At 44.9% G+C, this 126,957-nt stretch overlaps 8 protein-coding genes across 12 annotated transcripts; 3 read left to right on the forward strand and 5 right to left on the reverse strand.

Moving 5' to 3' along the window:
* Positions 1 to 624: 624 nt before the first annotated feature.
* LOC122725990 (complement C4-A-like) lies at positions 625 to 20,121 on the reverse strand. The gene is made up of 41 exons (XM_043963397.1): positions 19,965 to 20,121; positions 19,534 to 19,732; positions 19,069 to 19,270; positions 18,826 to 18,896; positions 18,649 to 18,737; positions 18,314 to 18,396; positions 18,089 to 18,185; positions 17,804 to 17,909; positions 17,569 to 17,695; positions 17,194 to 17,309; positions 16,881 to 17,060; positions 16,537 to 16,722; positions 16,195 to 16,380; positions 15,871 to 16,026; positions 15,440 to 15,566; positions 15,057 to 15,131; positions 14,777 to 14,971; positions 14,548 to 14,662; positions 14,363 to 14,433; positions 13,628 to 13,767; positions 13,311 to 13,514; positions 12,735 to 12,786; positions 12,455 to 12,544; positions 12,015 to 12,224; positions 11,737 to 11,812; positions 11,413 to 11,569; positions 11,132 to 11,269; positions 10,878 to 11,049; positions 9,720 to 9,955; positions 9,453 to 9,620; positions 8,849 to 8,908; positions 8,300 to 8,393; positions 8,004 to 8,193; positions 7,701 to 7,791; positions 7,140 to 7,214; positions 2,744 to 2,846; positions 2,169 to 2,258; positions 1,646 to 1,741; positions 1,374 to 1,457; positions 1,127 to 1,259; positions 625 to 997 (listed from the first exon to the last, which is right to left on the reverse strand). Exons 1-41 carry the CDS (start codon positions 20,027 to 20,029, stop codon positions 856 to 858), a joined length of 5,247 nt encoding a protein of 1,748 aa, XP_043819332.1. The 5' UTR covers positions 20,030 to 20,121; the 3' UTR covers positions 625 to 855.
* Positions 20,122 to 20,623: 502 nt separating this feature from the next.
* On the reverse strand, positions 20,624 to 25,014 carry STK19 (serine/threonine kinase 19). Of its 2 annotated transcripts, XM_043963401.1 has the most exons (7): positions 24,385 to 24,964; positions 24,138 to 24,274; positions 23,209 to 23,304; positions 22,638 to 22,777; positions 21,948 to 22,045; positions 21,597 to 21,744; positions 20,624 to 21,106 (listed from the first exon to the last, which is right to left on the reverse strand). In XM_043963401.1, exons 1-7 carry the CDS (start codon positions 24,962 to 24,964, stop codon positions 21,061 to 21,063), a joined length of 1,245 nt encoding a protein of 414 aa, XP_043819336.1. In that variant the 3' UTR covers positions 20,624 to 21,060. The 2 variants fall into 2 exon arrangements, with proteins under 2 accessions (XP_043819336.1, XP_043819335.1); XM_043963400.1 differs by lacking the exon at positions 22,638 to 22,777 and having other exon boundaries at positions 23,207 to 23,304; positions 24,385 to 25,014.
* Positions 24,679 to 27,978, forward strand: DXO (decapping exoribonuclease). Of its 4 annotated transcripts, none has more exons than XM_043963404.1 (7): positions 24,679 to 24,817; positions 25,473 to 25,840; positions 26,408 to 26,643; positions 26,770 to 26,989; positions 27,095 to 27,230; positions 27,417 to 27,511; positions 27,773 to 27,978. In XM_043963404.1, the coding sequence occupies exons 2-7, from the start codon at positions 25,479 to 25,481 to the stop codon at positions 27,921 to 27,923; spliced, it is 1,200 nt and encodes a 399-aa protein (XP_043819339.1). In that variant the 5' UTR covers positions 24,679 to 24,817; positions 25,473 to 25,478; the 3' UTR covers positions 27,924 to 27,978. The 4 variants fall into 4 exon arrangements, with proteins under 4 accessions (XP_043819339.1, XP_043819338.1, XP_043819337.1 ...); XM_043963403.1 differs by having other exon boundaries at positions 24,799 to 24,936; XM_043963402.1 differs by having other exon boundaries at positions 24,800 to 24,936; positions 25,451 to 25,840.
* Positions 27,979 to 28,054: 76 nt separating this feature from the next.
* Positions 28,055 to 39,291, reverse strand: SKIV2L (Ski2 like RNA helicase). The gene is made up of 28 exons (XM_043963398.1): positions 39,184 to 39,291; positions 38,966 to 39,078; positions 37,059 to 37,168; positions 36,834 to 36,951; positions 36,632 to 36,746; positions 36,428 to 36,502; positions 36,270 to 36,323; positions 35,971 to 36,161; positions 35,731 to 35,859; positions 35,111 to 35,256; positions 34,606 to 34,752; positions 34,305 to 34,389; positions 33,939 to 34,045; positions 33,168 to 33,314; positions 32,980 to 33,076; positions 32,550 to 32,762; positions 32,315 to 32,425; positions 31,957 to 32,187; positions 31,296 to 31,433; positions 30,934 to 31,071; positions 30,667 to 30,771; positions 30,159 to 30,306; positions 29,922 to 30,048; positions 29,553 to 29,763; positions 29,255 to 29,365; positions 28,901 to 29,119; positions 28,475 to 28,615; positions 28,055 to 28,374 (listed from the first exon to the last, which is right to left on the reverse strand). The coding sequence occupies exons 1-28, from the start codon at positions 39,203 to 39,205 to the stop codon at positions 28,174 to 28,176; spliced, it is 3,750 nt and encodes a 1,249-aa protein (XP_043819333.1). The 5' UTR covers positions 39,206 to 39,291; the 3' UTR covers positions 28,055 to 28,173.
* A 146-nt stretch (positions 39,292 to 39,437) lies between these two features.
* On the forward strand, positions 39,438 to 47,445 carry NELFE (negative elongation factor complex member E). Its single transcript, XM_043963406.1, has 11 exons — positions 39,438 to 39,593; positions 40,436 to 40,555; positions 40,919 to 40,988; positions 41,171 to 41,316; positions 43,316 to 43,390; positions 43,574 to 43,611; positions 43,750 to 44,153; positions 44,282 to 44,426; positions 44,696 to 44,750; positions 45,001 to 45,103; positions 47,265 to 47,445. The coding sequence occupies exons 2-11, from the start codon at positions 40,481 to 40,483 to the stop codon at positions 47,360 to 47,362; spliced, it is 1,209 nt and encodes a 402-aa protein (XP_043819341.1). The 5' UTR covers positions 39,438 to 39,593; positions 40,436 to 40,480; the 3' UTR covers positions 47,363 to 47,445.
* Positions 47,446 to 47,578: 133 nt separating this feature from the next.
* Positions 47,579 to 54,585, reverse strand: CFB (complement factor B). Its single transcript, XM_043963399.1, has 18 exons — positions 54,304 to 54,585; positions 53,777 to 54,007; positions 52,633 to 52,818; positions 52,312 to 52,485; positions 51,923 to 52,024; positions 51,579 to 51,715; positions 50,836 to 50,974; positions 50,468 to 50,599; positions 49,996 to 50,097; positions 49,748 to 49,885; positions 49,321 to 49,418; positions 49,096 to 49,213; positions 48,744 to 48,894; positions 48,551 to 48,627; positions 48,357 to 48,457; positions 48,132 to 48,264; positions 47,999 to 48,048; positions 47,579 to 47,790 (listed from the first exon to the last, which is right to left on the reverse strand). The coding sequence occupies exons 1-18, from the start codon at positions 54,386 to 54,388 to the stop codon at positions 47,641 to 47,643; spliced, it is 2,304 nt and encodes a 767-aa protein (XP_043819334.1). The 5' UTR covers positions 54,389 to 54,585; the 3' UTR covers positions 47,579 to 47,640.
* A 449-nt stretch (positions 54,586 to 55,034) lies between these two features.
* On the reverse strand, positions 55,035 to 70,807 carry C2 (complement C2). The gene is made up of 18 exons (XM_044001284.1): positions 70,649 to 70,807; positions 70,278 to 70,487; positions 69,774 to 69,959; positions 68,141 to 68,314; positions 67,464 to 67,562; positions 66,967 to 67,100; positions 66,066 to 66,204; positions 63,918 to 64,058; positions 63,082 to 63,171; positions 58,083 to 58,223; positions 57,396 to 57,490; positions 57,168 to 57,279; positions 56,862 to 57,027; positions 56,697 to 56,773; positions 56,474 to 56,565; positions 55,922 to 56,048; positions 55,676 to 55,725; positions 55,035 to 55,525 (listed from the first exon to the last, which is right to left on the reverse strand). The coding sequence occupies exons 1-18, from the start codon at positions 70,749 to 70,751 to the stop codon at positions 55,310 to 55,312; spliced, it is 2,352 nt and encodes a 783-aa protein (XP_043857219.1). The 5' UTR covers positions 70,752 to 70,807; the 3' UTR covers positions 55,035 to 55,309.
* Positions 70,808 to 123,264: 52,457 nt separating this feature from the next.
* Positions 123,265 to 125,818, forward strand: ZBTB12 (zinc finger and BTB domain containing 12). The gene is made up of 2 exons (XM_044001285.1): positions 123,265 to 123,414; positions 123,946 to 125,818. Exon 2 carries the CDS (start codon positions 123,972 to 123,974, stop codon positions 125,403 to 125,405), a length of 1,434 nt encoding a protein of 477 aa, XP_043857220.1. The 5' UTR covers positions 123,265 to 123,414; positions 123,946 to 123,971; the 3' UTR covers positions 125,406 to 125,818.
* Positions 125,819 to 126,957: the final 1,139 nt, after the last annotated feature.

The raw sequence follows: 126,957 nt of genomic DNA on the forward strand, positions 1-126,957 counted from the left end.
TTTACAAGTCAGGCCCTCATGGATTTTTTAAGATTCCTTGTTCAAAAAAAAAAAAAGATTCCTTGTTCAGCCTGTGGATGATATTGTCCATATCAGCTACAGAGTTTGGGTAAAAATAGAGAGAACAAGTGGTATATAAAAACTGCAATTCTCTGAAATTTCAGGTGAATTATGGGTTCCTAATTTGTTGTTCTTCTTAGAGCCCTATTGTTACTAGGGTTAAATCCGTACAGTTTGAGTTAGTTCTCTTCACATGAATTTATTACTAGAAAGCCAATATGATTAGATTTTGTTAAGCTTTACTGAATGATGCAAAGTCTTATCAGAATTTAGCAGAATTACCTGGGAATCTCTACAAGTCACTTGGAACCAGAGAATCATTTCTGCTAGAATTAGCTCCCTTCAGAGCTGCCCTGAGGATAAGGCCTATTCCAAAATGTCCAAGAGATGTTTCCAAAATGAAGAAAGGGTCTCGGAAGGATCAAGAAGAAGCTAGAAGGGGACAATGTAACTGGGTAAGGGAAAGAGTTAGGGAAGGTGGAAGTTTAGTACAATGATCATAGATGTCGAGGTCATATGGCCAGAGAAAGTCACAGGGGTCAGAGATAACAGAAACGCCACTAGTTTGGTCATCAAATAATGTTTATTAAGCTCTTTTCTGTCCTGGTTTCCAATTTGGGAGATGAGGATAGGAAGGGAAAAGGAAGTCAAGAGTGTGGTCCTGAAGGAATTAGATCCCTTCTTTCAGGAAGAAAAGATGAGAGAACATAGGCATGTGTGAAGGACAAAATTTAGGGTACCTTGAGTAAGGAAATTCCATGGAAATAGGGGAGGGAAGGGAGAGGATATCACCCCCTAAACCTGACACCCCTGTGTTTCATATTTCTGGAGGAAGTCACTGAGGTTGTCACAAGCAGACCGATACCGCAGGGCCTTGCAGTTCTTTTCAGAAGGTATCTCCTCAATCCAAGTCGTTGAGTCCAGCAAATACTGGGGCCTGTATAGGAGAGTGCTAGTTAGGGATGAAGGCCTGAAAGGAATGGAAGGCTTGGGTCCTCAGAGTGAAGGAGGAAGAAAAGCCAAGGACAGAAGGGCAGGGCATTTCTCTGGGTCATAGACAACTCACTGTTCCTTAATGTCAAAGGTGACTCCATCAAGTCCCATGATCAAATATTGCTTTCCAGGCTCCAGCTGCAGACGACATGAGACTCGGACCAGGAAGTTTCGAGTCTGGCCAATTCTGGCTTTGGCATCTTGAGCTAGGAGAATGACAGGAAAAAGAGAAGACATTAGAGGGGCAGGGATATTCCCCTTCCATCCATATCCCCATTGCCCAGCTACCCCCACCCAGCTTTTGTAGCCCCTCTCAGTACTAGAGTGTAGAACACGGGTGATCCTGGTTTCAAAGAGTCGGAAGGCAACTTTGTCCTCTGCCCGGAGAACCTCAACCTGGAAACCTGTTGTTGGGAAGACGGGAACAGAGGTCACCCCAGGGGTTGAAAGAATTAGACGTGATATGGTTGGATGCTAAGTCAGAAGCTTGGGAGGGGGGTGGGAGGTATCTAGAAAAAGTTGAAGAACCAGAGGACCTGGGATTCCTGGATCCTTAAAGGAAAAGGCAAGAGCCTGAGGGTTATCAACTCACCATAATGCACACGAGGATCATAGCAGGCATAGTTCATCCGGACCTCTTCCTCCATTTTCTCCACCTCCATGATTCGGTATTTTTTAGGACATTTTCCTAAGAAAGGGAAAAACAAAGGGTGTGATGAGGAGAAAGAGAGAGAGAGAGAGGTAGATGACCAACCACAATTCCAAAGAACTCAAGATGAAATATGCCACCCACCCTCCTGACAGAGAGATGATGTACTCAGAACACAGAGATTTTTTTTTTTTTTTGCTTTGCTTTGGGACTTTTTTGGATATGGCTGATGCAAAAATTTGTTTTGCTTGATTATAGGTTTGTAAGAGGAGTTTTGTTTTTCTTGCTTTCTCCCTTTGTAGGGAAGGGGGAGAGAAAAAGAACACAGAAATGAAGTGTTATTTATGCCTCCATTTTTCTCTGTGTGTCTCTCTCATTATCTCTGGTGCCTTTGAACTCCAAAAGAGTATGTAGCATCTTCCCCCTGGAACAATACCTTAGTCACCCACTATTGTTTATACCTCACCTTCTGCACACTGGCAAACATCCCCAGAGCACAGTGTAGACAGGAGTTTGCTCTTACTTGGAGCCCCGTAGAACACAACACACTTCTGCCCTGTGGTGAGGATGAAAAAGTCACAAATAGTCACAAACCTATCTCCCTATCCCCCCAACTACTACTCCATAGAGGAGAGGGGAGAAGTCCAGAGAATAACAATAAGGAGGAAGGGGGTGGCTAGGTGGCGCAGTGGATAGAGCACCGGCCCTGGAGTCAGGAGTACCTGAGTTCAAATCCAGCTTCAGACACTTAACATTTACTAGCTGTGTGACCCTGGGCAAGTCACTTAACCCCAATTGCCCCGCCAAAAAAAAACAAAAAAAAAAAAAAGAAAAAAAAACAATAAGGAGGAAGGGGGGACCTCGGGCTCAGGACTTCCTTTCCACCTCCAAATCAGTCACAAATTCCAAACAATTCTATGGTTTTCCAGAATGCCCAAGGTTCTTGTGGGTCCCATGCTATCCTGTGATTTCTCTTCCTCCCCTGAATCCCCCAGCCCAGGCAAAGGCCCAGGTTTTCCTGTACTCCTTCTGTCCACTCACCAGGCTCATAGTAGTCATAAAGAACAGCACTGGCCGGCTGCACCAACCCCACAGGCACATCCTGCACAGCCTCAAAGCCCACGCAGTCCCGAGAAGCCGAAACCTGGGATCACAGGGCGGGAATGTTCAAGTTGCTATCGAGACCATCCCTGCCCCACAATCTGTCTATGTCTGTCTCTCTCTCTTTCCATGATCTCCTCTGCTCTCTGCTCCCTCTTTATTTTGGCCTGTTACTCTAATCCAAAGTTAGGCTCGTATCGTCAGAAAAGCGCTCCATTTGGCTTCAGAGGACCTGGGGTCGGATGTGGGTTCTGTTAATTACTACCTATATAAACCTGGGCCAGTCATTTACTTTCTCTTGGTTTCGAGTTCTTCATCTGTAAGGGCAAACAACTTTAAAGGTTCCTTCCCGCTACAAATCTAAGATGCTGAGGAGATGGAAGATGACGCAGGCAGCTGAGGGGCCAGGAAAGGCTTCCTCCAGAAGGTGGTATTTGGTCCAAGGAGACAGCCAGGTGAAAAGGTCTGATGGTGGGAAAAGGAGCATCATGTGGGAGCAATACCAACGTAGGCCCATATGGCTGGATCATAGAGTGTGAAGGGGAGTGATGTGTAAGAAAATTATTGGAAAGATAAGAAGGGCCCAAGGAATGAAGAGCTTTAAATGCCAAACAAAGGAGTTTTATTTGATCCTTAATGGGGGGTTGGGGGAGCCAACACAGCAAAACTGAATTTATCTTTCCTTCAAAACCAACTCCCCTATCAGTGGCTTCACCATGTTTCAAGTCAATAGGGCTCAAAACCTAGAGGGAAAGGGAATACATATTTCTATAGCACCTACTATGTGCCAAACGAAATAAAAGCTTTTATAAATATTATCTCATTTGACCTCACAACAACCCTGTAAGGTACATGCTGTTATTATCCCTATTTTACATTTGAGGAAACTGGGGAAAATGGAAGTTAGGTGACTTGCCCACATAGTTAGTGTCTGAGACCAGATTTGAACTTGTGGTCTTGATTCCAAGCCCAGTGCTCTGTCCACTGTGCCACCTAGCTGCCAACCTGGGAAATATCTTTAATTACTTTCCATCTTCTATAAGTTACCCATTTTTTCCTTCAAAACATCTCTCCCATCTGTCTCTTCCACTGCCCTCCCCGCCCCAGCAACCCCCCACCCCCATTCTCACCACTATTCCTCTGGTCCAAGCCCTCATCCCCTCAGCCTAGTTTCTTTGAAAAGCCTCCTAACCGGTCCCTTGCTTCTAGGCTTTCTCCTTTCCAATCCTGATACCAAATTCATCTGCTTTGATCATATTATATGATGCAATGACTCTTCCCTTAGTCTGAGGGGACACACTCCATTTTATTTCTGTGTCTAAAATGCTGCAATACCAAAAGCTGGCAGAGAACTTCTCTTTGTGTAGAAATGGCAAGATCAGCTTGGGGGAGGTCAGAACATTCATTGGGTTCAGACCAGCAGAAGGGTCTGAGACACAGAAAAGACAAAGAGCCCCTGTTATGTTGCTCGGAAGCTCTACCCTTATTTTCTATGCTGCAACTTTGCAAAAGTTGTTCATTATTTCAAGTAGTTTTTTAGTTGGTAAGAGTGATAGTTTTGTTCCCTCCTTGCCTATTCTAATTCCTTCAATTTCTTTCTCTTCTCTTATTGCTAAAGCTAACATTTCTAGTATAATATTGAATAATGGTGGTTGATAATGAGCATCCTTGTTTCACTTCTGATCCTATTCATAAGGCTTCTAGCTTATCTCTGTTACAGATAATGCCTCCTGATGCTTTAAGATAAATACTACTTATCATTTTAAGGAAAGCTCCATTTATTGCTATGCTTTCTAGTGTTTTAATAGGAATGGGTGTCATATTTTGTCAAAGTTTTTTCTGTATCTATTGAGATAATCATACAATTCCTGTTGGCTTTGTTATTGATATGGTCAATTATGCTGATAGTTTTCCTAATATCGAACCAGCCCTGGTATTCCCGGTATAAATCCCACTTGGTCATAGTGTATGATCCTGGTGATATATAATTTTTGCATCAATATTCATTAGAGAAATTGGTCTATAGGGGGGCAGCTAGATGATGCCCTTAGACACTTGACAGTTACTGGCTGTGTGACCCTGAGCAAGTCACTTAACCCTCATTGCCCCACCAAAAAAAAAAAAGAAAAGAAAAGAAAAAGAGAAATTGGTCTATAGTTTTCTTTCTCTGTTTTGGCTCTTCCTGGTTAAGGTATCAGCTCTACTTTTTTTCCCAAACATTTCTCTCTGCCTCAGTCGGTCAGCTTGAAACCCACTAACACAAGCCAATGAGCAATTGGCTACTAACCTACTAACATGAGCAATGTCCATCATCACAGTGCCACCAAAGAACTGAGAACTACAGATATCCTAGGGTCTAATCAAAAAAGGAAACTTATTGATAGGTCAGAGGAAGGCTAGGGGAAAGTAGGAGCAGGGCATGACCTTTGAAACCCAGAAAGTCAATCTGTTTGGGATAGTGGGCATTCTTGGGGCATGATAATGGCAACAACCAAAACTGTCCATGAAATGATGTTGGACCTTGATGCCTGCTGGAAGCCCAGTTTCCCTTACAGGCAGAGCAAGCTTTAACAATGGCTCATGTTTGTAGGTTTCAAGTAGACTGACCAAGGCAGAGAGAAATTGTTGAAAATGAGAGTAAGTCAACATCCAGAAAAAGAACTGTGGATTATGAATGAAAATTGAACCATACTGTTTTTACTTTGGGGCTGGGGTTTTTTTTTCCTTCTTTTTTGAGGTTTTTCCCTTGCGCTCTGATTCTTCTTTCATAAGATGATTAATGCAGAAAGATGCTTAATGTGATTGCACATATATAACCTATATCAGATTGCTTTCTGTCTTGGGGAGGAGGGAGGGAAGGGAGGGTGGGAGAAAAATTTGGAACTAAAAATCCTATGAAAACAAATGTTGAAAACTATCCTTATATATAACTGGAAAATAATAAAATACTTTCATTTATTAAAAAAAGAAAGAAAGAAAGAAAATGAGGGTAAGGTTTCTAGAAGAGCAGTCAGGGGCTCTTCACTTTTTTTTGCAGACATCTTTGGCAGTCTGGTGAAGCCTAACAACCCTTTCTTAGAATAATATTTTTAGGGGGCAGCTAGGTGGCGCAGTGGATAGAGCACCAGCCCTGGATTCAGGAGGACCTGTGTTCAAATCCGACCTCAGACACTTGATGTTTACTAGCTGTGTGACCCTGGGCAAGTCACTTAACTTTCATTACCCCCGCAAAGAAAGAAAGAAAGAAAGAAAGAAAGAAAGAAAGAATAGCATTTTTAAAAGATCAAAGGAAATGCTACATTTCAGTTAGAAGTTAATGAAAGGGGCAGTTAGGTGGCACAGTGGATAGAGCACCAGCCCTGGAGCCAGGGAGTACCTGAGTTCAAATCCGGCCTCAGACACTTAACACTTACTAGCTATGTGACCCTGGGTAAGTCACTTAACCCCAATTGCCTCAATAAAAAAAAAAAGTTAATGAAAAATAGATGTGTTTTCCCATCCAAAGTTCACAGAACCCCTGAATTTTGTCAAATTAAGAATCCCTGACCTATAGAGACCTCAAGGAGAAGAGCAAGGGAGGCATCTGCAAGGTCTGTGAAGGACACCATTCAGGGCCAAGGAAGGAATCTTTAGGACAAGACAGGGAAGGTGAGGCAGACCCAACCAGAGTTTAGGAGATGGGCCTTTCAGTTGTCTTTAAACTACCATAAGCTCTGTGAAAGGCATCAGGGTCTCATGCAAAAACCACCAGACATGAAAACAGGAGACTGGGCAAGTCACTTCCCTTTCTACACCTTAGTTTCCCTTTCTATAAGATAGGAATAACCCGACATGTCACTGGAAAATAATAAAAAAAAACTTTTATTTTTAAAAAAAGAGATCATTAGTAATTTTGGAAAGAGAAGTTTCAGTTGAATGACAGGGTCAGAGTAATGTGAGATGAGGAACAGGGAAGAAGAGGGAGTTCTCTCAAATGATCACAATTTTGTTTTGTTTTGTTTTTTAGTGAAATATGAGGCATGGTTCTCACTGAGAGGGGTCAGGAGGAAGGGGAGAGGGAGAGACTTGGAAAAGTCACTGTGTTGAATGGGATGGTCAATCGATTCACAAGGTATAAAAACATTGCCTTGCCACAGGGAGGGCCCAATTATAATTATATATGAGTCTTCTCTCTCTAGCCAAACTGTCAGTTTTCTGAGAAAAGGGACCATCGTGTCTTTGTATTGCCCAGATGCCTAGCACAACACTGGAGTGCTCTAGAGCAGAGATTGCTGGACTCCCTCTGTACCCCACCCCCAAATCCTCCCACCAAGGACACACACACATATGCACTCACCGAATCGAAGTACAGCAGGACATGGGGTCCTTGGGTTTCAAAGTGACTCACATAACGATCTGAGAGCGAGGTCAACTAGGGAGAAAAAACTGAGGTCAAGGAAAGAACAAAGAGCTCCCCCCCCCACCCTCAAAGGACCAAGGACAATGTCCAGCACAGCTGCCTCAACAGAGATGAATAACTGACTGGTGGGAACTTAGATGGCCAAGTCTGGGCAGATAGGAGGGAGCCTGAAGGCAACCAGAAGGTCAGTCACACAATGTAGGATCAATCCCTCATTTTATAGATGAGGCACAGGGAATTTAAATGATTAGGCCAAAGTCATATAAGTAAGTGTCAAAAATAGGATTTGAGGAGGCAGCTAGGTGGCACAGTGGATAAAGTACCAGCCCTGGATTCAGGAGGACCTGAGTTCAAATCCAGTATCAAACACTTGACACTAGCTGTCACTTAACCCTCATTGCCCTGCCCCCCCCAAAAAAGAATTTGAACCCAGAACCTACTATTCCAGAGATAACAAAATAATTGTGACCCAACTAGGAGGAAGAAAGACAATTGTACCTTTTCTAGGTCAGAATGCAGGGCATGGAATCCACTTAGCAGGGTGATGTCTACGATAGCCATTCCAGGGAATTTGACCCCATCACTTCGCCTTTGGGGGGAGATACCTTGGGTGATCCCAGCTTCTACTGATCCTCAAGTACTCTCCTGCCCACTATCCAACCCCGACCCCTCATAGCTGAACCCTTGGCTCAATATCCACATCCACTCAGATTCTGCCTGCCCTTCTGTTTACCACCCTGGGGTGTAGGCATCTGATCATCCAGGCCATGGCTTCCCTCACTCCAGCCTGCAAGAACTCACCAGATGCATACTTCATAATGTACCCTCTGCTCCTTCTCATCTCCTGTCTTGGGCACTTCCCTCTTCCGGCGGTTCCGACGTCCCTCAAATAGCTGCAGGGGTGTCACAGGAGACACCAAGGCACTTGGGTCATCCTTAAGTTGGGGTTCTTCCTCCTCCTCCACATATTCATAGTCATCATTTGACTCCTCTAGCATTGGAACACAGGCATGAGAAGGGATCCAGGTATCTTCCTTCCTGGCCCCCACTTCCCTCAGGGACCCAAATGTATAGACCCCCTCCCAGCCTGCATTCACCTGAATATTGGACAGAGCCTGTGACTGTCACTTCCAGTTTGAAGTCCTTACAAGTTGTATTTTTCTCCTCCAGGATGTTGAATTTACGTAGAATCTTGGAGAGGGAGAAGGGTTTGAGTTTTGATTTGCTTTGGGGAGGGGAGAGGAAATCAGGGTCATTCCGCTCCTAGTCTATCCTATTTCTATCCTCACCTACCAGCCTGTCCCACTCAGCCCACACCACAGGGCTTCTCCATAGTATAGCTGCTTAGACTACTTGATGTCCACTCTAGGATGAAGTGTCTTCCTATGGTGAGGGGGCTCTGATGTCCCCGGCCTTCCTAGATAAATAGGAATCCCCTCCCTGCCTTCCAGGCAGTTGGTAGATTGATCAACAAATATTTATTAAGCACTGAGAAGGTGCCAGGCATTGTGCTAAGTGCAGGGACAACACTAAGTCTTCACTCTGACTCTCCTAACTGCAGCTCATCTCTCTGGCCCACCTGCCACCTCTTGCCCAGGCCTCTTTCTCCCACCTCTTGTGGTGCCAGAAGCCTCTTCAATTCTCACCTTTAAGGTCCCTTTGCTGTTTCCTCCCACCTTGACAGTGATCTTGCTGCCCAAGGGGAACTTTTGGAGTGTAGGAAGAGAGAAACATGTCAGAGGAGAAAAGAGAAGCTGTCTGCCCCCTCCCCAATCCATTCCCTCTTTTTTTTTTTTTTTTTCAGGGCAATGAGGGTCAAGTGACTTGCCCAGGGTCACACAGCTAGTAAGTGTCAAGTGTCTGAGGCCGGATTTGAACTCAGGTCCTCCTGAATCCAGGGCCGGTGCTTTATCCACTGCACCACCTAGCTGCCCCCTCCATGCCCTCTTTAATGGTACAGAAATTAGCTAAGAGACAGCGAGATGATGGGGGAGAGGAAAACAGGGACTTCTAGAAAATAGGGGAGAAGGAGAAGAGAATAGGAGCTATATAATTGCCCCTCTCACCACCCACACTCCCCAGTGGTGGCTAAGCCCTCTCAGCTTTGAGCTTGTGCGAGTTGGGAGGAGACAGGACACCAGGGGCTAAGGCTGGGCAGGGCACAGGCGGGAGTATCTCTAGGCTCACTTCTGAGGACCACCAAGGCCACAGTCCCCAACAGCTTCAGCCACCAAATCAAGGGCTTGTCACCTGTAGATTCTCCTCCAGCCCCAACGTCTGATGGCTGTTTAACTGGATGCTGTGGGCCTTAGTTCCTTGGCGACCCTGGCCACTCAGGGTCACATTCAGTGTGGTCTCTGTGGTTGTATGGCTGGCAATCCAGTACTCAGACAGGGCATCCAGGGCAACTACTGTATCCTGGAAAAAACCACATTCTTCTCCAGCCTAGAACTTAGGGGGATCTGCTTCCTCCCTGCCTCCATTCCCTACCCCTCCCCTGGACTCAGGCCCCCATACCTGGGTGCTTCGGAATCCCCCTTGGAAGCTCGCCTGGCGAATTAGCCAGCTGGCAGCCTGATCAGCCATCTCAGCCTTCCCCTCTCGCAATAGGAGGTGGAGCAATACATAGGCTGTTGTTTCCACCCACAGGGCTGGAGCCAGGGGAGTGGGCTGTGAGGGGCCAGCACCAGCACTTGGAGTTGGTGAGATAGCATTACTTTGAGACCCGGCAACTGGACCCCAGTATAGGTCATCTGTGAGGCACAGGCAAGACAAAAGGGGAAGAGAGAGATGACAACAGAAAGAGTTACAGCGTCAGAGATACACTCACAATGCTTCCTTATCCCTGAATTCTCCTTTTTCAGCTTTTGACTTTTATTATTTTATCCCTGCTATTCTTCTGAATTTCTTCTGAGTCCTACAGCCTTGTTCCTTTCTTTGTTATTTCTTTTTTGTTTGTTTGTTTGTTTTTAGTGAGGCAATTGGGGTTAAGTGACTTGCCCAGGGTCACACAGCTAGTAAGTGTTAAACGTCTGAGGCCGCATTTGAACTCAGGAACTCCTGACTCCAGGGCCTGTGCTCTATCCACTGCGCCATCTAGCTGCCCCTCCTTTGTTATTTCTGAAGTTTGGCCCCTCAGCAATTCTTTGCCCAGGGTCACACAGCTAGTAAGTGTCAAGTGTCCGAGGCCAGAGTTGAACTCAAGTCCTCCTGAATCCAGGGCTGGTGCTTTATCCACTGTGCCACCTAGCTGCCCCTCAGCAATTCTTTTATCCTCCCCTACATCTTGACCCTACAAGTTGCCTCAGTCCTCAGCCCCAGCCACAAACCAAACCTTTAAGTCCTTTCCCACTGGACTCAATTTTCTATGCAGCTTCCAAGCACTGAGCCTGGAGTCAGGATAGATCTGAGTTCATATTTGGCCTTAGATGCTTTCTAGTATAATCCTGAGCAAATCACTTAACCTCTATCTGCTTCAGTTTCCTCATCTGTAAGGTGGGAATAATAGGACCCATCTCAAAGGGTTGTTGTGAAGACCAAATGAAATGATACTTGTAAAGCCCTTAGCTCAGAGCCTGGCGCACACTAGGCGCTTTTTTTTTTCTTCCTTCCAACACAAGGGCCCAGATTGCTCCATTAGCTGCTGAAGTCATGACGGGGTCCTTGGGCACTTACCTCCATCCCCTTTGGACATGGCCATGATATTGTTATGGGCATGATTCTGAAGGTCTTCTGGGGCCTTAGTCAGGGTCAGGGCATAGGCCGTGATGGCAGCTGCATGGGATCCCAGGAGCCCAGTAGTCACCTTTCCCGCCAGGAATGAGTCTGCACGTGAGATGGAGGCTTTCTAGGGGGGGAAAGAACTCCTTGAATTCCTGGGTTCACAAGAGGGAAGAGTTTGGGGCTGGGCAAACAAGTACAGCCCTTACCACTCTCTGCAGCAGTTCCTTGGCTCTCTCCTTCTCGGGATCATCCTCAGAGGTCCGAAAGGCAGTCAGGCTCTGCTGGAGAGCCACAACCACAAAGGCTGTTAGAGCCACAGACTCATCGGGTCCCACCAGGCCACCCTGGGAGAAAAGAACAAAGGATGATAAGCCGACACCACCTCAGGCAGGGGAAGAGCCTGCAAGTTCTTCCCCTCCAGCAGACTCACCCATCCTTTCCCAAGCCCCTCCTCCCCTCTTCTCTAGCCCACCCCTGGCCCCAGCACCTGCATATCCCTGTGGAGGACTGGACAGGGATCCTGAAAAGAGCCGTCTCCCAGCTGCTTTGTCAGAAGCCACTGGGCCGTCTCCCTCAGCCCTTCCAAAGAGCCGCCCACCTGCTCCTGAGCTATGCTGAGCACTTTCAGGACAAAAGCTGTGAGCCTGGGAGAAGGGGAAGTGGGGGTCAGCACTGCGCCCCAACTTTGGGTTCTCATACCACAATCCCCAGTCCCCACTCACTGGAAAACGTCCTGCCCAAATCTCCACCCTACCCCCCACCCCATGCCTCCCCTCCCAGCCGTCGCTCCTTTCCCAGTGGTCCATCTCACCATGTGCTGCTCTCCCGTTCTAACCAAGCCCCATAGGAGCCATCTCTTTTCCTGAACTGCAGGATGCGAGTATAGCCTTGGGGGGGAGAAAAGAGCAGCTGGTTTCCATTCTACCTCCGGTCTCTTCCTACCCTCCACCAATGTTTTTTGGTTCTCTACTTTTCTCCAACCGTCCCACCCCAAGCTTCTTTTTCCCACCTTCTCTTCTTATCTTGTGTTCTCCCAAATCCCCCGACCTTCACCCACCTCTTTCCCCTCCTCCTACTTCTACTTCACACCTTTCTGGATGAGATCCAATGCGTGGTCCTTCATCTCAGGAGGCAGCTTGTCCCACTGCTCAGTCTTGTCCAGATAACGAGAAGCAGCAAGTGTGGGGGACAGGTAGACCATGGTTTGCTCTCCACAACCCCGGGGCACCCTCAGCAAAGACCCTAGCCCTCCTGGGGACAGGGCCCCTCCAGAGCCCAAGGTCTCCATGGGCTCAGAGGCTGCATGGGACAAAAGAGAAAGAATCCATGAGTGAGGTCTTTGACATGAAACACTGGAAGGGTAGAAGGATCAGGAGATTCCTGTGGGATTCAGAGGCCGTGGGATTGGCAAGGGGGATATCAACAGGGGTCAGAGTAAGGTCACTGGGGAAACAAGATGGACTGGATGTTACTGGGGGAAAATTAGGGGTCAGGCAACCTGGGGATCTGGAGTTGGCAGAACTGACTACCTGTGACACGGACAACGCTACTGAAGTCTCCATCAGGGATCACATTGGATGGGTTCTCCCCAGGAATATCAAAGGTCCGGCCACGGGAGTCTAAAGAGAAGTAGGGAGTCAGGGATCTGGGAGAGTCATGTGACCTTCCCCCATCCTTAGGGATTCTGAAATGCTCCCCCTCAAATCTTAATCCTCACACACATGTACTCTGAGGTGAGATGGACATTACCAAGGAGACCAAGAAGTGAGGCATGAACCCTAGGAAGTAAGAGGCTGGAGGATCACTCACCTAGGGGGTTCAGTTTGTAGGCATACTCCTTTATCTGGATTGCTCCTTCCCTCTGTCCAGGTGAAGGGAAAGTAGAGGTGATCACTCAAAAGTCAAGGAGATGAGGCTTGATCCATCTCTATGTCTCATACTACCCTTTTTTGTTGTTGTTGTTGTTGTTGTTGTTTTGTTTTGTTTTTGCAGGGCAATAAGGGTTAAGTTGACTTGCCCAAGGTCACACAGCTAATAAGTGTCAAGTGTCTGAGGCCAGATTTGAACTCAGGTCCTCCTGAATCCAGGGCCGGTGCTCTATCCACTGCGCCACCTAGCTGCCCCTCACACTACCCTTAATGCTGTTTCTAAGGTTTGTGCTGCAGAGACTTGGGGGTGGGGGGGGGTGGGAAGGAGCTGCTGGCCTAGGATTTAGGAGTAAGCAGCAGAACCAGGCAGAAGGTTTTAGGGACTGGCCCCATGAGACAGAAAAGTAGGAAGTATGATTTAAAGAAGACTCAGCTATGGGGACTTGGGAATGTGCTTGAGGAAGGAATGTGATAGGCAGGTAAGGTTGGAGGATGGGTTAGGAGTCCCCTGTCTCACCTCGATGTGCAGGACCTTGGACACAGCATCTCCAATTCCAAAAGGTCCCTGGGCCAGGACCTTCAGGGACACGTCGGCACTAGCCGTGGGCACCACGGGAAAGGCGACAGGCCGTGCTGAGTTAGAAGGCACCTCCAGCTTTAGTACTCTGCCACCACCACCAGCCAGGCACAGTCCTTCTACGGGAGACACCTGGACACTCACCTGGGGAGGGGGGAGGTAAAGACAGGAGGGAGGAATGAAGAGAATCATGGAAACCCAGTAGCCCTCTCCTTTCTGTTTCCCATGTGCTTCTCCCATTCCCCACATGCTCTCACAGATAGGTCCCTATTCAGGTAGTTATAGATGACAGGTCGAAGCTCCAGCTGTTCAAATCTTCGGACAGAGTAGGGAAGGCGAAAATGTAAGTGGAATTCTTGGAAAACTCTAACCTGGACAGGTCGAGCCACACAAATACCTGGTTGGGGGACAGTCAGAGGGATCAGTGAGAGTGGAGGAACAGGGAGGCACAATACACTCATGGGGTATTTAGGGGAGTAGAAAAGCCTAGAAGGAAAGAGCAAAGGAATAGTCATGAGGTAGGGGACAGCACAGGAGAGGCTGAGACGTGAGCTCCCACCACAACTCTAACTGAGGTGCCTAGGAGGCTCTGAAGGCACTGACTCTACTCATTCTACAGGGGAGCCCCAGGGCTTCAGACCAATGAGCAGAATTTCCCCTTCCTTCTCTTCTGAATTCCTTTCTATAGGAAGAGTGAAGGATCCCTAGAAGCTACCTACCCCTTGGGAAACTATAAGCTAACTAGGATACCCTAAGGGACAGAAGACTCCACATTAAGATGACATTAAGGAGGAGCAGGTAGGTGGTACAGTGGATAGAGCACTGGCCCTGGAGTCAGGAGGACCTGGGTTCAAATCCGGCCTCAGACACTTAACACTTACTAGCTGTGTGACCCTGGGCAAGTCACTTAACCCCAATTGCCTCACTAAAAAAAAAAAAAGATGACATTAAGGTAAGAGAAGGGAGGGCAAAAAGGAAGTTAATGTTGGCACCTTTTGTCTGGGAAAGGCTCACAGCATGGATTTCCCATGTGGTCATGGAATCAGGGACAAGCTCATATAACCTGTGTTGGAGGAGGACAGAGAACATCTATCAAACCTGGAGGCTGGATGCTGGGGTTCCAAGGAGCATGGGGGTTTTGGAGGTGGCATCTGGAATGTCTCCTTGGCCTCCTTACTTTTTAACTTTGTCTACTGTTGTCAGGGTCCAGAGCCAGTTCTCAGGGAAATAACTCCGCACAACGATGTCATCTTCAATGAGCAGTTCCTCTTCTTCTTCCCACATGTCCTGGGCTGGGATGAGTGAGAAAGGTATAAAAATGGCTCCTCACTCTCAGGGCCCACCAGCATTTCCATCTACACTTCACCCAGGAGACCCAGGCAAAAACCACTGCCCATAACTGTTACCTCGGGCTAGCCCCGTACTGCCCCAGGTACGGGTCTTCTTACGAAGTTCTTCAGCAAACTGACAACAGGACAGGAAGGACTCACGGCAGGTGGGTTCTGGTATTCTGGCCACTCGGTCTTTGCAGGATCGGCGCATCGGCAATGGTGTTATGCCATCCTTGCAGCAGCGCTTGGCTTGACCACTGTACTGATTCACTGTGGGCAGAGGAAGAATGTTCACCAGAAATGGGCCCCCAGCACCAGGCACAGTCAATGTTCTGGCTCCAGTCTTATCACTCACTCTTCTGAAGCATCGCCTTCTGGAAATTCACATTTCTTCTGTTCCGGCTTTTATTCTCCTTGGGGCATCCCAGACCTACAGTAGCAGATGATGTCTAGTCACATGGATCTCATATCCTGTCCTTCCCCCATACCTGCCCCTTCCCTTCCTCTTTCCCGATCTCTCTCCTTAACCCCATTTCAAACCTTGAATAGGACCTTAAAGATCATCCATTCCTACCCTCTAATTTTACAGATGAGAAACTAAAGGCCAAGGTCACACAGCTAGACCAGTGCGACTTCACACTATCTCACCTGCCTTCTCCCAACCCTTCCATTCTCCCTCCCTATCCTTTCTCCATCCTCTCACCCTAACTCCCCCCCATCTCCAAACTCTTTTCTTACTGCTCCTGGGCCGGGTCAACTGGTGTCCATCCGAAAACATCAAACCAGCCGACTCAAAGACTTGGAGAGCATCAGTCCCACTCCCAGGGCCACAGCCCAGGTCATAGCTGTTCATGGCAGTGAAGACCTGAGATGAAGAAAGACAAAAGAGGCTTTGGGAGATGGCCACCGAAGAGCAAACAATGGGGAGAAGAGTGAACAAAGACCAAGGGGAAGGGAGAAGGAGAGGACTTGGTGAGAGAGGGATGAGGGGAAGCAGAAAGAGGAGGATTGCTGCAAGAGAAAGGGCATTGAGGACAGGAGAATAAAGGTAAAGTCTGCAGGGGAATTGAGACAGGACTCCTGAAAGGAGATAGGTTTGGTGGAGCTGGAGGGAGGAACGGAATGGCTAAGGAGTCAAGGAAAGGAACAAAGGGGACCAGGATGCCAACCTTGTTCATATGGAGAGGCCTGTGCCTCTGGCCACCTGCTGCATACACTGCGGTATCCACAGCCCCCAAGGCCACTGTGGCCAAGGAATCTGTGTGTAAATTTAGCTTCAGCTGGTCTCCAGGTCGAAGTTCTGCCCCATCCACTTTCAGTTCCAGCTAGGGATGGAGGAGAAAAAACAAAGCAGGACAATGTGATTGGGAGGAAGAGGTGCCTTCCTATTTTTCACATCTCCTGAGCTTTCTTTGAACCTGAGCCCACTCTTCTTCTCTCCCCCTCCCTCACCTCCACCTCTCACATCTTCTCTCCTCCCCTCCCCCAATTACCTTCCCCTCACAATCCCCAGCCTGGACATCCACTTTCAAGGAATTGGCGACTGGCAGACCGTTGTGGTAATAGAAAGCGACAAGGCGGAAGGAAGGCACAAGTTGGGAGGTTACAGGTACAGAGATGGAGGTCACAGTCCCCTTTGCCACTCGATGCACAGATATGATGTCCCCACGTGACAGGACCTGAGAGTATCAGAGTTGCCAGTGAGACAGATGGATCTGGAAGGACCTTCTCTATCCTCCTGTCTTCCTAGCTCTGTCTCCACCTCCAGGGAAGGACCATCTATCTCTACCTTGATCTTTGCCCCAACAATCCTGAGCTTATTGGCCTATCCTCACCATGTAGTAGTAATGGGAGAAAGTGGCTCCATCAGCTCCCACAGCACGAAGGTTTAGAGTGAATGTCTGTCCCACACGGGGAGGCCTAGAATCCAGCCGCTCTATGGACAAGAGCCCAGAGCCTCCAGAAGGTAGAGAATGGGCAGTAAGGGTGGCTTCTGCCGGGAAGGAGGATCCTGCAGATACCTGGGAGGAGGCAATAAAGGGGAAAGGTCAGAAGGACTCGGCAGTCTGGTCCTTCATTCAACTCCCAGATCTCCTTCTTGCTCCTGAGCAACACTGGGTCCCCTTCTTCCCGTCCCCACTTTTTCCTGCTTTGCTAGAGTGTCTGGCTCCCATCTCACCGTGAACTGCAACCCTTGGGTGGCTTGTGGGATATTGACAAGGATGCTGAGATGACCTCTCTCATCTGTGTTGACGTTAAAAACCTGGATATTAGGATCAACTCCTGAGGTGATAAATTTGGTGGAAATTTTGACGGGGATCCCAGGGGCTGAAGAGCCAGAGACATCCTGAACCAAGCCCTGAGGGAGGGTAAAAGAGAAGTCAGAGAAGTAGAGAAAAAACACTGTCTCGTCCCCCTTACCTGTACTACCTTTCCCAACCTCCCTTGTACTCTCCCTCCCTATCCTCTTTCCCAACACCCTTCAGAATGACCTGTAGCAGGAAAGGGGTTCCCGGTACAAAATATTGCTGGGTGCTACTGAGATCCACCAAAAATGGAGATGAGACAAAGCGCAAGGACGTAAGTTCGGCTTCCTCTAGCTCTCCCCCTGGGTCCATGGAAATAGATATGAAAAAGTCAGGGGCAAAAAAGCAGAGACAAAAAGATAGGGGAGAGAGATGGAGACAGAAAGACATAGGATTCACTGTCTCCTCGTCCTTTCCTGTCTAGAGTTGAAGGAGGAAGGAGCTCATGGGTCGACAGGTACTCAGACAGGAAGGCTGGGGAAGGAGGGGAGACTATGTATAGATGTCCAAAGCAGGGATCATAGTGGAAAGGTAAGGAATCAAAGGCGGAGGGTCACCCACCAGGAGATTCAATGACAGCAGCTGCTACATAGAGACGCAATCCCTGAAGACTGTCCATCGTACTGACATTCAATGCCTTCTGGATCTCTGTCCCTGAGAGGGTAATGCTACAGAGGCCATCTGATAACTGGGGAGGGGACATCGAAGGAGAGAACAGAGAACAGTGGTGAAAATTCCACCTATTAGCCCATCACCCTCCCCTCTCCAAGTACCTTCCATGACCTCTGAGCCCCACCTTGGACTGCTTCTCCAGCCCTCGAAGGAATTTCTTCTCACCACTCTCATCCAGGATTCCAAATCGAATATAAGCTACTCCCTGCACTGACTTCCCATATACATACCTGGAGACAAGGGATATTTGGAAGAACCCCTGGGAGAAGAGGCCAAGGTTGGGGGGGGGGGGGGAGAAATAGGGCAAAAGGAAGAGTCCTAGTGAAGGGAGTGGAGGAGGTGAGGAAAGATGCAAGGTTATTCTGTATTGGGTGGAGCACACAGAGATGGAAATAAGGGAAAAGATTACTTGGCCTGCACATTCAATCGGATATCCACATCAACACCAGGAGCTACCAACACATAAGGCTCTTCAGGTGTGATCTTCACCTCAAAGTTGGGGAGAACTAAGTGAGAATAGAGGGGAGGAGATGTCAAATAGCAAGGAAGACACCCCTTCCCTTTGGGATCCCATATCCATCCCCAAACTTCTCTCCCCTTAGGAGACACTATCTCCCTAGTCTCCAGCTCTTACCATATTTTTTCACCTCAAACTCAGTACTGCTGTTGGAATCTAAGCTGTCAGAGAATCGAGCTGAGATCCTCCAGGTTCCAGGCCTGAGAAGAAATAAAGAACTCACTCAGCCCAAGTGAGCAAAAAAGTGGAAAAAAGAATGCTTTTCTTGTAGACAATGATGAGGATTTGGGAGACAATATGGGGGAGCCGTGAAGGTCAGAGCAGGCAATGCAGCAGGCAGAATCCCTGGGGTCTGGAGTGAGGTGTCTGAGGGAAGGGGTAGAAAGTGAGAAAGTGCATAAGGGAGATATAAAGGGGTATTGGGGGGGGGAGGGGTTTAAGGAAGAGCTCACTCTGAGATGTCAGGTATCACAAATTCATCTTGGAAAATGGATCTTTTAGAGAACATCTCATTCTTCCGTACTTGAAGGCCACGAGAGTTCTGGAAGGAGAAGAGGGCCTCAGTGAACAAGAGGCAAAAGCTTGGAAATCAGGGGTCAAGGTGGGGGAGTTAGAGGCCAGGGACTCACCTGAACCGTAATCGTCAGGGTATCCGTGGATGGTCTCATGTTCTGATTCAGAGCAAAAACTCGGAGTCGGACTAGAGGAAATGATATAGAGGTGTCAGTGGGCCAAAGAGAGCTCTAGTTTTCTCTTTCTTCCTTCTTATCCCTTCCCTTTACAAAGAAAGGCTATTCTTTACATGGTATGAATGCCTGTGCAATAAATTAGTCTCGTTGGATAAGAAGGGATTGAAGCTATTGGCTCCTCACCACGTTGGCCAGGGTTGTAAATGGGCTGGTCTGTCTGTAGAAAAAGGTGACCCCGACGAGAGGAAAAGAGCAGATGGACACCCTGAGTGTCTGTTTTTCGAGACAGAGTTGATTGCAGCCATGATGTCTGGGCCATAAGTTGCACTTTATTGGACTTGTAAAGCTTATTGAGACCACAGCGCTGTACATGGACCAACGGGACCTGAAGGTAGATAGGGAGAGCATCAGAAGCAGAGAGTAAGAGAGACAGAGATATGGAAAGACTAAGTGATAATGAGATGCATAAAGACCAAGGGAGGGACCAAAACCAGAGAAACAGATGTAGGGTCAGAATCAGAGGAAAGGAGGTAAATGACTTGTACAAAACAGACTAGAGAGAGCAGCTAAGTGACAGGCATAAAGAGACAATAGGAGCTCCTGGGGGTAGGCTGATGGTGAGGGAGCGGGGGTTGGGGTTGCAATTACCGGGAGGCTAAGTAGCTGAAAGTCCTGGTCAGAGTCCAGGATAAAGGGCACATCCTCAGAGCAATGAACTTGGGGCCCTGATGGATTTCTTAGGAAGATAGTACCCTTGACTTTCTGTCCCTTTGAAGCTCCCTGGAGCTGCAGTCCCACTGAAAGAGGTACACCCAGCCGAACCACAGAGGGTGAAAAGATCAACAGCCTAAGGGGAATGGGGGGGGGGGGACAGGATGTGAGGGAGGGGAGGTTAGGATCTGAGGGTACAGAGCTCCCTTCTTCCTTCTTCCCTCACCCAAGCTTCTGACGCACCAGCCCAGTGTTCAGCCAAGACCCCACTTCCCATCAGACACCCAGGTGTTTTTGTTCCATAGCTGCTAGGTCTTCCATCCCCCCTCTCCTATAACCCTTGGGGACACAGATAGTTTTCCCAAGACCTGGCTTCCTGTACAGTCAAGGTGAAGAAGCTCGAAGCCCAAAGCAGCATCCATAAGAGCTTCATGGTTGGGAGGACTGCAGGGATGGTCAATCCCAGCTGTCCATCAACTCCCTTCTGGCTGTCCTGGGGTCTAGGAGAGATAACTTTGGACTTTGCTCCACCCCTGCTCTGGTTTAGCCGGGAAAACACGTGACAATTAAGAAATGCAACTGGCCCAAAGCCCAGTACTGAAAGTACTGGAAACCTGGGCCCCTGTGAGGAAATCTTAGATCTCTTTAATATAGGTCTTTCTGAAACAGGATGGTCTCTCTTAAGTGTGTATCTCCAATCCTTATATTTATACAGGTGAAATGAGGATACATAGAGTGTCTCCTCTCCTCTCTACAACCTTCATTCCCACCTAATCCTAGTGACCCTTGGATGTTATTTTGTATAAGAGCCACCACAAATTCTGAGGCTTGAATAGGTTTTCACTGAAATCACAATAATACCCATACTATTACAGGAGACCCTTTTCAATGCTTACCTCTCTCCCATCTGAATTCTGTTATGGAGAGAGGCATCCAGACCTGGAGTTCTCCTTCCCCATCCCTACAGCTCAGCACCAAATAGACACAAACAGACACGTCACATTTAAATGAGGCCTTAAAGAAAACATCACAGAAAGATATTGTTTATTTGGCAATTTCAAAAGAAAAAAAAAAAAGGAACAGAGAACTCCAGCCTCTCTCCTCACCATCATCTCTACCCCATCTATGAATCCCTCATTGTCCCAGAACAAAATGCCATCATGTCCTCTGTGAAAGGCAATAATCAAAACATTGATGTAGTTTCTGATCTTTCTCCTTGGCAGAAGCAGAGGCAAGCATGCTCCAAACTCCAAAACTGTAACCAGCAGTGATCATATCTGTCGCATCCACCCAGAGAACCAGACAGTAGTCTCAACTCCAGACCCTTCAAGGGGTGACCCCTCTGGAGATGCCACTCCCATCGGCGTTAATTCAACAGTGAGGTCTTGTGGGCTGCAGGCTCTATCTCCCCCTTACTTCAGTCACCAGTCCAACAGATGAAGTGGGGAAAGGTAACCTGAATCTTCATGTCTCAGGCAGGCGAAGGAGAGTCCCAGATGTGGTGGGGACACTGTAGGGGGGAAAGGGGAAAGCAAAGAAGCATTTATATAGTGTCTACCATGTACCTGGCACTACACTAAGCACTTTACAATTATCATCTCATCTGATCCTTAAAACAACCCTGTGATGCAGGTCCTATTTTACAGTTTGAAGAAACCAAGGAACACAGTGGTTAAAAGACTTGCCCATTATCACACAACTAGTAAATGTCCAAAACAGGATTTGAACTCAGGTCTTCCTGAATCCAGAGCCCTGTGCTCTATATTGTGCCACGGGGTGGGGGGGGTGGGGGAGGGCTACAGAGAAAGGGGAGAGGAAAGGAAGACAGGAAAAAGTAGGGTCTAGGTATGGGGTCTCTATGTTTATAGAAAACTAAGGGTGGCCAATTGAAGAGCAATGCCTATAGACCATCAAGATGAGGAAGATCTCTAGTCTTAGATGATTTAGTTGAAACACTTGGCTATAGGGAAGAAAGAAAAGAAGCAAAGAGAGATACTTACATATCAAGCAGCTGCCCTCCAATTAGATCATGCACGTGGTAGGGAAGGCCAAGGCGCACAGACAGAGGAGCTCGTCTACCTAGGAGCTCAGAAAGGGACAGCTCCCGATACTTGGACTTTCGAACCATCCCAAGTACTGCTTGTCGCCCTAGAAGGAAGAGATCAGAGCAAGGCAAGTCAGAAGCAGGACCCTGTGGCACACATAAAACACACAAGACAATGGATGTGATCACTGGGCCTTAGTCCTGGGGGATGGTCTCTCTCCTAAGTATCCTTGGTTCAGGCAGGAGATAGGGAGGGACAAGGTTTATGCTTTGGGAGTAATTAAAGAAGGGAAAGAGAAATCAGCACCTTTAACAAAATATTTTACAAATCTCCCAGCTCCTGGCACTGACAGCCACCAGCTCCCCGCATCTCGGACTGTGAGGACTCCAGCATTTACCAGCTGCCTAGGGTGGGAGGGAAGGGAAGGGACAATGTGACCTCTAGGAATCATCCTCCACTTCTCTTCAATTTCTACCTTAAGGAAGGAGGGAATGACAGTTGCCTGGGTCCCTTTGCAGTGGGAGAAATACAAAAACTCAGTCAATTTCATGGGGGGGGGGGGAGGAAGGGGTATGAACAGCATACTTTTTCACTGCCTAACTCCTCTTTCAAGAAAAAAAGTTGATCTCTTTCCCTATCACGTTGTAAGGAACAGAAGAAAACCAACCTTGTACTGTTCCATCACCAGTATGGTAATATAAGGGTAAGGATATGGGTGGGTCACTGTTGCCAAACCTTGATGTTTCTTTTGGGGTTTTTTAAGTGATGAAATTCAACTTGGAGAAATCCTATATTCTCAAGAGACACATACAATTCTCAACCCTCCCAGATAGTCCAGATGAATCCACTAGCAAGGATGGGGGAGAAAGCATCACTGCCTTGGAGAAAGAATGTTGTTGAGAGGAGAGTTAAAAAGAGTAAGTAAGGGAAAAGATTAAAATAAGACCAAAGATGTAGTTGACTGTTGCCCGGGTCTTATGTTGCCCCAAGTCTCACGTGATCTCACAGTCCCTAAAGCCAAAGGTTTGGATCATCTGATCCTGCTGAAAGCTGAGGTCTCCACAGGCTGGAAGCGCCACAGCCAGAAACCTTTGCACTGTCCCTTCAAATGGCCGACCCCTGCAAGATTCCAGGGCCTGAAGGAGAACAAGGAAAAGGGCAACCAAACTCCAATTTGGCCTTCTACTGCTATTCCCCACATTTCTTTTCATAGTGTCTTCTCCCCCAACTACACACACACACACACACACACACACACACAGTTAATTATTTCCTATTTTATCCCGTACAGAGCTTTTTTGTACAAAACTGTTTGCTTGTTGTCGCCCCCATTAGATTGTAAGCTCCTAGAGGGCAAGGACTGTCTTTTTTGAATCCACAGTGCCTGGCACATAGTAGGCACTTAATAAATGTTGACTGACTGACTGACATATACAAAATATGCACCTCTCCCTCCCACATACTTTTTTGGTCTCCTTCCTTGACATCCTTCCATTAGTCTTACTAGAACTCAACATACTTCCCAGTCCCTGGTTCCATTACCCAAAATATACAGATATACACACACTTTGGTCCTGAAGTCCTCAGTGAAGACAATCCCCTGAGCATCAGAATCAAAGCCAAGTTGAATGACTCGAATCTCTCCTTGTTCCCGAAGTTCTCTCTGTCCCAGGAGAGATGAAAAATGAGAGGTACCAAAATAGGAACTACCTCAGCTGTGCTTGGGGAGAGTGAGAATAGGTTAATAAGGAAGAAGAATGGATTCCAGAATGATAAAGTGGGAGTGGGGGAAAGAAAGGCTCTTTTCTGATAGGTCTGTCAGTATAGGAAAGATCATCCCATTTGTATAGGCTGGCAGAAACTAGGAGGTGGCTACTAGTTAGTTTGGCAGTCAAAATCAGTCTCTCTTCATGAACTGCCCCATGCATCTCTCACATTAGTCTATTAAACACCTCTTATTGGCTGGGTATCTATATGACATCACCATATAGTATCTTTCTCTTTCCCTCACATAAACTGCCTGTTCAGCAGCAACTCTCACCAGCTAGCTTTCTATTTGCCAGCTGTTTCCTATGCCCCACCCACCCCCAATTCGGTCTTTCCATTGGTTCCCCTTCATGAGCGGCCTGTGCCTGGATCCCTGAGTCCCCCTCACCAGCTGCCGAGCCTCTGATCCATTCATTCGTCTCCCTTACCAACCGCCTGGCCCCTGATCCCTGATCCCTTGGTCCCCGATCCCTTGGTCCCCTTCACCTTCTGCCCTTAGTCCTTTGGTCCCCTAGACCAGATACCATTCCCTTGATCCTCCAGTCCCCCTTACTAGCTGCCCATCCCCTGGTTCCCCTCACCAGCTACCTATCTTTTTGTCCCCTGGCCCCCTTCACCAGCTGCCGGACCCTTGGTTCTCCCCTTCAGCAGCTGCCCAGCCCCTGGCCCCTTGGTCTCTCATCAGCTGTCCATCCCGTGGCCCCCTCTCCTGCCCCTGGCGCCCCTCACCAGCTGCCTGTCGGCCGCGGTCCGGTCGGGCACAAGGCTGTACACCTGGCTCTTGAGGGCGATGGGAGGCAGCGCGTCCTGGAAGAGGCGCCGGGGGAACAGCTCGCCCAGCTCCCGCAGGGCCCTGCGCACCGACCCTGGGGAAGGGGCCTCGTCAGGAGCTTGGACCCTCCTCCCTCCGGGCGCCAGCCCTAAGAGCCGTCCCGGGGCTCCCCCAGGGCTCCCCCTCGTTCTCTTCCCGAGTTACCTGACTCGGCCCCCGGGGGCTCCTCTCCGGCCCCTCCCGGTCCTCGTCGCCTCCTAGAACCGAAGGTTTCCGGGACGAGCCGGGGTCGCTTCCGGCTCATGGCCTGGGACCTCTGATTCCTTGAGGGTTCGTGAGGGCTGAAAGGGGAGGGACCAGCAACCAGAACCGGGGGGAGGAGCGGGGAAGGGGGACGGGGTCTGGAGTTGGGGACTCGGGGCAAATGAAAGAACGTTCCCGGAGACCGGCTCCCGGAGGGCGGGGCGGACTTGGCCCCGGAAGCGGTGCGGTCGCGGGGCGATGACGTCATAGTCCGAGCGCTCCGGCCTGGAGGAATATCCCCGGCGAGATGATGCGAGCCCCGCGCTGCGCGGGGCCGGAACGGAGGCGTGGAGGGACCTCGTGCTAAGTGGACATTCCAACTCCCGTTCCTCGAGTAAGAACTGCACCCACCCCTACCTTGACAGAGACCCTGGGCAATCCTATGGCTGTCGCTTCCTGATTGTGTCATGCATTGATGAAGACTAGTCACATTCCCCACCTTCGGCGCTTCCGGTACTACCATGATGTCACGCAAACCCATGGGGGGGGGGTGGAAGAGAAGATAAGACTCGACCCAATCCCCCCACCCCGCCCCGGGCAGAAGTTTGGCCTCGCCACGACCCTGCAGCAACCTGGAGGGGGGAGAGAAGGGAGAGAACAGGTCAGGAGCAGAGGGGGCCAGAAATAAGCGTTGGGAACCCCAGAGGTGAGGAGCAGAGAGGGGCAGAAATAAGTATTGGGGACCCCAGAGGTGAGGAACAGAGCGGGACAGAAATCAGAATAGTCAGGATGAGCCAAGAATTCCTAAAGGCTCTCTGAGATGGGGAGGAAAACTGGGGCGAGACTGAGGGGAAAGTTTATTAACAGCCCCCAGAATGGAGTGGGGGAGGGAGAGAAAGTAGAGGGAAGGAGCGAAGAAAAGGACCCCCAGAGGCCTGAGAAAGAGCCCCCCTCTCCTTCGCCCTCCTCGGGTGTTTATAGGTGCCAAGGGAGGGATGTCTGTTCTCTTACCCAGTATTGGGGGGAGGGTCCCACGTTTGTCCCCACAGGAGCCAATGGAGCCCCAGGGTGCCAAGCGAGGAGCCGGGGAAATGAAAGATGGGGCGACAGGGAGCCCTCCAAAACGGTCCCGCCCGGCCCCTTCGCTGCCCACCGATGCCTCCCTCTACGTGGGCCCTTTCCCCTTCTACCGCCGCCCCTCGGAGCTGGGCTGCTTCTCCCTGGACGCCGAACGCCGGTACCATGGGGACTCCCGGGCGCTGCGCTACTTTGCTCCTCCCCCAGCCCACACTTGTGCCCCTGACTTCGACCTCCGTGAAGGCTACCCTGAGCGCTACCGGCCGCGGGACGAGGAGACGCGGGAGGGGCTGGACCACCTGCTTCGCTGGCTCCTGGAGCACCGAGGCCAGCTCGAAGGGTGAGTGCCCAGAGGCCGGCTCTGCCCGGGAATCGGGAAACCAGGAACTAGAGCTGGTTTGGCATGCTTAGGCTGCTTACTCTGGGTATGTTGCAAGACCCTCCCCGTCCTAGTGGCCTCATCTGTAAAATGAGGGGCTTGAAACCAGATGCTGTCCAAGGTGCCATAGAAATAGAATAGTCAAAGATCGAGGCTGAGAGAAATATGAAGCCCAGATACATACTGCCTTTGCCCCACAGTTCTTTTGTCCCGGCCTTCCTGAGATGGCATTGTGACTTAAGTTCCTTAGAATTCTCTCCTTTGACCATATTTTTTTTTTCATTAATTAATTCACTTATTTGCAGGGCAGTGAGGGTTAAGTAACTTGCCCAGGGTCACACAGCTAGTAAGTGTCAAGTGTCTGAGGTCAAATTTGAACTCAGGTCCTCCTGAATCCAGGGCCAGTGCTTTATCCACCGTGCCACCTAGCTGCCCCCTTGACCATATTTTTTGAAGGATACTTTTAGGATGGATTCATTCTCTCCTCAGACCCCTAAATTAACTGCCAACAACATGTCTCCTTCACAGAGGCCCAGGCTGGTTGGCAGGGGCTGTGGTGACATGGCGAGGGCATTTGACAAAGCTGCTGACAACACCCTATGAACTTCGAGAAGGTTGGCAGCTTGCAGCCTCGAGGCTACAAGGCACCCTTTACCTGAGTGAGGTGGAAACACCTGCTGCTAGGGCGCAGAGACTCACTCGTCCTCCACTCCTCCGGGAACTCATGTACATGGGGTATAAGTTTGAACAATACATGTGTGCAGGTGAGAGCCTTGATATGGATTTAAAATACATGTTGATGTGGCACTTTATAGTTTACAATGCATTTTCTCATCTCTAATCCCTGCAGCCCTTCTTCTCTTGTAGCTCCCTCTTTTTCCTCCCTACAGACACACCTGGGGGCTCTCCTGACCCTTCAGGAGAAGTCAACACTAATGTGGCATTCTGCTCAGTGTTAAGAAGTCGATTAGGAACCCATCCCCTGCTCTTCTCTGGGGAGGTGGACTGCACAGACCCTAAAGCCCCATCCACACAGCCACCTGCCTGTTATGTGGAGCTCAAGACCTCAAAAGAAATGCATAGCCCTGGCCAGTGGAGGAGCTTCTACAGGTAATACCAATGCCATTGAGGATACCAAAAATAAAGTTAGGGGGCCAAATACTTGGGTCCCTGTTTGCTCAGATCTCTAGTGATGTTTTATCTCATGCCTCACAGACACAAGCTCTTGAAGTGGTGGGCTCAGTCATTCCTGCCTGGGGTTCCACGTGTGGTGGCTGGCTTCAGAGATCCTGAAGGTTCTGTCAGATCACTCAGAACCTTTCCCACCATGGAGATGTTTGAGCTCATTAGGGTAATGACAGATAACCTCATACTGCCCCTCAGCCTTTTCTACTGTAGAACCTTCTTCAATTCCCTGGTCACATCTCCACTCTTTCCAGAGTTCTGCATTGGGATCCTTTCCATTATCTTTACTTCCTTGGAAATTCTAGATCCTGTAGTCTCACTATTGTTCTCATCCACTTATCTCTGCCCTCAGGCTGACCGAGAAGGCTGGAATCCATCTGTATGTATGAACTTCTGTGATGCATTCCTCAGCTTTGCCCAAAGCACAGTCACTCAAGATGATCCCAGGTGAGGAACTCATATCTAGTTTTTTTTGGTTTTTTTTGGTTTTTTTTGCGGGGCAATGGGGGTTAAGTGACTTGCCCAGGGTCACACAGCTGGTAAGTGTCAAATGTCTGAGGCCGGATTTGAACTCAGGTACTCCTGAATCCAGGACCGGTGCTCTATCCACTGCGCCACCTAGCCGCCCCCATATCTAGTTTTATTTCTCTCCAAACCCAGGCCTATAAATGTCCAGTCCTTACTCATCTCTCTTGCTCTCACTGCCAGGCTTGTTCACCTCTTCTCCTGGGAGCCAGGTGGTCCTGTTACTGTGTCTGTTCACTATGATGCCCCCTATGCCTTTCTGCCTACCTGGTATGTGGATGCTGTGACCCAGGACTTCCCTTCACCTCCTAAGACACCCTGCCCAGGGGACTGATCAAGAGGGGGCTGGTCCCTCCTTCCAACACACACAATAAAGGCATTTTTCACTATCTGGTCCTCATTTTTGTGCCCCCCCTTTAATTAACTCATTTTTCCAACCCTGAAAGCAATACCCTACCCCCAGGCTCACACATAACAGCATGCTTTGCTGCTTTATTAATTTTTAAAAGGAAATTGGTTCTTCCATGGCCTGTTCTTTGGTAGAGGGCCATGGAGAAACCAGTAGGGTAGGACCTGCAGAAGGCTCACTGGGTGTAGAGACTGGCAGCAAAGACTATGTCACGACGGAGCATGGTGGCAGCTGCCTCCATCTTGGCCCCCAGGACAGGTTCTCCTACCAGCCGGGCAGCCCCTCGCAATGAACGACACATCTCTGCCAGGCGCTGGATACATCTCACAATCAGGCCCTCTGGGGTCCCTGACAGTCCTGCCAGCTCAGAGAAAGGCTACAAAGAAATGAAAGGAGATAAGCTTCTGGGTCTTCCAGAGATTCAGAGGTTCAAACCCATGGCTGGTTTGTTCTCTTCCCGATCCTAAAGAACTCACCATGCCTCGTGCCCACTCATAGACAACTTCTACCAGCCCAAAGTGTAATTCTCCCACAAACTCTTCCACAGTCTGGTTCAGGCCACAGGATACCTGAACTTCACCAATCCGTCGGGCCACATCCTTGACACGTTCTATGCCCTGGAAGGGATGAAAAAAGAGTGAAGTCCATATACCAAGCAAAACCCTTAGCCAGATGCTGACAGAAAACAAAAGAAGCATCCATGGCTTAAGGAAGAGAGAACCCATTCTGATAATGGAACTGTGTTAGAAGAACAGAGGTGGATTTCATCAGGAAAGCCTTCTTGGAAGGCATGTGAAACTACCCTGGAAGAAAGGATGGTCCAGGATTCCCAGAGAAAATCCAGATGCCCATGTGAATGAGAGTGGGGAGATGGAGATGATGGTGAGGGGTATATGTGTTACCTGTTTAAGAGTGCTTGGCAATTGGTCTCCAGGATCTCCGGAACTTTGGCAGACAAGGCCAGATAGCAGAGCAGCAATCTCCTCTGGCCGGAGGGCACTCAGTGCATTGTCAAACATGAGCTCTGTCAGAAGCAGTTCATGACTACTCATGGCACATGCCACCCTCCCTGCCAGCTTCACTGTCCCTGCCCCATCCACATAGCCCAGTGTCCGCAGAACCTGAGTGAGGAAGAGGATATTGGAAGAGAAGCACAGGACTCAGTTATCTAGCTAGTCTAGCCTGCTCCCAACCTCCCCCCCCCCCCCACCTGCCCGCCCCAACCGCAGGACACCAGGCATCCAGTTCCTTCCCACCTCCACACGCTGGTGATACTCTGGCAGCAGGAGTAGTGACTGGTCTGAGAGTAGAAACCGTAATCTCTCCATCTCCTTCTGGATCTGAGCACGTTCCCGAAGCCTCAGGTACTAAAGAAAGAAGATGCAAGGGGAGGAAGAAGTAACATTGGTCCCCTCTACCCTTTCCAACTTGGGGCGGGAAGAGCTGAAGAATAGATTGTGTCCCTCTTTCCTATTACTCCATCAATACATAATGGCAAAAACACCAGGGTAAGAAACCATCTTCTATGGAAAGTCAGGTACTGGGTGGGCTCACCTGAGCTGGAAACCTGGGACTGTGTACACACTGGGCACCTCGGATCAATTCCTCCAGCTTCCGAGCACGAAGCCCACCCTCTACCACCGACACCTCCTTCAGCTGCAGATCATTGACTGGATCCAGGGCTGGGGGCCCTGCTGGGTTCGCCTGAGCCAAGCGGAGCATCTCCTGAACAGCAGAGGTCACAGCTGGAGAGGGAGGGTCCTTCCTGAGAGAAGAATGAGAAACCCTTTTTCTCTGAAAGCTCCTTTGCCCAGAGTGGGTGAACCTTCACACATCACCACCCTCCTATAATCATTCTTCCCAAGGTGATAAAGTTTTATCCCCTATTCATCAAACTGCCCCTTCTCACCCAAAGCTACTAACTTGAATCTTGGCTGCTGCCTCCTGCTAAAATCCTCCAAGATTCGCTCCCCATTCACCCGTAGCATCTTTGTTGTGATGGCACTGATGTCACCTGGCTGAAGTTTGGCCACAGTATGATCACAAGGCCCTGCAGGACAGAACAGCAGAATCAAGTTCCTGTCCTGGAACCCAGGCATCCTCTCCCTCCTACCCCATTCCTGACCCAAGTGTCTGCCCCACTTCGCACCCAGCTCTTACCTTCAGGCAGGAATAGCTTGTGACCCACCAGATCATCAGGATAGGGGACATCAAGGGAGCTGGAACTGCCAGGCAGTGGCCCCTCAAGGGGCTGCTTCTCACACAGAATCAAGGTTGTGAAAACTCGGTTTGTGGTGTCTGAGGAAACCTGGGAGAGCGACAAGAACATGACTGGTGTCATATCCATCTTCCTCCAGACTGGCCTGACCTGGGCGAGAGATGTGATTCCAGGTAGGGAATCCCGTGTCTAGGGGTGATGAAGGAGACCCTACCCTCAGAATATAAACCCAGGTCGCAGTGAGGATAGTGAGAGAAGGGAAGGGTGGGATAGTGTTGGAAATGGAGAAAAGATGTGGATGAGCGCCTGAAGGAATTTGAAGGTTGATGTCACCTCCCTGCCCTCCCCCTCCCCCCTAAAATCGATGTAATGAGTTCAAGTTAGAGGAAAGACAAAGGAAGGCATTCACCAATCGCTCCATCTGGGGGTCCCCAGCCCACCTCCTCTCACCTGCAAGATCACTCCTAGTGCATTGTGATGTTCCTGGTTCTTCACCACCACCACTCTTCCCACTGACAGAGATTTCAGTCCATTCACTGATTCCATGATCCGTCGCTGGGAAGAGATGTTCAAGATGTCAGAGGAGGGGCTAAGAAATAAACTCAGGAGTGTTTCCTCATTGCCATGGATCACTCCCCTGACATGCCAGTAGCAACCTTCTGTCTGTCTCCACCCCTACCCTCATCCACATCCCCATTTCCCTGTTTCCCCCATCACCTGGATCAGGCCCCGAGTCTCTGTCAGCTCTTCTCCCCAGCTGTAATACTCAGGAAGATCAACCAGCTGACCAGACGTGTCCGGCTCCTCCAGGTCCCCAAGTCTTTTTGTCAGTTCTGCCAAAGTCTGCTCGTGGGCCTATAGGGGTAGGGCAGAGATGGAGACTAGGATGAAGATTCAGGAAGGTTAAGGGCCAGACCTGTGATCACCAAGCTCTGGAGCTCTCCAAACTCCCACATGTGTTTCTCTTGAGAATCTGATCTAGTCCTCCAATTCCTAGGTTCTTCTTCCAGGGACCCAAACATGTCCCCCAAACACCCACCAACACACACAAATGGGTGCACACATGCACACATATACACCTTGCTGTCCTTTCTTGAAGGGAACTCAGAAAAGCTTCTCTTCATCATATCTTCCACTCTGAGGGCATCCACCCGAAGCAGGTTAAGGATCATTGTATATGTGAGACGAAATTGGGACTGCAGCTGGGAAGGCTTCCCCTGGGGATCAGGCATAAGGATCAGAGTGCTGGAAGACGGAAATGGGAAGGATTCTTTCATTCCCCTCCCCAGAAGTAAGGGTATTTCCCCTGACTACCTGAACTGACTGCCCCCTTCTCGTTGAGAGGTAGAGGCCCTGATTCTAATTCCAACTCTACTAACAGCTGTGTGAATTTAGGCAATCCACTTCCTTCTCTGGGCCTCACTCAGTTTCTTCATCTAGAACATGAAGGTTTTGGACTGGATGTTCTAAAGTTCCTTCCAGCTCTGACTTTCTATAATGGAAAACCCCAACATTTTATAAGAAATGGGACAGAAATCAGGGAGAGGTCCCTGAGATGTTACCTGAGAACAAAAAGGAAGATTAGAAGAGACACAAAAAAGTTATATGGAAAAAGAGAGATAACAGAGAATTACATGGGAATCACAACATCAGAGCTAGGAGTCAAGGGAATTAGCCAGTCTAACCTTTCCTGCCTTCCTGAGTTGACAGGAAGCTACCTCCTCATTCAGACCAACTCACCAACATCATCCGGTGCAGATCAGACATCTCAGGCACTCGCCCCTTACAGAGTAAGATGACGGTGCCCGTAGGGTCCAGGCCACGACGCCCTGCCCGCCCTGCCATCTGAACATATTCCCCAGGGAGCAAGTCACGGAACGTTGCACCATCATGCTTGCGCATAGAATCAAACACCACAGTCCGTGCAGGCATGTTCACACCCATAGCAAAGGTCTCTGTAGCAAACAGGACCTGGGGGGAAAGGTTCAGCAATTAGGAAAAGCCCTCTCCTGGCCGTCAAAGACACCAAATCTGAATCTGGGCACTTCCTCAGGGCTAAACACATCCCGTTCTATCCGAGAGCCTTCCACTATCCTACCTTGACCAAACCACGACTGAAGAGCATTTCCACAATCTCCTTGAGAATGGGCAAAATACCACTGTGGTGGACACCTAGACCCCGGCGAAGAAGTTCTGACATGTGCAGTACCTGTAAGGTAATGTTGAGAGAGCAACATTTTGGTGTCACTGTACAGTCACAAGTTACTCGAAGCCTGCTTTAGCTTTTATCTCCCATAGACTTCCAACCTTCCCCCCCTACAGGTCCCAGACACCTGAGGTAGCTGGCGGTCAGAGCCTCGAAGTCTGGCAAGGCATCGCTGCAGGAAAAGGTGGATCTCACTCTTCTCAGAGCTAGTGGTAAGGTCAAGGGAGCTGAGGCCTGAGGCCTGCTCATCACAGCGGCCCCGGGAGAAGGTGAACACAACAACAGGGAGCTGGGCACGGCTCCGCAGGGAGGCCAGAAGGGACAGATATATGCCTCGGTCCTGGAAGGCAAATGAGAGAGGTCTGGGACCAAAGGGAATTGGGCTCAAGTCCTAAAGTTCTGACAGGGAATGTAGGTATTGAAAAGGGAAAGAACTGGAAACTAGATCAATGGTGTCCTTGGGAAAGGAGAATTAGATAAGGGGAAAGAGGCATGAGGGGAGAAAGAAGTAGTGTTAGGCAATAAATCCATTCCCTCCTTCCCATCCCAGATCTCACCTGTCCAGGCCCGCCTTGGTGCATTGGCTGCTTTGCCCCAAAGGTCTGTGCATGTTTGCTTGTCCTCTCCTTCTTGGCCTCCACAGCTGCATAGTATCTAAGACAAATGGATGGAGAGGTATATAAATCCCCAGTTATTCAGGCCTTCCCAGCCATAGCTTGGTCCCTTGCTCCCTCCTCCAACTCACCCCTTAGTGTGGAAGACTCCTCGTGAATCCAGAAGCAGAAAGAGCTCCCCTTGGGTTTTTGGACTATTCCCAGTGAACAGAAAATGCTCCAAGGGAACTGGTCGGGCAGCTGTGCTGATCACATAGAGATGCCGACGCTTCAACCTCCTGGGGAAGAGGGGAAAAGGGAAAAGGTTCAGAAGTCACACGATTGTGTCACTACCCTTCTCCCCACTGCCCAGCTTTGAACCCCATCTCTGGCTCTGTGATTATTTCTACATTTTTGCCCAAAGGCTTCAGGGAAGGCTTCCTGAAGGGGAGAACATATGTGACCTAATAGCACATTAACCTCTATGGGCCTCAGTGTCCTCATCTATAAAGCAAGGGGTTATACTAGATGACCTGTGGCCCCTTCTAGCTCTAGATTTATGAGTCTATGATCTTCCTCCCATCATCCTGTCCCTCACTCTCCTTGCCTCCCAAATCACATCATTCCTCCATTCTTTTCCCCAAAGAATCTAGATTGGACAAAGGGGCAGGGATCAAGGGATGGTGAGTATATGAGAATCCCATATGCCTAAACAAGTTTATTGAAAATCTTTGATTAAGAGGGACCAGCTGAAGGAAATTACCACCATCACTATCCCACCCCTCACATCAGAGTCAGATTACATTCCTAGCTGTTACAGTGTCAGCTTATCTTCTCCAAAGATATGTAATAATAGGATGTGTCTTTTTCCCAGAGCATACCACCCCAAACTCAAATCTTTTGTGTCTGTCTCTGATCCTTACCCAATCCAGTCTGCAAATTCAAGGGCATTGGGCACAGTGGCACTGAGGAGAATGATGGAAACATGATCTGGGAGCATGATGAGGACTTCTTCCCATACTACTCCTCGCTAGTCACAGAAAGATCAAGGACACAGAAACATTGCAAACCACTATAGACACATCAAAGCCACCATTCACTTCACCCCCACCTGGCAGAGGATGCCATAACTCTTGTTCTCCATGTGACCTTCCCTTTTGTCCTCAAAGGAAAGTTGTGTGATAGGGGCCTTCCTGGGGTTAAAGTTGGAGGGTAAAGGGGGTAGGGAGGAAGGACTGAAAGGTAAAAAGATCAGTTCTTAGGGGTAACGTCAGCTGCACCCTCCTCACCTCAGCATCATTGATGTAATGGACCTCATCAAATATCACCCACTCAAGGTCTCGAATCACATCTGAGCCACTATACAGCATGGAGCTAGGTGGAAAGGATGGGAAGAAATAGAACCAGATTCAAGCACACTTAGAACTTCCTTCTCTTAAGTAATAGCCTGACCCCTCTTGGGACTGCTACTTTATTTTCCCAATCAAATTGTAAATCCTTCCCCCTAGATCCTAGGCATCTACACAACTCTGACCACACACTTTAGGTCCACCCCCCACTCCCAATCCCAGGACCTTGATGTCCACTCACCGAAGGATCTCCGTGGTCATAATGAGGCAGGAAGCCTCAGGATGTAGCTGGACATCCCCTGTGAGGAGTCCAACATCACCAAATGTGTTTCGGAAATCTCTGAATTTCTGATTACTCAGGGCCTTGATGGGTGAGGTATAGATGGTACTGGAGAAGAAGAAGGAATCCTGAACTTTCACTCACATGAGTTGTTGCTCCTGAACTCAAATCTCCTTCCCTTTTCCTCTCCCAGGTCCATCCCACACATCCTACCCAACCTGGTTCTACATTCACCCGTTCAGAAAACCCTTCTAAAATAACTGGCCACTTCTAAACCATTTTAGTCTGTCCTCATTGTCTCTCTTCTCTCGACTCTCTCTTTCTCTCCTGTTCTTCTCCATGTCATCATCTCCCATGGGCTCCCCTCAATTCCTCCTTGTGTCCCAGGCATTGAGATGGAAGAAGACTGGACTGGTAAGGACAAGTTAGGGATAAGATCAGAATTACCCTCTCCCCACCCCCATACCGGGTCATATGTTTCTGGGCAAGGGCAATGGCATATTCAGCCACAACAGTCTTTCCTGCAGATGTGTGAGCAGCAACAAAAACAGAGTCATGTCTCTCCAGGTGCAGAATAGCCTGTTTCTGAAATACATCTGGTTCAAACGGCCACTGTGAGAGGGACAGATACAGGGTAGAGATGATGTGAGAAGGATCCAGTGGATGACGAAGGGAAGAGGTAGGGACTCATTTTGAAATATTCTTTAATAAAATGATCCATACCCCTATATAGGGTAGAAAGGAATAAGCAGAGAAAAGAAGGGGAAAGGTGGCTAGGAATATTCATGTAAATCTGGAGGTAGGGCTCCTTACCCCAACTTTATCCCTAGCATGACCCCACTCACACAAATTTCCTTTGAGGGTAAAAAAGAATGTCAAAGTGGGGTATACAAGGATTATGGTGTCCTGTGCCAGGAAGGGGTTGTTAGGTAGGTGGTGGCTTTTATATTATCTGTATACCTCTTGGAGTCTGGAGTAGGACAAGTCCCAAATCTTACCTATCAAGAAGGGGCTGGGATGAGATAAGCAGGAGACTATGGATCATGGCACTGGAGATAGGGGAGTGGAAAAGGTGAGATTCATGACCTGGAAGGCAGGTTGGGGGATGAGCCGGTAGAAATCTCCCACAGGCGAAGTAATATCTACAGGAATGGCCCATTGTTCCAAGACTGGGGGCTTTGGAGGTTCTGGAGGAGGCATGGGGGCTGATGCTTCCTATGGAGTAAGGGGAAAAGCATCAGACTATCACAGACCTCCATCTCACCCCACTCCTCAGACCCTCTCCCCAGTAGAACATACCGAGTTATATACCCATCCATATCCTACCTTTAGGACTAAATCCTCCAGGCTACTAGCACGAACCAATGGAGGTTCAGATGTAGAGGTTGCAATACTGTCATCTCTAGGACCCCCCAATCTTCCTGAAATCTCTTCGTCCTCCTCTTCCTCCCCACCCAGTTCCAGGGGTTCCAGGAGATGGCTGAGACTGAGGAGGCCAGAAGCAGGGGTTGAGTGATCTGACAGGATACAGAAGTCAAGAGAAACAGAGGTACAGTCACCGTTCCCCTTTTGTCTCCTCTGACACCTTTCCTTCCCCCCTCAACCCCACCAGAGGAAACACTTACTCTTTGGGGTAAAGTCTACACCTTTCTTGAAACCCGGGGGGATGGTAAGGAGATCTGGAAAATGACAGTGGAAAGAGGCATCAGTGAGAGGCCACATTCCCCTTCCATCCCTAATCTTCAATCAGAATTCAATCTGCCCTTTTAGTCCTCCCCTTCACCTTTCTCAAAGTCAATCTCTTCCTCAGAGTCCCCACGAGTACTCAGATCTGCTATGGTAGGTTCATCCATCCCACCTGAGAGGAAGGGAAACAGAGCAGGAAAAAATAAGAGTTAGTATATAGGGAAGAATAGCTCACTCCCTGATTCTTAGGACATAGGAGCCTTCCTCACTCTACTCCCCACTCTCTCTTCTCAAATATCACCTGGCCAAAATGGATAGTGTGTTGGGTTGCCCCATAAGGCCTGGGATGGGGGTCCCGGAGGCCGGCGTAGAGAAAGGGAAGTTGTGGCTGAGAGGTTTGTGTCCTCCAACAGGACCTGGGAGAGAACATAGGAACACAATGAAGCTAAATTCATCTCTTATTCTCTTCCTATCTGTCTTATATCCCTGGAGATGCCCTTCACCTCTCTGTAGCCCAGAACTCTGCCAGTGGTTGGGTGTCTCTGAGCCTGTAAATCGGATGGCACAGGAGCTCCTGGGAGTCCCAGGAGAGACCAGGGATCTGTCTTCCTCTGCCATTTCCTGAGAAAACCAGAAGAAACAAATCAGTCTCCCCACTACCATCACACCTCACTCCCATCTCAGCCCCTCCTTTTCTCAGAAGCAAAGGTGCCCAGAACCCTTCTCACCAAGCCACACGTTCCACACCATGCAGGGGCAGCCATTCAGGGGATGACAGAAACAGTTGCTCGGTCTCTCCCTGAAGCTCTGGGGCACAGGGTGGTAGCCCATGGGAGAGCTGGAAAAATGAAAGGAAGACAGACCCCAAATGGGAAACTAGGGGTGGCAGGTAGAGAGGAAAAAGAGAACAAACTGTTCAGGAAAGAAAGAAGATAGACTAAGGTTCCTTGTTAAATGAAGGTGGAAGGTCAAGGAGATAGAGGGGTCAGAGTTAAGAATAGCAGGCTCAAAGGAAAGGAATATATTGATAAGTACTACTTTAGAAAATACTGTGTGGGGGGCAGCTAGGTGGTGCAGTGGATAGAGCACCGGCCCTGGAGTCAGGAGTACCTGAGTTCAAATCTGGCCTCAGACATTTCACACTTACTAGCTGTGTGACCCTGGGCAAGTCACTTAACCCCCATTGCCTCACTAAAAAAAAGAAAAGAAGAAAATACTGTGTGTCTAACACTGTGACACACAGAGAAGGAATACAGAGAAGTAAAAGATATAGTCTGCCTTAGCACAGCATTGGTGTCATATCAGTGATTATTCCTTTTCCCTCCCAGCCTTTCCTTCAGACAATTAGCTAGCTCACTGATGAGGTAACAAATTAATAACAAATGAGCAGTATTAACAGTGTTATAAATGCTAAGAGGCAAGGGAGCAGATTAAGACTAAGGGTAGACAGCCAGAAAGAAATAATTCAAGTACTGTGGAGCCACAGTCAGGATAGCACAAGATCTAGCAGCATCTACACTAAAGGATCAGAGGGCATGGAATATGATATTCCAGAGGGCAAAGGAATTGGGATTACAACCAAAAATCACCTACCCAGAAAAACTGAGTATAATCTTTCAGGGGAATAAATGGGACTTCAATGAAAAAAAGTAAGGGTAGAAACTTTAGGGGGAGAAATTATATGGGGACAAGGAGCCCAAAAAGTAGGGGGAAAGGGAGCTAATCCCTAACTTCAGACAAAGGACTCAAAAATTCTTTTCAATTCTTAGGAGTTTATTATCTACACACTTAAGTGCTAGAGAAAATTGAAAGATTAAGTAGAATAAGGGTCCTTGCTCTACCTCCTGCCCTCAAGGAATTTGCAATCCAGGGGGACAGAATCCTCAAATCCCATTTCTGATAGTGTCTAGACTATAAATGGCACCCAATACTGTACTAAATTGAATTAAATTTTTCCAGAACTTGTCATCCCCCAGCCCTCAAAGGCCTCGCTTCCTCTGAGGTCCCAAAGTTCTCACTGTATATCCTCCTAGTAAAGAGCACTTATGCATCTGTGTTACTACTTGTCTTTTTCCCCCGTGGTTGTCTCCCCAACAAGAATGCGAATTTCTTTACCTCCGGGCCTCACTTTCCTTCCCTTACATCTCTTTGTAACACATGCTGCTCCCCCCACCCCACCCTCCTCCGAGCCAGACACAGGGCTGGGCATAAAAAGGGACACTCAATAAATAATTGTTGAAAAGAATGTTATTGTTAATATGTTATTAATGACAATGACACATCTTCATATTCATTTTCTCACTTCAACTTTACAACATTCATCCCTCCTCCGATGAAGTCCGGAAAGGCCAGAAAAGGATATTAATCTCATTTTACAGAAGAAGAAACTGATGCCCAAGAAGAGCTTGGGCAAGCCTTTCTCCTACCTCAAACCCCACCCCTCATACCCCGCCAACAGAGCCTGATCCAGGGCCCCACAGGGACAGGGAGCAGCACTGAAGGGAGGAAGCCATGTCGGCTGACTGCAAGCCCAGAGAGCTTTCTCCTACATTGAATTATTGTGGGGAAGGAGAAAACTTGGTTCATTCCAGGACAGGGGTGAGTGGAAGCCCTCGGGGGTTCAGGGCTCACTCACGGTGCCGGCCGGCGGGTCCGAGACCTGAGGCGCACTCAGAAGCTCCCAGCGCCCAGTGCATCCAAGCTCCAGGGCACAGAGGGGCAAGTCCAGGGGCCCCCGAGGGGGCAGCACTGAAAAACGAGAAAACTAGTCAGGGCTGAGGGCAGAGGTCCGGGCTCGGGGCAAAGGTCAAAGGTTAGACTCTCTCCCTGCACCCATGCCGCCCCAGCCCTTACCCAGCCGCTCGGTCTCCAGCATACCGCTGCCTCCCAGAATCGCCGCGAAGCCGGAAGTGCCTCGGGGACCGAAGCTCTGGAAGTCCCGCCCCTAGCATGGCGGAAGTTGCAGCCGTTCGACGTGTGGATGGCTACAGGGAGAAGTGATGTCATAAGAGAGAAGGGCGGAAGTGGCCTCAGGCCGAGGAACAGGCAAGTAGCGGCGAGAGGGTAAAAAGGGAACAATGCCGGAAATGGCGCAGAGGTCTAAAGGGAAGTGCCTTCCTCTTCGGCCGCCTTGGTTACAGAGCCTGCCTGTTCCAACTCCCGCCTCCTAAACGTCATCACTCTGCGCCTGTCTGGTCCTCCCGGGAGGGCGGAGGAAGCTGCTGCTGTAGACTGTGTGAAGAAGATAACATCTTCCTTTTCAGGTAAGGACCTTCCCTCCTTCTTTCTCCTCGGCCTGCGGCTCTTTAGGTCTTTCTGGTCCGTTCCTATGGTGACATGGCGGGAGTTCTGCCGCGAACCCCGGGCATTCGGGAACCCCCGTAGCTGCTATGATCACCTCTTTCGGGCCGCCTGAGTTCGGTCACTGTTGCCATAGTAACAACGTACGTGAGAGTTAGGGATATTCCAGGAGAGCGTTTGCAAGTTGTTTCACCTATCAAACTGTGAGCCCCTCGACGGCAGGGACAGTTTTTGCCATTCTTTGTATTTCCAGCGCTTAGCACGGTTCCTGGCACATAGTAAGCGCGTAATAAGTGTATATCGACTTGATTTGAGAGTGCCCTGCCAACCTGGGATGGGGGGGGAGGTGGAGAGAAGAAAGAGACCTCTCAGGGAACACCACGCCTTTTACGTTGTGACTGGAGAGCTTCCTCCTCCAAATGATTTTGTGCTGGGATTTAGACAGACAGAACTCGTGTCCTAGTCCTGGCAGTGCCACTGACTGGTTTTGTGACCCTCAAACAAGCCACTTTCCTTTTGAGAACCCGTCTCCTCACCTGTGGAGTAGACCAGAGTTAGGTTAGCACTTTGTAGCACTGATGTTCTTTGTTCTGGGAGTCTGTGATCTGGCTGTCCCAGGTCTTGGATTTCCCAGTGTTCTCCCTTTTAGGGTTCAGGGATGTCACTCACGAAAACCACTGGGAGGAAAAGGCAGAGCCTGGAGCAGACCATGAGGAATGGATATCTCTCAGAAACCCTGGGCACTTAGGCTATGGGATAGATGGGCAAAAGGTACCTGCCTTAAACTGATTGTTTTCCTATGCAGTTGCATCTCTGGAGGGCCAGACCTGGCTCAGAACTGGGAGCTGATATGTTGGTGCTGCCCCCAGGACTGAGTGAGGAAGAAGAAGCATTGCAGAAGAAATTCAGCAAACTCAAGAAAAAGGTAAGCAGACAAGTGTAGTGAGCAGAAGGGAAGCATAGGCCCTTATCCCAAATCCTTTTCTTGGGCCTTTTACTGTAAGAATAACCACCTTCCCCTCTATGCAGTGCTACCTAGAAGTTTGGCATAAAGTAGCTTTTAATAGGCTGGCAACACTCTAAGTATATGACTTGTGAACACAGTATCACCAGATTTTGGCACCCTGCAGTGCCACAAAAATCATGGTTTTAGTAGTTCTGACCAGTAATTATCAGAAGTGAAATTTATGGGAAGTTCTCCAAACACAGAGGCCATAGGATCCTAGGGTGGGAAAAGGCCATCATTAATTCTTTCTCTCTTTTCCTTTTGCCTCCCTGTCATCTCCAGAAAAAAGCATTATTGGCTCTTAAGAAGCAAAGTAATAGTAGCACAGCCAGCCAGGGGGGTGTCAAACGCTGTGAGTAATGATTGGTTAAATGCTTTTCTTACAGGGGTTGAAGGAAGGGGGGGGGGGGCGGATTTTGGTGGGGATTCCAACAGTGAACTGGAAAAAGGAATTGGGACCTAAAAGGACTTGTCCCACAGGTTAGGCAATATTAACACCTTCACTTTATGCTTTCTCTCTTCTTCCTTGCTTAGCTCTGTCGGAGCAACCTGTAGTAGACACAGCCACAGCAACAGAGCAAGCTAAACAGCTGGTAAAATCAGGAGCCATCAGTGCCATTAAAGCTGAGACCAAGAATTCTGGCTTCAAGCGATCACGGACTCTGGAGGGGAAATTGAAGGTAAGTGGGAATCAAGGAAAGGGTTGGTGAGTCCAGTCTTAATTTACCACATTGAAAAAAAAAATTACCACATTGAGGGACATTAGAATGGTGAAGGTGTTTCATTCATTTTTTTTTTTTTTTTAGTGAGGCAATTGGGGTTAAGTGACTTGCCCAGGGTCACACAGCTAGTAAGTGTTAAGTGTCTGAGGCCGGATTTGAACTCAGGTACTCCTGAATCCAGGGCCGGTGCTCTATCCACTGTGCCACCTAGCTGCCCGTTTCATTCATTTTTATATCTCCTTGAAGGACTAGCACAGTCTTATCTACCTTGAATTCAGTTGAAGTGGGAAAAGGAGGACTTTCTTGAGGGTGGAAAGAAAGCAATTTTAGGACAGAAAGAAGTGGTAGCAATTTAACCTAGAATAGTCACTGTTGATCTCAGTTTCCTCATAAGGGAGTCAGACTAGATGATTTTTTAAGGTCCCTTCTGACTTTAAATTACTTTGTATCAAAGGATTATTTTCATGGAATACACCTGAGAGGTGGTGCAAGCCAAAGACAAACTAAGTTCAAAAATGGTGTAGGTAATCTCATCAGTCAATCAGAAACCACTTATTAAGTGGCCCAGTGCCCAGTGCGTGGCATTGGGAATACAATTTCATCATTGGGGGAGATAACATATAAACAAAATAAGCACAAGAGAATTTGGGGCAGAGGGAGGCTAACAGCTTCAGTGCATCGAGGAAGTTTTCCTGGAAGAAGGTAGTCCCTGAACAGAGCTTTAAGGTGAACAAGGGATTCTTAGAGAAGGTAAGAGGAAGCTGGGGGATGATACCAGTGCATAGAAGATAGCTAGGACAAGAAGCACAAGATGGGTAATGGAGTATCATGTGTAAGGAGAAGCAAGGCAGCTAGTCCTAATGGACCTCCTAATGCAGAAATGCTGGACAGTTGTGTTGGGGCCTGATTGTGAAGGGTTTCAAATGCCAAACAAAGGATTTTACAAAGGAAAGTGACATAATTGTACCTGCATTGTATGGATTGACTGAAGGAAAAGACTTGGAATAGAGAGACTAAGAAGTTATTGTAGTAGCCTAGGCAATAGGTGTTAAGGGTTTAAAAAACTAGGGTTGGGGCAGCTAGATGGCACAGTGGTAAAGCACTGGCCCTGGATTCAGGAGTACCTGAGTTCAAAGCCGGCCTCAGACATTTGACACTAGCTGTGTGACCCTGGGCAAGTCACTTAACCCTCATTGCCCTGCAAAAAAAAACTAGGGTTATAGTCATGTGAGTAAAAAGGAGAATACCCAAGAGATGTGGTGAAGGTAGAGACAAGATTTGGTATCTGATCAATATGTGGAGTGGGGTGAGGCTGGGCAGTCAAAAATAATGCCACAATTGCTGACCTGGAGACAAAATATTGGTGCTTTTAGCAGAGATGGGAAGAGGCAATGGGGGCAATGAAAATGAGTTCTGTTTTAGACACATTGCATTTGATATTCCTAAGAGAGATCTAGTTCAAAATTTACAATAAGCATTTGATTTAAGACTGGAGCTCAGGAGGGATAATAGGGTTGAATATAGATTTTGGAATTATCTTCCTAGAAATGATCATTAAGACAATTGGGAGCTGAAAAGCTCACCAAATGAGAGTATGGAGGGATAAGAGGAGAGCAACCAAGACATTACCTTGGAGTCCACCCACAGTTAGGGGACATGATATAGGTAATGAATTAGCAAAGGAAACTGATGAGTTGTGATGAGACTGGTTGGAGTGGAACAAAGAGAGCACTGTCACAAAAACCCAGAGCATTTTATTGAATTAATCAGTTGTAGGTTATCTCAAGGAGTTAGAAATCTATTTGGGCATTTCTGTTGAGTACATGCCATGGTTGGGAAGGAACTAAAAGAAAAGGGGATCATCAAAAAATGTTAAAAGAGAGAAGAAACGAAAGAGGAAGAAAGGAGACTTTGGCCAGTCACCTGGAGTGTCCTAACTCTACTGTATTACCCTTAGGACCCAGAGAAGGGCCCAGCCCCTACTTTTCAACCATTTCAGCGAAGCATCTCAGCTGATGATGACTTGCAGGAGGTAATGGAGAAACTACCAGATTCTCAATGTTTGAAAAGCACTGGGTGGAAGGTGGGGCTAGAGAGGGTTGGAGGGTGGGAATAGGCTGGCTGAAGTGAGAGGGGGAAGAGAAATGAGTTAGGAAACTGGGTACCTGATTAACTTAGCTATTATTCATGCCATTCTTTGTTTTCTTCCATCTAGTCATCCAGGCGTCCCCAGAGGAAATCTCTGTATGAGAGGTTAGAGATGGGACAGGGTTCCTGGAGCCATGGGACTTGGGCTGGAAGGAACCAGGGTCTAAAAGGGGAGGATATATATACCCTTCAGGAGGGGATGGAGTAGGGACCTTCTTACAACCTTGCTATATGCCTCTACAGCTTTGTGTCATCCAGTGATCGGCTTCGAGAACTAGGACCAGATGGGGAGGAATCAGAAGGTCCAGGGAGTGGTGATAGCGCTCCCCGAAGCTTTGACTGGGGCTATGAGGAACGAAGTGGTCCCCCCTCTTCATCCTCCCCACCCCGAAGCCGAAGTCGAGATCGAAGCCATGAGAGGAACCGGGATCGAGATAGGGACCGGGATCGGGACAGGGATCGGGACAGAGACCGGGATCGAGATAGAGACCGGGATAGGGACAGAGACCGGGATCGGGACAAGGAACGGGACAGAGAACGTGATCGAGACAGGGACAGGGACCGAGACCGGGATCGGGACAGGGACCGAGATCGGGATAGGGATCGGGACAGGGACCGAGACCGGGATCGAGAAGGCCCTTTCCGAAGTAAGTGACAAGAGCTGAGGGGATGGGAACTTTCAGAGAATATTTAAATGGGGTCCACAATGACCTTTCCAGTAGGAGATTGATTAGATTGTAATCCCTGATACTAAGCCCAAACTCTGGCCTCACAGGGTCTGATTCATTCCCTGAGTACCGAGGTCCAAGGAAGGGGAACACACTGTATGTATCCGGAACAGATATGACACCCACCCTCCTTCGTGGAGCCTTCTCACCTTTTGGGAACATCATTGACCTCTCCATGGACCCACCCCGAAAGTAAGGAGGGTTTGGAATAGGAAGTGAAAAGAATAAGATGCAATAAGATCTTTGGGTTTTTAGGAAAAAAATACAAGGAAGTGGGAGAGAGAGTTCTCATGGGCCAGAGAGAAGAAGAGACAGAAGGTTGGGAGGCAGTGGGGAAGGGAAGTCTTATATTGGTCCTGGTAGGAGAAATTGGGGGAAAGTGATCAAAAGAGATGTGAACCAAAAAAGAAAAAGAGAGAGATATGAACCCCAGGATGATGCTATCCTTCCTCCTCACCCAGCTGTGCCTTTGTCACCTATGAGAAGATGGAATCAGCAGATCAGGCAATAGCCGAGGTCAGAATTCTTCAATCTGTTCCCCTTGTCCCTTCTCCTGATCCCTTTATTTTCCCCATAAATATTGGGAGTGGGGGAATGTAAGCTGTAAATTCCTTTCCAACATCATAGTCTTTTCATTCTCAATCTATAGGATCTCTTATCTCCTTAATTCCCTACTCATTTTGTCCATAGGATGTATCTGACACAAGTAGATCCTCTCTAACTTGTTCTTAACCCTTCCTGCCACTGCTGGTCTCTCTCCTCACAGCTCAACGGGACCAAGGTAGAATCTGTGCAACTCAAGGTTAGCATCGCTCGTAAGCAGCCCATGCTAGATGCTGCCACTGGCAATTCTGTCTGGGGCTCCCTTGGTAAGAATACAGTTCCTAGCTGAACTCAATAAGCCACCACTTCATTTTGCTCTTCTATATAACCTTAGACTCACTAAAAGGAGATGAGGGCCAGGACTAGGGTAGTAGCCGTGGAGATAGAAAGAAAAGGTGATGAACTCAAGAACTGAAAGAATTAACAAAATCAAGTATAAGGCTAAAATGGGGGGGGGGGGGCGCAGAATGGGAAGGGGGCATTGTCAGAGAAGGAGATTATTTTCCATAGGGAAGCTTTCAGCCTAAATAACTAGAAAGAATAGGAAAAATGGATTCAGGGGATCATTTTGTTGGAGAAGTTAGATGAATTAAGTTTTAGACATGTTGATTTTTGAGATGATAGCAGGACTTCCAGATGTAAATGCCCCATATACAAATACAGGCCTGAAACTCAGATGTTAAGGTTGTGAATGAAAGTGTACATTTGATAGCATAGAGAATAACTGAAGTTATTAGAGAAGATCAGTTCATCAATAAGGCTGTAAAGAAGAGCAGAAAACTAAGAACTGAGCTTTGAGTACTATCTGGTCATTTTCCCCTCCATTTCCTCCCAAAATGTAGAAAGAGAGGGAGAGCAGGAGAAAGGAAAGAGATAAAAATATAGCCAGGGTAATGCCATGTCATGGAAGCCCCAGAAAAAGAGTTTAAGGAAGTTGGGAAGGGTCGGTGGTAATCCAGAGTGTCACTTGGCCACAGAAAGTGAAAACTAGGAAAAGGCCATTTAGTCTGGGGACGAGGTTGCCATAAAGTCATAGCCATAGGATTTAGAGTTGGAAGGGAGTTTAGGGATCATCTAGGCTAACACCTTCATATTACATCTGAGGAAAATGAGGCCCAAAGCGGTTAAATGACTTGCCCCAAATTATGCAGCAAAACCCACATTATCTGACTCCCAATCTAGTGCTCCTCCCACTACCCCCACTTAGTGGTGAACTTTGAGGGACCAATTTTCATGGACAGGTGAGGTAGAAATCAGATGTCACAGATTTAGGGAAGGAATAAATAGTAAGGAAGTATCCACAGTAGTTGGAAGCCAACCCGTTGAAAGACTTAGAAGTGAAAAGGATAGGAATAAGCTGTTAGCTGAAGAGTTAAGCCAGCATCAAGGAGTTTTGAATTTTTTTTTTCAGAATGTAGAACTATGTGTAGATATGAAGGGGGAGGAAGAATTGAAGAGACTGGAAGGAGGATATAAATGGGAATGAGATTTCCCAGGAGTTGGGAAGGACTCATATCTTAGGGCACAGGCAGAGAAGTTAACTTTAGGAGCAGAGATACTTCCTTCTCTGCATTCTAAAGGAAGGAAGAGTGTCTCTAGGGACAGTAGTACATGAGAGTGAAGATGGTAGAGCACATTGTTATTAGAATGTGTTTGGGATGGGTTAGGAACTTGAATAAGAATACTTTAATGTATGACCTTGGCACAGAGATGTTTATATCGCTGCATTATCTGTCTCTACCACTTTAATATTAATAAATGGATCAATTTCCAACTTTATAGCTAGATAATAGGAGGTTTTCATAGTGAGGGCGAGGGGCAGCTAGGTGGCACAGTGGATAAAGCACCGGCCCTGGAGTCAGGAGGACCTGAGTTCAAATCTGGCCTCAGACACTTAACACTTACTAGCTGTGTGACCCTGGGCAAGTCACTTAACCCCAGTTGCCTCACTTAAAAAAAAAAAACCATAGGGAGAGAGGAAAGGAAAGGAAAGGAGGGAGATGTCAGAACCCAATTTATCCAAGGCAAGAACCAAAATTCATCAGTGTCATTGACAAAAGGATACAGCTTCCTTTCAGAATTTTAATAATTCTATTCTTTTGTTGTTATATAAACGTTAAATGTTAACATTATTTGTGTCTTTATTTTGTAAAATCTTCATAGACATTTCAAAGGACACAAATTGTTTTTAATGAGAGTCATCAATACGATTCAAAATGGCAGTTTTTTCCACTTTCCCTTCTTCTTCACCCATTCTTCAAGGCTTCACCCAAAGCCTTGTTTGGCCATTCGTGGGCTGGAGAATAGCAGGAAGGCACTCCCGGGGAGATTAGTGTATTCTTCAGGGCTGAACCTGAGGGTGGGCCTGGACTGTGCGTCTGGCTAGATTTTTTTGTTGTCTTGACATACTCTCCCCTTTCTTCCTAGCTGTACAAAGCAGCCCTAAGGGCTGCCACCGGGACAAGCGGACCCAGATTGTCTACAATGATGATGTCTATAAAGAAAACCTTGTGGATGGGTTCTAGGCAGTTGAAAGAGTCGGGGAGAGAAATCCCTCCTCCCCCCTGCAGGTTTCAGTAAAACCCACTGAGGTGGATATTCACTTAAACTCCTTAGCCTCTGAATTTCTTTCATCTGGAATTAGGGTGGTACCCATGAAAAAGGCCATCTGGTTTGGTATGGGTACACTACTATTGCTGCTAGAATTCCTCAGCCCCACACACAGAGCTCACACACAGGAATGATTGCAGTTCTTTGTTTTAATTTTCCCAGACAAATATTTTCCATCCCCATAGAAAATCTCTCACAAGAAGCCTAGATCCTCGTCCTTCAGTTTCTCCCGAAGCCAAGGCAACACTTGGAAGAGGTTGATGTGGAAGTCGCGGGCGTGGGCGGGAATGGGTCTGTTGGGGTGCTTGCAGACATCTACCACACCCCAGCTAATCACCCCCACCTAAGGGAAAGTTAAGGGGAAGGATATGTTGACCATTTAACTGGTACTCACTGGAAATTCTAAGAAGCACATTGATTTTGCAGAACTTCCCAGAGCCAGAGAATAATCCGAGAATCTCCCTCACCCACTAGAGCTGAGCTGCCGTGCTAACTTGTGGCCTCAGGAGGACGCTTTGCCTCCTGAGGTGGAAAGGAAAAGAAACACTTACTTGAATGAAGCGACTCTTCTTGTGAATAATAAGTGGGCCGCCAGAATCCCCTGTAGGGAAAGGGGGAAAGCCATAAGCTTCTAGAAGGCAATCGCATTTTAGAGAAGAGGCTTTGAAGAGAAAGTTGTCTTGCCTTTACAGGTGTTGGGGTCAGCGTAAGGTTCTGTCCCGCCAGTGCAGAGGAATCGGGCTGTTACCACATCAGAGATCTGCTTTATCTTCTCGTAGCCTTGAGCCTTGCGGGCATCTCCCTCACAGCTGGCTTTCTGTGGGCCACAATAAGAAGAGATGGGTTCGAGGGAGGGGGAGACTTAAAGATATGTGGACTTCCTGCAGGGCCCTCCCACGCCCTGCTCACCTTTTCCCCATTCTTTATGTAAACTTCCTTCTGTATCAAGTTCTTCTTGTCCTCAAACACAAACAGGGCTTTGACATCTTTCTCAGGGAGCAGCTCTTTTTCTGGTGGGAAAAAGAAACAGACGGGCTCACATCTTCCCTGCTACACATCCATCCGTTGGTGTCTTTCATCTTTTGACTTCTTATCTATCTCACCCTGTTGTTGACAAGTGGTTGACGTTGGGAGCCTCAAAGCTCGAGTTGTTGCCTCTGTGCATGGAAGACAGATGGGTCTGAAGGAGAGAGAGAGAGCCCGAGTCAAGCAAGTGTGCTGTTTAGGGCCAGTGCTGGAGCACTACAGGCTCCAGCCTTTAGTGCCCACTCTCGTTCCAGAACCAGGGATTCTCACCGGATATTTGTTGAGAACGTGAACTTTGTCTTGAGCTTGACGAGGGCAACGTCATAGTCATAGAATTCAGGAATCCCTTCAGCTTTCTTCCCGTTGATGTCATAATCAGGGTGAAAATAGACTGCCTCCACCTGCCTGTTCTGCACACCTCCTGGAATAAAGGGAATGGGAATCAGGAAGGCACCTCTAAACTGCTCTGGCCCTCCTCTCAATGTCCCTGATCAAGAGAGTAAAGGAAGTGGGGGGGTTACAGATGGGTATAAAAGTGACTAGGAAATTCCTATTGATGAGAGAATATTGAAGAACTGAAGGAAGTTAAGAACTAGAGCCCTAGGGAACCAGGGCTGCTTACCTGCATCAACCTTGATGGAATGGGCCTGGTCATCCACGTTGAAGCAGTGGGCAGCTGTCAGCACAAAGTATTCTGACACAACAGCCCCTTTACAGGTCTCCTTTCCTGCAGAAGGCCGCTGTGAATAGAAGTTGGGTCACATCCCCTAGCTATAAGCACTCCCTGATACAACCTCACCCTGCTCCATGTTACCCCCACTTCTCCAACCCATCCTAAAGCACTCACAATGACATAGATGGTGACATGCCAGGGCTGTCTTTCATAGCGTCCACTTTTCTGATGTCCCCATGCTATTCCACACATACCCAGAGCCTTGCTTTCATCTAGGAGAGAGAGAAAACTAGGGAGTCGTTGCCTCCTAGCTCCCTTGATGGAAGTAAACTCATGCTGGTGAGAGTGTTAAAACTGAAGAAGAGACACCTATCTTGGACAGCTTAACCTTTTATAATCCATTATTATTAGGGACTGGAATCACAATACAAGGTTTCATCAGGAGAGGAGGAGGTTAGACTTCAGAAAGTCTCTCTGAACTCCTAGGGAAAGAAGGCAGGGGAAAGGAGGAATTAAATGGTCTGGGGCTCTGGAAGGGTTAGTAATGATCCTGAGATTCTTAGATCATCGAGTAGCAGCCCCACCTCCTCCAGGCTCCTACCAATCATCAAGAAGAAGACATGCTCCAGGTCTTCCATGTCCTTAACCTTGAACACATGCCTTTCCCCATCCTTCTTTGAAGCCAAAGCATTGATCTTCTCCTGGTCCACCAGGGGCCCGATCCCAAATACATAGACATCTGAGGATAAGAGCAAAGCTTGAGTGCCTCCTAGATCCCTGAAAGGAGTAGGATTGGCTCCAAATAGCAGGGTCTTTGCCTTCACTATTCAAAAGAGTTTGGGCACTCACCTAGGTAATCTTCCCTTGGATTTTTACGGTTCTTTCCAATATCCAGAAACTCTCGGATCTGGTCAATAGCTGCCACCGGATCCCCTCCCATGTTGTAATTTCCTGCAGGTATCAAATAAAGTGGGGGTTATGTTGCCCAAAGTGTGACAAGGCAAGTGGATATGTGCCAGCTAAGGTGTGAAGAAGTGATGTTATTGGTCAGGGCCTTAAAGAGCTGATTAGAAAGTGTTAGAAATCATGGCAGCATTGGGTGGCAAGGGTCCTCTTTGACTTCTCTGTAAAGTCCAGATGTGGTCATGAAGCCAAGAGACTCAAGAAGGAATCATTCACGGAGGGAACTGGGGAATGATAAGGGAGTTGGAGAATCCCCCAGGAGGTCTGGAGGGTCACATGGAATGAGGGAGTCACACAGAGCCTAAGGTTCAGGGGAAATGGGAGGTTTGGAGACTTCCACGAGGAAGTTTCCTCTAACCATCAGTCATGAGTATGATCACATGGCGTGTTTTATTCCAGTTAACATCATTTTGGTTCTCCTGTAGGATCATCATCTCATACAGCATCATCAGCGCCCGTTTTGTATTCGTCCCTGCCTTGAACTGGTGATCTGCAGGGAGGAGCAAGGTGGTGGTCATCCCCTCCCCGCAAGCCTCTGGCCACAACCTCCTGACCCACCTTTCAATGCCCTTTCCTTTCCCTCTGTCTCATAGACCTGCCTCTCCCCCACACCCCCTACCCAACCACCTACACATCATATGACTTCCTGATCCCACTGTTACATTGCTAATTTCCTCTGACCCCCACAGGAACATCCTCCAACCCCCAAGGCAGTGGTGGCTGGACCTGAGTATTGGATCTTTTCCAGCTGCTGGGTGACCCAGTCTGCATTACTGCTTTGCTCATCTGACAATTTGACCACAGCTTTGGCCTCTGTGGCATAGGTCACCACTGCATACCGTGGCTTTACCCCATAACTCGCCACCTGGCAGAAGAAGGGCACAGGAAAATGCTGGGTTGGCTCAGGAAGTGACAGGAAGAGGAATCTACCAGGTTAGACAGCCAGGATGGAAGACAGATGGGTCTGAAGGAGAGAGTGCACCTATGGTTCATAGGTGGGTCAGGGTCAAGGGGTCTTGAAGCCAGAAGAAATTGGGAGTAGGGTGGCATGACAGGCTGAGGGAAGAGATGAAGAGAGGCATGGGTAGGTGGGGAGGGAGCACTTCTCCAGTTCCTTAAAAGCCCCATTCTGTTGCCCCATCTTTTATGAACCTTTTCCTCATCATCCCAAGTCAAGAAAGACCTTCCCTATCTGACCACACAAAACTTTGTTTTGGGTCTCTTTGATGTACTCCCTATCTGATGTTGTTATTATAGTTATCTGTGTCTGCATCACCTCTCCCACCACTACACTAAGCTCCATGATGCTAGAAACTGAGCCTTATCCAAAATTTCTCTCCCTATGTCACACAGATTTCTTAATTAATGCCTAATAAATAAATGTATATTGATTTGAGGAAGAGGCAACAGGAGACCTTTGGGAATCAGTCTTGAGCTGCCCAAGGAGGGGGCTGGCTACTAGTCAACACCTTTTCAATGAGGCTGCCAAGACAGTTTTTGGCTCCTGTGAAGTTGTTCTTGCCAATGCTATCCGATGCATCTAGCACTAGGTATATGTTCATGGATCCTGAGGGATCCAAGACAATCTTCCGCTTCTGCTGCTCCCCTGGGAGGGAAACAAGGAAAAGAAGGCTTAGAAACCACTCCCCCAGTATGCCCACCTCTCCCTTGCCCTAGATTCACTGGCTCTCCACTCTCCTTCCTGGGACTTTGTCCCAGAAGTTGCCCCCCTCCCCAAGTTCCTGGTATGTACGCGCGTGCGCGCACACACACACACACACACACACACACACACACACACACACACACATACCTGGGCTATATCCATCTTCTGCATCAGCCCCTTCAATGGTCTCTGTCAGGGAGGAGATGAAGGCAGCAAACACCTCCTCTGGGGTATCATACATGAAGGAGTCTGGGATCAAGAATGGTGAATGAATGAGGAAGTTACCATATGCTAGAAATAGAGGGAACAGGGGAAATTGTGGAAATAAGAGAAATTGTCCTAGAGGGCTTTGGAGGGGCAGGAGCACATCAGGATAGGGGACTGAGAATAGAGTTGAGTGTATTCCGGATTAAGGGCAGGGGTATGTGTAGGTGGTTCAGGGATATAAACAGTATGGCCTATGCAGGGAATTCTAGGGCAGGGGGGAAGGATCAGGCCCAGAGCCAGAGTTAAATGAGGCAGGGTTTAGGAGGCACCTTGGCAAGAGGGCTCTGTGCCGCTCCAGGATCCATCCTCCATACAGGTGCGCCTCTGGGAGCCCTGTAAGGTGAGCCCTTGGCCACAGTGGTAGGTGACACTATCCTCCAGTCGGTATTGTCTGCCTGCCTTCCTTGTACCGATAGGGATGCCAGGGTCTCGGCAGTGCCCCGCTGTAAGAATTCAAGGAGATAAGGTCTCAAGCCTGTGACAGGGGGACACAAGGATGAGCCCACATGATATTTGGGACAGAGAGATCCATCCTGGCACCAGGGAAACTGGGGAACTAGGAGGAGGAGTTTGTGGACGGGAGCACTCACCACCATCATCACAGATTGCTGTATAGCCATCCCAGCGGCCAGAGGGCTGGCAGGTACGATTGGCAGAGCCACGTAGGGTATACCCATCATAGCAGTGGAAAGAGATCTGTTCACTTATATTGTAGAAGCGTTTTCGCGGCCAGAAATCACCATTCTCAAAGTCCTCAGGGCCTGGGCATTGGATTGCTTCAGGAATGGAGGGAGGGAAAGCCAGGGAGTAGGAGGGGGGAGAGAAATCCTTAGATGGGGTCACTTTGATTTTGCACTCCTCATCTCAAGAACAGAATCTTCCTTCTTCTCCTAGAGACACGTCTATAGATCTCCTTCAACCTCAATTCAACTCTGATCCTCAATTGGTAATAATCATTACTAATTTTTTTTTTCTGCGGGGCAATGGGGGTTAAGTGACTTGCCCAGGGTCACACAGCTAGTAAGTGTCAAGTGTCTGAGGCCAGATTTGAACTCAGGTACTCCTGAATCCAGGGCCGGTGCTTTATCCACTGTGCTACCTAGCTGCTCCAATCATTACTAATTTTGAACTACTATATGCTCAAAAAGATAAGCAAGCCATGATAATTCCTATCCACATAGGAATCTAAGGTTTGCAAAATGATTTCCTCAGAAGTACTCTGTGATATAGGTAATGCCAAGCATCCACTTTTATAGTTGGAGAAACTGACTTTGCCCAGGCTCACACAGCTGGTAGTTTTGGAGGCAGAATTTAAACCCACATCTATTGACTTTAAGTCTTGTGCTCTGAGGTTAAAATTGGAGTTACTATCTATCTAGGGTGAGCTTAGGACTGTTATTAGGATTCCAATGCATACTACCTCCAGTTTCATAACCCAACTCCCTGTGTCCTGCTAATTGAAGCATGTGTCCTGCCTGGCCTTTCCCTAACCTGGTACTCAAATATAGCCCTGCCTCTAGTTCAGACCCAATCCCAAACAATACATCTAAGCAATAATGCTAACCTACTGACAAACCTCATCTTAAACCTAACACTACCAAACAACCCAAACTTTAAGCCTACTCATAACAACAGACCCCAATCTAACCTCAGTCCTAAACTCAACCCTAATTCTATCCGCAGCCCTAACCTTAACCCCCAGCCCTCCCAATCCATCACCCAAGCTCTCCTTACCCCTGCACTGGGCTTTTTTAACTATCTTCTTAGTGCGGGTCTGCAGGGTGCTCCAGGACCCCCATGGCTTGCAATAACGTATCTTCACAGGATAAGGATAGTATCCAGATGGGCACACATATTCCAGAACCTGGCCATCCTTGAGGAGTTGAACAGAGCCACCTGAGATCTCTGTGCCCTCCAGAGGACATGGCTTGCTAGCAGAAGGCTCAGATGGTGCTGAGCTCACGCCTAGGGAGAAAGAAGCATCAGATTTGCAAACCCCTTCATCTTAGAGCTGAGAAAACTGGAGCACAGGGAAAAAACAAAACAAAACAAAACATTTTATCCACAGTGATAGGGCTGGTAGATGGAGGAGGCAGAGTTTTAATTGTGGTACTCTGATTCCAAAACCCCAGTTCAGTGACAATGCCAGACATTCAGACAGCAGGGAACAAGGGGGTACTCTGAGAGGGTTTGAAAGGCAAGGTACTTGAGCTTCTCTGCTCCAGGGATGACCCAGGTGGGAGAGAGGGCAAAGAACTTACCAGTAGATACAAGTCCTAGGAACAGAGGGAGAACACAGAACCGGGAACACAATGTCTTCTTCATGGCGATGGGGATAGAGGCCATATATATGTTCCCCTCTTTCTGACTATCTAGGCAAGAGAAACTGGGAGTTGACGAACAACAGGACAACAGAGGGGAGAGTGTCCCGGGAGTAAGGAGGAAGTTGGGTTTGTCTGTCTCCGAATCTAACAGGGGCTGAAGCTCTATGTCCAAGTTCGAACCAGATTGCTCCTGCTCTCCCCTCACTACCACCACCCCCCACTTCCCTTTATGCAATCTCTTCTGGCACCTGCAGCCTGCCCCGCCCCCCCCCCCCCCGCCCCGCATCACTTTCGGTAATGTCCAAGGGGAATGTGTGTGTTTGTATGTGTTTGTGTTGGAGGCCCTATTCATAGGCAGCCAAGGAAACCGAAACTATACATGTCCCACCCTTTACTGCCCAGGAGTCGGGGATCCAGTTTCAAATTCCGTAGCCCTCAGCTTTTACCCAAACCCCAGACCGTCCTTCCTGCTACCCTCCCCTGATAGTCCTGAGCTATCCCTCCCAGGTCTGGGTAACAAGGACAGAGTCCATACACTGTTTGTCTATTGAGGTCTCTGACCTCTTCCCTTCTCCTGATTCCTGGAATCTTTTCAGTGGTTTCCCCCACCACCACCCACTTTATTTAGCTGGAGCCTAACCCTGTCCCACAGACAGATGAAGAGTAGGTATGGTGAAATATCAAAAATTTATTAATGTCATAACTGGGAAAATCCGGGCATGCCTCGAAGGGGTAGGGAATAGAAAAGAATAGAGTAAAGTTGGGGAAGGGGGGAGGGGGGAAGGAAGTGCAATAAAGTAGAAAGAGATGGGCTATGTGAAGAACCCCAACATTAGGACAGCGAGAGATAGGGAACAGGCAGAGCCCTGCTATAGAGGACAGGCAGAAATCAAAGGGACTTGGGACTTGAAGGTCAGTAGCTGAACACTAGGAAAGTCAGGATTCAGGAGGCTGGCCCAAGGGGCAGAAAACGTAAGACATTTCTCAGATGTTGTCTCAACCAGGGCTGAAGTTTAAAGAGGCTGATGTGGAAATCTCGGGCTTGAATGCCAGCTGGGGGTGGCTCGCGTTTCACCTCGTTTTGGTCTGTTGTCTTCATGGCCCAATTCGTTGTCTTTGAGGAACATGGATTATATAGACCCCAGCTCACCACCCCGACCTAAATGAGGAAGAGAAGAAAATTTGGTGAGAAGGTAACCCAGCCCCTACCCTTCCTCAAAGCTTTCCATGTAGCTTAGTGTCCCTCTCTCGCTTTCTACCAGAGATCCTATCATCTCTGCTCCAGAGTCAAGCCCATTTAGTTCCTCACCTGAAAATACCTGTATTTCTTCTGAAGGAAAACTGCCCCTCCAGATTCTCCTGCCAAGAATGGGAAGGAAGAAAGAAGGTATCACTGCCCCAGCTCCCATGCAGCTTTCTCCCCTCACCCCAGTCACCATGTTTCCATGCCCTTGCACAAGACATGGGCTAGGCATGGGCATCATGAACCCTGACCAAAAGGACCAGTCTTCTGCTGCATTCATTCCCCAGGTACCTTATGGTCCTCCACACTCACCCTTGCAAGGGGATGCCTCATTTCCAGTGCCACTACACAGAAATTGGTCAGTCACCACTTCTTTCACATCAGTGAGGTTAGGGAAAATGTCTTTGGCTTGGGAGACAGCTTGGAGGCATTCTGCCCGCTAAAATGGGGTGGGGGTGGGGGAGAGAGGGAATGTTAGGGAAATAGACTGATCATAGAATCAAAAGATTTGAAGCTGGAAGAGAACTTAGAGTCCAGCCCCCTGCCCCCCACTTTTTAACAAATGAGGAAACTGAGAAGGCCAGAGAACTTGAAGTGACTTTTCCTAGATTGCACAATACTATAACTAGAATTCCAATGCATATCTTCAATAATGGAGTTAAATCTCCAAATTCAGTGAATGCTCTTCCCACTGTTCTGTACTGTCTCTCCAATGACCAACCCTTGGGGAAAAGGCAGGGAGGACATGGAAGGAGATGGGCCTGAGTTTTGAGGACAAACACCTAGCCTACCATGGTAGGGAGCTGTCCCTACCATCTTCACCCATCAATTCCCACCTTGTCAAACCTCCTTCTGACTTCTCACCTCATTTTCTTCCTTGATAACAATGTCCATTATCTGATCATCCAATGAGACAAAATGAGCAGGGATTCTGTGCTTCTTCAAAAATACATTCTCTGTGAGCCAGAGAGAAAGTCATCAAATCCACACCTCCCCTTGCACCAGACCACAGGCATCTGTGTACATACTCTGCACCCCCATTCTTCCTCAGCCTCTTTTCTATCTCTCTCCCTGCCTCCCACATTACCATGATCAGAACAGGTACTGGTTGGTGAACGCCGCAAGGCCAGATTGGCCCCCACAGTGCAAGGAAGACAGATGGGTCTGGGGAAGAAAAGAGATATCAGGAGTGGCCTGCCCGAGGGCTTTGTCCCTGCCTTCCACTGCTTGAAACATGCCCTGGCTCTTGTACCTGGCATGGCTGGACATCTTGACCTTCTCAGTTAGCTTCAGCAGGGCGATGTCACTGCCATAGAATTCAGAGATTCCTTTCCCCTTCTTAGCATAAACATTGTACTCTTCTGGAATGAACTTCTGCTCAATCTTCATCTCTCTACCCCTCTTTGACATAGGATCTCCTAGGAATATGGGGTAGCAGGTTGAGGAGCCCAGCTCTCATACCTCTTAAGGGGCAACAAGTATTCTGGGAAAGAAAGGGAGTGTTGAACCAAGAGCCTGGGTCCTCTATAGCTGGGGTCTCTTTCCCCTCCTTTCTTACCCACAATGACTCTCCACATCTTGATGTTATCATCTATATGGAAACAGTGGGCTGCAGTCAGGACCCATTGATCAGAGATAAGTGCCCCACGGCATGTCTCTTTGCTGCTGGGCTGCAGGAGAGGACCATGTCAGCTTCAGGGCCCCCTGCTATCTAGCCCCTCACTTTCTCTGCCCCTACATGCACCCCCAATTATGTATCTTCAGGGATACAAAATCTGCCCATTACCTTAATGGTGACATGCCAGGGTGTCCTCTCTTGGGATGAAGCATTGGTTGACATATTTCCCACACCACAAATGGTGTCCACAAACTTGGAAACATCTGTGAACAAGATGAAAGAGTGAAGAGTGGAATGGGAAAAGAGATAAATGAAAAGGGTGTTTTTTTTCAATAGTAAGACACATGATCAGAAATCCCTATATGTGCATGTTCCCATACTTTTTTTAAAATAGTTATTATCATTAAATGATCTGGGCCTGCTAGTGTGAGTGACATCTGGGTAAAAAGAAGGTAGCAGGAGGGAGTCAGTCACCTACTGGTATTAGTAGTCAGATTGTTAGGTCCCACTGACTACTAACTCATTAGAGCTATCTAATTAGGTTTTTAAAAAAAAGCTTTTTGGGGGCGGCTAGGTGGCGCAGTGGATAGAGCACCGGCCCTGGAGTCAGGAGTACCTGAGTTCAAATCCGGCCTCAGACACTTAACACTTACTAGCTGTGTGACCCTGGGCAAGTCACTTAACCCCAATTGCCTCACTAAAAAAAAAAAAAAAGCTTTTTGGTAAGCAATCTCAAATACCTGAAGGGGAGGGGCAGTTTGAGATGGACAGAGGTGGGGGTTGGGACACATTTGGCCCATATGTCACATATTGACCACCCAGGCTTTGGCTCCTGGGAGGGAAAAGTTCACTCACCCAACATATTCTCAAAGACCTGGAGGAGGGCTTTGGAGTCTGGGAGAATGAAGGCATGCCTCTCCCCATCCTTCTTTGACCCCAGCTCATTCAGCTCTTTCCAGTCTACGTCCAGTTTCCCCACACCGATGGCATAGATGTCTGGTGGAGAGCAGAAAAGACGATTCTAAATTCTTGGACCACACAGCTGCCAAGTAAGGGATAAAGGAAGCCATCCACAGCAGGTCCATGGGAAGTAACAAGCTCCAGGACACAGCTCTGGGTACTGCGCCATGAGCCTCATGTGCAACGTGCCATTTTTTGTGAAGTTGAGGAATGGCCATTGTGCTGAGTTATTGTTTTCTGGGTGAAGAGAAAGACTAACTGGGAGGGCTCCTCCTGCCCTACCACAAACCCCTTTTAGGCAGAAGAGAGGAGATACTTTATTATCTAAGTGACTAGGGATGTTAGTAGAACATCCAAAATCTCCCAAGCAACCAGGAAGCTTCCTCATTGACTGAGAGTGAGCTTGAGATGGTAAATAGACAAACAAACTCGGGACAGGTCACATGTATGCAAATATCAAATCAACTTGGAGGATCCTGGTGTGCAAACTGCCATTTTGTTTGGTAACCTTTAGGGAGCTGGCTACCATGGCAAATGCTCCTAGACTAGGGAGTATCATGAAGGTTCAGCTAGACTTGGGGGAACTATAGGTTAGAAAATGTGGGTACCACTCAGGCTGGTCCTACATAATTTTAATAGAGAAAGAGAGAGAGAGATACACACATATATATTTCTAGGGACTTTGCCCTAATGTTTTATTTCTCTACTTCTATATTTGTTGTTGCTATTGAGTCATTTCAGTTGTATCCAACTCTTCATGACCCCATTTTGGGGTTTTCTTGGCAAAAGATACTGTAGTGGGGGGCAGCTAGATGGCACAGTGGATAAAGCACCGGCCCTGGATTCAGGAGTACCTGAGTTCAAATCCAGCCTCAGACACTTGACACTTACTAGCTGTGTGGCCCTGGGCAAGTCACTTAACCCCCATTGCCCCGTGCAAAAAAAAAAAAAATACTGTAGTGGTTTGCCATTTCCTTCTCCAGTTCATGTTACATATGAGGAAACTGAGGCAAAAAAAGTTAAGTGACTTGCCCAGGATCACACAGCTAGTAAGTGTCTGAGACCAGATATGAACTTAGGAAGATGAGTCTTCCTGATCCCAAGCCCATTGCTCTATGCACTGTACTATCTAGCTGACCAAATTAGGTTTAGAGATCAGGAAAGGTTGGAAAATAGCTAAAGGAGAAAGCTCTGGAATCAAATGCAAAGTACTCTGAATATTTTCCAAAGAAGAGCTGGAATCCCTAGAAAGCTAGCCCTGTTCAATGAAGTGTGATATCTGCTTAATATCTCTAGCTTATCTCTTAGTCAAATTACACTTTGCCACCAGGCTTTCAGGGGTGTGCTAGAGCTAATTGTCAAATTTTCATTTATACCTTGGAGATAGGAAACAAATCAGGGCTTGATTTCTTGCTGTGTTGATTGTCTAAATTTTAAAAAACAATGGGGGGCGGGGCATCTAGATGGCATAGTGGATAGAGCACCAGCCCTGGAGTCTGGAGTACCTGAGTTCACATCCAGCCTCAGACACTTAACACTTACTGGCTGTGTGACCCTGGGCAAGTCACTTAACCCCAATTGCCTCATAAAAAAAACAATGGGTAAAATATTAATAATGCAGATTAATAGTGTCCATTATACATTCCCACCTACTACCTGTCCTCCTTTTCTCCCTGCCCCTCCACGCCAGATGTTAAAAATTTACCAGCATAGGGGCAGCTAGGTGGCGCAGTGGATAGAGTACCAGCCCTGGAGTCAGGAGGACCTGAGTTCAAATCCGACCTCAGACACTTAAAACTTACTAGCTGTGTGACCCTGGGCAAGTCACTTAACCCCAATTGCCTCACACACACACACAAATTTACCAGCATACCCCTGGCATTAGAAGACCACATATTCCCAACCTGCCATTGAGATGTCAGTAATACTAGAAGAAACTACAATGTTGCATTAGATGCTGCCCCTTAGGAATTTCCCTTATCTCTAAAGTTTCCTCCCAGCTAAAAAGCTTGGAATGTACAATCTTTCAGTCCTGGACAGATCGTTGCTCCTAAACTACAAATTCCACAGCCTTGCCAAGTCATCTAGGATGATCACTAGAATATTCTTTTTCTCCTTCCTAGGTGGCTCCTGGAAAGAAAGTCCTACCTAGAATAACATTGCCTTGTGGTTACAGAATAGCATGTTGGATCCAGTTATATTGTGGGCTCTATGAAAGCAGGAACTGTCTTGGCATCCCCAGTACCTGGCATATAGTAGGTGCTTAATAAATGTTTGTTGACTGATAATGATGGACTTTGGAGGCAGGAAGATATGGGCTCTAATCTTCCCTCTAACACTAGCAGTGTGACCTCTCAGCCTTGGTTTCCCCATCTGCAGCCCTACTTCATAGGGCTGTTGTAAGGATACAATGAGTATGCAAAATGCTTTGCAATCTCCAAAGCCCTACATAGATGCCGTCTTTGTGTCTATCCTAGAGCCCCTAGCACAGCTCCTTAAGTTCAAATTCCAGATTTATCAAGCATCTATAATGTGGAAAGCAGGAAGATGAATTCAAAAATGCAAAATAACAAGACATGCAAAAGGAGGTATGTCACAGGGGTGGGGCAAGGAAAAGATCCAAACAAAGTAGTCTAGGAATATCTGAAGAGCAAAAACTTTCTGCTGGAGCGATAAAGGAGGAAACAGATTCTGAGTCAAACCCTGAAGGAAGGGTAACTTCCGCTGAGAGATGGAGGAAAAGCTATATTTTAAACACAGAAGGTTTTCAATTTTTTAAAAAGCATTAAAAAAAAAAACCCAATAACAACCCTTTTGGGGCAGCTAGGTGGCGCAGTGGATAGAGCACCAGCCCTGGAGTCAGGAGTACCTGAGTTCAAATCTGGACTCAGACACTTGACACTTACTAGCTGTGTGACCCTGGGCAAGTCACTTAACCCCAATTGCCTCACTAAAAAACAAAACAAAACAAAACAATAAAAAAGCATTAGGGGAGTGACGGCTGCTCGGAGGTCCGGCCGCGGAATCCTCAGAATTCACCCTGGCCCTGCTCAGCTTGGATGGTGTCGTCCTCTCCCCAACAGAGAATGATTTCGTCCTCCACGTCAAGGAGGAGCTGGACCGATTCTTCCTGCAGAAGCAGCTGTCCAGGGTGCTTCTCTTCCCACCCCTTTCTAGTCGCCTCCGGTACTTGATCCACCGAACAGCCGAGAATTTTGATTTCCTGAGCAGCTTCTCAGTTGGGGAGGGATGGAAGAGGAGGACTGTCATCTGTCATCTGGAAAGCAGGTTACCGAATTTGGATAACTTCACTCCCTCCTGTTCGATGCCCGGCCGCCAGGGCAAGGTCCGAAGGCCCCGGCCCAACTTAGCCCAGGAGCCAGCCACCGGATCCCGGGGTCCACGGCCAGGCCGGAGGCAGCGGGGCCGCAAACCTGACCAGGCCCTGTATGTGCCTCGGGCGCTACGCCACAAAGCCGAGCGGAGTTCAAACCTGGCCCCGCAAGGGGCAGATATCGGGGATGGGGATGGGGACAGGAACCCAGCTGGAGAAACCCCAGAAGAGCCCAAAGACATTGGCAATAAGGAGCAGGGCCCCGACCCTGATCCCAGACGGCCCCACATGGCAGTGCCCGGAGTGGCAGGAGATGTCACAGACCAGAATGAAATGAGCCAAAAGGGTGAGCCTAAGCCGGACTCAGAGGAGCTGGATCCCCCCGGCTCCAAGAGCCAGTCACAGGAGGGGGACTCCCAGGAGCCAAAGGATCCAGTCAGCTCCAATCTCCAGCCATCCTCAGAGATTAGGCGGCAGACTCCCCCTCCCAAGAGGGCGGAGGACGAAGGAGACTACAGCTGTTCAGAGGATGAGTCTGTGGAGCTGATACAGGAGATCATGGACAACCTGGTTGACAGAGAGGTTCACATCAAGAAGATTCACCTGGACAGCTGTTACCTGGATGACGAGCAGTCTTTGGGAGAGAGCAGCTTCGGCCACGTGGTAGAAATCTACGGGTTTGAGCCTTCCTTGAAGACGGAGGACCTCATGGGAGTGTTCTCGGAATTTCAGGAGAAGGGGTTCAAGATCCAGTGGGTGGATGACACCCATGCTTTGGGCATCTTTCCTTGCCTGGCATCAGCCAATGAAGCCCTGACCAGGGATTTCTCAGCACTAAAGATCCGTCCCCTCACTCAGGGAACCAAACAGTCCAAGCTCAAAGCCCTCCAGCGTCCAAAGCTCCTGCATTTGGCCAAGGAGCGACCGCAGACCAACACGGCCGTGGCCCGGAGGCTCGTGGCCCGGGCCCTGGGCCTCCAGAAGAAATACAGAGAACAGCTGAAGAGCGAGACCCCTGCCCAGTCTTGAGTCGCCCGCTTCCCACCGGAACACCCGAGGACCCGGACTCCAGGGCTCCGGGGGCCGGCCCCCGGAGACCACGCCCAAGGACCAGCCCTAGCCAACAGCCGTCACCAAAGGGCGCCAGCCCTGGGGCCCAGCCTGGTGGCCTTGACCATGCTTTTAGATGTTGAGAAGAAAATTAAAAGCCGACTGGATGAAAAAAAAAAAAAAAAAAAAAGCATTAGGGGCAGCTAGGTGGCACAGTGGATGGAGCACCAGCCCTGGAGTTAGGAGTACCTGAGTTCAAATCTGGACTCAGACACTTGACACTTACTAGCTGTGTGACCCTGGGCAAGTCACTTAACCCCAATTACCTCACCCCCCCCCAAAAAAAGCATTGAATTGACCCATCAAGGTATTCAGAATTATTTGTTCTATGGTCACCCCTGGCCATTACACACAATCACAGATGTCCTTTGTAAAGTGACAGGAACTCCATGCAAAAGTAACATGGTGGACAGATGAGAAGATGATCAGAGGCAGAAATGGGGCACTCACCCAGGTAATCCTTCCTCTCTTCCTTTATGTTCAACACTTCTTCAATCTGGTCTACAGCTGCCTTTGGAGAGCCACCCATATTGGACTTTCCTACAACAGGGATGAAAAGCAACACAGCATAGTAGAATGAGGTCTGGATTTCGATACCTGAGAACATATCCCATTCCTGAAAATGCCGACTTTTATGACTTTGGATAAGTCATGTCTCAATTCCTTCATGGGCATAATACTTAACACCCCTCACCTCACAGAGTTGTGAGGAAAAGCATAGGCCGGGCCTAACTGTGTCTAAGTATTATAGAACTTCAAACTATTATTAATAACTCTCCACTCACACAGCCTCCACCCTACTTAGTTCAATCTCTTACCTGGACTATTGCAATAGTCTCATTAGTCTCCTTGCCTCAGGAGACTAAACCCTTTCCACTCCATCCCTCGCATTGTTGACAAATCCTAGAGAGCCTAACACAGTTGGTGCCTAATAAATATTTGTTGATGGGTTGATTGTTGTAATACACGTGAGAAAAGTTAGTTTGTATGGAGCTCATGGATCTCCTGAGAGAGTGAAAATTCCTAAGTATGTCTGGGAGCCCTAGGGACAGCCTCAGTGCTCATATCTCTAGAAGGTTCTTCTTCACTCACTGGGACCCTTGGTTTCTTCTCCTTTCTTTTTTTTCTTTTTCTTTTTCTTTTTTTTAAAAATTTCTTTTCCTTTAAACACATCCTTTTCCTTTTTTTAATTTCTTTTCCTTTAAACACATCCTTTCCTCTCCTTGCTTCTGGCCCCTCCCTGTGTTCAAAGTTCTATGGTCCATCAAGATCCAGGTACCACTCACCATCTGTTAGAAGGATGATGGCATGTCGGATTTCTTCCCACTCCTTCTGCCTTTTGCGGTAAGTGGCCATTTCATTATTCATCATTTCATAGACTTGCATCAGGGCTCTATAGATGTTGGTTCCAGTTCCAATGTCTGGGTCTAGAATCAGCAGAGGGAAGGAAATTCCTCAGACAACTCCTACCTGCCCACACCTGGGGAGGAAGTCCTTAAGCAGCAAAAAATGCTCTTCTAGGGGCCTGCTCAACTTAGAACCTGGTGGTCCTGGCAGAATTCCAATTCCATCTCCCACTCACAAATCAATGGTCTCTCTCATAGTTGAATACAGAACTAACTACTCATTACATAACCAACATTGCCCAGGGTCATGATAAAAAGCCAGAGATCCCAATACAGTGACCTGTAGTCTCTTAGGTAGTCAGAAGATTTGAATTTAAGTACCACCCGAGACTTTTATTAGCTTCATGACCTTCAAGATACTTAAGAGTCTGCTCATCTGTCAATGATATTAATAGATTTGTGATATATCCAACAGGAGAAGGATCAAGTGAAAAAAAATGTATCTACAATGTTTTATAGGGGCAGCTAGGTGGCGCAGTGGATAAAGCACTGGCCCTGGATTCAGGAGGACCTGAGTTCAAATCTGGCCTCAGACACTTGACACTTACTAGCTGTGTGACCCTGGGCAAGTCACTTAACCCCAATTGCCTCACAAAAATAAAATAAAATAAAATGTTTTATACCTGTAAAGTGCTATGTAAATGTGAGTTGTTATTAACTCCTGATCCTAGGATTCAATGCTCTATATAATCTAGCTTCAACTGGTAGGAATCTAGCCTTATGGCTAGACAATCCCTACCTGCTACATCCAGGGAATGTAAGGTTCCACAGTCAACCTGGACCAATCTCTCTCCTCACCTTTTCTTAAAGGCACCTAGTACCTTTGCTGACACTCTCCTTGAGCCTGAAATGGACTTCCCCTATCTCCAGCTACTGAATTCCTCGTTTCTTTCCAAGCTTAACTCAATGGTTACCTACTCCTGAAGTTTTCTTTGATTCTTCCTTGCCCTTCCCGGGTGGCAATGATCTGTCCTTCCTCACACTTCTGATACTGGACCTGTCCTTTTCCCTTCCTTCCTTCCTTCCTTCCTTCCTTCCTTCCTTCCTTCCTTCCTTCCTTCCTTCCTTCCTTCCTCCCTCCCTCCTTCCCTCTCTCCCTTCCTTCCTTCCTTCCTCCGTTCCTTCCTTCATCCCTTCCTTCCTTCCTCCCTCCCTCCCTCCCTCTATCCCTCCGTTCCTTCCTTCCTTTCTTCCTCCCTTCCTTCCTTCCTTCCTTCCTTCCTCCCTCCTTCCCTCTCTCCCTTCCTTCCTTCCTTCCTCCGTTCCTTCCTTCATCCCTTCCTTCCTTCCTCCCTCCCTCCCTCTATCCCTCCGTTCCTTCCTTCCTTTCTTCCTCCCTTCCTTCCTTCCTCCCTCCTTCCCTCTCTCCCTTCCTCCATCCCTCCCTTCCTTCCTTCCTTCCTTCCTCCCTTCCTTCCTTCCTCCCTCCTTCCCTCCCTCCCTCCCTTCCTCCATTCCTCCATTCCTTCCTTCCTTCCTCCCTTCCTTCCTTCCTTCCTCCCTCCTTCCCTCCCTCCCTCCCTTCCTCCATTCCTCCGTTCCTTCCTTCCTTTCTTCCTCCCTTCCTTCCTTCCTCCCTCCTTCCCTCCCTCCCTCCCTTCCTCCGTCCCTCCCTCCTTCCCTCTCTCCCTCCCTTCCTCCTTCCCTTCCTTCCTTCATTCTGTTTAGGTCAAACATGAAGGAAGTGAAAACAGGAAGACATAGAACCACAAAATGTCAAAGCAGTCAGGGACCTCGCGCGACATCTGCTCTCTTCTGTACCTGGGAGGAAACCTCTTCTATAACATCCCTAACAAATAGATTCTGGATTTGGAAGCAGAGACCACGCTATCTCCAATGCTCACCAAGGAACTAGAGCCCCTGGGATCTCATGGCATGGGCCACTGAGAGACAACGCTTTTCCATCAGAGAGGGGGATCAGCACCCGCACCATCCCCAGTTGTGCTCTCAATCCTCCAGGTGTGAAGGCAGCACCTCCCTCTTTCCTCCTTTCCTCCTTTCCTCTCCCCCCTCCCACCCCCTTCGCACCTCCATACTTGATTTCCTTCAGCTTTTTGGCTATTTCACCCTCTTCCCGGGAATTCTGGTGAGTGACGGACAAGATGACTTTGGGAGTCCTAGCGAAAATGACGATGCCAACGCTGACATTGACGGCAAAGCTGAAGATCTGTGGGAGGATGGAGCCAGAGGGGAGAGAACATAATGAAAACCTACAAAATAGAAAAGGAGTGGGGGATGGGGGAAGGAGGGAAAGAGGGGAAAGAGAGAGGAAAGAAAGGGGGAGGGAGAGAGGAAAAGAGAGGGGAGAGAAGGAGGGAAGAGGAGAGAAAGAAGGAGAGGGAGGGAGAGGGGGTGAGGGAGGAAGGAAGGGAGAGGGAGACAAGGAAATGAAACCCAAACCAGAAAGATGGACAGAGCCACAGAATGTCAGCACTGGAAGGGACTGAAATCCAACATGCTCATTCCATCAATATTAGTAAGTTAACATATGTGTACTGAGCACCTCATGTGAAGAGCATTGAATTAGATACTCTGAATGGTCTAGTTGAAAACACACACATACATACAAATCAATGTGCCAATGAACATGCAAAGTACAATTGTTTATGTGGCTCCACAAGGCCTGTGGAAGGGATCAGACTGACTTGAGCTCCATCTGGGAGGCTTCCCAGAGGAGGTGGGTTTTTAGTTACAGTTCAAAAGAAAAGAGACATGGGGCAGCTAGGTGGCACAGTGGATAGAGCATTGGCTCTGGAGTCAGGAAGACTTGAGTTCAAATCCAGCCTCAGACACTTGACACTAGCTGTGTGACCCTGGGCAAGTCACTTAACCCCAATTGCCTCACCAAAAAAAAAACAACAACAACAACAACAACAACAAAAGAAAAGAGACAGACAATGTGAGACCCATCTTGACCCCAGTTCCTGACCCTGTCCACCATAAGTTCAGCACTCTCTTTGAAAATGGCAAAGTCTTCTGTACTGACACTCTGGGAAGAATCAAGGAGCAAGTAGAGATTCAGGTGGCCCGACCTCTGGATCTGGATGCGCCGGCCCAAATCACCTGGGGAGGAGGTGGGGAGGAGTGGGACAGAGGGGACATGTGTAATGTAGAAGGGAAGGAAGGGTCCCACTTGCCCTTGACCTAAGAGGGCCGGGAAGCTCTTCTGTTTTACCTAGATAATAAATTTAACTATTACCTCATAGTTGTTATATCCTACAGGCCCTCCAACTATACCACTCCTCCCTAGCCTTTCCTGAGAACACGGCTCTCTTCTCCAAGATTGCCCTTTTAGCTTCTGTTCATATCCTCAGGCTGTGCCTTCTGCCACAGGATTCTAGGCCAACACCACCCCCTTTCCCTTAGGCTCACCTCTCTGACCCTTTGGCACTGCCCTGCCCCCTGCCCCCTACCCCCAGCTCTTACCCCATTTTTGCATCAGGGGGTTGGTGGCACCAAGGAGTTGAGAAAAAGAGGTATCCAAGACTGGGGCCACATCTTCAGGTAAATCATAGGAGTAAGAAGCTGAAGGGAAAGAAGAATTTTCTTGTTCTGTTGTGTCCAACTCTTCCTGATCCCATTTGGGGTTTTCTTGGCAAAGATCCTGGAATGGTTTGCCATCTCCTTCTCTATCTCATTTTACAGATGAGAAACTGAGGCAAACAGAGTGAAGTGACCTGCCCAGGGTCACACAGCTAGCAAGTGTCTGAGGCCAGATTTGAACTCAGGAAAATAAGTCAGTCTGACTCCAGGACCAGAACTTTATCTACTGTGCCACCTAGATGCCCCTAGAAAGAGGGATGCTTGGGTTCAACTCATGATTATGGGAAATATTTGTTGGTGGGAGGGGGCATTTTTGTTTCTGAGGAGGCCACAAGAGCCAGTGGGTTACAGTGAACAGAACTTGAAATTAGGAGACCAGAGTTTGAGTTTTGGTTTTGCCGTTCTAACAGGTATCATCCTTTCTGAGCCTTGGTCTCCACACCTTGAAAATGGACCTCAATGAGATGTGAAAATGCTCTAAATTGCCATGCCTAGGTGAGGGTTTCTTATTGGTCTGAGGAGTAAAGAGGGAGGAGAGATGGTAGAGACCTGCTACTCACATCTGCAAATAGGTTCAGTCCCACTCCAGACTCCATTCCCCTGGCATTCTCGTTCCTCAGACCCTATCATGATCAGCTTCTCTGAACAACGATACTTCACTCGATCACCGACATTGAACCGGTACCCTGTCCTCACAGCCCCAATTGGGATTCCGGGGTCCGGGCAGTGTCCAGCTGTAGAAGAATGAAGAAGAGAAGAGAAAGAAGAATGGAGATAACCCTAAATTCCATACCCCTCTCTCATTCTCCTCCTTAATCTCTCTTACAATTCTATGAAAGTCCATGTGCTACATAGCCATCTCTTGAGACACCCAGACCCACATCTGGAAGTATATACCTTGATAGGGCTGTTATAAGGATCACAGGATTGCAGGATCACAGATTTAGAGTGTGAAGGGACCTCAGAAGCCAACCAGTCCAACACCCTCATTTACACACAAGGAAAATATAAGACACAGAGAAGTTAAGTGACTTGCTCAAAGCCACACAGGCAGTAAAGATCAGAGAGGCTGCATCTGAACTCTAGAGTCAGTGTTCTTCCCACTACACCACATTGCCTAATGTATATAAAACATTTTTATAACCACACACTTAGAAATGCATGTGAAGGGGCGGCTAGGTGGCGCAGTGGATAGAGTACCGGCCCTGGAGTCAGGAGTACCTGGGTTCAAATCCGGCCTCAGACACTTAACACTTACTAGCTGTGTGACCCTGGGCAAGTCACTTAACCCCAACTGCCTCACCAAAAAAAAAAAAAAAAAAAAGAAAGAAAAAAAAAAAGAAATGCATGTGAAACTGTGTATAAACCAAAGCAAGATAACCTGGCAAAGCTGGCAAAACCAAGAAAAGGAAGTTTATATCTAATGCCTTCCCAGCAACTCCTCCAGACCTCTTTCCCTGTCTCCTAGATCCACACTCTCTTGTACCAGTTACTATTCTTGTACCACTTATATCTTCAGGCCCTTACCGTCTTGTGACCATCCACCAAGATGTTAGTTGATACCTAATATAGCAGTGGATAAAGCTTTTAGTGCCCGCCCCCACCCCCTTTTTGCATTTAAGTTAGAGGACTACCAAACAAGTGTTCAAAAAAGACCCAAAGCAATGATAATGGTGGAAAGACTTGTAGGGAGATTGATGTTTTTGGACAGGAAGACTGATGCTTCCTCAAGTCATGTTACATGGATGACCACCTGCTTCACCTACATTTAAGGCCAATGTCTCCATCCAACGAGCCAATACCTTCTACTTGACTTTAGGAGAGCCATAGTTCCTTGGGCAGCCTAGAACCCCATATATTTTACCTGGAGATTCTTTACTTTGTAAACCTTAAAATACTTATAGATGCAAATTGTTGTTATTGTCATAACTAGAATTCTGTATCTGACCCTTTGATATCCAGAAGCAAATAAGCCCTTCCTTTGGATCATATCCAGCACCACAAGGCCAAAGAAAATCAGAGCTAAGAATTTACGCTCAGTAGAACTGCCTCAAAGAATTCAAAATTGCAATGCCAACAGTCACTATTGAAACACAGACCCCCCTCTCCCTCCAGGATCCCCTGTGAAGTCATTCCACCCCATGGCTTTTCTTCCTTTCCCCTCCCAAATCACAGGTGCCCCCAGGCAGTCACCTCCACTGTCACATATAGCCGTCTCTCCATCCCACATCCCATTGGGTCTGCATCGCCTCACAGGAGAGCCACGCAAGAAGTATCCATCCTCACATTCAAAGCTCACATTGCTACCCACAGGGTGAGAGCTCAACCGGGGGCTGTAGACCCCATTCTCAAAGGCAACAGGAGCTGGACAGCGAATAACTGGGGAGAGAAAAGAATGGTATATGCTGGGGTAAAGGGAAGAATGGCTGACATACCAGAATAGTCCTAGGCACAGAAACAGAATTTGATCAATACTTCATTGACCTAAGCTACAGCAAAGTAGGGCATGCTTGGGGGGAGAGTTGGAAACCTTCAGGGAAACAGGGTGCCTAGGTTCAGTAAGTAAGCCATAGCTGTCAAGAGCTGGGCCAAGGAATGGAAACTTGGAAGAGAGAGCCAGGTAATAGTCAGAACCAGGAGGTAGCTGACTGAGGAAAAGGTCTGCACTACAGTTGGCCGAAACACTTGTCCCCTCACATTTGCATTGAGGTCTGGTGACCTCAGAGGCTCCCGGGGACTTCCACTGCCCATTGCTGTTGCACAACCGACTCGATACAGGATATGGGTATCGCCCTAGAGGGCAGGTATAGGTAAGGAGGCTTCCTGGGGCCCAACCATTGCTGAGAGTGAAGTTGCCACCCAAAATCTTCACATTCCTGGAACAGGAGGGAGAAGTGACAGACAAGCCTGTGGGGAGAGACACAGAGACAGGGACATTAAAAGAAAGATAAAAGAAGACAAAGTAGACACCCATGTGAATACCCCAACCTGAACAGCACTGGCCCTCCCCTCCCCCTTTGCCTGTAAGATCTATATGGTCCTTACTTCCCCCTTCCCACCCTCCTTACCTGCATACAGGGGCAGCAGCAAGAGAGCATTCAGGAAACCCATGGTGCCAATCTTAGGGGCAGGGACAGGCTGAGAGTTACAGGGAAGGGGGAACAGGGTCATCTGACTTCCCCGAAAACAGAACTGGCTCAGAAGCTATGCAGTTTGCTGCCAGACCAATGGGGAGTGGCAGGGGGAAAAGTTCCTCTGTTATGTATTGGGATTGGGGGAAGGGAGCAGCCCCATGAAATCAATAATCCCTGGTTCCTTTTTCTGTCTTCCGCTCAGCAAAATGATCTCAGAGGGCAACAGTCCAACGAGTCATCAAACTTTTTTGTAAGTTGAGCTCAAGGGTTTGCTGGGTTCTGGTTTTGCATTATACCAAGCATTTCTTACTTTCTATGAGTCTATGATATTATCTTCCTAAATACAAATCGCGGCTGGAATGTTTCATGGATTTTAAGCTTCACTGCCTTCCCCCTACGGGGTCCCTGAGGAGTCAAGTAATTAAACTCGATTCACTGTTTGACTTTGAAGAGTGACTAGAAATCTATCTATGGCTTGTTTTCAGAAAACTCACAAAACGGATAAATAAGGAGGTAGGATACATATGGGTGGAGAATTTAGAGACAGAAGACACTGGTTATGACCTTGTCCTAGCCAGCTGACCAGGACAAGTAAGGCGAGTAGTCAGTCACTCTAAGTTTCCGTTTCCTCATCAATAAATTGGGGGTGATAATACCAGCACTAACATAGAACCATAGGATCACGAATTTAGGGACCTCAGAAGCCAGCCAGTCCAACCCCTCCTTTACACATAAGGAAAGTATGAGACACAGGGAAGTTGAGAGACTTGCCCAAAGTCACACAGGCAGTAAGGCTCGGAGAAGCTGGATCTGAACTCTAGAGTCAGTGCTCTTTCCACTATACCACACTGCCTAATGTATAGAAAACATTTTTGTAATCATAACAGCACAAAAATCCTTCAAACAAGAAAGATCAGCAACTTACACTGACTTGCTCATGGTCACACAGTCAGTATGTGTCAGAAGCAGCACTTGAACCCAGGTCTTCCTAACTCTGGAGTCACTCTGCTACTTTACCATGCCAATACTATATAAATATATATTTTTTTTATGTATGAGGTATTTTATTTTTTCCGTTACATGTAAAGATAGTTCTCAACTTTTGTTTATACATGCTTTACAATTTCAGATTTTTCTCCCTCCCACCCCTCCCCTAGACAGCAGGTAATCTGATATAGGTTATATCTATATATCTCTATACATATACATATAGATATAATACTATATAAATATTAGTTATTGTTAGCAAGTCAATAGCTCCCCAAGGGATATATGTGGTATAGGCAGATGAGTCTCTTAGGATCCCTCCCATCTCTTTCCAGATAGCCAGCCCTAAATACCAGAATCACTAACAGAAGACAACCCCTTTGATCTTGGGGTTCTCCCTTTTATACTGTCCCAGGCCCACAATCCCAGATCATAAAGATGAGGAAGTGAATGAGGGCTTCTTCTCAGAGTTACCAGCTCTCTGATGGGAAGCATAAAACCCAGGTAAGTGATGACCCCAAGGGACCCTTCCTACATTACAAAGTAAGAGTTCTGGGATCATTTCCTGGGGCAAATCCTGACTTTCCAGGACCTGGAGGTCCTACACCCTGTCCTGCTTAAGCACATCCCTTACAATGTAGCCTCCAATTTGACTCACAACCACATTCGAATCTTCACCATAACATGCCCAACAAGTGGCAATTCAACCTCCACTTGGAGACCTCAAAGGAGGGGGCATTCCACTTGGGGACAGTCCTAATCATCCTAGGGTTCATGGGCCACCCAAGGGCTCCGTTGATAAATTTCAGGGGTTCTCTTAACTTGTATGGGGAAAAAAAATCTCTATTTTTACTAACCTTAGGTTTCCTTTGTAATCCTATGTATTTTATTTTGTTTATTCAAAATCACTCTGAGGAAGGGTCCAGAGGCTTCCATAGACTGCCAAAGGGATCCATGATACTGAAAAATATTCTAGTTTATCCTTCTCCATCTTTTGTACAAGAATTGTGTGCGATGTTTTATCAAAAACTTCACCAAAATCTAGGCAAACCACATCCACAGTACCCTGCCCCCATCTATTAGGTTATGTTAAGGCTAAAATTCTAGCTAAACTGTCTAAAATATCTAATGAGTGGTCGCCAATAAATTATAAGCTTTAGCAAGAGTTAGACTTTTAAGCATTTATTAAGGAGAATAAGAATTTGGTAAAGAGAGAGAGAAAGGCCTAGATTCCTATCTATTAAAGGGAGAGCACATTTCTAGCTCCCTTCTCCACCAGAGTCCAGAAGAAAGAGAGCGAGCCTGAGCGCCAGTCTCTTCCTTCCTCCTCCCACTAGCCCGCGTCACTTCCTGACTCCTGGTCTTGCCCTCAAAGACCTTCCCTTCATGGGCAGAACTCTTCTACAGTAAGTATCCAGCAGGTGGCGTTATTCCAATCGTTACAGTTAGTAACCCTGTCAAAAAAGAAAATGAGGTTAGTTCTTGAAACCAGGTTGCTTCTTTGTCATCATGTTCACCTTTGCAGATCTTCACTGACCATAACTTTAATGATCTGTTCTAGAATTTTCTCAGGAATCAAAGTCAAGATCCCTGGCCTCTAATTTGTAGATTGTGTTGTCTTCCCTTCTTTTTTTGGGGGGGGGGTTAGGCAATTGGGGTTAAATGACTTGCCCAGGGTCACATAGCTAGTAAGTGTCAAGTGTCTGAGGCTGGATTTGAACTCAGGTCCTCCTGAATCCAGGGCCAGTGCCACCTAGCTGCCCCTCTTCCCTTTTTTAGAAATAAGACAACATTAGTCTTTTTTTTTCTCCAAGTCCTCTTTTCTATGATCAATCATTCAAATATTACTAATGGTGGCTCAGCAACCAAATCTGCCAATTCTCTCGTTGCTGATCCAGTTTCTCTGAGCCAGGTGACTTGAATTCAGAGAAAGTTATATGCTCTTTTACTTTCTCCTTATTTATCTTGAATATCAATTCCCTGTTAATAGCCATTTTTTGTTCTGTCACTTCTAGGGGAAAATTGATTCTCCTTGGCAGAGAAGAGAAACAAAATTAGTAGAGCAGCTACAACTTATGCTTTTCATTGATCAGTGTTGCGTCCACCCCAAGCAAAGATTCTCTTCCCTCTTTGATCCTCCCTTTTCTCCCAATATAGTTTTCAAAACAAATCCCAAAAAAGGCCTTCTCTTGTTCTTAGCTTCCCTTGCCATCCTTAGCTTATTCCAAGCTTTAACATTCCTGACACCATGTTTTTATAGAGCTGTGCCACACTCTTGTTACTTAACCAAGTTTCCTTCTTCTCCATAAATAAATAATTTGCATGTAAGTAGGATTTAAAAGTTTATAAAACACTTTCCTCACCATAGCTCTGAGGTAGGAAGTATAAGTACAGTATTATAGTAGGAGGGAAACCTCTGTAATTGAAAACTCCTCTTTCACCAGGAGCTGAAAATGGCTGCCCTAGGCAAGAGTTGCACTTGCTTTCCCATGGCCTGAGAAGAGCGATTGCTTATTCAGTAGTGCCCAAAGTATGTCCCAGGGGAAGCTAGGTGATATGGTAGATACCTCACCAGGCCTGGAGTAAGGAAGACCTGAGTTCAAATCTGACCTCAGACACTTACTAGCTCTGTGACCCTGGGCAAGTCACTTAACCCTCTTTGCCTAGTGCCTCACCTGTAAAATGAGCTGAAGAAGGAGCATCTTTGACAAGAAAACCCCAAATGGGGTTATATCCCCTTCCAGGGAAGTCTGAACTACAGGGTGAAGTTTAGGTGGCCCTAGGACCTCCCCAGGTTGGGGTGGTTCCATCTTGGTAGCCAGTTCCAGTTCCGTTGGGAGCTGGAATGAGCACAGGTTCCTTGGCTACCCAGCATGCGGCTACACTATACCGGTATGCTAGTCTACCTTCTGAACAGGGAAAAATGAAAAAGGGGTTCATAAAGGGGAGAAAGCTGGTCAGTTAGCAGATTTTATAGACTATAAGAGTAAAGTAATTCCTTCAACAGAAGTCCTTTCTCCTGAATCTCTACCAGCCAATTATCTTAAAGGCAGCAATAGTCTCTGAAATAAAATCATTAGTTCTCTGTATTCTTTTAACAAAGTGCAAGTGACATACCTATGGCCCCATAGTACCCTAAGCAAAAGCCCATTAAGTTGATAGGGAATTTTCATCAAATTGATCATGGACTCTCCTGATCAACACAACTTACCCAAATAAAACCCTTTGGAAAAAAAATCATCAAAAAAAATTTTGAAAAAAAATCTGGGTGAACCAAAGGAAAAGAAAAGGATATTAAGGCAAGATCTAAGGGGCAGAGGCAGAGAAATGAAGGTGCTGGAACACTAAAACTTTAGGATGTTGGCAAGTAAAGACTGAATAAGACAAAATGTAGAAGAGGATAGAAAACCCCTGGTGGGGGGAGGGGCAGCTAGGTGGCACAGCGGATAGAACACTGGCCCTGGATTCAGGAGTACCTGAGTTCAAATCCGGCCTCAGACACTTGACAATTACTAGCTGTGTGACCCTGGGCAAGTCACTTAACCCCCATTGCCCCGCCCAAAAAAAACAAAAGAAAACCCCTACTGGGACCAGATCAAACAAGTTTTGTTTCTTTCCTGGCATATATCTTCCTCATAGCCACTACCCTGGAACACAAGAAGACCAATTTGGAGCAAGACAACCAGAGTTAAATCTTGCCTTGGACATTTACTAGCTGTGTGAACCTGAGCAAATTATTTAACCTTTCTGGGCTTTTGTTTCATCATCTGTAAAATGAGGGGTTTGGACTTAATGACCTCTAAGGTCACTTCTAGTTCTAAATTTAAAAAAAAATTTTTTTGTGGGGCAATGAGGATTAAGTGACTTGCCCAGGGTCACACAGCTAGTAAGTGTCAAGTGTCAAGTGTCTGAGGCGGGATTTGAACTCAGGTCCTCCTGAATCCAGGGCCAGTGCTTTATCCACTGTGCCACCTAGCTGCCCCTAACTCTAAATTTTTTATACTATGATCCTATGAAATAAATTCACAGCTAGGGATAGGGAAAGCGTTCTTGTCTATACAAGAGATAGAGATGATCATAAAAGATAATTTTGATAACCTAAAATTTAAAAGCTTTTGCATAGGTAAAATAATTCCATTAGAATTAGAATTAAAATGATTAACTGTGGGGCAGCTAGGTGGTGCAGTGGATAGAGCACCATCCCTGGAGTCAGGAGGACCTGAGTTCAAATCTGGACTCAGACACAACACTTAGTAGCTGTGTGACCTTAGGCAAGTCACTTAACCCCAACTGCCTCACTAAAAAAACAAACAAACAAAAAATGATTAACTGAGAAAAATCTTTATAACAAATTTCTCAGATAAAGGTATGACAAATAAAATACACAGGGGATTGATACAAATATTTAAGAATAAGAACCATTTCCCCAGTGGATAAATGGTCAAAGGATATGAATTGTCAGTTTTGAAGCTTTCAGCTAACACTCATTAAAAAAATGCTGCAAACCACTAATAATGAGAAAAAACAAATTAAAATGACCCAAAAATACTAATTGTTGGAGAGACTATCAGAGGACATATAGAGTATTCTAGGGTATTCAGGGAGCAGTAGCACCTCTGGTGTGAAGGCTTAACTGAGCCTTCTTCAGGACTACTCATACACCTTTGGTGTCCACTCAACTCTCATCTGTCATTCCAAGAAGCTGCAGTATGCACAGAAGCCACACCCCAATAAAACTGTCCTAGCAGACAGGCTTAACCAGGTTGAGGGTAACTAACAGGCCTCAAACGCATTGGTGAGATGATTAACTCTGGGTTAGATATCTAGCCACAAGGTTGACCAAGTCAAATTAGAGCAACAATTTTATTAAATTAAAATTTTATTTTATTAAATTTAATTAATTAATTAAAATTTAATCTTATTAAATACCACTTACCACTTTTCAAGCACAAAGATAGTACAAAGACAAGCAAAAAGAAAGACAATCCCTTCCTTCAAGTAACTTACATTACAATGGGGGGACACAACATATGAAAATAGGTGAGAAGGAAGAAGGTATCCAAATGGGGGAATGGTAGAGAAAGAAATCCTGATAGAGCCCAGAGAGAAATCCAGATGGGCCCAGAGAGGAACTGACCAATCAAAGGAAGGAGACTCAGAAAAGGAGTAAATCATTCAGTTTGAGAAGGCTTTTTTTAAAAATGTGTTTAGTTTAATTTTTAATTTATGGAATAAAACAAGCATTTCCATAACATGGTATAATAAAAATAGATGATTGTACATGAAACTGCAAATCCATTATGCACAATTTGCTATTCTTTTCAAATACACAACAAAATTTTCTTTTTTTTTCATTCCTCCCTGCCCCGCCAAATGGCTATCATTAGAGCCTAATAGGTATGTATATGTAAAACTTTCTATACATACTCCTATTTATCAGTTCTTTCTCTGGGTGCAGATAGTACCTTCCTTCATAGGTTCTTTATAGTTAATTTGGGTATTTATAATATTAAAAATAACTTATTCATGCTCTAAATCTCTAATGATTAGAGAGATGCAAATTAAAACAACTCTGAGGTACTACCTGACACCTATCAGATTGGCTAAAATGACAAAAAAGGAAAATAATAAGTGTCGGAGAAGCTGTGGGAAAATTGGAACACTAATTCATTGTTGGTGGAGCTGTGAACTGATCCAACCATTCTGGAGAGCAATTTGGAATTATGCCCAAAGGGCAATAAAGCTGTGCATACCCTTTGACCCAGCAATACCACTTTTGGGTCTTTTTCCCAAAGAAATCATGGAAAGGGGAAAGGGACCCACATGTACAAAAATATTTATAGCTGCTCTTTACGTGGTGGCAAGGAATTGGAAGTTGAGGGGGTGCCCATCAATTGGGGAATGACTGGACAAGTTGTGGTATATGAATACAATGGAATACTATTGTGCTGTAAGAAATGATGAGCAGGAGGAGTTCAGAAAAACCTGGAGGGTCTTGCTGATGATGAGTGAGATGAGCTGAACCAGAAGAACATTGTACACAGTATCATCAACATTGAGTGTTGATCTACTGTGATGGACTATATTCTTCTCACCAATGCAATGGTACAGAAGAGTTTCAGGGAACTCATGATAGAAGAGGATCTCCAAATCCAAGAAAAAAAAAAAAGAACTGTGGAGTATAGATGCTGAATGAACCATACTATTTCTTTTGTTTTTGGTACTGTTGTGTTTTATTCTATTTTGAGGTTTTTCATCATTGCTCTGATTTTTTCTCTTATAACAGGACTAATGCAGAAATAGGATTAATGTTATTATGTGTATATATATATATGTGTGTGTATAAATATATATCTATATGTATATAGATATATAGATATAACCTATATCAGATTACCTGCTGTCTAGGGGAGGGGGGAGGGAGGGGAGGGAGGGAGAAAAATCTGAAATTGTAAAGCTTGTATAAACAAAAGTTGAGAACTATCTTTACTGATAAATAGGAGTATGTAACGGAATAAATAAAATACCTTATATGTAAAAAAAAAACTTATTCACACAAAGTCATTCTTAAAACAATATTGCTCTTACAGTATACAATATTCTCTTGGTTCTGCTCATTTCACTCTTCAATATTTTGTGCAAGTTCTTCTATGTTTTTCTAAAATCACTGAGCTCATCATTTCCTATAGTATAGTAGTATTCCATCACAATCATATACCATAACTTGTTTAGCCATTCCCCAGTTGATAGACATCCCTGCAATTTCCAGTTCTTTTCCACCAAAAAGAGAGGTGCTATAAACATTTTAGAATATATAGTTTCTCTCCCCTTTTTCCTAATTATCTTCAGAAATAGATCAAGTGGAGGTATTGCTGGGTCAAAGAGTAGTTTAATAATTCTTGGCCATACTTCCAGATTGCTCTCCAAAATTGTGGATCATTTCACAATTCCACCAACAATGAATTAGAAGGCTGCTGAATTATAATAAACAAAGCAGTTCAGAGAGTCAGGAGTACAGCCCAGAGAGGAGTGAAGAAATGAACATGACTAGACTGGGAATTTTCCTTAAAATGGAGGCTCTTGTAGGACCTGACCAATCAGAGGAATCTACTGTTCAAATTATCCTGAGAGGGGCAGTTAGGTGGCACAATGAATAAAGCACTGGCCCTGTATTCAGGAGGACCTGAGTTCAAATATGACCTCAGACACTTGACACTTACTAGCTGTGTGACTCTGGGCAAGTCACTTAACCCTCATTGCCCCACAAAAAAAAAAGAAAGAAAGAAAGAAAGAAAGAAAGAAAGAAAGAAAGAAAGAAAGAAAGAAAGAAAAAGAAAAATTATCCCCTGAGAGAAAGGAATTCAGAACAAATGCATTTTGCTTTCATTTCATAGACAAATTATGCCTCACAGAGACACCTAGTAGTTATGGTCTGATCATAATCTTTCATCTTTTCATCTGTTCCTCAGCCTTACTGCTCTTAAACCAACTCTCTGTCCTCACTATGACCCCTAATCTCTCCATACTTCATTGCTCTAGTTCAATCTCCTCTCTTACCAAGATCAACTCTTACATGAACCAACTCCACACTATTCTCTACTCTCAAATCCCTTGCTCCCGAGTCCTATTGCCAAGCATGACTTGCCAAATCCAATTCTTGGATATTTCTACCCTCTACCTACCTCCTTTGTTCCTAATCACAGTCCTCATCAGGAAACCATGCTGACTGCATCCACTATAAATTTATACTTCCAAAAAGAAAGGGGAGGGAGAAGAAAGAGAGAAAGAGAAAGAGAGAGAGAGAAAACAAATGAAAACAAAAGAAAAGAAGGAAAAAAGAGAAAGAAAAAGAAAGAAAATAAGGGGGGCAGCTAGGTGGCGCAGTGGATAGAGCACTGGCCTTGGATTCAAAAGGACCTGAGTTCAAATCCAGCCTCAGACACTTGATACTTACTAGCTTGTGTGACCCTGGGCAAGTCACTTAACCCTCATTGCCCTGAAAAAAAAAAAGTAATGAAAGAAAATAAGGGGCAGCTGGGTGGTGCAGTGGACAGAGCATCAGCCCTGGAGTCAGGACAACCTGAATTCAAATCAGACCTCAGACACAAGCTGTATGGCCCTGGGCAAGTCACTTAACCTTGTCTCCCCCCAAAAAAATTTATACTAGCTAAATTCAACCGGGCTCTCACTACAAGACCCACTCTCTCTAATTGATTTCCTATCACAGTCACCAGAGAAACTGTCCCCAAACATGTCTTCTGCCTCAATTCTCCCATCACACCCATGTCTCATCTGAGGACTTTACTTAATATTTCTGGCATGTGTGCAAAGCACCTCTGAAGCTAGGAAGCCCACTTCTGGAGAGTTGCAATGATATGAAATGGAAGTACCTTGTAGAGACTTTGAGGTGTGTGTAGATGTACTCCAATAGATTCTGGTCATTAACTCTATGAAAAACAAGAGGCGATTTGATTGACTGTGGAAGTATTCAAAAGGGGCTAGATCAGTGTTGCCCATTCTCTTCCCACAAGTCCTGTTCTGCTGCTTGACAACCCTGGAAAATCTCACAGGCCCCTTCATTCACAGCATCTAGTGAGGGACACATAGGGAACACATGTTGGGAGAGCACATTTGCAGAGATTATGGGTGACCAGGAAATATTCATGGAAAGAGCACACATGTGAAAAACGTTATTGTTTGGGTGGACACCTGACCAGGGCAACTTATTCTGCTGAGACAGTGCCCCCTGACTAACCACTAATGCTGCTCTTCTATCATGGAGATGTTGATGTCATAGCTGAGTTGGTGATGTCCTTGAGATGGGGGCTGCTGAGCTGCAATTCAATTCATTTCCATTCAACAAACATTTATTTTTGTTTGTTTGGGTTTGGGGTTTTTTGTTTTTTGTTTGTGTGTGTATGGTTTGTTGGGTTTTGGGGGGGGTATTGAGGATTAAGTGACTTGCCCAGGGTCATACAGCTAGTAAGTGTCAAGTGTCTGAGACCGGATTTGAACTCAGGTCCTCCTGAAACCAGGGCTGGTGTGCCACCTAGCTGCCCCCGAAAATACATCATCTTTTTTTTTTCCCAACAAACATATATTAAGCAACTACTATACATAAGACACTGTTCTAGGTGCTGGGGATACAAAGACAAAAAAACAAAAAACAACCCAATATCTGCCTTCATAAAGCTGGCATTTTATTAGAGGGAGGGTATTCTCTTATGTAGGGAATCCTATCCCAATACAATCTAGTCCTTGGGTAGAGTACTACCCCTATTCCTTCCAATTTTAATTTGTGGCATTCCTAACTAGGATTTGGGAAACCTGACTACTTCTGAGATTCGGATCTCTGTTTCCAACCCTGTTTACTAACCTGATTTTTAACTCCTGCTTAGTGCTTTTTCTTATTAATTTTGGCTTGATCCTGGGCGATTCCCTGAATTTGATTAATCTTACCAGCAGGAAAGGCCTAATCCCTTTCACCTGGTCATGGGATCTAGTGCTTGGGGGATAAGGGGTAGAGGTGGGGATTTATCTGGAAATGACTTACATAAAAACAAAAGGCAACAATAACACTCATTTTTAACAGTCTGGGTGAGTGATGATAAGGCCTAAATTATGGCAGAAGCTGCATGAGTAGGAGAGAAGGAGAATGATGCAAGGCATGTTGTGGAGGTAGCATAAACAAGACTTGGCAACTGTTTGGACATGGACGGGATTGAGACACAGGGAAGAGTAGAAGATGACTCCAAGGTTACCAAATGCAGGTGTTTGGAAGGATGGTAATGCCATGACCTCACATGGGGAGGGTGAGGGGAAATTTTTAAAGTTCCAATTTTGGGGTAGCTAGGTGGTACAGTGGATAAAGCACCAGCCCTGGATTCAGAAGGACCTGAGTTCAAATCCAACCTTAGACACTTGACGCTTACTAGGTGTGGTGACCCTGGGCAAGTCACTTAACCCTCACTGCCCTGCAAAAGAAAAAAAAAGTTGTATTTTGGACATGATTAATTTGAGAAGCCTATAGAATATCCAAGCGTAGGTGCCCAGAAGACAATATGGCAACAGAGATCAAAAGGGAAATTAGGGTTAGAGAGATCAGATTGTGTGGCCTGCCACAGAATTCTAACTATTGGACTACCCTCTCCTGCCATCTACTGGCCTTCCACTGAATTGCTACTGCTCTACGCTCCCTGTCCCACAGAGTCTGGGCCTCATCTCAGTCGTGGGAATTGTTCAATTTTTTTTTTTTTGGTCAGGCCCCCAAACCACACCCTGCCAGATAGCAAAAGCCAACAGAAGCTCAGATTTAGATTCAGCCTGTTTTTGCTTCTGCTTTGGTCGATCACTGCCCTCCCTACACTAGAAAGCTGGAAATGTGTTGTTTACTCCAAGGAACAAAACCAAATAAGAGCTTGAACATCCAATACAGAAAGCAGCCTTGAGACAGCTGCATATACCTATACCCCAAGTGTGCTGGTACTAAAGACAAGGAAAAAACATGAGGTCTTATGGAACTTACAAGCACTTTGTGAATAAAGTCTTAAGCAGCTCCCTCATTCAGTATCTACAGCCAATTAGCTGCTTGCAATTCTACCTGGGAGACCTAGCCCAGATTATCACTGATGATATTACCTTGGGAAGTGGGTACTATTATTATCTCTATTTTACAGTCAAGGAAATTAAGGCAGAGAGATTAAGTGACTTACCCAGGAACACATAGCAAGTATACAGAGGAGGCTAGATTTGAACTTAGATCTTCCTGACTCTAAGCCAGGGCTCTATTCACTGTACAACCTAGCTGCCTCCAGCTCTAAGAGATCAGCTAAACATCAGATGCACTCAAATTCAATTTGACTGAATATTTATTGAGTACCCATTGTGTATACTACATTGCAGATACGGTCCCTGGAGATACAAAGATGGGGGAAAAAATAGTCCCTTACCATAAGGACCTTACAATCTAATGGAGGTGGGGGAAGGACAAGAAAACCATGCCAAATCTCTGCCCCATGATGAGCAAGGAGTGAATAGAGCTGGTTGGTGATTTAGATCAAGGAATTAATTCTCTTGGGGAAAGCAAACACAGGATCTATTTATAATGTAAATAAGCAGGATGCAGTACCAGGCCAAGTCAGGGTTCATAGGTAACCAAATCCAGGAAGTTTGTAACAAGGCCTCAAAGGTGGGAATGGGATCTTTGTAGTGCTATTTAGTTTCTACAATGTTTTTCTTCCATATTTATACAGGTCTTATTACCACCACCACCACCCCAACTCTCCACTGAAGATTATAAGACTTTCTTCTTACCAGTGCATTTCTCCTAGACAGCATGGCATAATGGATAGACAATTGCCCTTGGAGCTAGGGAGACTTGGCTTTAATTCCAGCCTCTGAGTGTCTCTAGGCAATTCACTTAGTGCTCAAAAAAGGCGCCAACCTACTTTGAAAGAAGAAATTTTCTCATCCAACATTTCCCTATGCTAATAAAATTATACATCCAGCTCCCTATCCCTATCTCCCCACCCCACATCTAACACAAACGGGAGACATTTAATGAATGTTTTTCAAATACAGAACGAAACTAAACCCACTGTTGAGCCTACTAGTCTACTGGGGTGGGGGGGGGGAGGAGGTAAGGGGAGGAAAGGATGGTTTGACACTCTGTTCATCCCAGCAAGAGACCGCTTTCCAGAAGATCGAGCAACTATGAGTAGCTAAGGTTGTATTAGAACATTTTAAGGGATTCAGGTGGCCCTTAAGCCACCTAGAAAACAGAATTATGGTCAAATAAGCAAAGAAGCCCTTGCTGTTACTGTAGGGTGTAAGGTGATTTCTTAGTTTCCTCTAGGATCATGCCTTAATAATTTACACAATAGGGGCAGCTAGGTGGCACAGTAGATAAAGCACCGTCCCTGGAGTCAGGAGTACCTGAGTTCAAATCCAGCCTCAGACACTTAACACTTACTAGCTGTGTGACCCTGGGCAAGTCACTTAACCCCAATTGCCTCACTTAAAATTTTTTTTAATTTACACAATATTCATGTGTAGTAGGGGTGGATTTAATGGATCAGATTGATTGTGAGGTAACCCAAAAGAATTATAAGACTCAGTTTCCCAAGTTTTATTGCAATACTGTGAGTGACCACAGGGAGACTTGGCTGGGAGGTCTCTCAAATAGGGGGATGAAAATGGTTATATTTATAGTAAGAAAAAGTAGGTTATCTCCTCATTATCTTAATCTCCTCGTTAGGGAGGTTCATATCCTATTTTGGACTTCCTGGGGTCCTAAGATGTCCTCCAAGGAGGGTTACCTTTTTCCATAGGGGTGTGTTTTGGGGGTTTCAACATCATAAGGTGAACCTAAGGACACATTTGGTCTTTCCTGTACATGTTCATAAAAACATGCTTAGACTTGTCAGAGCCAGAGGGTCTCTCTGTTTATGGTATCTCTTTCCTTTAAGATCAGGTTTCTAGGTGTCCTGACATCTAGGAATATTAATGACTATTAATGGTTAATGGTCCCTGGTTACCTTCCCTAAGCTTCTGTTGATGGTGTTGGTTGATAGTAACCCTCTAGTTACAGTTGATATGTTATCTGTTAACCCTTCTTAGCCTCCTCCATCAAGGTCTTCCTCAGTTCCTGGAGATACAAAGGCATAAGAGTCTCTGCTCTCTAGGGGGCAGCTAGGTGGCGCAGTGGATCAAGCACCGGTCTTGGATTCAGGAGGACCTGAGTTCAAATCCGACCTCAGACACTTGACACTTACTAGCTGTATGACCCTGGGCAAGTCACTTAACCCTCATTGCCCTGCAAAAAACAACAAAAACAAAAAAACAAGAGTCTCTGCTCTCAAGGAGATGGCAATCTAATGGGAGAAAGAACATAAAAATGACTAGGTACAAACAAGATATATACAGAATAAACCGGAGATAATCAATAGATATGAGGGACTATCATTGAAGTATCAGGAAAAGCATCCTGTAGAAGATGGACTGTTAATTGACACCTGAAGGAAGCCAGGAGGTAGAGATAAGGAAGGAGATCACTCCAAGGATGGAGGACAGTCAGTGAAAATGCAAGGAGTTGAAAGATGGGTTGTCTTGTACAAGAAACAGCAAGGAGGCCTATGTCACTGGATCCAAAGGTAAGTAGGGAGGTATAAGGTGCAAGTTATACCAGATTTTTGGGGGGGAGGGTGAGGCAATTGGGGTTAAGTGACTTGCCCAGGGTCACACAACTATTAAGCGTCAAGTGTCTAAAGACGGATTTGAACTTAGGTCCTCCTGAATCCAGGGCTGGTGCTTTATCCACTGTGCCACCTAGCTGCCCCTTTTTGGTTACATTTTAAATTTCAAGTTGTCTCCCTCTCTTCCTCCCAACCTAGAGAGGTTCAACACTGGATAAGATATACATGGGTATATAGTATATACTTCTATATGTCAGTTTTTTCTATGGAAGTGAATAGTATTTTCCTTCATAGTTGATTTGAATATTCATATTGCTCAGAATAATCATTCACAGTTGTTCTTCAAATAATATTTCTGTTCCTGTATGCAGCACTCTCTTGATTCTTCTCATTTCACTCTGTATTATTTCATGTAAGTCTTTCCATGTTTTTCTAAAATAAATCTGCTTGTCATTTCTTACAGCACAGTAGTTTTCCAAAAAAATCATATTATTTTTGTTCAGTTATGTCTGACTCTTTGTGACCTCATTTGGGGTTTTCTTGGCAAAGATACTGAAGTAATTTGCCATTTCCTTCTCCAGCTCATTTTACAGATGAGGAACTGAGGTAAATAAGGGTTAAGTGTCTGAGGCTAGATTTGAACTCAGGTCTTCTCTATTCCAAGCCCAGAGCTCCATCCACTGTGCCACCTCACTGCCCCTACCACAACTTATTCAGTCATTCCCTAATTGACAAGCATCCCCTCAATTTACAATTCTTTGATACTGCAAAAAGAGCTGCAATAAATATTTTTGTACAGATAGGGAGATCTCTTTGGGATAGACTTAGTAGTGGTATTGCTGGATCGAAGGGTATGCACAATTTGATTGCCTTTTGGTAATAGTTCCAAATTGCTCTCCAAAATGGTTGGACCAGTTCATATACTCTACCAACAAGGCATTAGTGTCCCAATTTTTCCACATCCCCTCCAACATTTGTCATTTTCCTTTTCTATCATATTAGACAATATGATAGATGTGAGGTGGCACCTCAGAGTTGTTTTAATGTGCATTTCTCAAGTCAATAGTGATTTAGAGCATTTTTTTATATGACTACATATAACTTTGATTTCTTCTTCTGAAAACTTCCTGTTCATATCCTTTGATCAATTGGGGAATGACTCATATTTTTACAAGTTTGACTCAGTTCTCTATATATTTGAGAAATGATGCCTATATCAGAGAAACTTGGTATAACATTTTTCTGAGTTTCTTGCTTTCTTTCTAATCTTGGCTGCATTAGGGTTTTTTTGTGCAAAACCTTTTAAATTTCATGCAATCAATATTATCCAGTTTGCATCTCTTAATGCTCTTTATCTCTTGTTTGGTCATAAAGTTTTCCTTTATCCATAGATCTGACAGGTAAAATTTTCCATGCTTCCCTAATTTGTCATGATATCACCCTTTATGTCTAAATCATGTACCCATTTTGACCTTATTGTGTTATATGGTGTGAGGTGTTGGTTTATACCTGGTTTCTGCCAAAATGCTTTCCAAACATTTTTGTCAAATAGTGAGTCAACCAACTGGCTATTACAATAGTCCAGACATACGGAGATGAGAGTCTTTGCCAAGGTGATAACAGTGTTAGAGGAGAGAATGAGGTATGTTTGAAAGACGTTCCAAAGGTAAAATCCACAGGCATTGACAACACATTGGATTATGAAAGTTGAGAGAGTGAAGAGTTGAGGATGACACCTAAGTTGTAAGCCTGGGAGACTGGGACAATAATAGGAAAGTTTGGAAGGTGGAAGGACTTGGTGAAGATAGTGAGTTCAGTTTTGGACATGTTAAGTTTAAGATGCCCACAGGACAACTAGTTCAAGATGTCTTGGAGATAAGACTAGGTCTTTATGAGGTAGAGAATCAAAACTACTTTCCCTGCTCAGCCCTCAAGGGGAGGGTAATAACTTAGTCTCACCAGCTTAGCTCCTTCCAACCAAATGATTGTTACTCAAAAGACAATTGCAAATAGTGAGTAATATATTTATCAAAACTAGTTGTAAGCCAGAAATTTGGGTGGATAATAAAGATACATAAGAATAAATGAGCTCTTCAACTCAGGAATCAGACAAAATCTTAGCTCAACCAGCTTCCCCTCCATGTTAGTGGTTCTTGGGGCTCCACATTCAAGTGAATATCTTCTCTCTCCCCATGTCTCTCTTGAAGCCCATTTCTTTATTTCTCCAAAGTCTCTTTTCATATTTTGGGCTCAGATGTCTCTCAGCCAATGAGAAGTCATGTCTCCCTCTGCATAGATAGCATGCAGCATCACAAGTTTGTTCTTCAAAGAGCCATCCTATCTCCTGGGGCAAGGGTATGTTACATGGGAGAGACATACATCAAAATATTGGCTAATAAATCAGCCTGGCCACCTGGATCTGATTATAACACCAGAAATAATTTAAAGGTATATTGCACATACCAGGCTACTTCACTATTTCATTCTGTGACCTTGGGAGATTCAGTTCCCAATTCCTGGTTCTTGTTTTCTCTTCTGTAAAATGAAGAGGTTGGACTAGAAGATATCAAAGTCCTTAATATTTTAGGGATATAACATCTATCCAACAAAAATGCATATGATAAGGACTACATTTAATAGCATACCTGATCCTCGAGCACATTCACTCATTGGGGAAGTTCCTAGGACTTCATTTCTTGTGAGACTATGCCTGCATGCAAAAGATTACATCACAAGAACAATGGTGGAAGAGGAGAAAGCTTAGCAGCTGCTACAATCCATTAAAGACTGACTAAACAAATTATATGGATATAATGGAATAGAACTGTGTTGTAAGAAATTATGAAAGAAGGGCAGCTAGGTGGCGCAGTGGTGGCCCTGGATTCAGGAGAACCTGAGTTCAAATCCAGCCTCAGACCCTTGACACTTACTAGCTGTGTGACCCTGGGCAAGTCACTTAACCCCAATTGCCTCACCAAAAAAAAAGAAAGAAAGAAAAGAAAAGAAATTATGAAAGAAATAGTTTCAGAGAAACCTGGGAAGACTTGTATGAAATGATGCAGAGTAAAGTGATCAGAATCAAGAGAACACTTTATACAAAAATGTTGTAAAAATAAAAATATTTTGAAAAACTTAAGAAGTTTGATCAACACAATGATTCAGCCATTAGAGAAAAATTATACTGATGAATGATACCCACCTCCTGATGGAGAAGTGATGGACTAAATATGCAGAATGAGACATGTTTTAGGACATGGCCAATATGGAAATTTGTTTTTGCTTAATTATGTAGATTTGTTACAATGGATTTGTTTGTCTTTTTCTTTTTTTCCAAGGTGTATGGGGTGGAGTTGGGAGGTACAATTTGGGAGGAGTGAGAAAAAATGTGTGATAGTCGAATACAATTTTGAATGTAAAAAAAAATACAAAAACTCTAGACTGCAGGCAGGACAACAAGAAAATGAACATCACCAGAACACTGGGCACTGTCAGAGACCAATCACCCCAGAAATTTCAAAGTAATGGGGAGTAAGAAGTGAACCTGGACATTCCATGGATAGTAAGTAGTTTTTGAGCCTTGATGTCTCAAGGCTGCTTGCACTAAAAAGTCTAAACCCCACCCTGATCCTACAAGAGATTGTTTCCCAATGCTCTGGGGGAAAAGGGAGGAGACATACACAATCAGGAATGCATGCAAGCTTTTTTCCTATGATTTCACTATTTGTTTCCGGCCCTGCTAAAATGTTTTACTCAGCCTTGCCTGACCCATTAGCAAAAGAAAACCAAATTTAGATGGTATTAAAACTTTCCACTTGAACTGGGTGGGAGCAATGAGTCAAGACAGTTGAATGATTCAGCTTTTGATACTATGAATCTCTCCTGTCTCCATTTTTCTAACAGTGTTCTCTCTTGTCTTCCCTCTACCTAGATGACTCCTCCTTCTCAGTCTCCTCTGGGGGAATCATCTTTTTTTTTTCCTTTTCTTTTTTTTTTTGGAGGCAATTTGGGTTAAGTGACTTGCCCAGGGTCACACAGCTAGTAAGTTTCTGAGACCAGATTTGAACCCAGGTCTTCCTGACTTCAGGACCAGTGCTTTATACACTTTACCACCTAGATGCCCCAGGGGAGCATCTTACATGAAGGCTCCTAGTTGAGCCATCTTCCCTTTTGTAATGTATTCTCCTTCATAAACTCATCAGCTCCCACCCTCCCTTCCCTCCCTCCTCCCCAAGACATAAAGCAATCTCATATAGGTTACATATGTACAATCACATTAAACATATTTCTGCATTTGTCATATTGTGAAAGAAGAAGCAGAGCACAAGGGAAAAACCTCAAAAAAGTAAAATAAATAAATAAAACAGCCCAAAAGTAGAAACAATATGGTTCAATCTGCATTCAGAATCCACAGTTCTTTTTTTCTAGATGTTGAGAACATTTTCTATCATGAGTTCTTTGAAACTGTTTTGGATCATTGCACTCCTGAGAAGAGCCAAGTCTATCACAGTTGATCATCACACAATGTTGCTGTTATCATGTACAATGTTCTCCTGGTTCTGCTCCTCTCAGTCAGCATCAGTTCATAGAAGTCCTTCCAAGTTTCTCTGAAATCCTCCTGCTCATTGTTTCTTACAGCACAATAGTATTCTATTACATTCATATACCTCAATTTGTTTAGCCATTCCCCAACTGATGGGCATTCCCTCAAATTCCAATTCTTTGACAGCACAAAGAGAACTGCTATAAATATTTTTGTATATGTGGGTCTCTTTCCCTCTTCTATGATCTCTTTGGGAGTGGTATTACTGGGTCAAAGGGTATGAACAGTCTCATAGCCCTTTGGGCACAGTTAGGATGAATTTTTTTTAAGTGGTAATGGATTTCATCCAAAAGTCTCCACAATGTTCTGGAACTTGATGCACACTATCATCTGAAAATAGGTCCATCTAGAGAACTTCACCCAATGTTCTGAACCTTTTTTGTGTCATAGAATCTTTTTTGTGACAGTCTGGTGAAGTCTATGGATTCCTTCCCAGAATAATATTTTTAAATATATACCAATTGTATTGAAATGAACTCATTAAAAAACAACAACAACAACCAAGTTCACGGACCTCAGGTTAAGAACCTTTGACCTAGAGATAACTCATCTTACACTTGGGACCCTCCAATGGATCTCTTCCTCCAGGTTACCTTTGGCCTCTCTGTCTTATACCTTTTATATTATCAAAAGACACTAAGATTATCTCTGTGTGTTTTTTAATTTGTCAAAAAAATCTTAAGTGATTTTGACATATGTCCAGAAGATGCCTAGTTGGATGAGAGCCTTTAAGGATTTTGGTCTACCATACCAAATGTTTGTTTCTTTAACATTCAACAACGAATAAGCATAAAAGGATCTTATATGTTCTCCACCTCTTTTGACCAGTTGTGTATTCCTACTTTCCAATCTATATCAAATTTTTAATGAAAATAATCTACACATGCATAGAGGGCATCCTTGATGTAGATACTAGAAGGATAAAAGGCAGGCTTTTAAAGGCAATATTCCACAGTAGGCAACATCTTATCCAATGTGTAGAAGAGAGATTTTTCTATCCCAAAGGCAGTATGATCAAAGTTATGATAAAAACTTCTGGTCAGGCAGGAAATTTTTTGGGTAGTGCCAGTCTTGCAGGTTGCCTGATGGGGAATTACAAGTTCAAGGGTTCTTAAGATCAAGAATTCAGTTGTTATACCTTCTAGGAAGAGAAAAGACTTTCCTGAACAGCTCTGCTCCTTAGAGAAAGAATAACTTCACCCAGGTAACCCTAGGACTTAAAGGATTAGTGACTTGGGGAAGCAAAAGTTGTAAACTTTAATAACCCCTAAATATTACAGGAAATAATGCAGAGAAATGTATGATGGGAAGGGGATATTTCTTGTTCAGTAGCCTCAAAATATGCTGGTCTTGTAAGGAGACTCTGAGATATCTGGATGTATTTTCTGTATCTGCTTATGAGTTCCTGTGAATACTTGCTTTATATGGTATCTCTATCAGTTAATGAGCTTCTGGGGGTCCTTTGCATCTTCTGTATTGTCTATGAGATGAAATCAAAGTTGTCCCACCCATGATACCTATATTGTTTCCTTTGGGTGCTCTACAGCAACTAAGGAATCTCTTTTATTGATGTGAAAAGGACCAATTGCCTTCCACCCAACTTCCCTGATGTAGTTTCTTTCTCCCTCACACGTGTACATACAACCTAACTGGTCCCAGATTCCTGATATAGGGCCATTAAAAAATCCCAGTCAGGTCTCTCAGACTTGGTATGTGCGGTTATCCCTTCCACACTGCAACTTCTCCCATTACAGTTTTGATATATTATATATTGTGGGTCAGCATAAGAAATTAAATGGGAATTTGGTTTTGCAGAAGCCACAGACAACACACAAAGGCCAGCAGATGACACAGAAAAGGGTTAGAAACTCAGAAATGCATAAAAATATGTATAGTATTATATAATATCAACATGTCTTGTCTTTTAATACCATAATAATTCATAACTCTCTTACCAAAAAAAAAAAGAAAACCAAAAAATTTTACATGGATTTTTCTGATTGAAGGTGTGCCTTTTCCCTACTCCCCTCAATGGGGAAGGGATAACTGTACTTGATTCAGGTTCCTACCTGAGATTATAGAAGGAGAAGAGACCTGGGGCAGAGACTAGAGAAGTCCCACCCAGGGCAAGAAAGCTTCGAGTTTATCCTATCTCTTCATTCTGGATGAGGACAGACTCTTGGACCTAAAGGATCAAGGGCTAGGCCAAACCTCTCCCCAAGAAGCAAAAGTGTCCACAAAATTGCAGACTGTATTCATAGCCCAGTGCCAAAGCTGAGGGTCTTGGTCATGATTTGTTATGTAATTGGCATGCATTGCCTAATAAATTGACATTCTTGGAAGTTTGGTCTTAAGGGCATGTACTAATAGAGCCAGTGAGGAGAGGTTTTCCTGCTATGGATTTTCATAACCTGGGGGAATTCTCTGATGACAGATTTTTATGCATTAAAAACAATTAATCAGGGGGCAGCTAGGTGGCACAGTGAATAAGGCACTGGCCCTGGATTCAGGAGGACCTGAGTTCAAATTCAGCCTCAGACACTTGACACTTACTAGCTGTGTGACCCTGGGCAAGTCACTTAACCCTCATTGCCTTGCAAACAAAAAACAAAACAAGGGGCAGCTAGATGGCGCAGTGAATAGAGCACCGGCCCTGGATTCAGGAGGACCTGAGTTCGAATCCGGTCTCAGACCCTTAACACTAGCTGTGTGACCCTGGGCAAGTCCCTTAACCCCAATTGCCTCACCAAAAAAAAAAAAAAAGAAGAAAGAGAAAAAAGCAAAACAAAACAAAACAACAAAAAAAACAATTAATCAGGGGGCACCTAGGTGGCACAGTGGATAAAGCACTGGCCCTGTATTCAGGAGTACCTGAGTTCAAATCCGGCCTCAGACACTTGACACTTAACTAGCTGTGTGACCCTGGGAAAGTCATTTAATCCTCATTGCCCCACAAAAAAAAAAAAATCAAATAAGACCAGTCAATTAAAAGAAAACAATTAACCAGGATTATTAAGTAATCTGATTTCTAAATTGAGGATTTCCAAGTTGGGAGGGGGAGAACAAACAGGTGCAATTCCCTGAAATCAGAAAAAGAGATGTTCCACTTCCTTCAAGTGTCTATATTCAATCAAAGAAACATGAATACAATAATTGATTGACCAGTATGGGGGCCAGTTTTCAGATAAGATATATGGGTTGCTTGAAATATATAATTGTAAGAAAACTCCTTGCATCAATCTGTGGATCATACTGGGTTTCTGGTGGACATAACCAAAGTCCTTAGTTAAAGATCTCTAAGCAACAGGTAGAAGTGGTCCAGCTTCCCAGCCACAAAGGGCTAGGTTCAAACAATACAATAAGGTTTTCTCACAATTCCCACAACTGAATAAAGTTTTCATACAAGATAGACATTGGACTAGACTCATAGTTAAATAGAAAGGAAACTGAGATAGCTCTAGAATTGAGTCCCAAGATGGAGTCAGTGTTGTTCACTCAAAATCCATTACCTTCTGATGTTCTAATCCTCTCAGTTTTCCCTTTTGATTCTTGGGGGAGGGGACCAGTCCACTCCCTGCCATGGATCACTTACCTGTAAACCAAATTTATAAGGTTTTTCACATATTCATAATCAGAATTACATAAGCCAGATTATAGATCAAACTACTTAGAGGGTTCACAATGGACTCATTTTGGGAGGGGAGATTTATGTGTCACCAAGGTAACCAAGAAAATTCAGCATAGACATAAACATCATGAAACAAAAAGCCAATTAATGCAATAATGACCATCAATATTAAGTAACATCAAGTCTCCTTGTATCCTAGTAATGCAATATCCATTTAATCATCACATTTTATCTGGAATATCTTATGTCCCATGTAGTCATCAGGTCCTTGGAAATATTTCCTCTTGGACATTCTTGAATAGGCCTTATTCTCAGGGCAGCTGAGTGCCAAAAGCTAAGGAGTCCAGTCCCAATTTGGTTTGTAATTGGCATGCATTGCTTAATAAATTGATATGCTCAGAAGCTTAAACCTTTGTTTTCTCAGTCATTTCATCTTTTACCCACTACATGCCATGAGTCTAGCTAAATGATTTGAGGCTTAGATATGCGATGAAATAATTGGATTTAGCAGATACTCAAAGACCCACCTGGAGATTAATCTATACTGATTGAATCAAGTGAGGGTGATTGACTGCTGATTAAGCCTACTTCAAGTTAATTGGATTGTAATCACACCTGGCTATCCCTTAAGAAGGTATTGTTCTCAGAAACTAGACTGTGAACTCAACTTGAGAACACCTTCAAAACCAATGGATTTGGATGACGCCAACCAATCACCTTGAAGCAGTGTGTAAGGACTGCCTTTGTTCCAGACCTATAAAAAGCTTCCACAATCAGCTTGCTAGGAGTTCCTGATTACAGCAGGCTCATGGAGGAGGACTTGAGGAAGAACCCAACCAGGCTGGAACTCTAGGCTAGATAGGACTTCTTTTTCTTAACTTTCTGAACTCCTTGTAAATATCCGTATGCTTTAATAAATGTTTAATGCCCAAAGACTGGTACTGAAGCTTTCTAATTTAAGGCAACCACAATTTAGATTTTAAACATCACAGATAGCACAAAACTAGACAATCAAAGGCACTCCCCTTTGGGCTCAGAACCAATGAAAGAATTTTGCTGTTGTGTCCCATTGCATACGGTTGTTTTGGGGACATGTTAGCACCTATCAGATATATACTAAGCAGCCAGGCTGGAACTGTTAGAGGAATAGCAGAGGTTGAGAAGTGGGTCCAATGTCAATTTGGACTTTGGGGTGATAATACCATACTGTGCTGGGCATAGGACCCTATGATTTCCCCACACACGTGTTAAAGACAAGACAGCTATTCCTAACACAAGCGGCTCTCAACCTATTCCCAACTGGCAAAACAACATTCTCTCATCTGCCTCTTTAGACTGATATTCAAGATCCTCCGTAATCTGGACCCACCTGAATTCCCATCTCCTACTATTCTCATATATGAACACCCCCTAAGCACAACAAGCCTTTCTCCTTATAGTTCCCTAAAATGTTCCTGTTCTTTCTCTGTTTTGTGGGTTTTCCATATCTCATCTCCTCCAAAAGATAATACCCTGTCCTCCACCAGTTTATATTCTACCTTCTCAAATCCTAATTCCTCAATGAAGACTTCTCTGATCACTCCCTTCCTCCTCACTATCATATAATTTCTTTTTTTTTTTTTAGGCAATTGGGGTTAAGGGACTTGCCCAGGGTCACACAGCTAGTAAGTGTAAAGTGTCTGAGGCCGAATTTGAACTCAGGTCCTCCTGAATTCAGGGCCGGTATTCTATCCACTGCGCCACCTAGCTGCCCCTATCATATAGTTTCTATCAAACATCTGACATTTCTTAAATACTGTACTGTGCTTACTTAATTATTTGTGTATACTTCTTCCCTTACAGCTAGAACTCGAGCTTCTCCAGGGCAGAGATCATGTCATACACTATCCTCAGCGCCTAGCACTTGTGCCATGCACACAACAGTTGCTTAATTGATACTTCTTGAATGCGTATGTGGCCTTTTCCAATTCTAATTATCTATGACTATAATTCTGAGAGAGAAAAACCTTCCCGGCCCATGCCCACCAGACTATGAAGGTCATTTAATCCAACCCCCTTATTTTGCAGGTCCACAGAAGTTAAATAATCTGCCCAAGTCCACGTCATATCAAATACCACTGTTTAGTTGTTGTTCAGTTGTACTGAACTCTTCCTGACCCCATCTGGGTTGTTGGGTTCGAGGATTTTTTAGGAGGCAATTAGGGTTAAGTTACTTGCCCAGGGTCACCCAGCTAGTAAGTGTCTGAGACTGGATTTGAACTCAGATCCTCCAAATTGACATTGGACCCACTTCTCAACCTGGCATTCTACCTACTGCACCACCTAGCTGCCCCAGTTTAGGGTTTTCTTGCTGAAGACACTGGAGTGGTTTGCCATTTCCCTCTCCAGCTCATTTTACAGTTGAGGAAACTGAGGCAAACAAAGTTAAGTAACTTGTACAGGGTCACACAGCTAGTAAGTGTCTGAGACTGGATTTGAAATCATGAAGATGAGTCTTCTTGATTCCAAGCCTAGTGCTCTATCCAGTGTGACACCTAGCTGCCCACTGTTGTAAGCCAAAATTGTCTAATCTACAAGAAAAACCATTGCAACAGAACTCTAAGCCAATAACCATTTATTAAAGGGACTTGGCCCCTTTAATGAATGGGACCTCAGACCTTCCTCACAATCTGAGATGTCCCTTTTGCCCACAGCCTTATTTTAATAGTGCTTGCTACCCAGGACAATAGAGGTAGAACAGGCCAAAAATACAGAGTTTGAATCATGGATGAACCTTGCCTTGACCCTCCAGGATGCTCAACACAAAAATACAGAATCACATTAGTTGACAGATAGATTTGCAAGCAGACCTTAACAGACCTATCTTGACCTTCCAGAAGGTCCTTCCAAAATTGAGGAGCAGGCTCATGGGGTTAAGCTGATGAGTGGATGGATGTCAAAACATCTGCATAAGGCTATGGGCCAGGGGCAGCTAGGTGGCACAGAGGATAGAGCACCAGCCCTGGAGTCAGGAGTACCTGAGTTCAAATCCAGCCTCAGACACTTAACACTTACTAGCTGTGTGACCCTGGGCAAGTCACTTAACCCCAATTGCCTCACTAAAAAATAAAAATCAAATAAGGCTATGGGCCAGCAAAAGGGCAGGTTGGAGATGTCAAAATATCTACATGAGCTGATGGGTAGAAAGGCAGGCCACAGACCAGCAACCAGGGTCATTCATTGGCCAAATGCTCATGGCCATTTCCTTGTATTGGGCAATTAGGAGATAATGAAGGGTAGAGGAGCAGTGGAATGACTGGGGAACTTTCCATGTAATTGAGTCACATCTGTCACAATAGGCTTGGTCTGCTGCTCAGCAGGAGGAAAGTTTGGAGGTCCTCTAGTTAGCTTCCTATGATTAGGCAAGTGACCTTATTAATAAGTGACCTTCTGATTATGTAATATATAGTTTCGGGCCTTTCATAAAAGGCTTGAGGCCTTATATAAGAGTCTGGGGAGGGGTAGCTAGGTGGCACAGTGGATAAAGCACTAGCCCTGGATTCAGGAGGACCTGAGTTCAAATTCAGCCTCAGACATTTGACACTTACTAGCTGTGTGACAATGGACAAGTCACTTAACCCTCATTGTCCCCCCCCCAAAAAAAATAAGAGTCTGGGGTCCTTTTATAAGAAAGAATCTATCCTGTTTGATTATTCCTGATTAGTTGATTAACTAAATATATATTGATAAGTATAATATGTCCATTGATTAACTACATGCATATTGATAACAGGTATAACATATTAATTGATTAAGAATAGATGAAAGGGGGGGCAGCTAGGTGGTGCAGTGGATAAAGCACCAGCCCTGGATTCAGGAGTACCTGAATTCAAATCCGGCCTCAGACACTTGACACTTACTAGCTTTGTGACCCTGGGCAAGTCATTTAACCCTCATTGCCCCACAAAAAAAAAAAAGAATAGATGTACATTGATTGGTTGGCTAATTTGATTGACTAAATGTATATTGATTGTAGGTATAATATATTGATATATTGATTATTACCATCAATCACCACCCCAATAAAATCACCAGCTGATGAATACTGATTGGGGCAAAACAGGGGGCCAATCGTTTTTTTTTTGTTTTTTTTTTGGTGAAGCAATTGGAGTTATGTGACTTGCCTAGAGTCACACAGCTAGTGTTAAGTGTCTGAGGCTAGATTTGAACTCAGGTCCTCCTTACTCCAGGGCCAGTGCTCTATCCACTGTACCACCTAACTGCCCCGGTCCAATCATTTATTTCAGTGTTTGGTACACAAGTACCAAATGGCAAGCAGCTAGGTGGTACAGTGGAAGAGCACCATGTCTGGAGTCAGGAAGACCTGAGTTCCAATCCAGCTTCAGACCCTGGGCTGTGTTACCCTGGGCAAATCACTTAACCCTGTTTGTGTCGGTTTCCTCATCCGTAAAATGAGCTGGAGAAGGAAATGGCAAACCACTCCAGTGTCTCTGCCAAGAAAATCCCAAATGGGGTCACAGAGAGCCAACTGAAACAACTGAACAAACTAAATGGAAGAGCCAGGGTTTGAGTAGGTGTCCTCTAACTCCAAATTAGTTCTCTATGTGTAATCAGATGGGCACATAACCCCTTTGTCCCCTTTGTCTCACACTCCCTTACTCGCTCTTAGCAGCTCTGATTGCTGAAAATCCAATCTCTCCCACTTACAAAATTAAAGCATAAATAAACCTGATGGGAAATGGAGTCTTATTGTAACTTTCCCCTCCCCTACAAAAAAAAAAAAAGGAAAACTTTTTCCATTTCTTGTTACCCTCTGGCACCTCTACAGGGTTTTGGGCTATAACTGAGGTGAAATGCTCAAACTCCTTCCAGAGAAGCTCATCTATTCATTCATATATGCATTCAACAAATATCAGAAAAAGCACTAGTCTGGGGCAGCTAGGTAGCGCAGTGGATAAAGCACCGGCCCTGAATTCAGGAGGACCTGAGTTCAAATCCAACCTCAGACACTTGACACTTACTAGCTTTGTGACCCTGGGCAAGTCACTTATCCCTCATTGTCCCACCCAAAGAGAGAGAAAACACCAGTTTGGGAGTCAAGAGACTTGTGCCCTAGACCCAGAATCCAACTTTGCTACTAATTGTGGAGAACCAAGAGGGCTCTCTATCGCCCCTCTCATTGAGTTCCCCCTGCCCAGGCTTGGGCTGTGGTCACTGAGGCAGCAAGTCTCCTAGGAAATTTTGTGGTCAAGGCCTGAATTCCTGAGACAATGCGTGGCTGGCCTCCCAGGGATCCAAAGACTCAGCTATACAAATGTTGCTCTGCCTAAGCCTGGAACAAGTTCTGCCAGGTCAAGGCTGAAAGGTTGAAAAATTACTCTTATTTCTTTATGGCTTTCTGCTATAAATACTGAGCTATCCTGGATAATAAAGAGCACATAGTTTAGCACACATAATGTGGTGCTGATGTGTCAATGATTAATTGTCTCCAGTCCTCAAGGGAATTAAGCCTTCCACCCCGACAACTAATTGGCTGGATGAATTTGGACAAGTCACTTGCCTCCTCTGAATCTATTTATCTACAAAATGGAAGCAATACCATTTGATCTATCTACTAAACTGGCATAGGTAGGTGGTGCAGTAAATTGCATGTTAGACTGTAAATCAGGAAGACTTGAATTCAAACAACCCTTCATTAATTTACTAGCTGTGTGACTCTGGGCAACAGACCTAACCCTTCTCAACTTTAGCCTTCCCAACTGTAAAATTGGGACAGCAGCACCTACATCACAGGGTTGTGTTGAGAATCAAATGTAAAGTCCTTTCAAGTTTTCAAGTGCTATATGCTACTTATTATTATTATGGTGAAGAGCAAATGAACTAAATTATTTCTATGGTCCTTGCCTCAGTTCCCTCATCTGTGAAATGAGCTGAAGAAGGAAGGAAATGGCAAATCACTCCAATATCTTTACCCAAAAAAACCCAAAATAGGATAACAAGAACAAAAAAAAAGTCCATGTCAACTCTAAAATCTTCTGATCATGTGGTCTTAAAAGTGAGATATAATACATAAGGTTTGTAAGCTTTGAAGCCCTATATCTAGGGTGGAGGTATTATCATTATCATTATTATTATGTTGTTGGCATCTATTATGTGAACCTACTGTGCTTTGTAGGATGCAAATATGCCTAAAACAGAAAATTTAGAGATGTTTCTGCCTTACAAAAGACTGAGACATACCCTAGCCTTTAAGAGATTATCATTTCATTTTGGTACATCAGGCTTGCACCTGATCAGAGTACCCTTTGAGAGAATGCAAGAGTACTTAGCTCAAGGGGTATAAAAGGGAAGTGGTACTGGCAAAGGAAGTATGTTTGTGTATGTGACACTTCTGGCATTTTGTTGCAAGACAATCTTCTATGGTTATAGAATTGCTTTCTACAAAAAACATGTCTTGCCATTATACAATCGAGCAAGGGAGTGCAATATCTACATTGTCCAACAGGTGACACTCTACTTGAGCCACCAGCCACCTGAGTTCCTTTCTTCCTAAAAAAGCTGTAGTACCCCCACTGGCCACCAGAAGGCATGTAACCTGTACAGCATACACTGCTCCCCTACCACCTTCAAGTCCACAGCTTCAGGAGAAGCACCACACAGTTGGGTTCAAACCCCAGTCAACTGAGTCCAAAATTAATCTAAGGTATAAAATGGAACATTGCTCAAAATATTTAAAATGTAAAATTTATGGTCAGCTTCCACTCTGTTTGAGCCCCACCAGGCTCTCTGGTCACAATCCCCACCTACACCCACACCCTGAATTAAAGATATATTAGCATTCCATGACTTCCTTCATTGTACATAATGTGAAAGGAAAGAAACAGATTGGGGCAGCTAGGTGGCGCAGTGGATAGAGCACTGGCCCTGGATTCAAGAGGACCTGAGTTCAAATCCGGCCTCAGACACTTGATACATACTAGCTGTGTGCCCTGGGCAAGTCACTTAACCCCCATTGCCCCACAAAAAAAAAAAAAAGATCCCTGATGAAAGAAGAGAGGCAATCATCACCTGGTATACCAGGATCACTGGAGATTTCACTGCCACTCTCCCTCTCTCCAAATCATCACCTAGGGCCCAGGGAAAATAATAAATCAAAAAGGTAAGAAGACAAGGGCAGGGCACAAGTTACATATGTGTTACCTTTGGTTGGGTTAGCCTCCACTCTTCCTTTGATATTCTCTGCTCTCTGTTCACCACCCCACATTTATTCAGTTCCTGGGCAGCTGTGGTTATTGTGGGATAGGAAGAGAAAAGGAAGAACCTAACTTTAAGAGGTTGAGGAGTCTCACAATACTTCTCACCCACAAGCAAAAAGTACTCATTATGAACCTGGGATGGAAAAATGAAAAAAAGAAATAGTCCTTGTTCTTGTCCTCAAGGAGTGTACACAGACCCTCCTGGATTGCCGATTTAGCGACCAAAGTGCACCTGAGCACTATGGCACTGAGTGGACTCCAAAGTACACAGGATCCCCGACAGGACAACCTGGTACTGAGGTTGATGTGGGAGTGAGTTTAATCAGATTGATTGTGAGGCATTCCAAAGAATTACAAGATTCAGTGACTCAGTTTCCCAAGTTTTATTGCAGTACTGTGAGTGACCACAAGGAGAGCACCATGGAGGTGTCTTAAATAGGGAAAGAGAACACAGTTATGTTTATAGTATGGATAAATTGATTATCAATCTCATTATAATAATCTCCACCTTAGGGAGGTACAGGTGAGGGCCTATCCTAATTTGGAGTTCCTGGGGACTTAAGCCAACCCCCAAGGCAATTACCTTTTTCTGAAGAGGTATGTTTTGGGGGTTTATGAGTAATATGGTGAATATGGGGACAAATTTGGCCTTTTCTGCACAAGTTACCTCAACTTGCCATGGTCAGAGTGTCCCTGCATTTTTCATTCTCAGGGCTAGTTTCTGGGTATTAATTTTTTATCAATTAGGATTTCTATAACCTGTCTCTTTATGTTTTTGTTGTAGTTAAGGTCTCTTTGACCTGCCTTTATGTTTTTGTTATGAGTGGTGACAAATGGGGGTAATTAATAGGAGCCAGACCTCCAGGTACCAGGCCCTGACTTTGATGAGGGCCCAAGTCTTAAGTTATCCATTAATCCCTTTCAGAACTGGAGTCTATAAGTTATAGCCCCTTTTGGAGCTCAGATCTAAATTAGAACTCAGGTCTTGGGTTTGTCTGTTAACCCCTTCTTTACCTCTTCCATAAAGGTTGTTACTATATTGTGTGCATACACACATGCACATGTACTCACACATACACACACACACATCAGGCTCATTCTTCCAAGTTACACTGGAGTAGCACGTTAGCTTCCCAGAGGTCTGCCACTACTATGCCTCCTCTCAGAGTTCTAGGGGTAATCCTGGGGAGCTGAGATTTCTATTATTTGTATTCATGAGCCCCCATCCAGTATTCTTTGAAATATCAGTTGACACAAATCAGCTTTTACGAATCGAGATTTATTAAAAACGTAGAGCATGGACTTAAGTTACAAACAATTCTCCCAAACTAGAAGACACAATCTCTCCTCAAACAAGGTCCTAAAGGAAGTAGGTTCAGACTTAAAGTAAGCAGGCATTCATGTGGAGATTTTGTGGAACTGAGGGATATCTAGTGATTTTTGGCTTTGGGAGTCCTGAATAAGTTTGCTTCAGAAGGGCATTTTGTCAATGATGAACAAGGCACTCCCTTGTTCAGCTGGACTGGAATCCTTACGGATTGTGGTGTCTTGGTTGATGGGGCAATCTGCAGCTGGGACAGCTCAAGCAGGCCACTCAGCTGTTCTGTCAGACTTGGATGCTGCTGCGGCTTGATTATCAACTCTGATTTTCTGGTTAGACCTCTGATGGCTTTGATGAATCTCCCAGCCTCCCTATTTGAATATCTTTTGAAATACTCATTTGCTTAAGATCAAGAAAAACCAAGTGGCTCACAGTAGTTATCTTCCTGTCAACACCAGGAAGCAAAATCACTGAAAGGGGATGAGGGAGGAGTATAGGGATCCTTTTGTATACAAAGGTAGTTATGGCTCTCTGCCAGTTTTTCTGGCTCTTCAGCCAACCAGAAGATTTTTTTGTTTTGCAATCACAATTACAGCCTCCCGATCACTCATGGAAGGAAGTAGACTGCACCAAGCCTCCATGTTTTGAATAGGAACCAGGCAAAGAATATTCCACATACTAGGAAGTTCCAAGGACCAGGCTCTCATCAGTCAGTCACTTTAGGACACAGAATCAATCTTGGCAAAGCCATGAAGAGGAGTGGAGTGGACTAGGGGTCAGAGTGATACACCTGTAATCTCAGAAAGATTATCAGCTCAGCCCCTAACCCTAAGAAGATAGGGTTCAGGGGGCAGCTAGGTAGTACAGCGAATAAAGCACAGGTCCTGGATTCAGAAGGACCTGAGTTCAAATCTGGCCTCAGACACCTGACACTTTCTAGCTGTGTAACCCTGGGCAAGTCACTTAACTCTCACTGCCCTGCAAAAGAAGAAGAAGAAGATGAAGAAGATGAAGAAGAAGAAGATAAGGTTCACAAGATAGGTATCACTGAATCCCCAATCCAATGGGGACTGCAGGTTTATAACATATACATAAATTGCTGTCATATAAAATGAGGCATAATTTTTTCTAACAATGTTTATCAACCCTTATGTCTTTAAGATGGGAAGAAAGGAAATAAGCATTTATTGTCTATTATGTAACAAACACTGTGCCAAGTACTTTACAAATATTGCCTCATTAGATCCTCACAATAACCCCAAGAGGTAGGTGTCGCTAGTATCTCCATTTTACAGTTGAGGAAAATGAGGCAGATAGAAGGTTAAGTGGCTTGCCCAGGGTAACACAGTAAGTAACTGAGATGGGATTTGAATTGAGGTCTTCCTAACCTCAGACCCAGAGCTCTATCTGCTGTGTTACCCAGATGCCTAAGTATTACCCAGGGGTGAAAATGATCTAAACTGTGATAAGACCATTATCTACCAGCATTAGGTTAGTTGTTGGTGATATTGGTAGGCTTTTTTCCCCTGAAAGGAGACAAAGATACATCCAGGACTTCATTGGACCAGGGGCCTAAGGCTCAAGTTATGCTTCCTGGACATATTGACAAAGTTTCCTGTTCACATAAAGTCATAAAAGGACGGACCCACATGGAGTTGGGGCCCTTCAGACTTGGTGAATGTCTCAATATTGGACAAGTCACCATACCCTGTCCTGATGACCCAATAAACCATTGTTGGGAGTCCATGACTACCCAGGCTAAGTGCTAGTACATCCTTTTTGAATATCCCTTGGCTAGGTAATTTATAGCTAAGTAGATCTCCTCTTGTTAACTTTTGAATGACCTAGAGAATCTCATTTCTTTTCAGCCCTGAACCTAAATTACTAGCAGACCAGCCAATGCTCAGCCCTCCTATTATACCAAGGTTATAAAAAGAGGAAACAGTGAATAGTGGTGTCACAAAGAAATACAGTGAAGGCAGATGGAGGAACAAGATTAAGGGAGAAAGATTATCAGCTCAGTTCTTAAACTGCATTTAAGGTGCCAGGGACACTAGGTAAAAAAGATGCAAACCTGTACAAAAAATATTTATAGCTGCTCTTTTTGTGGTGGCAAGGAACTGGAAACTGACAGAATTTCCATCAATTGGGGAATAGCTAAACAAGTTGTGGTATATGAATGTAATGGAATATTATTGTTCTTATTAAGAAACAATAAGCAGGCAGATTTCAGAAAAACCTGGAAAGACTTACATGAATTGATGCTGAGTGAAATGAACAGAACCAAGAGAACATTATACACAGTATCAACAACATTGTGTGATGATCAACTATGATATACTTAGTTCTTCTCAGCAATACAATGACCCAAAACAATGCCAAAAGATTCATGAAGGAAAATGCTCTCCACATACAGAAAAAAGAACTATGGAGTTTGAATGCAGACTGAAGCATACTATTTTCACTTTTGTTGTTTCTTTGTTGTTGTTTTTTCTTCTTTCTTGTGTTTTTTTTCTTTTGTTCTGACTCTTCTCTTACAACATGACTAATATGGAAATATGTTTAACTTGATTGTAATGTATAACAGATTGCTTGCTGGCCTTGGGAGAGGGGAGGGAAGAGAGGGTGGGAGAAAAAATGTGGAACTCAAAATCTCACAAAAGTGAATGTTGAAAACTATCTTTACATGTAATTTGAGAAAAAAAATAAAGGTCTGATAAAAAGGAAAAAAAGATGCAAACTGGGGGCAGCTAGGTGGTGCAGTAGATAGAGCACTGGCCCTGGAGTCAGGAGTACCTGAGTTCAAATCCAGCCTCAGACACTTAACACTTACTAGCTGTGTGACCCTGGGCAAGTCACTTAACCCCAATTGCCTCACTAAAAAAAAAAAAAGATGCAAACTAAATGCTTTGCAAGGTCTAAGTTCAGAATGATCTTTACTGAATAGGTAATCCGAAAAATCTATTAAAAAAAAAATCTTGATAAAGGGTCCTATTTTGGCTATTCAGTAGGCAAAGGGGAGACATAGAAGGGAAGAAAATAAGCACTTATATAGTACTTTATGTGCCAGGCACTGTGCTAACTGCTTTTACAAATATTATCTCATTTGGTCCTCACAACAGTTACTTTGAGGTAGGTGCTATTATCCCCATTTTACAGATGAGGAAACTGAGGCAAATAGCGGTTAAGTGACTTGCCCAGGGTCACACAGCTGGTAAATGACTGAGGCTGGTTTTGAATTCAGCTTTTTTTATTCCAGTCCCAACACTCTATACACTGTGCCACCAGCTGCTTGTCTTAAGAAGGGACATAATTAGACCTGTACATAAGGAAGCTTAGTCTGGTTTGAGAATAACCCCAAAGTTTACCACTCTAACCCCAGTGCCCCATGCCTTACCATCAAATCCCTATTCTGAGAGTTTGGGACAAACCTAGCTGTGAAAACTGAGATGTAATTGCTGAGCCATAGTCATTGATCTCTGAAACATCTTAAAGAATAAGAAGAGGGAGTTTTATAGACTTCTAGTCAACTTGGCTGCCTGAACAGAGACAGACCACCCAACTCCCATATTCCTATTCCAGCACCTGACTGAATAAATTTCAAAAAATCCCATGAGGAACTACAGGATATGATGTTTTGTACTGCAGAATTGCATATGCATGCAAACACACACACAAACATACACAAAAAACACACAGAACTCTGTGGGCAACAAGAAAGAGGTCCGTTAACAAAGCCAGTACTGATGCAGACAACTAAGCACATAGTGTGTGTATGTATATACGTGTGTGTGTGTGTGTGTGTGTGTAGCCTGCAAGGCTCAGTGTCCTTAGGCAGCAAAAGTGGGAGCTTACTCCTAGTTAGTCATAGGAAGGTCGGAAAGCTCCAGGGTGGAGACTTCAGCAGTCTTGGGGAATAGCAGAAACCAGTGTGGCATGGCAATGCACAGCCAGAACACCTGGGAGCCAGAGGCTCTGAGGTCCCTAACTCTCTGTCCTGAAAGAGGGCCTTGAAAATCCAGCTCTCTGAACATCAAAGATCCAAGGAGCCCTAACCTGGAGATGTAGAGAGGTCAGCTCAAGAACATAGCTGACCAAGGGCAAGATGAAGGAAGCTGATTACCCCACCCAAAAATGTAGCAAGGAGGAGAGCAGTCATTCAGGAACTAAAGCTGGAGAGAGGAATAAACCAAAGTATTAAAATATTACATTTAATTATTAATAATTAAAATTATTCCCAGTATTAAAAATTAATGTATATCTATAGATTCCCTCAGAAAGAGAAAATAACTCCATAATAACTATAAGCAGAGACTCAAAGGAAAAACTCATTTTCCACAAGAATTACATGAGTAATAAAGCAAGAGATAACAAATGAAGAAATGAAATGAGAATAGCTTAGAAAGAAGCAGCAAACCTTACCCAAGTAATGTATTTTCTGAAAATCAGAACAGACAAAACAGAAATCAATGATTCCATGAGACATCAAGAGATACAGAACAAAATTTAAAGTTTGACAAAATAGAAAGAATAGCAGAGAGCAGGCATCAAATGAACCCCACTTTTATCTAAACTGAACATAGTGAAGTGAATACAGAGTTTGGTGTACACTCAATTCAACAGGGAGACAAACAAGGATGGGAAGAGGAGTTAAGATGATACTAGGAATGGAATAGTCACAAGCAAAACAAACTTCCCAATGCTGAAGGGAGTATTAAAAAAAAAAGAACTAGAATATAATGAGTAGGATGAGATTCCTAGCAATTAGGGAATCCCAAACAAATGATAGTACATGAATGCAATGTAGTATTACAAGTCACTTAACCCCAATTGCCTCACCAAAAAAAAAAAGATATTATGAAAGAGCATATGAGGGAATTGTGAGCTAATGCAGAGTGAAGTGAACAGAACCAGAAGAACAGTTTCTATAATAATGGCAACACTATGAAGACAAATAACTTTAAAATAGTTAGAAATTCATATATGCAATGAATAATCATGTCTCCAGAGGACTTAAAGCATGCTACCCACCTCCTGAAAGGGATGATAGATACAAAGTACACAAAGAGATATACTTTTTAAAATATGGCTACTGTGTGGATATGTTTTGCCTAACGATGTTTACTTATTACAAGAGTTTTATTCTGTTTTGTTTTTGTTTTTGTTGCTGTTTTGGGTTTGTTTGGGGTTTTTTGGTGAGGCAATTGGAGTTGTGATTTGCCCAGGGTCACACAGCTAGTAAGTGTTAAGTGTCTGAGGCTGGATTTGAACTCAGATCCTCTTGAATCCAGGGCCAGTGCTCTATCCACTGCGCCACCTAGCTGCTCCTAAAATTATTTTTAAAGAGAATGGGAGGGGCAGCTAGGTGGCACAGTGGATAGAGCACCGGCCCTGGAGTCAGGAGTACCTGAGTTCAAATCCAGCCTCAGACACTTAACACTTACTGGCTGTGTGACCTTGGGCAAGTCACTTAACCCCAATTGCCTCACTAAATAAATAAATAAATAAAGAGAATGGGAGTGGGGTCATAAAATAAGGCAAATCTCATAATTTTCACAAAGAGGGAATAAAGTAAAGCCTACTGACTCTAGTAAGCTTTGACTTCAATTTCTATCAAATTTTTAGAATATGTAACTTAATAGATGGGTAGCAATCCTTAAAAGCCAGTATTATTTAATCAAGAACAAGCCATACACTGCATTACTAATGTCATTTACTACTGTGTCTCCTGTGCCTAGCCTATTCCATTGATCCTCCACTCTATTTCTTAGCCAGTACCAGATAGTTTTGATGACGGCCGCTTTATAGTAAAGCTCCAGATTTGGTACAGCTAACCCACCTTCCTGTGCATTTTTTTTAAATTATTTCCCTTGATATTCTTGACTTTTTGTTTTTCCAGATGAATTTTGTTATTTTTTCTAGCTCTATAAAATAATTTTAAGGTAGTCAGATTGGCATGGTGCTGAATAGGTAAATTAATTTAGGTAGAATTGTCATTTTTACTATATTAGCTCTGACTATCCATGGGCAATTGATATCTTTCCAATTATTTAGATCTGATTTGATTTGTGTGAAAAGTGTTTGGTAATTGTGTTCATAGAGTTCCTGGGTTTGTCTTGGCAAGTAGACTCCTAAGTATTTTATATTATCTACTATTACTTTAAATGGAATTTCTCTTTCTATCTCTTGCTGCTGGACTTTGTTGGTCATGTATAGAAATGCTTTTTTTTTTTAAGTGAGGCAATTGGGGTTAAGTGACTTGCCCAGGGTCACACAGATAATAAGTGTTAAGTGTCTGAGGCCAGATTTGAACTCAGATACTCCTGACTCCAGGGCCAATGCTCTATCTACCTAGTTGCCCCGAAGTTTTCTTTTTTTTTTTTTCCCATGTATATAAATGCTGATGATTTATGTGGATTTATTTTATATCCTGCTACTTTGCTAAAGTTGTTAATTGTTTCAAGTAATTTTTGAGTTGATTCTCTAGGATTCTCTAAGTATACCATCATATCATCTGCAAAGAGTGATAGTTTTGTTTCCTCCTTGCCTATTCTGATTCCTTTAATTCCTTTTTCTTCTCTGATTGCTAATGCTAACATTTCTAGTACAATATTGAATAATAGAGGTGATAATGGACATCCCTATTTCACCCCTGATCTTATTGGGAAGGCCTCTAACTTATCTCCATTACATATAATGCTTGAAATCAAAGCTATCTATTCCCATATGAAAAAAATGCTCTAAATCCCTATTGATTAGAGAGATGCAAATTAAAACAACTCCGAGATACCACCTGACACCTATCAGATTGGCTAATATGACAAAAAAGGAAAATAATGAATGTTGGAGAAGCTGTGGGAAAATTGGAACACTAATGCATTGTTGGTGGAGCTGTGAACTGATCCAACCATTCTGGAGAGCAATCTGGAATTATGCCCAAAGGGCTATAAAGCTGTGCATACCCTTTGACCCAGCAATACCACTTTTGGGTCTTTTCCCCAAAGAGATCATAAAAAATGGAAAAGGACCCACATGTACAAAAATATTTATAGCTGCTCTTTTTTGTAGTGACAAGGAATTGGAAATTGAGGGGCTGCCCATCAATTGGGGAATGGATGAACAAATTGTGGTATATGAATGTAATGGAATTCTATTGTGCTGTAAGAAACAATGAGCAGGAGGAGTTCAGAGAAACCTGGAAGGACTTGCATGAACTGATGATGAGTGAGATGAGCAGAACCAGAAGAACATTGTACACAGTATCATCAACATTGTGTATTGATCTACTGTGATGGACTAGATTCTTCTCACCAATGCAATGGTACAAAAGAGTTCCAGGGGACTCATGATGGAAGGGGATCTCCAAATCCAGAAAAAAAAAAAAAGAACTGTGGAGTATAGATGCTGATTGAACTGGAAAGCTCCTATAAACAAATGTTGAGAACTATTTTTACATGTAACTGGAAAAAAATAAAATACTTTTAAAGAAAAAAGTATTTTGATAACTATTTTTATATAAGAGATTTCCTTTGTAACCTTATGTATTTCAAAACATTATTCTGAGAAGGGATCCATATGCTTTGACATACTGCCAAGGGAGCTGATGACACACACTGCTTTGGATGCTTATAATCAATGGCAAACAATAAAAGGATTAAGTAGGAAAAAAAAAAAGAACAAGCCATACTAGACTAACTTCATTTCTTCTTTGACAGAGTTACTAGAATGGTAGTTCAAGTGAAAGCCATAGATAACAATTTTTTTAAATTAATAAAGTATTTTAGTTTTTTTAGTTTTCTCCCTCCCTCCCTCCCCCCTCCCCTAGACAGCAAGTAATCTGATATAGGTTTTATATATATACATATACATAATAACATTAAACATATTTCTGCATTAGTCATGTTATAAGAGAAGAATCAGAGCAATAAGGAAAAACCTCAAAAAAGAAAAACAACAGCACCAAAAACAAAAGAAATAGTATGGTTCAATCAGCATCTATATTCCACAGTTCTTTTTTTTTTTCTGGATTTGGAGAGCCTTTTCCACCATGAGTCCTTTGGAACTTTATTGTACCGTTATATTGGTGAGAAGAATCTAGTCTATCACAGTTGATCAACACATAATGTTGATGATACTGTGTACAATGTTCTTCTGGTTCTGCTCATCTCACTCATCATCAGTTCATGCAAGTCCTTCCAGGTTTCTCTGAACTTCTCCTGCTCATTGTTTCTTACAGGACAATAGAATTCTATTACATTCATATACCACAACTTGTTCAGTCATTCCCCGATTGATGGGCATCCCCTCAACTTCCAATTCCTTGCTACCACATAAAGAGCAGCTATAAATATTTTTGTACATGTGGGTTCCTTTCCCCTTTCCATGATTTCTTTGGGTAAAAGACCCAAAAGTGGTATTGCTGGGTCGAAGGGTATACACAGCTTTATCGCCCTTTGGGCATAATTCCAAATTGCTCTCCAGAATGGTTGGATCAGTTCACAGCTCCACCAACAATGCGTTATTATTCCAATTTGTCCACAGCTTCTCCAACATTTATTATTTTCCTTTTTTGTAATTTTAGACAATCTGATAGGTGTCAGGTGGTACCTCAGAGTTGTTTTAATTTGCACATAGATAACAATTTACTGAAATCTCATGCTACTTTGTGGACAAGATGGAGAGCTGTGTTGCTAAATCAGTGTTGGCCAATTTTTTTTCCCCTCCTACCTATAGGATGGGCTCTTCCCAGTCTTTGCTAGATCACTATCATCCTGCTTCCTAACCATGGGTGCCCTACCCCCAAGACTCTGTCCTGGGCCCTCTAATCTTCTATCTTTCAATGATCTAATCTGTTCCCATAAATTCAATTATCACCTCTGTAAATTAATTCCAAAATTATGTATCTAGGCCTAATCTCTCTTCTGAGCTCTTGTCCTGAATCACCAGCTACCTGTTAAACAACTCTACCTGGATGTCTCATAGTCATCACAAATTCAACATGTCCAAAAAGGAATTCATTATCCTTATCCCAAATCCATCAATTCTCCCAAATTCCCAATTTCTACTGAGAGTTCCACCAGTCATGTAGTCATGTAGGTTTGAAACCTCAATTTTAGGGCAGCCAGGTTGCCCAGTAGATAGAGCACTTGTCCTGGAGCAAGGGGGACCTGAGTTCAAATCCAGTTTCAGAGACTTAATATCTGTGTGACTCTGGGTAAGTCACAACCCCAATTGCCTACCAAAAAATGGAAAGAAAAAAAAAGAAACCCCAAGTTCATCCTTAATTCTTGTTCCTTCTTTCTCCTTCCTACATATCTAATCACTTCTTAAGTCTAAGTCAATTCTACCTGTACAACATTTCTCATGTCCTTCCAATGGCAGGAAGAATATGTACCAGAGGCCTTACCATGTGAACCGAGCTATCTTAAAAGATTTCAAAATTACCATTGAGATTTAATTGACTGCAGTGGCTAAAGGTTTTGGTTGTTGATGTCATTTCCAAGAACTTGAGTAAAAAACAAGAAGGATCTGCAGCTTGGAACACTGAGGAAGGAAAGCTGCTCACTGTGGTGTCTTCACTTTATATCCTTATTGAATATGTTTTTCCTGCTATGGCTAAGCAAATTATTTGTTACCTGTTTAATGACCTGTTAATGTCTTATTTTGTTTTAATATCAGATCTAAACTACCAAAGGACTGGTATGAATGAGGACCAGACAACACCACCTCCCATTTTCTATACTCACATATCCTAGTTCAAAACTTCATAACTTCTTGCTTGCAACATTTCAATTAGTCAATCTGATGGGTGTGTGGTATTAGCGCAGGGTTGCTTTAATTTGCATTTCTCTACTAAAGCCTTCTAATTGGCCCCCAACTCTCCCTCTATAATCAATCTTCCATGTTTCTGGTCATATTATTTCTCAAGTAGCTCAGGAAGTTTCAATGGCTCCCTATTGTATCTAAGAGAAAATTAAAACTTTTTTTCTTTGGTCATTTAAAGCCTTGCAACATCTCTTTTTCTGATTTCAGGGAATTGCACCTGTTTGTTCTCCCTCTCCCAACTTGGAAATCCTCAACTTAGAAATCAGATTACTTAATAATCCTGGTTAATTGTTTTCTTTTAATTGACTGGTCTTATTTGATTTTTTTTTCGGGGCAATGAGGATTAAGTGACTTTCCCAGGGTCACACAGCTAGTGTCAAGTGTTTGAGGCTGGATTTGAACTCAAGCAAGTCCTCCTGAATCCAGGGTCTGTGCTTTATACACTGTGCCACCTAGCCGTCCTCTGACTAATTGTTTGTTTTTTGCAGGGCAATGAGAGTTAAGTGACTTGCCCAGGATCACACAGCTAGTTAAGTGTCAAGTGTCTGAGGCTGAATTTGAACTCAAGTACTCCTGAATCCAGGGCCAGTGCTTTATCCACTGCACCACCTAGCTGCCCCCTGATTAATTGTTTTTAATGCATAAAAATCTGTCATCAGAGAATTCCCCCAGGTTATGAAAATCCATAGCAGGAAAACCCCTCCTCACTGGCTCTATTAGTACATGCCTTTAAGACCAAACTTCCAAGAATGTCAATTTATTAAGCAATGCATGCCAATTACATAACAAATCATGACCAAGCTTTGGTACTGGGCTATGAATACAGTCTGCAATTTTGTGGACACTTTTGCTTCTTGGGGAGAGGTTTGGCCTAGCCCTTGATCTTTTAGGTCCAAGAGTCTGTCCTCATCCAGAATGAAGAGATAGGATAAACTCGAAGCTTTCTTACCCTGGGTGGGACTTCTCTAGTCTCTGCCCCAGGTCTCTTCTCCTTCTATAATCTCAGGTAGGAACCTGAATCAAGTACAGTTATCCCTTCCCCATTGAGGGGAGTAGGGAAAAGGCACACCTTCAATCAGAAAAATCCATGTAAAATTTTTTGGTTTTCTTTTTTTTTTTGGTGAGGCAATTGGAGCTAAGTGACTTGCCTAGGGTCACACAGCTAGTAAGTGTCAAGTGTCTGAGACTGGATTTGAACTCAGGTCCTCCTGAATCCAAATCCTGCACCACCTAGCTGCCCCCTCAACATTTGTTTTTATAAGGTTTCTAGTTTCAAATTTCTCTCCATCCCCAAGACAGCAAGCAATTTGATATAGGTTATATATGTACAATCACATTAAACATATTTCTGCATTAGTCATGCTGTGAAAGAAGAATCAGAGCAAAAGAGAAAAACCTCAAAAAAGAAAAAAAATAGAAATAGTATGGTTCAATCTGCATCTAGATTCCATAGTTCTTTTTTTCTGGATTTGGAGAGCATTTTCCATCATGAGTCCTTTGGAACTATCTTGGACCATTGTATTGCTGAGAAGAGTCAAGTCTATCACAGTTGATCAACAGACAATGTTGTTGATACTGTGTACAGTGTTCTCCTGGTTCTGCTCATCTCACTCAGCATCAAGGAACTAATTTCTTTTTAAAAAGGGATATCAAATACATACTCCAGAAAGGTCTTTGATAAGAAATTCCCGTGTAAACCAAAAAACTCAAAGTAGTACTTTTTGTAGTAGCAAAGGATTGCTACTGATGCTCTGAGGAATTGAATAGCCCTAAGGATGACAATTTTCTCTTCAAGAGAAAAAATGGGGGCAGCTAGGTGGCGCAGTGGATAAAGCACTGGTCTTGGATTCAGGAGGACCTGAGTTCAAATCCAGCCTCAGACACTTGACACTAGCTGTATGACCTTGGGCAAGTCACTTAACCCTCATTGCCCCACCAAAAACAAACAAACAAAAAACCAAAACAAGAGAAAAAATGGATACTGCAGCCAGAGTTGGGGGCAACAGGAGTGAATTAGGACAGATCCTGGAGAGCTAGGATAACCAGTTCAGGAGACCTGAACTGAGATCAGGATCCCCATGATTCTCCAAGTTTCTAAAAGAGACAGGCTGGAGGCTGTCATGAAACTTTAGCCACTGTTGAGGTCAGTACTGGAGACCTATTCCAATCCCTTGCTCTCCTCACCCTCAGTTCCTTCCAGTTGATTAAACAGCCTATGTAAACAATTGCATACACAATGCAACTCTACCCCCAAGTCTTTCTATCTATTTCCTTGGAGTTGTGAAGGAGAAGACATTGGGAAGACTGTCAGGAAGGATAATACAGTTTCCCTACAATTTGCTATGGAACAACTATTTTATTGTGTTTTTGTAAACCATATTGTCATTAAAAGGCAACAGTCTGAATCTGTGAATTGGGTTGGACAATGAATAGCAGGTCTCCTAAAGGCAGGGTGGGAATGGAACCACTGAGATAGCCAGATCCACATTTTAATAATTCTCATATTACAGTGATATTTCAATTCTTTTCCCCACAAAGTTTGAATTGGTTCAGTACAGGCAGCCCAAGCTGTGTGAACTTAGTGTGGCAGTTAATAGATTGAGATCCTTTGGTTGACCAGTGAGGGTGGGGGCCTCTGGGGAAGTTGGCACACTTCAACAGACTATACTCTGATACTCTCCTAGAAGCTTGAGAATAGTGCCATATGGTGGCCAAATTATGTATTGCTTTTCTACCCGGCTGAGTAATTAAGTAATGGCCTGCTTTCCTGTAAATTGAAGAAGGCAGGAAAACATGCCTAGTTCGGACAGCTTTCACTACAGCAGCACCCACCAAAAACAAACTTAGCCCATACCACTTGTTACGTGTATTTAAATGCTTGTTATAATCTGGTTTCTTTAGGTTACAAACTCTTGCTGCCTTCCACAAATTCTTGCTATTTTCTAAGATGATACTATTCATAATCAGGTGGCATAACTGAAGCAGCTAGGTGGCCAAATATACCTGGGGCCAGGAAGACCTGATTTCATATCTGGCCTCAAACACTTGCAAGCTGTGTGATCTAGATCAAGGCTTCTTAAACTTTTTCCACTTGTGACCCCTTTTTGCCTGAGAAATTTTTACATGCCCTGGGGATATAGGTATATAAAATAGGTATACATAGCCTTTTGCTGTTGTCAAATTTTTCGTGATCCCCACATTCAGTTATGCAACCTCATAATGGGGTCTCGACCCATAGTTTAAGAAGCTAGGGCCTAGACAAGGGAGAAGAGAAGAGAATAAGCAATTTATATGGTGACTACTACGTCCCAGGACAGCTGGGCAGGGAAGTGGATAGAGTGCCTGAAGTCAGGAAGACTCACCAAATTTGAGTTAAAATTTGACCTCAGGCACTTAATAGCTGTGTGACACATGGCAAGTCACTTTACCTTTTTTGCTTCAGTTTCCTCATCTGTAAAATGAGCTGGAGAAGGAAATGGCACAAGAAAACCCCAAATGGGGTCATGAGGAGTGGGATGATTGAACAACAAACAACAATATCCTAGGCACTGTGCTAATAAGCACTTTACTAATATTACCTTATTTTATCTTTATAATAACCCTGGGAGGTAGACACTGTTATTATCCCCATTTCACAGTTGAGGAAACTTCAGCAGTGATTAAGTGACTTGCCCTGGGTCACATATCTAGTAAGTGTCAGAAAAGATATGAAGTCCCATCTTCCTAATTTGAGACCCAGGTACACTGTGCCACCAAAATGCCCATAGAAAAGTCTCTTAACTTCTGTCTGCCCAAATTGAGAAATGGTCAAAGGATATGAACAGGCAGTTTTCAGATGAAGAAATCAAAACTATCTATTGCCATATGAAAAAAGTTCTAAATCCCTATTGATTAGAGAAATGCAAATTAAAACAACTCTGAGGTACTACCTCACACCTGTCAGATGGGCTAATATGACAAAAAAGGAAAATAATAAATGTTGGAGAAGATGTGGGAAAATTGGAACACTAATGCATCATTGGTGGAGTTGTGAACTGATCCAACCATTCTGGAGAACAATTTGGAACTATACCCAAAGGGCTATGGGGCTATGCATACCCTTTGACCCAATAATACCACTACTAGCTCTGTATCCCAGAGAGATCATAAAAAAGGGAAAAGGACCCACATGTACAAAAATATTTATAGCATCTCTCTTTATGAAAAGACTTGGAAATTGAGGGGATGCCCATCAATTGGGGAATGACTGAACAAGTTGTGGCATATGAATGTAATGGAATACTATGGTGCTGTAAGAAATGATTTCAGAAAAACCTGGAAAAACTTAAATGGTCAGGTGCTGAGTGAAATGAACAGAATCAGAATATTGTACACAGTAACAGCAATACTGTGTAATGATCATCTGTGACAGACTTAGCTCTTCTCAGCAATACAATGATCCAAGAAAGTTCTAAAGAACTCATGATGGAAAATGCTTTCCCCATCCAGAAAAAGAACTGTGGAATCTGAATGCAGATTGAACCATACTATTTTTACTTTGCTGTTGTTTTTTTCTTTTTTGAGGTTTTCCCCCTTTTGTTCTGATTCTTCTTCTACAACATGACTAATGTGGAAATATATTTAATATGATTGTACATATATAATCTATATTAGATTGCTTGCCATCTTGGGGGGGAGAGAAGGGAGAGAGGGAGAAAAATTTGGAATGCAAAATCTTACAAGAACAAATGTTGAAAAAAATCTTTACAAGTAACTGGGAAAAAATACTATTAAAATTGGTGGTGGGGGGGGAACCACCTCTGTCTGCTTTAGTTTCCTCATCTGTAAAATGAAGATAATAGCACCTCCCTCCCAGGGTTGTTGTGAGAAGAAAATGAGATCCTTGTAAAGTCTTTTGCAAACTGCTACCTTAAAGTATTACTTATTATTGTTACTTTCCACTGACATTTTTCATGAGATTTTGCAAATTTGTTTGTATTTTAAACTATTGTTCCTTTTGACTGTCATATTTTTCTGCTGGGCAAATGAAATCAAGGCTTCCTAGATACCTAGAATTCACTCCCTTTCTCATCTCTGCCTCTTAGATTCAGCTCTGTATAATGCAGACATGAAGTCAGGAAGACCTGGTTTCAGATGTCGATACTGAAACTTACTATTGGTTTGATTCTGACAAGTATTTTATCCCAGTCTCAATTTCGACATCTGGAAAGGCAGAAGAATAACTGTAGTACTTACCTCATGAGATTGTTTTGAAGCTCAAATGAGATTATATATGTAAAAATAGTATTTATATAAGTTAACTATTATTATGAGAACCCTTAGTTTCCTTCTATCTATCTACCCTGGACATTTTGCCATATGCTCTTGATGTAGGCACCCAGCGGTGCCTCCAGAATGATGTAGGAGGCAAAAAAGGATTAATAGAAAAACCCAAGACCCAAGCTCTAATACAGTTATTAGCTCTAAAAGGGAGTCAGATCCCAGTTAATGGATAACTTATGTTAGGTTCTCATACCCATAGTGATCAACATCCATAATGGACCAGAACGGGTCAGGTTAAAATAACAATAAAGGAAAAAGACAACCTATAGAAATTCTAATGAAAAATTATTCTATTTTGAAACTAGCCGTGGGAATCAGAAAGAGACATGCGCAGAAAAGGCCAAATTTGTCCCCAGATTCACCTTATGACATGTAAACCCCCAAAACACACCTCCACTGTGTTAAGGGCTAAAATTCTAGCTAAACTGTCTAAAATATCTAATGAGTGGTCGCCAATAAATTATAAGCTTTAGCAAGAGTTAGACTTTTAAGCATTTATTAAGGAGAATAAGAATTTGGTAAAGAGAGAGAGAAAGGCCTAGATTCCTATCTATTAAAGGGAGAGCGCATTTCTAGCTCCCTTCTCCGCCAGAGTCCAGAGGAAAGAAAAGCGAGCCTGAGCGCCAGTCTCTTCCTTCCTCCTCCCACTAGTCCGCGTCACTTCCTGAAGCCTGGTCTTGCCCTCAAAGACCTTTGCTTCATGGGCAGAACTCTTCTACAGTAAGTATCCAGCAGGTGGCATTATTCCAATCGTTACAGTCCCCCCTGTTGTTCCTCAAGAAACAAAATGTTTCCTTGACGGAACAGTAAAAACAATATAATAACTATTGCTAACTAATAATATGTGAACAACAATATAGAAAAGGAAGAGAGGAAAGTTTTGTCCAGAGGGGCGATTTTTTTTTTTTTGTCCTCATGAACCGACGCTTTGACATTGGTCTTGCAAAGGGAGGGCCTCTGCAGAGAATACATGTTACAGATGGTGTATATTATAACAGAAAGAGAAAAAAAAACAACAAAAACAAATCAAAACTGTTCATTTAAAGTCTCTGAAAGTCTTTTCTCAGATGTCCTCTAGGTGTAGTCGTGGAATGGAAGTCTTTTCAGGGGTTGAGGTATGGATGCTGGTAATCAGCCAGGAAATTTCCTACAAAATTGAGCTTAACACAACTTTAAAATAGCTTTGTCAATAATCAAATCAAACAATGAAAGTTCTCAAAAACATGTCTAAGGGAATTCAGAATCTTAGTTGTTACACATGAAACATATAATAAAACAAAAATTGAACCATTCTTTAAAATTATAATATTACTATAGTCCCCCCCTTATGGAGGGTAATTGAGAAGATAATTGCTGCGATATTAATTATTAAAAATAAATTTTTTATCTTTGTTTCATCACTTTTTGCATCATCTGCCTAATTATCCTCATGCCATTATGAGAAATTAAAAAATCTAATATAATTGGTAACAGGTGTCAAGGCCAAATTCAACACTGTATTTATCATGACACCTGAGATAATTATGGGGGTTACCATAAAAGAACAGAGAAATGATGGGATATGAGCATTCCCACACTTGAGCAATATGTACTGCTCATACAGTATGCCAGGCTTAAAATAGGTGGATGGAATATATGTCCAAGCCACCGAACATATTGGAAGAAACTGAGTCAGACTTAATCAGATGCATGGGATTGAGATGTCCATGGCATCAGGCATATAGGAGGGAGCATAGAAGCCAGGTGTAGAAGTGAGATGGGTGGGATGAATACTTCCAGCCATCTGTACAATATTGTGGGGAAAAATAAAATAAATATTAAACCAAGAGAATCCAACCTCAACATTTGTCAAAAGCCGTTCCCTCGGCCATACCTTAACTTCGTGCATGTCTCCCCTCATGTAACAGTTCAATGTCTGCTCTTTGCATGTATTCCTCTTGTGATTGGATGGCATCTTGGCCAACTGGCATCTGATAACTCAGAATAAAGGCAATTAATGTCTTAAATGATAAGTTCCCATAATCCAAGTCTCATATGGATTTAAAAATTGAGGATAATAAATGATTGCAAAAAATGTGAATACATCTTGACTCAGAATATAATATATAATTATGCAACAATTTCAAATAATACCTTTTTTTTACTTAGCATACAATTACTTTTTTGAAAAATCTGAACATATTTAAATACAAGTTAAAGCACAACACAATCTCAAAGACAACTTTTACAAATGTTCCCCTCTTTTTTTTTTTTTTGGAATATGCTTATCAAAAATAATACTTCTAGAATCAATTTACACTTGCCTTGGCAACCAATTTGCCAAGGAAATGCTTTAAAGAGTTTGATCAAATAATCAGTTGAGAAAAAATAGCAAAAACAAATAACTCAGAATATGGGAGCACAATACTCCTAGAATTAACATTGTATTATGAAATCAAAACCATGTTTCAAAATTAGATAGATGAATGAATAGAAGAAAATACACGTGGAATAATAAAAGACAATGAAATTCAAACTAGGGAAATCTAAATGAATATGAACTTAATATTAATAAGAGTATTATAAAATATAAACTTGATCACATGACTATAAAAAGCTTTTACAAATATTCTCCTTGTTTTAAAAACTAAGTATAAAACACAATCTCAAAAGCATGAAAATCTCTATGAAAATAAACCCATACCATTAATTTCAAAATGTATATATAATAGCATAGAAATCCTATGTAACCTCTGAACTGATACTATTACTCTGAGTGAATTCAGAACACTTTTGATTCCGGTATCTAAAATCCCCAATACTCATATCAATACCTTGCTGCTTACTTCTACATTTCTGTAAAATATATACCCTTCCATGGCAAAAGAAGCAGAGTCTTGAACTATGTTGATTGTCATTCTTATTCAGCTTAAGTTTTTCTTCTTTAACCCCTCTATATTGTCTGTCAGGCTTTTCACCATACAAATGCTTTATAAGATTACTAATTAAAGACAAAAGCAGGTTAGCAAAATTATGAACAAAACGAGCATATCTGGAATTTAAAGAGTTTTCTAAGATTGTCTCAAAAGCACAGCCAGGCTGGGAAAGGGCTGAGCCTGAAGCTGCAAATGTAGTTAGAGAAAGTTGAGCATGTGCATCAGATCTCTGGACTTCCCAGGCAGGGGAAGCTATGGGCTTGGCCATAGGAGTAGAGGGTGGGGTCTGGAGAGGAGGGGAGGGACCAGAGCAATTTGAATCAGACTTGATTTTGAACTCAGGCCTGGATTCCTCTTCCCCCACTTTGCCTCCAGGTGCTAGGGGATTAAAAGCTTCTAGAGGGTGGGTCATTGCCTCCAGGCATGCAAAATTAAAGCAACAATTACTGTTAGAACTGGGAAAAGCTGTGGGAATCTCTTCAGGTTTTTCTGAAAAAGCATGCTTGGGAGAGGGAGAGATATTTCCTTGTGTGAGTAAGTTGCTGGCTCTTTTAACAAAAATAAAAAGAAAAATAGAAAATCCACAAAAACAAAGCATTAACATGATCTTATCTCCCATTTGTCTGGTTAAACAGACTAAAATCAAAAATAGGGTAATTAGGGAGTTTAAAAGGTCCATTCGAAAAAATTTAAAGGGAAAACACAGTCAGTGCGCCAGTACTTAGCAGTTTAAAGGGTAGGAGAAATTTCTTACCCAACCGGAAGATCAGAAGTGAGGTTCAGCTTTCCTCTTCGTGGTCAGCCATCTGTTAAGGGCTAAAATTCTAGCTAAACTGTCTAAAATATCTAATGAGTGGTCGCCAATAAATTATAAGCTTTAGCAAGAGTTAGACTTTTAAGCATTTATTAAGGAGAATAAGAATTTGGTAAAGAGAGAGAGAAAGGCCTAGATTCCTATCTATTAAAGGGAGAGCGCATTTCTAGCTCCCTTCTCCGCCAGAGTCCAGAGGAAAGAAAAGCGAGCCTGAGCGCCAGTCTCTTCCTTCCTCCTCCCACTAGTCCGCGTCACTTCCTGAAGCCTGGTCTTGCCCTCAAAGACCTTTGCTTCATGGGCAGAACTCTTCTACAGTAAGTATCCAGCAGGTGGCATTATTCCAATCGTTACAACTGAAAAAGGTACCCGCCTAGGGGGTTGGCTTAGGACCCCAGGAACTCCAAATTAGGATAAACCCTCCCCTGTACCTCCCCAAGGTGGAAATTATTATAATGAGACTGATAATCAATTTATCCATACTATAAATATAACTGTCTTTCCTTTCCTTATTTGAGAGATACCTTTCCAATATTCTGGTTCTCTCCCTGTGGTCACCCACAGTATTGCAATAAAATTTAGGAAACTGAGTCACTGAGTCTTGTAATTCTTTCGGGATGACTCACAATCAATTGGACCCCCAAATTCCAGCCCACATCACTCTGTCTCTTCCCCATCCTTTTCACATCCCCAGTTCCTACCCCAATTCTCCATAGACCTCCCTGGGGAAGTGGAGGGAAATAACACTCACTGGGGGTAAGAAGTCCTGATTGATGGGTGCAAATTTATCTGACTACTACACTTCACATCGACATTGACTCTAGTTTCTATTTTAAAACAAATTATTTGTTATATGGGATAGCTTCCTGGAAGGGAGAAAGGGAGGGATACAGGGTGAAATTTAGGTGATGAAAAAAAAACAATCAAAAAAATTTTAAATGAGAGAAGCCTAGAAGACTATTTATGCCAACCCCTCTCATCTTCCAAATTGAGGCCCAGGGAAGTGAAGTGTCTTGTCCAAGATTACACAGGAACTAAGAGGGCGAAGATTTAAGCTCAAATCCTTTCACTTTAAATTCATTGGTTGTTTTTTCTAAATGTGTTGTTTCATTTTACTGAACTATGTTTCCTTTTTTCTCCTTTATTTAAAAAAAAATGGCTCTCGGAGTGATTGGGGAGGACTACATTTAGTAATGTAGTTTATGTAAAAATAAAATACATCAATAAAATTTTATTTGGAAAAAAAAAGGCTTTGTAGTCTCCCTTCGGTTGGCGGCGTGACTTTGGGCAAATCACTTAATTTCCTTGGGCTTCAGTTTCCTCATATGTAAAAAGAGGGGGTTGGACTAGAAGGACTCAGGTCCCTTCCAGATTCATCCACCCTGGAAAAAAAATCTTTTGTGCACCACTCCTAACTCTTATTTCCTTACTACACCGGATTCTGGAAAAGGTGAGACAAAAATAGCCCGGAGGATGACTCACCAGATTAAAACTCCCTTCCCCTGCCTCTAGACACCTCGCCTAGGCAAAATGTAAACTCCCTGAGGGCAGCTGCCGGACTCTTTTGTTTGTGAATTTAGTAGATTACTGTACCTACAAAGTCAAATATTTTTGTTGTTCAATCCTATCCAGCTCTGTGATGCCATTTGGCGTTTGGCCGGGGCGGGGGGGGGGGGGGGGGGGGGGGGCAAAGATTACTGGAATGGTTTGCCATTTCCTTCTCCAGTGGATCAATTTTGTCAGGCATTTAGAGGTTAACTGACTTGTCCAGGGTCATACAGCTAGATGTTTGAGGCTGGATTTGAACTCGGGTCTTCCTGACTCCAGGCCCAGTGTTCTATCCCACGGAGTCTGGAGCTGCCTCTTCTTTCTATTTAACAAATGCTCTTTCATTCATGCAAGTTCAGTTTAAGTGCCTACTCCAAGAAAAGCCTTTCCTGATTTTTCTAAGTTTAACTGCTCTCCCTACTCAAAATGTCTTGCGTTATCTGTGTAGATGCACATGAGGTATCGCCACCGGGTCCCCATACCCACGTTAACTGCTGTCCCAAAGGTCTGGGTGAGAAAGGAGAAGGATGTGGCTACTTCCATTATGCCCCAATTCTGTGAATACGGTTCACATTTGTCTTTGTTCCGTTCCTAACACACGGACTCTTGCTACATTTTTTTTTATTTAAATGATGCCACTCCCCCGACTCCACACGACTAGATCCCGGGATGACAGCTCTCTCCTGAAAGCGGGAGCAGCGGCATCAGCTCCAAGGAAGGACCATCTTCCAGTTCAAGCTCCAGTGCTATCCAGGACGCGAGGCTAGCACGCATGCGCAGCCCAAATCCAGAGGGCGGGGAGACAACCGGAGAGGTGGAGAAAAGTGCGGGCGTAGAAAGCAAAGGGGGAGGAAGGAGGGAGGATGGACGTATTTCCGCTCCAGCAGATAAATAATACTGGTCAAAGGGGTGGAGGCCAGTACTCCAGGTCCCTTTAACAGAGTGGGGAACGGGTGGCAAAAAGTGGAAAGAAGAGGGAGGTATCGGACCCCTTTTAATTACACATACCGCCCCCCGCCCCCACGCTCTTTTCGGAGCCAGAGCCGCAGCCGCCGCAGTGGGCGAAGCGGCGCGCGCTGTGTCCAGACAGCCCGGCACGAGCCTCCTCCACCCCGGCCCCTCCCCCCCCCGCCCACGCAAAGCCGGAGTCGCGCTCCAGGGCGCGCGCACGGGCGCGCACGTCCCTGCGCCTGCGCGTCACTCAGGCCTGCCAGTGCGTGGTGGGTGCCGCCGGCCCCCAGGGGGGGTTGGGGAATTAAAAAGAAAAAAAAAAACGCGCGTGGAATTGATCCAGGTGAGAGGCGCGCGTGCCGATGGGGTCACGGGATTCAGAGGGACAGGTTCCGCGGAGCAATTGGGCCCCGAGGGTTGGGGGGCGGGGGAGTAAGTTGCTGAGGTTGGGGGGGGCGGCGTGCGCAGCGCGTACGGGTTGGGGGGAGGGCCGGGAACGGGCGCGTGTAAACGTGCCCAAGGGGCGGGGAAAGGCGCGAACGTGCCCCAGAGTAGGGAACCCTCAAACCCCGGTCCCTCCCCCAACACACACACTACGTGGGCACACCTACTCCCCGTTCTTGCCCTGGCCCCCAGTTCGTGGGCGGGATGCTTGGGGAAGAAAGTATGCGACCCCGCCCCTCATGGGACCTCGACTTCCCACCCCTCCCCCTGGGATGGAAAGGAGCAGAAACTGGGGGTTGGGGGTGGTCTGGAGACGGAAATAGCACGCCTCTGCCCCTGGGGAGGGGGAAGAGGGGAGAGGAGGGGGCCGAGGCTTGGGGAAGGGGTGAAGGACCAGCTTCCTAACGAATTCACCCTCCACCAAACACAGGGAACTCTCCCAGCACACCCAGTACCATGGCATCTGGAGTGGAAGTCTTGCGATTCCAGCTCCCAGGGCATGAGGCTGCCACCCTTCGAAACATGAACCAGCTCCGGGCAGAAGAGCGCTTCTGCGATGTCACCATTGTGGCCGACAGCCTCAAGTTCCGGGGCCACAAGGTAATCTTGGCGGCCTGCTCCCCATTTCTTCGCGACCAGTTTCTCCTAAATCCCAGTTCAGAGCTACAGGTCTCTCTAATGCACAGTGCCAGAATCGTGGCAGATCTCCTCCTCTCCTGCTATACTGGGGCTCTGGAGTTTGCTGTCCGTGACATTGTCAACTACCTGACTGCCGCCTCCTATCTCCAAATGGAGCACGTGGTAGAAAAATGTCGAAATGCCCTGAGCCAATTCATTGAACCCAAGATTGGCTTAAAAGAGGATGGAGTTGGTGGAGGGATTGGATTGACTGGGCTCAGCTCCACCAAGTCACTCCTCCCACCCGCTCGAACCCCAAAGCCAGCTCCCAAACCCCCACCACCACCTCCTCCACCTCCTCTTCTCCGACCAGTGAAGCTAGAATTCCCCCTAGACGAGGACCTTGAGCTAAAGGCAGAAGAAGAGGAAGAGGATGAAGAAGAAGATGTATCAGATATCTGCATTGTCAAGGTGGAATCAGCCTTAGAAGTGGCACAGAGGCTTAAGCCGCCTGGAGGCATTGGGGGGAGCCTTGGCCTTGGAGGGAGCCTCGGCCTCGGAGGGAACCTGAGCCTTGGAGGAGGTCTTGGCCTTGGGGGGAGTAGTGGACTCCTCATCAATGAGGTTGGAGAAACTATTGATGCTCCTGATGATAGCACAGCACCCCAGGGGGTGGTGAAGGCCTGCTACAGCCTTACAGAAGACACAGAAGGGGAGGGTCTATTGCTTTTTCCTGGAGCTCAAGTAGGGGAGGGCATTACCCTTGGACTTGGAGATGAAGCCCTAGCAGCAGCCACTATGTCTCGGGGCAGTGGAGTCAGTGGGAGTTATGGGGGTATGAGGAGCCCTATACCAGGGGGCTCCCCAGTGGGAAACCCACTGAAGAACATCAAGTGTACCAAGTGCCCAGAAGTGTTTCAGGGTGTGGAAAAACTTGTGTTCCATATGAGAGCCCAGCACTTCATCTTTATGTGCCCTCGATGTGGGAAGCAGTTCAACCATAGTAGCAACCTCAACCGTCACATGAACGTCCACCGAGGTGTCAAGTCACACTCCTGTGGTATTTGTGGTAAATGCTTCACGCAGAAGTCTACCCTACACGACCACCTCAACCTTCACTCTGGGGCTCGGCCCTACCGTTGTTCTTACTGTGATGTGCGCTTTGCCCATAAACCCGCCATTCGACGCCACCTCAAGGAGCAGCATGGCAAGACCACAGCAGAGAATGTCCTGGATGCCAGTGTATCAGAGCTCAATGCCCTCCTCCACTAGCTGGAGGAGGGATAACTAGGGGAGGGTTTGGGGTGAGGTGAGGAGATTGCTGGTAGAAGGATCCTCTCCCCAAGGAGAATAAGTTGAAGGGGAAAGGGGGCTTTTCTGTTTCCAGGAGAGTTAAGATGGGGTTAAAAGCAGAGGTATTACAAAAGAACAGCTGCTCAGGTCTTCCTCAGGGAATAAAAAGGGGTTAGACCTTGCTAAGGGGATTAATGAACCTTTCCTTGGGATGATGAGGAAAGAAAAAGTTCCTGTGTTCTAGGGTAAAGGGGCCCAGAGAAGAGGGAAGGCTCTTTTCTGGAAGAGGTAGATTATTGGGGTGAGGATGGTATGCAGGATATAAGTAGAAAAAAAGGGGAATATAGGAGGTTTTATCATAGGGTAAGAAAGCTATAGAGAAGACAACTCAGTTGGGGTAGGGTGGGTGGGACCTTGGGAGGGAATCTTACCAAAGCTATACCAGTCCTTGGGTGGGAATAGAACAGAGGAAACCTCTTAAATTCTTGGGAAAGCAATTATGAGGGAAAGGTTATCAAGTCCCAGGGAAAAAGGGTAGAGAATGTTTTTGCATGCTGGGGAGGAGGGAGAGGGTACTGGGCTTTTGTCTAGGGGACAAAAGGTAACAAACGATGTGAAAACCGAAAGAGCGGGGTGAACAGAAGTAGAATAGAAAACAAATAGAGGCAAAAGAATGAGAAAAGTCAGAAGTTAGTAAGGGTTGGGGAGGGGACATGCGGAAAATACCTAGAAAAGGGCTCTTGGGTAAGGGAAGGAAGGGAGGGAAGCAAGAGGGGAGGGAAAGGGAGGATATGGTAGAGACATATACAGTATTTTTTAAGGAAACATATTTTTCAGGAGTTTTCTGGACCCTGAGGTCTCAGTTTCTGCTTTTATTTTCCACAAAATAAAAAAAGGTTTTTTCTCTTTATATTTTGTCTTATATTTTCTCTTTATATTTTGTCTGTGAGTCCTGAGTCTTTCCTTTCCTTCCCCAATTTTCCAGTTTGGGCATCGTGGTCCATTTTGGCCAACGTCTCTTCCCTGAGATGTATCCTGGCCCTCCAGCTTCTGCTTTTGAGTTTTCTGTGTCCAGTGTTTTTAGTCACCTCTCAGTGTGAGGGCAAAGACCGTGTAAACCTATTTCAGCGGCGTTTTGCAAAATTCTAAGTACTTTTCCTATCTGAAGCCCCACCATTGTGTTTCAACCCCAGTTCGTGTCACTATCGAGCGGTGGGAAACCAGATCTGAGCCTGCTGCTTCTACTACAAAGTGAGGGGGTTAGAGTAGATAGGGGTTCTCAAACTGGGATGATAGTCTTGGATGGGGGAAAATACGGGTTTTTTTTACCCCACTAAATTCAAACAAACTTAGCATTTCCTTTCATTATGACTTTTTAAAATTATTTTGAGAAGGGATCCATAAGCCTCGCCAGACTGTCGTGACGACCCCCCAAAAAAAGTTAAGCACCCCCAGACTAGATGGTCTCTGGGGCTCTCTCCGAGACTACTTTTGAGTTTGTGGATTGGAGGAAAACTTTAAAGGCCGCTCT

The sequence above is a fragment of the Dromiciops gliroides genome, chromosome 4 (assembly GCF_019393635.1).
Source record: "Dromiciops gliroides isolate mDroGli1 chromosome 4, mDroGli1.pri, whole genome shotgun sequence".
NCBI lineage: Eukaryota > Metazoa > Chordata > Mammalia > Microbiotheria > Microbiotheriidae > Dromiciops > Dromiciops gliroides.

What these genes read in the sequence shown, in the direction of transcription:
- DXO (XM_043963402.1), top strand. Translation starts at nt 24,899, where the DNA reads ATGAAGACTAGTCACATTCCCCACCTTCGGCGCTTCCG. An exon ending in AGATGTTTGAGCTCATTAGG is followed by an intron (nt 27,231 to 27,416) that starts GTAATGACAGAT and finishes CTCTGCCCTCAG; the next exon opens with GCTGACCGAGAAGGCTGGAA. An exon ending in GTCACTCAAGATGATCCCAG is followed by an intron (nt 27,512 to 27,772) that starts GTGAGGAACTCA and finishes TCTCACTGCCAG; the next exon opens with GCTTGTTCACCTCTTCTCCT.
- LOC122725990 (XM_043963397.1), bottom strand. Translation starts at nt 20,029, where the DNA reads ATGAAGCTCTTATGGATGCTGCTTTGGGCTTCGAGCTTCTTCACCTTG. An exon ending in GGCCTCTCCATATGAACAAG is followed by an intron (nt 15,567 to 15,870) that starts GTTGGCATCCTG and finishes TCTTCATCTCAG; the next exon opens with GTCTTCACTGCCATGAACAG. An exon ending in ATTGGATCTCATCCAGAAAG is followed by an intron (nt 11,813 to 12,014) that starts GTGTGAAGTAGA and finishes CTCCCCCCCAAG; the next exon opens with GCTATACTCGCATCCTGCAG.
- NELFE (XM_043963406.1), top strand. Translation starts at nt 40,481, where the DNA reads ATGTTGGTGCTGCCCCCAGGACTGAGTGAGGAAGAAGAAGCATTGCAG. An exon ending in TCGAGAAGGCCCTTTCCGAA is followed by an intron (nt 44,154 to 44,281) that starts GTAAGTGACAAG and finishes CTGGCCTCACAG; the next exon opens with GGTCTGATTCATTCCCTGAG. An exon ending in CAGATCAGGCAATAGCCGAG is followed by an intron (nt 44,751 to 45,000) that starts GTCAGAATTCTT and finishes CTCTCCTCACAG; the next exon opens with CTCAACGGGACCAAGGTAGA.
- STK19 (XM_043963401.1), bottom strand. Translation starts at nt 24,964, where the DNA reads ATGGGTTTGCGTGACATCATGGTAGTACCGGAAGCGCCGAAGGTGGGG. An exon ending in TTTAGGGACTGTGAGATCAC is followed by an intron (nt 22,046 to 22,637) that starts GTGAGACTTGGG and finishes CTCCCACCCTAG; the next exon opens with GCAGCTGGTAAATGCTGGAG. An exon ending in GGAGGGCAGCTGCTTGATAT is followed by an intron (nt 21,107 to 21,596) that starts GTAAGTATCTCT and finishes TCCCCCCTACAG; the next exon opens with TGTCCCCACCACATCTGGGA.
- C2 (XM_044001284.1), bottom strand. Translation starts at nt 70,751, where the DNA reads ATGACCCTGTTCCCCCTTCCCTGTAACTCTCAGCCTGTCCCTGCCCCT. An exon ending in AGAGAGGAAGGATTACCTGG is followed by an intron (nt 58,224 to 63,081) that starts GTGAGTGCCCCA and finishes GCTCTCCACCAG; the next exon opens with ACATCTATGCCATCGGTGTG. An exon ending in GGTCTTTGAGAATATGTTGG is followed by an intron (nt 57,491 to 58,082) that starts GTGAGTGAACTT and finishes TCTTGTTCACAG; the next exon opens with ATGTTTCCAAGTTTGTGGAC.
- SKIV2L (XM_043963398.1), bottom strand. Translation starts at nt 39,205, where the DNA reads ATGCTGGAGACCGAGCGGCTGG. An exon ending in ATTACATCAATGATGCTGAG is followed by an intron (nt 34,046 to 34,304) that starts GTGAGGAGGGTG and finishes TTCTGTGACTAG; the next exon opens with CGAGGAGTAGTATGGGAAGA. An exon ending in ATGAGTGGGCACGAGGCATG is followed by an intron (nt 28,375 to 28,474) that starts GTGAGTTCTTTA and finishes ATTTCTTTGTAG; the next exon opens with CCTTTCTCTGAGCTGGCAGG.
- ZBTB12 (XM_044001285.1), top strand. Translation starts at nt 123,972, where the DNA reads ATGGCATCTGGAGTGGAAGTCTTGCGATTCCAGCTCCCAGGGCATGAG.
- CFB (XM_043963399.1), bottom strand. Translation starts at nt 54,388, where the DNA reads ATGGCCTCTATCCCCATCGCCATGAAGAAGACATTGTGTTCCCGGTTC. An exon ending in TAAAAAAGCCCAGTGCAGGG is followed by an intron (nt 52,819 to 53,776) that starts GTAAGGAGAGCT and finishes CCATTCCTGAAG; the next exon opens with CAATCCAATGCCCAGGCCCT. An exon ending in GATCATACTCATGACTGATG is followed by an intron (nt 50,098 to 50,467) that starts GTTAGAGGAAAC and finishes TGATACCTGCAG; the next exon opens with GAAATTACAACATGGGAGGG.